At 50.4% G+C, this 108,654-nt stretch overlaps 41 protein-coding genes across 41 annotated transcripts; 20 read left to right on the top strand and 21 right to left on the bottom strand.

Annotated features, from left to right (window-relative positions):
- Positions 1-3,950: 3,950 nt before the first annotated feature.
- Positions 3,951-6,262, top strand: CCOS01_04050 (breast cancer protein; the record flags this gene model as incomplete). Its single annotated transcript, XM_060452233.1, has 2 exons — positions 3,951-5,890; positions 5,953-6,262. 2 exons carry the CDS (start codon positions 3,951-3,953, stop codon positions 6,260-6,262), a joined length of 2,250 nt encoding a protein of 749 aa, XP_060316191.1.
- A 266-nt stretch (positions 6,263-6,528) lies between these two features.
- Positions 6,529-7,837, bottom strand: CCOS01_04049 (sterol desaturase family protein; the record flags this gene model as incomplete). The annotated part of the gene is made up of 2 exons (XM_060452232.1): positions 6,529-7,644; positions 7,811-7,837. The coding sequence occupies 2 exons, from the start codon at positions 7,835-7,837 to the stop codon at positions 6,529-6,531; spliced, it is 1,143 nt and encodes a 380-aa protein (XP_060316190.1).
- Positions 7,838-10,042: 2,205 nt separating this feature from the next.
- Positions 10,043-12,718, bottom strand: CCOS01_04048 (uncharacterized protein; the record flags this gene model as incomplete). The annotated part of the gene is made up of 1 exon (XM_060452231.1): positions 10,043-12,718. One exon carries the CDS (start codon positions 12,716-12,718, stop codon positions 10,043-10,045), a length of 2,676 nt encoding a protein of 891 aa, XP_060316189.1.
- Positions 12,719-12,743: 25 nt separating this feature from the next.
- CCOS01_04047 (uncharacterized protein) lies at positions 12,744-13,572 on the bottom strand (the record flags this gene model as incomplete). The annotated part of the gene is made up of 4 exons (XM_060452230.1): positions 12,744-12,934; positions 13,013-13,087; positions 13,151-13,467; positions 13,568-13,572. 4 exons carry the CDS (start codon positions 13,570-13,572, stop codon positions 12,744-12,746), a joined length of 588 nt encoding a protein of 195 aa, XP_060316188.1.
- Positions 13,573-15,634: 2,062 nt separating this feature from the next.
- CCOS01_04046 (uncharacterized protein) lies at positions 15,635-16,183 on the bottom strand (the record flags this gene model as incomplete). The annotated part of the gene is made up of 2 exons (XM_060452229.1): positions 15,635-15,804; positions 16,120-16,183. The coding sequence occupies 2 exons, from the start codon at positions 16,181-16,183 to the stop codon at positions 15,635-15,637; spliced, it is 234 nt and encodes a 77-aa protein (XP_060316187.1).
- A 2,464-nt stretch (positions 16,184-18,647) lies between these two features.
- Positions 18,648-19,595, bottom strand: CCOS01_04045 (uncharacterized protein; the record flags this gene model as incomplete). The annotated part of the gene is made up of 1 exon (XM_060452228.1): positions 18,648-19,595. The coding sequence occupies one exon, from the start codon at positions 19,593-19,595 to the stop codon at positions 18,648-18,650; it is 948 nt and encodes a 315-aa protein (XP_060316186.1).
- A 3,432-nt stretch (positions 19,596-23,027) lies between these two features.
- Positions 23,028-24,380, bottom strand: CCOS01_04044 (uncharacterized protein; the record flags this gene model as incomplete). The annotated part of the gene is made up of 6 exons (XM_060452227.1): positions 23,028-23,128; positions 23,187-23,364; positions 23,422-23,540; positions 23,593-23,929; positions 23,997-24,218; positions 24,279-24,380. The coding sequence occupies 6 exons, from the start codon at positions 24,378-24,380 to the stop codon at positions 23,028-23,030; spliced, it is 1,059 nt and encodes a 352-aa protein (XP_060316185.1).
- Positions 24,381-25,455: 1,075 nt separating this feature from the next.
- Positions 25,456-26,145, top strand: CCOS01_04043 (signal peptidase I; the record flags this gene model as incomplete). The annotated part of the gene is made up of 4 exons (XM_060452226.1): positions 25,456-25,536; positions 25,587-25,801; positions 25,864-25,916; positions 25,976-26,145. The coding sequence occupies 4 exons, from the start codon at positions 25,456-25,458 to the stop codon at positions 26,143-26,145; spliced, it is 519 nt and encodes a 172-aa protein (XP_060316184.1).
- An 876-nt stretch (positions 26,146-27,021) lies between these two features.
- On the top strand, positions 27,022-27,901 carry CCOS01_04042 (uncharacterized protein; the record flags this gene model as incomplete). The annotated part of the gene is made up of 3 exons (XM_060452225.1): positions 27,022-27,261; positions 27,328-27,572; positions 27,631-27,901. 3 exons carry the CDS (start codon positions 27,022-27,024, stop codon positions 27,899-27,901), a joined length of 756 nt encoding a protein of 251 aa, XP_060316183.1.
- Positions 27,902-28,201: 300 nt separating this feature from the next.
- CCOS01_04041 (uncharacterized protein) lies at positions 28,202-28,821 on the bottom strand (the record flags this gene model as incomplete). The annotated part of the gene is made up of 2 exons (XM_060452224.1): positions 28,202-28,698; positions 28,746-28,821. 2 exons carry the CDS (start codon positions 28,819-28,821, stop codon positions 28,202-28,204), a joined length of 573 nt encoding a protein of 190 aa, XP_060316182.1.
- Positions 28,822-30,327: 1,506 nt separating this feature from the next.
- On the top strand, positions 30,328-32,526 carry CCOS01_04040 (Brf1-like TBP-binding domain-containing protein; the record flags this gene model as incomplete). The annotated part of the gene is made up of 1 exon (XM_060452223.1): positions 30,328-32,526. One exon carries the CDS (start codon positions 30,328-30,330, stop codon positions 32,524-32,526), a length of 2,199 nt encoding a protein of 732 aa, XP_060316181.1.
- A 1,921-nt stretch (positions 32,527-34,447) lies between these two features.
- CCOS01_04039 (uncharacterized protein) lies at positions 34,448-34,864 on the bottom strand (the record flags this gene model as incomplete). Its single annotated transcript, XM_060452222.1, has 2 exons — positions 34,448-34,534; positions 34,565-34,864. 2 exons carry the CDS (start codon positions 34,862-34,864, stop codon positions 34,448-34,450), a joined length of 387 nt encoding a protein of 128 aa, XP_060316180.1.
- A 159-nt stretch (positions 34,865-35,023) lies between these two features.
- Positions 35,024-35,530, top strand: CCOS01_04038 (uncharacterized protein; the record flags this gene model as incomplete). Its single annotated transcript, XM_060452221.1, has 1 exon — positions 35,024-35,530. One exon carries the CDS (start codon positions 35,024-35,026, stop codon positions 35,528-35,530), a length of 507 nt encoding a protein of 168 aa, XP_060316179.1.
- Positions 35,531-36,166: 636 nt separating this feature from the next.
- On the bottom strand, positions 36,167-37,976 carry CCOS01_04037 (uncharacterized protein; the record flags this gene model as incomplete). The annotated part of the gene is made up of 2 exons (XM_060452220.1): positions 36,167-37,122; positions 37,184-37,976. The coding sequence occupies 2 exons, from the start codon at positions 37,974-37,976 to the stop codon at positions 36,167-36,169; spliced, it is 1,749 nt and encodes a 582-aa protein (XP_060316178.1).
- A 3,937-nt stretch (positions 37,977-41,913) lies between these two features.
- On the top strand, positions 41,914-44,464 carry CCOS01_04036 (kinesin motor domain-containing protein; the record flags this gene model as incomplete). The annotated part of the gene is made up of 3 exons (XM_060452219.1): positions 41,914-42,255; positions 42,316-43,413; positions 43,472-44,464. 3 exons carry the CDS (start codon positions 41,914-41,916, stop codon positions 44,462-44,464), a joined length of 2,433 nt encoding a protein of 810 aa, XP_060316177.1.
- A 473-nt stretch (positions 44,465-44,937) lies between these two features.
- CCOS01_04035 (DEAD/DEAH box helicase) lies at positions 44,938-46,932 on the bottom strand (the record flags this gene model as incomplete). The annotated part of the gene is made up of 6 exons (XM_060452218.1): positions 44,938-45,247; positions 45,296-45,375; positions 45,434-46,000; positions 46,062-46,226; positions 46,468-46,611; positions 46,672-46,932. The coding sequence occupies 6 exons, from the start codon at positions 46,930-46,932 to the stop codon at positions 44,938-44,940; spliced, it is 1,527 nt and encodes a 508-aa protein (XP_060316176.1).
- Positions 46,933-47,268: 336 nt separating this feature from the next.
- Positions 47,269-48,643, top strand: CCOS01_04034 (brix domain-containing protein; the record flags this gene model as incomplete). The annotated part of the gene is made up of 2 exons (XM_060452217.1): positions 47,269-47,697; positions 47,747-48,643. The coding sequence occupies 2 exons, from the start codon at positions 47,269-47,271 to the stop codon at positions 48,641-48,643; spliced, it is 1,326 nt and encodes a 441-aa protein (XP_060316175.1).
- Positions 48,644-51,304: 2,661 nt separating this feature from the next.
- Positions 51,305-52,430, top strand: CCOS01_04033 (phytanoyl-CoA dioxygenase; the record flags this gene model as incomplete). The annotated part of the gene is made up of 3 exons (XM_060452216.1): positions 51,305-51,524; positions 51,591-51,966; positions 52,079-52,430. The coding sequence occupies 3 exons, from the start codon at positions 51,305-51,307 to the stop codon at positions 52,428-52,430; spliced, it is 948 nt and encodes a 315-aa protein (XP_060316174.1).
- Positions 52,431-53,269: 839 nt separating this feature from the next.
- On the top strand, positions 53,270-55,384 carry CCOS01_04032 (uncharacterized protein; the record flags this gene model as incomplete). Its single annotated transcript, XM_060452215.1, has 6 exons — positions 53,270-53,318; positions 53,526-53,972; positions 54,061-54,368; positions 54,446-54,579; positions 54,638-55,280; positions 55,337-55,384. 6 exons carry the CDS (start codon positions 53,270-53,272, stop codon positions 55,382-55,384), a joined length of 1,629 nt encoding a protein of 542 aa, XP_060316173.1.
- Positions 55,385-55,998: 614 nt separating this feature from the next.
- On the bottom strand, positions 55,999-56,981 carry CCOS01_04031 (uncharacterized protein; the record flags this gene model as incomplete). The annotated part of the gene is made up of 4 exons (XM_060452214.1): positions 55,999-56,183; positions 56,243-56,541; positions 56,621-56,857; positions 56,920-56,981. The coding sequence occupies 4 exons, from the start codon at positions 56,979-56,981 to the stop codon at positions 55,999-56,001; spliced, it is 783 nt and encodes a 260-aa protein (XP_060316172.1).
- A 679-nt stretch (positions 56,982-57,660) lies between these two features.
- On the top strand, positions 57,661-59,765 carry CCOS01_04030 (primary-amine oxidase; the record flags this gene model as incomplete). The annotated part of the gene is made up of 3 exons (XM_060452213.1): positions 57,661-58,046; positions 58,107-59,539; positions 59,602-59,765. 3 exons carry the CDS (start codon positions 57,661-57,663, stop codon positions 59,763-59,765), a joined length of 1,983 nt encoding a protein of 660 aa, XP_060316171.1.
- A 486-nt stretch (positions 59,766-60,251) lies between these two features.
- CCOS01_04029 (uncharacterized protein) lies at positions 60,252-65,091 on the bottom strand (the record flags this gene model as incomplete). The annotated part of the gene is made up of 7 exons (XM_060452212.1): positions 60,252-60,581; positions 60,657-62,634; positions 63,483-63,870; positions 63,940-64,375; positions 64,434-64,525; positions 64,592-64,645; positions 65,040-65,091. 7 exons carry the CDS (start codon positions 65,089-65,091, stop codon positions 60,252-60,254), a joined length of 3,330 nt encoding a protein of 1,109 aa, XP_060316170.1.
- Positions 65,092-67,724: 2,633 nt separating this feature from the next.
- CCOS01_04028 (alpha-N-arabinofuranosidase A) lies at positions 67,725-70,029 on the top strand (the record flags this gene model as incomplete). The annotated part of the gene is made up of 9 exons (XM_060452211.1): positions 67,725-67,803; positions 67,998-68,150; positions 68,213-68,789; positions 68,857-68,956; positions 69,058-69,183; positions 69,241-69,358; positions 69,452-69,735; positions 69,793-69,925; positions 69,995-70,029. The coding sequence occupies 9 exons, from the start codon at positions 67,725-67,727 to the stop codon at positions 70,027-70,029; spliced, it is 1,605 nt and encodes a 534-aa protein (XP_060316169.1).
- Positions 70,030-70,872: 843 nt separating this feature from the next.
- Positions 70,873-71,245, top strand: CCOS01_04027 (uncharacterized protein; the record flags this gene model as incomplete). The annotated part of the gene is made up of 2 exons (XM_060452210.1): positions 70,873-70,977; positions 71,057-71,245. The coding sequence occupies 2 exons, from the start codon at positions 70,873-70,875 to the stop codon at positions 71,243-71,245; spliced, it is 294 nt and encodes a 97-aa protein (XP_060316168.1).
- A 317-nt stretch (positions 71,246-71,562) lies between these two features.
- Positions 71,563-71,878, top strand: CCOS01_04026 (uncharacterized protein; the record flags this gene model as incomplete). The annotated part of the gene is made up of 2 exons (XM_060452209.1): positions 71,563-71,704; positions 71,766-71,878. 2 exons carry the CDS (start codon positions 71,563-71,565, stop codon positions 71,876-71,878), a joined length of 255 nt encoding a protein of 84 aa, XP_060316167.1.
- A 1,314-nt stretch (positions 71,879-73,192) lies between these two features.
- CCOS01_04025 (epoxide hydrolase) lies at positions 73,193-74,556 on the top strand (the record flags this gene model as incomplete). The annotated part of the gene is made up of 5 exons (XM_060452208.1): positions 73,193-73,380; positions 73,678-73,802; positions 73,864-74,053; positions 74,112-74,397; positions 74,464-74,556. The coding sequence occupies 5 exons, from the start codon at positions 73,193-73,195 to the stop codon at positions 74,554-74,556; spliced, it is 882 nt and encodes a 293-aa protein (XP_060316166.1).
- A 225-nt stretch (positions 74,557-74,781) lies between these two features.
- Positions 74,782-75,552, bottom strand: CCOS01_04024 (low-density lipoprotein receptor YWTD; the record flags this gene model as incomplete). The annotated part of the gene is made up of 1 exon (XM_060452207.1): positions 74,782-75,552. The coding sequence occupies one exon, from the start codon at positions 75,550-75,552 to the stop codon at positions 74,782-74,784; it is 771 nt and encodes a 256-aa protein (XP_060316165.1).
- Positions 75,553-76,748: 1,196 nt separating this feature from the next.
- Positions 76,749-77,438, bottom strand: CCOS01_04023 (3-hydroxyacyl-CoA dehydrogenase; the record flags this gene model as incomplete). The annotated part of the gene is made up of 1 exon (XM_060452206.1): positions 76,749-77,438. One exon carries the CDS (start codon positions 77,436-77,438, stop codon positions 76,749-76,751), a length of 690 nt encoding a protein of 229 aa, XP_060316164.1.
- Positions 77,439-78,893: 1,455 nt separating this feature from the next.
- Positions 78,894-80,135, top strand: CCOS01_04022 (uncharacterized protein; the record flags this gene model as incomplete). The annotated part of the gene is made up of 2 exons (XM_060452205.1): positions 78,894-79,623; positions 79,900-80,135. The coding sequence occupies 2 exons, from the start codon at positions 78,894-78,896 to the stop codon at positions 80,133-80,135; spliced, it is 966 nt and encodes a 321-aa protein (XP_060316163.1).
- Positions 80,136-80,595: 460 nt separating this feature from the next.
- On the bottom strand, positions 80,596-81,524 carry CCOS01_04021 (uncharacterized protein; the record flags this gene model as incomplete). The annotated part of the gene is made up of 3 exons (XM_060452204.1): positions 80,596-80,751; positions 80,985-81,132; positions 81,289-81,524. Coding segments are annotated over 3 exons (540 nt in total), but the record flags the coding sequence as incomplete, so codon positions are not given.
- A 650-nt stretch (positions 81,525-82,174) lies between these two features.
- Positions 82,175-83,794, bottom strand: CCOS01_04020 (uncharacterized protein; the record flags this gene model as incomplete). Its single annotated transcript, XM_060452203.1, has 1 exon — positions 82,175-83,794. The coding sequence occupies one exon, from the start codon at positions 83,792-83,794 to the stop codon at positions 82,175-82,177; it is 1,620 nt and encodes a 539-aa protein (XP_060316161.1).
- A 697-nt stretch (positions 83,795-84,491) lies between these two features.
- On the top strand, positions 84,492-86,571 carry CCOS01_04019 (uncharacterized protein; the record flags this gene model as incomplete). The annotated part of the gene is made up of 7 exons (XM_060452202.1): positions 84,492-84,656; positions 84,716-84,959; positions 85,018-85,107; positions 85,188-85,399; positions 85,467-85,941; positions 86,005-86,246; positions 86,338-86,571. The coding sequence occupies 7 exons, from the start codon at positions 84,492-84,494 to the stop codon at positions 86,569-86,571; spliced, it is 1,662 nt and encodes a 553-aa protein (XP_060316160.1).
- Positions 86,572-87,521: 950 nt separating this feature from the next.
- CCOS01_04018 (uncharacterized protein) lies at positions 87,522-87,978 on the top strand (the record flags this gene model as incomplete). Its single annotated transcript, XM_060452201.1, has 2 exons — positions 87,522-87,878; positions 87,970-87,978. The coding sequence occupies 2 exons, from the start codon at positions 87,522-87,524 to the stop codon at positions 87,976-87,978; spliced, it is 366 nt and encodes a 121-aa protein (XP_060316159.1).
- Positions 87,979-88,439: 461 nt separating this feature from the next.
- Positions 88,440-88,817, bottom strand: CCOS01_04017 (uncharacterized protein; the record flags this gene model as incomplete). Its single annotated transcript, XM_060452200.1, has 1 exon — positions 88,440-88,817. The coding sequence occupies one exon, from the start codon at positions 88,815-88,817 to the stop codon at positions 88,440-88,442; it is 378 nt and encodes a 125-aa protein (XP_060316158.1).
- Positions 88,818-89,041: 224 nt separating this feature from the next.
- CCOS01_04016 (uncharacterized protein) lies at positions 89,042-92,538 on the bottom strand (the record flags this gene model as incomplete). Its single annotated transcript, XM_060452199.1, has 7 exons — positions 89,042-89,086; positions 89,162-89,337; positions 89,408-89,681; positions 89,799-90,286; positions 90,343-90,543; positions 90,605-90,708; positions 92,294-92,538. 7 exons carry the CDS (start codon positions 92,536-92,538, stop codon positions 89,042-89,044), a joined length of 1,533 nt encoding a protein of 510 aa, XP_060316157.1.
- Positions 92,539-94,851: 2,313 nt separating this feature from the next.
- CCOS01_04015 (alpha-ketoglutarate-dependent 2) lies at positions 94,852-96,228 on the bottom strand (the record flags this gene model as incomplete). The annotated part of the gene is made up of 6 exons (XM_060452198.1): positions 94,852-94,990; positions 95,080-95,135; positions 95,204-95,590; positions 95,641-95,719; positions 95,777-95,949; positions 96,007-96,228. The coding sequence occupies 6 exons, from the start codon at positions 96,226-96,228 to the stop codon at positions 94,852-94,854; spliced, it is 1,056 nt and encodes a 351-aa protein (XP_060316156.1).
- A 286-nt stretch (positions 96,229-96,514) lies between these two features.
- On the top strand, positions 96,515-97,059 carry CCOS01_04014 (uncharacterized protein; the record flags this gene model as incomplete). Its single annotated transcript, XM_060452197.1, has 2 exons — positions 96,515-96,942; positions 96,996-97,059. The coding sequence occupies 2 exons, from the start codon at positions 96,515-96,517 to the stop codon at positions 97,057-97,059; spliced, it is 492 nt and encodes a 163-aa protein (XP_060316155.1).
- A 677-nt stretch (positions 97,060-97,736) lies between these two features.
- CCOS01_04013 (dihydrodipicolinate synthetase) lies at positions 97,737-98,981 on the top strand (the record flags this gene model as incomplete). The annotated part of the gene is made up of 5 exons (XM_060452196.1): positions 97,737-97,836; positions 97,893-97,913; positions 98,488-98,572; positions 98,639-98,695; positions 98,774-98,981. The coding sequence occupies 5 exons, from the start codon at positions 97,737-97,739 to the stop codon at positions 98,979-98,981; spliced, it is 471 nt and encodes a 156-aa protein (XP_060316154.1).
- A 692-nt stretch (positions 98,982-99,673) lies between these two features.
- CCOS01_04012 (uncharacterized protein) lies at positions 99,674-101,487 on the bottom strand (the record flags this gene model as incomplete). Its single annotated transcript, XM_060452195.1, has 4 exons — positions 99,674-100,270; positions 100,330-100,598; positions 100,668-100,999; positions 101,087-101,487. 4 exons carry the CDS (start codon positions 101,485-101,487, stop codon positions 99,674-99,676), a joined length of 1,599 nt encoding a protein of 532 aa, XP_060316153.1.
- Positions 101,488-101,771: 284 nt separating this feature from the next.
- CCOS01_04011 (uncharacterized protein) lies at positions 101,772-104,082 on the top strand (the record flags this gene model as incomplete). Its single annotated transcript, XM_060452194.1, has 2 exons — positions 101,772-101,898; positions 101,981-104,082. 2 exons carry the CDS (start codon positions 101,772-101,774, stop codon positions 104,080-104,082), a joined length of 2,229 nt encoding a protein of 742 aa, XP_060316152.1.
- A 2,656-nt stretch (positions 104,083-106,738) lies between these two features.
- Positions 106,739-107,484, bottom strand: CCOS01_04010 (uncharacterized protein; the record flags this gene model as incomplete). Its single annotated transcript, XM_060452193.1, has 2 exons — positions 106,739-107,156; positions 107,213-107,484. 2 exons carry the CDS (start codon positions 107,482-107,484, stop codon positions 106,739-106,741), a joined length of 690 nt encoding a protein of 229 aa, XP_060316151.1.
- Between the last annotated feature and the right edge of the window lie 1,170 nt (positions 107,485-108,654).

Genomic DNA, 108,654 nt, shown 5'->3' with positions numbered 1-108,654 from the left:
GTCGTTTCCAGATTGGCAGTGGTGTTCTGCTTCGGGGTGGAAAGGTACGTACCTAGTCAGCTTGGTGTCTCGGCCGATGGCGGGGTAGCTGCCTCAGAGTCGTGGTGGGGTGAGGTCAGAGGCAGCCAGGCCGGAGCGTTGCAGTGGTAAGGGCGGTTCTTCTTACCTTCCTTACCTTACACTCATTATGAGCCCAGCCCAAGGTAAGGTAGTGACGCAGCGGGGTAAAGACTCACACGGCGCCACTATTCAACTGAGGCATCAGGGAATCGAGATTCATACAGGTACCGGAGACTTGAGAAAAGCAGAGCCTATCCATCAATGGCCAACGATCCTTCATACTCCTGTTCTTCAGCCTGCTTTATGGGCTTACTATTCAAGTGGTTGTCTAATGGGCCAATCTCAGTGATATAGAGACAAAATACTTACTCACTAACAATATTGTGACAAGCAATTGACTTGTGCGAGCAGACAGCACTCTCAGCCATGAGATGCCTCGAGTTCAACCCTTTTTGTGTTCATTCCATTACTGAAATCGATTATATAGTTCATCTTTCATCTCATTGGGGCGTCAAGATCTCGCTTCAAGTGAATTGCAGTTTTTTGAACGTCTAGATTCGGAGTTGCACACATGGACTACTTGCATTAAGATGGAACATCGTAGCGACAATGATACTCTCTGGACTGGTGACCCTTTTATACCACGCTTTATTGTACACGCAAGAGGTCCTTTCCAGCCTCTAATGCAATGGCTTTTCAAACTCTGAGGACCAGCGAAGGTTGTCACTGCAGCAATACCAGAAGCAGACGCTGAGACTGAGTCGGAGCTTGGGCCTTTCCTCTAACACTGGTCAACAAATCCCACTCAGATGGTAAACAAAGACGAAGCGAGGTGTTGGTGTTACCAAGAGTTAATGTAGAAGGCCTGTCGAATTTCTAAAGATCGTTCGCCTTCTCACTATGCCTATACCTCTACTTATGGCTATCACCTTTTCCTCCCACGTTACCTCTTGGCAGCAGCTGCCTGTGTTCCTCATCCATATTGAGGGGACTGAGCACGCGAGCCCACTACTGTGTGGGTCGCGCGGCTTGCTTGCGAGGCACCGACGCGGCCGAGGACCAAGGGACAAAACGAGCCGGGCACGTTATGCATATCCTGAAGGGGGAAATTGCTTACCATCTCAGATCTTTGCATCGGGACGGATGTATGGGGAGTTGAGATGAAGGAAACTTCCGTCAGTCGACGCTCAATGATGCCGTAGATAGAACTTTACTATCTTACAAGTGTCACGGACGTTTTCTATTCATCGTTCTCTCAACTAGGTCATCCGGTTGAGAACACCATTGCCATTCCATCTGTACAAGTAAAGGACATGGCAAACCTTGGGCATGTGACTTTCTGACATGTTTCCCCTATTCTAGTTAACCAGCCATGCTGTGCATGCTGACCAGACGGTCGGAGAAGGACCAAGGAAAATGCCGCCAGCTTCTGCCTGCAATGCAAGATGCAGTAGCGGATGATCTCTTGGCTAGGGTACCTTGGGTCCGCACCTTGGGCGTTGCCCAGGCCCTAGGCTGCTTAGCAATGGCGTCTCCCGGCGTTGATTCGAGTTGAGTCTCGGAGACTTTGAATCATCACTTCCCGCGCGCGAGTGCCAGAGGGATCAGTCCAGACTAGCTCATATGCATCGTCAAGGCTTCCCGGCTGCTTCTCACTGTGCCTATGTCCAGCTTTCACTGACCGGAAAAAAATTATTCACCGTACGACATAGGCAAGTTCATTCTCGTGTGAGGATGCGAAAATTATTCAACAAACAGTATAATGAAAGTGGCTGATGAGGACCGGAGCGGAGGGAGTAAAGGCACGCGCCCCCGATGTAACTCGGGGATTGCTAGCAGCCGAACGACCCGATAACCCCGGGGCCATCACCCACTGACCGCAGTGTTGGATTAGTGACAATCAATGAGCTATCCAACTATCTATCCGTGGATATCTTGGGGCCGATGGATCAAGGACACACCAAAGTGCGAATGCGGATGCGGAAGCGGCAGGCTCAGCCACCACTCAAAGGCACGGAATACGACGCTACTTCTGCACAGGTCGTAACTTTCTTCTTCTGCTCACCCTCTCAAGCGAGTCCAGTCTCTCTTCTGGTTCTCACTAGCGGGTCTTCCCTGGTAAAGTGGCCCTGAAGCTGTGGAGGAAAGCTGTGTGATTCATCACTCAACCCTCTTGTGAAGGAGCCCTACCTATCTCACCAATGGGGGGGGGGGGGGGGTCAGAAGAATTGGCCGCTTTTCCCAGGCCCGATGCTTGAAAGACCGGCCAATTTCTCCGTCCCTGCTTGCTCACCTAGAGCTTTTTCCAAAGAGCTCACCACAACTTCCGTATGGGTACGTTCGTGAATTGGAGCTGCGCCTCTCTTTAAGAGAATAATACTCCGGCCGATGGAGCCGGATCTGCCTACAGCAACGCCTTACAGGTTCTCTCTAGAGTCGTCTCTGTACCCATAGACTCAATGTATACACCAACCAACATACATCTACACAACGCTCACGAGCACCGGCACCATCCTATCCCATCCTATCCAGCAACACCCCCGTCCCAATTCTCGACCGGTGGACTCGCCGGCGCATGAACGAATAACCCTTAGCTCCAGCTCTAGGAACCCATCCGAGCCCATTCTCTCAACCTCCCTCCCCCGTGCCCCGCGCCACCTGGATCAAAGGTACAACTGCTTTAAGGCCCGGTCACCCCTCTCCGACCTCACCTCTTCATGCCCTGGAGCCGCGGATACGTGTATTTGGCAGTTCTTCGTAAATTGTACGGTAACGCGCAACGCTCACCGCATATACTACACCCACTTTGTCAAAGCACCCCTGGCCCATCTCACTCTTGCCTGTCAATGACGGTCGTTGCGAACTCTTGGCCCAACTGACGCCGCTTCTGTATTACTGAAGGTAATGACCTTTGCGTACTGTTCACCGGTTCAGTACGTGCACCCCTGACCTGTTCAACAACTGAGATGCGCTCTCACTCGCCGCTCACCTAAGCCTTTTTCATGCATGTACTCGACCATGCCTTGCCGTGGCTTGGCTTATTTGTTCCCTTTTCTTACCTCATGCTGTTGTTGTTAAGCCAGCCTTTCTAACTTTCTCACCTTATCGTCAGCAGTCACGTCAACGTCGTCACCAGCAAGAGCTCGTCCTCCAGCCTTGCCTTTACCCCATGATACCGAGGACATCCGGACATCTCTTCTGATCCTAAGAGCTCTCGTCTTCCACAAGCAAGAGATCCACCAGCAGCACAAGCTCACCGAGTGACTGAGCACGCGCTCTCGACCGTTTTCGGCTCTCACTTCTCCATCTCAGTTTTTAGCTTCCCACGTCTTTGTCTCCATCTCTATCCTCGCCGAACAGCGCCATTTATCGAGCACCCTTGCGTCCGTTTTTTATTCCCAGCCAGCTCCGGGTTGCCACCAAAAAAAAAAATAGGGACGAAATCGAAGCTTCCACCAGAGAGCTCCAGACTGGTACACTCGCACTCACAAACACCCACAAGCACACAAAACAAAGCCAACTCACTCACTCACTCACACGAGGCGGCCAAACTAGGCAAAAGACGTCATTCCCTTCGCCAATCGGCATTCCAGATTCGGACTCTGTCGACCCGTGTTTGTTTCAGCGCCCAAAGTCCGCCGCTGGGGATCCACGGCCCTTTTTGCCTGCCGCGAGCTTCTCTCACTCTTACTCTCACACTCTGTCAGCGACTCGCCGGAGCACTTCCGGTTTCTAGTCATCCCCGTCGACTTCCCGAGGTCCCGACTCAGTGACAATCCAAGCAGCCCGTCTCGTGAATATTTGTTCTTCTCGTAGTTGGGCCACGTTGCATTCTGCCCGTAGGAAATACATACGCACTCACTCTTGGCCCTTCTCATCACGCTTTCAGTATGAGTAGACTGGGCTCGTGGTTCCGCTCGGCGGGCAAGGTAAGCAGCAATGCAAGCCCGGCCGCGTCGTCAGTCAACCTCTCCTCCAAGGAGCTTTCCGCCAAGGAAATGGCCGATATCGAAGAGGCTATGGTAGCCGCCGCCTTCATCATGAACGACGACATTGACGGCGCCGAGGAACGTCTGCGCAAGGGCGACTCGGCCTTCCACCAGCTGGGCCTGGCCATGACGACGTTCCTCCGCTCCGTGCTTGGGTTCGAAAAGGAGGTCATGAACGAGGCCTCAAAACGGCTGGCCGACACGGAAGCTAAAGCATGGGCGGATTACAAAAAGGCAGAACGGGACGCCACGAGCAGTAGGATCTACGCGCCGGGCACCGAGTTCTTGCTCATCCATGCCGAGTCGCAGCTCATGGCGGCCGTCGTGGCCGTGTTGCACGAGAGTCTGACGGAAGCTCTGAAGGGGTTCTATAAGCTCCGCAAGGCGTTTGTCACCCTTGACAGCATCATGATGCAGGAGGCCAAGGCGCTGGAGAAGGACAAGAACAAGGCTGACCCGCCGCCGCTGCGGCAACGGATGAGCGAGGAGAAGATGCCCGGCAGCTTTGACGACGAGGAGTTTGCCGACCTGGAGCGCAAGTCCGATAGCGACATCGAGTTTGTAGACGCCAGCGAGGTCTCCAAATCGGGAGCGGTCACCCCGGCGGAGAAGAAGGTGAACGGCTCAGCGACGTTGGAGGCACCGGCACAGGACCTGGCCGCGCTCAGTCTTGACTCCGGCACATCAACACCCTCAGGCGATGCCAAGCTTGCCCCCCTCCAGGTATCCTCGCGAATGGCAGACGACTCGGACACCGACTCTGGCGTCTTCTCGAACCCCGTCGACGCATTCATCCACAGCGGTGCAAACATGTGCTTCGGCATGCTGCTCTTCATGCTCAGTATGGTCCCGCCCGCCTTCTCTCGCCTACTGTACGTTGTCGGCTTCCGGGGCGACCGCGAGCGCGGCGTGCGCATGCTCTGGAAGAGCACCCAGTTCGACAACCTAAACGGCGCCGTGTCCGGTCTGATCCTCCTGGGCTACTACAACGGGCTGCTGGGCCAGGCGGACATCACGCCCGCGGAACGGGACTTTGACGCAGACGCCGAGATGGTCGGGTACCCCGCGCAAAAGTGCGAGGCCCTCCTCGCCTTCATGCGGACGCGGTACCCAGACTCCCGCCTCTGGCGCGTGGAGGAAGCCCGCGTCCTGGCGCAGCAGCGCAACCTCGCCGACGCCATCAAACTTCTCACGACAGGCCAGGAGTCCAAGATGCGTCAGGTCACGGCCCTTAACGCCTTTGAGCTCGCTCTGGCGGCCATGTCACATCAGGACTGGGAGCTCATGCAAAAGACGTTCCTCCGCTGCCTCGAGCTCAACGACTGGAGCCACACGCTGTACTACTACATGGCTGGGTGCGCCGAGCTGGAACTGTACCGCGACGCCTTTCACGCCGAGAAGAAGGACGAGGACGAGATGCGCCGCCGCAAGAAGAAGGCCGAGGAGCTGTTCCGCAAGGCGCCGACGACGGCAGGACGGAAGAAGTTTATGGCGCGCCAGCTGCCTTTTGATACCTTCATCACGCGCAAGATTCAAAAGTGGGAGGAGCGCGCAAAGGAGTTTAAGGTCGATCTGGCGGATGCCGTCTGCGTCAGCCCCGCGCAGGAAATGGTCAGCTTGTGGAATGGTACAAAGAGGATGAACGACGAGGAGCTGCATATGTCAATCAAGAGCCTGGGGTGGGAGCGGTGTACTCTGCCGGCCGAGGCCCTGGAGAAGGTCAAGAAGACGCCCGACGAGGCTTCCATCCGGTCGATTTGCCTTGCGGCTATCTACAGGACCCTGGGACGCTTCGAGGACGCGAGGACAATCCTGCAGACGGAAGTACTCAACGCAGACAGGTACGTTGGATGGTCACCTTTGAGAAGGGATACTTGCAAGACTGATACTAACGACATGACAGAGCGGCATTCAAGGGCCCGACAAAGGACGAGTATCCCCTGCCGACAGCCCACTACGAGATGGCCGCCGTGGCCTGGTTCGAGTGCTGCCAACCCGAGAAGCGTCAGGCCGCGGCAGACGAGCCCACAGACGCCGAGGGTCAGGTCAAGGCGGTGGCTGATTACCGCAAGAAGAAGATGAACGAGTGCCAGGAGTGGCTCGACAAGGTCGTCGCGTGGGAGGCGTTTGTGTTTGATGCCAGGTTGGGCATGCGTGTGCAGGCGGCGCTGGAGACGCTCAAGTGGTTCAAGAAGAAGAACAACTGGGCATAGAATGGTGCCAGGCAGCATTTTGATTCACTGGATTTTCTTTACACATATACAGGAGCCGGCCTTTGGGCGCATTGGATCAGGGACCTGGCGAACTGGAACACACGGTTTGGTGTAGACTTCGTCGGTATATATATATATAAGATACTTAGACGTGTTTGGCGATTTGGGGGGGTATCCTCGAAACAGATAAGAAGCAAATGCATTCAACGCACATCAAAGCCATTCAAACTCACAAGAAAAGAAATAAGAAACTAGTAAAATCCTCCTTAGTTACTCTTCTTACCCTTGCGTCCGCGGCCCTTCTTCAACTCCTGGATGCCACCTTGCACGAATCCAACACCATTGTTGGCCGCCCTCTCACTCCGCTCTTTGATTCGGTGCTTCTCTGCCTCGGCTTTCATATCATCAATCACGTCCTGCCCCTCGCTCGTGCCATGAGCCCAGTCCAACACGCCCCAAGCACCAAAGTTTCCGTCCCCTTGCCCCGCATAGTGAATCGCTGTCCGACGCGTGATCCCGCCCATGACGATACCCGGAACGACGCTGTACCCAGACATAGCCATGGTCTCCTCGATGGTACAGAACCCAACGAACAGGAAGTAAGTCAACAGATGGGGACGAAGAACCACGGCCGGTACGAAGATGGGAACGATGCGGTGGAGCAGGAACGGGATCGGGTGGTCGGCGAAGAGCATCAGCGAGAACGGCGGCGCGGCGCGAGCATGGGCGTACGAAGCATGAAGCTTGCCTACACGCGTAGAAGTGAGGCGTCTGCCGCGGGAATGTAAGATGCGCGTGTGGACGTAGTATGTCAGAACCTCGCGCGCGACGATGAGGAAGGCGACGTGCTTCAGGAGCTGGAACGGCAGCGGCAGGGCCGAGGATGCGCGGAAGAGGGGCTCGTGGAAGTAGGATGCGTACGCCAGGCTTGTGGCCCCCTCGAGAGCGGCGGATAGGGCAAGGTTGAAGAGGGCGAGGGCAAGGGTCTTGAGGAGGGTTGGGCCGTGGGTTGGCGGGAGGGCTGCGGCGCCGGCGGTCTTTATTGACTCGGAGAGGGAGGGGAGAAGGGTGTCGAAAAGGAGGAAGGCGAGGGAGGGGATGAGCCAGAGGATGAGGCGGATGGCTACGGCGCCGAGAAGCTGGATCTTGAGGGGACCGTGGGAGAGGATGAGGGTTGTCCAGGTCATGTAGAAGAAGAGGAGGTTGAGAGAGGTCGTCCAGGAGGTTATGGAGGGGGCGAGGAAGTAGGAGACTATAGGGAGGGAGAGTAGGATGTCCATGGCGTTGAGTGTGACGGATGAGGTGAGCTGTTGTTGTGAGATGAGATGAGTTTGGCTGTGGTCGGGTGTAAGTGAAGTGAGAGCCGGGTGAGTGAGTCCGACCTAGGGGAACGAAGCCAACGTCTTTGATAAAGATTTCAGTCTCAAGATTGAGAACAGCGATAGACTCTGTGACTCGGCAAAGAACTCATGGCTCTGGTGATAGAGCTGCGCTGTTGGATGGGAGGGCGCGTCGTAAATAAGCAGCAGCAGCATCATCCAGGCGCACGTTGGCAGCCATGACGTAGCGCCGCATGGGTGTGTCGGTTTTTGCGTCCCACCATGAACTAGCGCCAGAGCTGCATCGAACAGGGTATCTTGAGATGAGTGAGACCTGAGAGTGTTTCTCCGAACGTTGAAACCTAGGTTATCAATCAAACGTCAAGCACACCGTAGAGGAAGGAGGCTGTTTCCCTAAACGTCCATGCCCGGACTGCATTCCGACCTCATCGCGGACTGCTTGACCCCACTTTGCTCCGTCGCACCGGCCCGGAGCTGGTCTTGGAGAATCATGGCCCGAAAGCTTGCTTTAAGACGGTCCGTCTTGATCATACATATCGCAGGGTCGACGTTCTGCCTTCATTTGCTCCTCGACCTGCACAAAACTTACCTTGACTATTCGGCCCACAAATTGGTCAGTGATAGACAATCTTCTAGAGTCCATTAAATTTCAGCTGTAATCGCTCTCTTAGGTCCCGCCCTCTCCAGTATTATCTCCAGTATTAGTCCTCGCTGGTCTGCGGGGGGGGTTTTTTTTTTTGCCCTGGATTTTACGAGGGGGGCTGATAGGAATAGGAAGGACAAGGAGCAAAGAGTTCAAGGCCAGGCCGGCAGAAGGGGGTGTGTTGTCTAAGAGCAAATCTAATTGAGGAAGTGTCCAACACAACTCTAATCAGTCTAGAGCATAGCAGGATGTCATCTCTCCATCATTTTCTTATCCTGATACCTCTAGCCTTGTAAAAGGTGACATCTCTCACTTGAAGTTGGCCAAGTTGATTTCCTCAGGTCGGCCAGCAACGGCACAACACAAACAGAGCAATCAGAGAGTATGAGAACTGGAAATAAAGCTAGGTAGGCAGGCCCAGTGGGTCCTTCCTCAAGCGCAAAAGGGCAAAAAACCCATACAAATACCCCGAAAACCGAACCAAAAAAACAAAAAAGTCCATCGACGAAGACAAGATTCGAACTTGCGCGACCGAAGCCATGTGCTACAAAGCTCTGAAAGTACAGAGTTAATTCGAGGCACACCCATTAACCACTCTGGCACTTCGCCTGATTTGATGACAATTCTGGGTCTGGTTGTGGACTAAGTTGGGCTGGAAGAGGTTCTGTGGATGTGCGGGTGGATATTGGGGCGGGTGGGCTTGCGTGCGCATGTCTTGGATCGAGATCCGCACTGGGACTCAGCCGCAGATAAGATTGACATCAGTCAAGCGGGAAGCGGCATTATGAAATTGTTGTGACTGTTGTGCAACTTACATGGAAGTTGCTATGCTATGAGAGGGTTGTCTTATGTATTTGATTCTCATTACCTTACTTTGTCAACTTCCCGCTCATCTATCTATATACTTCAAATGAAACCTAGACGACTGAAAGGGTAGGGGAGGGACAAGACAAAGGTGGGATATGGTATTCCACGTATATGGCCACAGACTATGTTTTTCACCAAGTTTCCGTCCCTCCTGAAAGATTGACTGCTGTACGCATGTGTCTGAGAGACTTTTTTTTTCATCCCATGCTAGTGGGCCGTAGCAGGTGAGCTATCATCTGAGATGCCTTTACTACATGTTCAATTATGTATGCAGTCATTGTGAGATCCAAAGAAGTAATGACACAGGATGGTTTGTGAGGGTTCTCCAGAGGCAATGAAACCTTGACGACTTCAAGGCAACAAGGTAGTCAGTCTAGCACTCATAAAAGGAAAAGAGCCACAAGAAAGTCGTCAAACATTGCCAAAAGACAGCATTTTCCACAAAGGAGATCGTATTAACACATTACTCGGTGTTTGTCCGCAGCTGCTGTGCGGTAAAACAAGCCGATGCTGTACTACTGCTATATGCTATGGAGCGATGCTCTTCAACAATGGCCGCTTCATTAAATAATCCTGCCGGCCCTGGTGTCTTTTCCCTTACGGCTTCGGAACCCCTTCGAAGCTCGTCCCCAGGACTCCCAATCAACCAACCAGCCCGCCCTAAGCCTGCAGACGCGCTCGACGCCAATGCCACACAAAAAGGTATCCAACCACGCATCGTACATGGGCCGCCTGGAAATAATTACAAAACTCCCCCCTACGTAGGTATTGGATATAAATCAGAGGTGTAGGTCAAATCATCAATGGTTCAAGGTCATTCAAGTGTCCAAGGTAGAAAGAAAGAAAGAAAGAAAGAAAGAAAGAAAGAAAGATATAAGAAAAATGTGACCGTAAAATGGGGGAATCCCTGACCTCAACATCGAGGTCCCCTTACCGCGTACCAGTTCTCCGGCCGCGGTCGTCCTTTTTGGAAGTGGCTCGCAGCCAGTCGTCCCACTCTTTGCTAATCTCCATGAGCACCGCGCCCATGACACCAGCGCTCGCCATCAAGCCGTGGCCTTCGCCTTCGAGAACGCGCACCTCGCAGCGCTTCATCGTCTTGCCAAGCCATTTGACATTATCAACCGGCACACGGGTGTCACGGCTGCCGTGGTGTATAACGACAGGCCGTGTGATATCAACGTACCGGAAACCAATCGTATGCCTGCGTTCCAGGCAGACCAGTAGGTCGACGGCGGGGTTAGCTCCTGTTGTGGCCAGCTCCCAAATGGCGTGCGTCAATCTCGTGTCGTAGATTGTCTGACGTTCTTTATCCATCAACGCATCCGACGCAGCAGCAATGACCTGTGCATCGGCATCGTAGTGCCCTTGCGCTGATGCCGTGCCGGTTGGCCTGATTCTATCCATGGTCTCTGTGGCGGGCAGCGTGGGTCTGCCAGACAGGTCGTCACCCGTGCTGTTGCGATCAAAATTCAAGCCAAGGTTTTCCTTGTCGAGGTGGGGTGTCGTGTCCCGCTTGCTCCCATGCGTCGCCGGGGTGTCCCGGCCAGTGGTCGCGGTGGATTTACGCTTGCTGCGTCTAGGGTTCTTGGGCAGCGAGCTGGTGATGGAGCTACTCGTCGCAGACATGAACGAGCTGTTGGCAGCCTTCAAGAAAGTCGTCGGGAGCGCTCGCAGGATGCGCTGCGAAGTAGGAATCGCGTTGGTTGGTGGTAACGCCTGCGACGTGCCAAAAACGTTCATCTGTGACGGCGGGATCCAGGGCGCGAGCAAATGGATCTTGCCCCGAATGTGTTGGGGCATTCGGAGAGCAGTAGCCAGCGCATAAATGGCGCCGGCAGAGTGGGCGAGAATCGAAAATTTGGTAATCTTCAGCGCCTGACAAATGGCATAAACGTCATCGGGCCAGCTGAGCGGCGTCGCGGTTCCATCGGCGTACGACTCGCTATCGCCCACGCCAGGTCTGTCGGGTGTAATGAGGCGAAGCTTCAGCGTCAACGCGAGCTCGTCGTAAAAGGCCGTGATATATCTCGTCAATCCCATCCCCACACAGCAAAACACAGCCGAGCCATCTGCATCTCCCACCTCGGAGAAGGAAATCACACGCCCGGTCTGCGGGTGTCGGATCTTTTGTGACAGGCGAGGAGAACACAGATACGACTCGACGGCGTCGTCAATCGAGTCTGCACTGCGGGGACGCTCATACCCTGCTGGCATGCTGTTGCGTGGATCGGGCGAGGCTGCCGAGTTGCGTGAGCTCGCCTGCGACTCATCTCCCTTGGGACTCAGCGGCTGAGATAGCCGCTTAAGCCTGGAGCTACTGCGCTTCATCTTAATGGCTTCACCTGCGTCTGGGGCCTCGCGTGTTGATTTGCGCCTACTATTCCGGTCGGCGATCTGCTCATCCCGACGACGACCTTGAGCGACAGCGGGGAACGGTGCACTATCCTCCACGTCCTCTTCTTCAAATAACGGTCTCGTTGATAGAAAGTTCTCGGTATGCCTGGATTCGAAGAATGGGCGGCTGAAAGACCTTCCGGATGCGTCGGCCGATGCTCTAGCGAGGTCGTTTTCGGAAGCGTGGCGAGACAAGTGTTTCCGCCTCGGTGCCTCCCTTGAAGAGGTCTGTTCCTCTCCTTCAAATATTATTTCGTTGGTGCTATTGGCGCTTTCTCTCTTTGATCTAGAGGATCTCGTAGAGGATCTCTTTGCATTCGCTCCCGTCTTGAAGAGAGACGAGTCTCGCGCGGGTATCGTTCTAGGGCTGGTGGTGGTTTCGGGGCCTGGGCTCGCCATTTCGTGGTGTTTGCGGGCGCTTCCACGGGTGGGAGAGTCTGGTGTGTAGGTAGATTCTTCGCTGATGGGCGTCTCGGCTAGGAAGGGATCGGGTCGTAGGGAGGCTCCGGTGAAGCTGCTGGAACTGCGGTCGCCAATACTCGCGCGCTTCTTCTCTTCCTTTTCTCGTAGTCGCTCCTTGGAACTCATGTACATCAATCCCCTGTGACTTCTGCCCTGCTTCTTACCCCAACTGTCAAATGAGCGCTGTCTCTTGAGCTCTGGGGTGGGCGCAGAGCCACGTTCTACAGAAAGATTGCCTATGCTCTGCGCATCATCCCGTGACCCAAGTGAGCCTTTGGAAGAGGGTCTCGAAGAACTTCGCAGGAGGGACTTGAGGCCACCGGATCCGTCGCGGGCGGGTGAGGACTTGGGGGCGGTCAAGGGCGAGAATCCGGAGGGTGGTTTGGCGGTTCGAATAACGGGGGCGGATGCGGCGATCTCGTCGAGTGGCAGGTCTTCTTTCCGGAGTTGTTCGAGGGAGGGCTGGTGAAAGGCGCCGTAGTCGACTCCAAAGCTGCCTTGGCGAGGGGTTGCGGGAACTGATAGGCTCGGGGTGCTGCGCTCAAAGTGTTGATCGGCGGGCTTGGTTATGACGGCAAAGCTGGTGATGAGAGAAGAGATGACCTCGGGAGAGCTGGGAACAGCATCGGCGTGGCGCGACGGAGGAGGTGGTGGAAGAGAGCGGTTCCGCGGTTGAGGTTCAGGGGTTTGAAGATTCCGGTAGCGCTGGGGGATAGGGGGGATTGAGTTTGGATCGTAGTCGTCCATGGCGACGCAGGGAGAAAGAAAGAGGTTACGGGTAGTCGACGGACCACGCCAGACCAAACCAAAGTGCCCGAACCAGACCAGCAGACCACGCGAGCGCAGGACGACACGGAACCGGCCTCAGGATCCAGGAGAGGGCACGGAACAGTTGCTGGACTGACTGCTGCGAAGGGCGGGCGGTCGGGGCGGCGTGCGTGTGGTGGGCAGCAGGTAGAAAGGCTGCAGTGTGCAGTGTGCAGTATGCAGTACCGTTCCAGAAGCAGAGTCGTACAGCAAGAGTACTCTCTCTGTACGTACAAACAACCCAACGGGTGGTGAGATGGGATGAGAAGAGGGTCCGGGTGGCAGCTGCAACTGCGACTGCGACGGTGACTGTGACAGACCCAGCAGGAACAATGGAAACGGTGAACTAGGGCGGCCGCGAGCCCCCCTTACCGTGCGTCGATCGGGATCCGGGCTGCACCACGGCCCACGAGTGTCGGCGGATTGGCGAGGAAAGGGATAGGATCTCACTCTGGGTCGGGTGTAGAGAAAGGCCCGGAAAGGGTCGCGTCTTTTCGCTAGTACTGAACACTGGCGGCGAGAACGAGAACGTGACCAGCAGACGTTGGCGCAGGTACACGGAGTCGGTGAGGTCGACAAGCCTGGCGTGCCTGGCAAGGTATGGTGGTTTGGTACGGCTACGGGACCGCAGACGCACGAGGAAAGGCGCGGGCGACCAACTGCGAGTGGTGGGTAGAGCCAGGGAGACTCTGGAGCGTCCGGTGTCCAGAACCAGCGAGGCCGGCGTCTGTGTTCATGCAGGATGACCAGCAGCGGTAGCGAGGTAGCTGTCAGGTACTGGCGGCGTACTGCATGTAGTGTGAAGGAAAGCAAAGAAGGTATGGATCTGGCGTCTTGGTACGAGTACGTTGATGCGGGCAGCGGTGGCTGCAGCTGCAGACAGGGTGAAGCGGAGCGCGTTCGGGATAGCGTCTCTGGTTTTCTTGCGGATTGTCTCGTCTTGTCTCGATTCTCGCGTTGATCGACCGAGGCGAGGAGATCAAGAGAAGGGGGCCGTGCTCGAAGTTTTCTGGGTTGTCTTCTAATTATGATTGCGGCTTTGCGGCCTTGCCCTCAAAAGTATGGTTATGCCCCTGGAATTGTTAAAATTCACTTTTTGTCCGCCCCTTGCGCTCGATCAGATGAGATTGAGAAGAGAGATGGTGGGTGGGTGTTGTTGGACGTGTGATTGGCAGTGGTGGGTGGGTTGGAATTGGGCGGAATGATTGACACAGTCCGACTCCAGATCGATTAATTGGTTGCTCCGAGTGACGACAATGTATGGTTGACAGGCAAGACTCTTAATTCTGGGCGTTGATCTCTCTGCCCTTGGCTAGATCGGGGATGGAGGAAGGATTTAGTCGATAAGGGGGGGTCAGGCAGAAAAATTGAGAGCAAGCCGAGAGAAAAGGGAAAGGCGATGGAAGCGCGGAAGACGTGGGAAGCCAAAAGTCAGGCTCAGTCAGATTGATCCAGTTGCCCAGCGTCGCATTGACAGGTGAAAGAAAGGAAAGCGGCGGCGGCGGCGGCCCAAAGACAAACCCAAAGGGCGTTCAATCTTGAAAATGCGAGATGTATCCGTAGGTATTCGTATTCCGTAAGGTAGCCCAAGCCAAGGCAGCAAGTCAGAAAGTATGTGTCAATGGGAAAATGACGGACAGTCGGACAAAAGTGTATGACCTGAATTATTGATTGCGCTCCCTCATCTCACCGGAAGGTAATATTGGGTGATCTGTCGAATAAGGTGGTGGTTGTGACTGAACATGGCGCAACGGCCGTATTATTAGCTCCAGAATGGTATTATTGACCCCCAAGCCCCCCCCCCCCCCTTCTGCTAGGGAATGCGTCTCTCTTTTCGCAGTGTGCATTAAATCGTCTTGCGTGGTGCGGCGTCACCACCGGGATGACTGCGCAATGCCGATTGCACATCAGACAAGATAGCAGGGACGCAAGGGCGAATCATGTTCCGCCTGGCATGCTGCGTACGCAGGATGAAAGAGTCGAAGAACGCTGCTACCCAGGGGAATGGTACTGGATAAGACTGGATGAAAACGAGACGAGGGAGGGATGAGTGCCGTATGACGATGGGCGTCCAACTTTGGCTTGCTCCTCGCCTGCACCCACTCTCAACTGCGTATTCGAAGGAACTGACGATGACAAGGGCAACGAGGGTGAGATGGGTAAATTAAATTGGAAGATGAACGGAAGGAAAAGAAGATTCGCTCATCCACAGACCTGTACGAATAAGCCCGCTGCCCAATGCTGAGATGCAGTGGAAGGTGTATCTTGCTGCAGTGGAAGTGCGATGGAAGGCTCCTGCCTGTGTCTGAAGTCGACCCCTCCAGGTGCAAATCTCGGTCCAGGCGCACGGGACCGAAAGAGTGGGGTAAATGACAGGGGCCGCCCGGGGCCAAAATTCGTGAGGAAGGAACGGGGGGTCACCAGTGACGATAGCTTCAGAGTCCCGTCGCAACTGCCCTGCCTTGCGGGATAGGTACGTCGTCCTTCGTCACAATGGAAGGAAGGATTTTCCATAAATTTGATACTTGCCACACTTGTCAGCTTGAAACAGTCCAGTCAACTCAATCCCTCCTTCCTCTGCAAACAAATACCTAAACCAAACCAAGAAAGAGTAACTGCTAAACGGTAAACCACGTGTTATGGGCAAGCCGCAAAAACTCAAAAAAAAGGGTTCAATTTTACCCCTGGCCCAAAGCTCCGGCAATTGACCAATCCCAACTGCAGTCTTTCAGCCCCCGCTTTTCCGGCCCGGTGCGGATACCAACAAGGGCCCTGTCCACTCGGTGGGAACAAGGGACGGGAATTCCATCCGAGGAATTGCAATAACCCGAAGCTCGCAGCGTCCAATTACTCAAGCTAAGAAGACAAAACCAGAACGCAAACAAAAACGAAAGCGGCGGAGGAACGCGGGGTCGGACACACCACGCTGAAATCGCTAACAATAGAGAAACTTTTCTTTCCCGGCAAACGTTCCGGGGTGCTCAGCTCCCGAAAGTCTTGACGGACTTGAGACGAGCTGAGCAAACCTACGCCAAGGACTAGGAGATAAATGGCAAACTTACCCCTCGTGTTTTACCACTGCTGCCAAAGTGGCTCTCTCAGTGGCGAATCCGGTCAATACGCTACTAAAGCTGGATTCGATTAAATGTCGTTGGGTCGAACGAGCGCCGGGGCAACACAGGTCGTTCTCGAAGGGTTCGAAATGGGTAATGAAGAATGAACATTCAGGTAAACTCCAAGTCAAGCCCAACACCACAACATCCAGACGGGCGAAAGCAACTATATATCCCACGCCTCACCGGACCCTGCCGTGCCTACCCAACATGCGAGGGGTTACACACGATCTCCCTCCGAGTCTCGGTTCTGGTGCAGCGCCCGCCCGTCCCTGATTAACCTGTCTCTCATTTAGTCAGTCTGCGTCACATCACACTTTGCTGCACCGATGGCACGCTGGCAAGGCCCCAAAGCCTAACGTAGTCGCCGCCCGAGTCCCGCGGTCTCATTGTGTCGTGCAGATTGACTAGTTTCGCGCCTGACGTCGTTTCCCACCCGCAAATTGTCTCATCGGCCAATGTTTATAGTTTGGAAGGGACTCGGGGACCTAGTGTATGAGAGAAGATTGCGCAAAAGGGAAATCGGGATCTGCAGAGGACGGGCTCCATCTTGCTAATGACTTGAATACTTCCTACAACATCTGTAGTGACATTCTCCCATCTCTACGCGACATCTGCAAACAGACTTGTCTAAAATGTTCCAAAGAAACAGAAACGTGGTAGTCGGAACAGCCTCACTCAAGTGCCGAACTTTGGGGGTTCATATCCATCACACAGGCCACAGACCCGAGTCGGCGCCTCGATAACCAAAAGGCAGGTTACATCTGTACCACAGCTCCCAGGCACCGCCGCGCCAGAGGAGACGAACGTGCAACATCACGCCGGCGACGTCGCACGTTACTCGGGTCGCTTGGGTAGCGAGTGGTACTTACCACCACGAACGAGCGCAGATGTCTGTGCCTCGTGGCGAGACAAAACAACAAAAACAACAACAACAATATTGACACGGCGAAAGAGCTGAGAAACGATCGTAATGTTAAATCAAAAGTGTGCTTACGCGCGAATACTCCTTGATTATGCAGATAGTTGCAGTCGTGTTTTATGTCTCGCCACATTGTCGAATGGGGATCGGCGCTCGTTTGAGGTTCTTGTCTCTCTTGGAAAAGCAAGTAAATGGGCTGATGGCCACTGTATGACTGCTTTTTCTCATGTTGTCTCTGGTCGCCTGACGTTCGTTGAGGCAACTTGAACCTATGATCGAAACTTCTGGAAAGTGTGCGGATCGTCAGAGGAATCATGGCATTAGTGACTGGTCAACTGCAATTTGATAGAAACGCTTGGATCTTATGGGTTACGAGGTGCTTGAAGTTTTAACTGGGTATAGGCTCGTCAGTCACTTTACACGCGGGGGTATATATCAAGAGAGCCAATCGCACAGGGCACATAGTCACTTGGAAACATGCAAACAGTCACATAGATCAAGAGGAACAATTCATGAGGTGGCCGAAATTTCTCATTACCACGCCCTGACGAGGGCTCAAGCCAGGTCCAAGAGAACCAATCCACTAGGGACGATATCCCCAATCCGCCTAGGCTATATCGCAAAAGCAGGAACCAATGCAGAAAACCGCGTGAAAAAACAAGAGTTGCATCCTCCTAAAATTCCCAGAGACAAATGAGATCCGAAAGCATGTGGTGTGTTGAGTCGTTCAGTCTTGACATGCTTTGTTTGCTTGGGAGATTTTCCGTTTTTTTGGTTGTTGTTGAGTTGTTGATTTGGCAAGGCCAGAAGAGAAAGAGCGCAAAAGTCTGCTCCTTGTTGCGCTATTGAGAGATTGTACATGATCTTTTCCTCGGCCTGCCCTGGAGTCGGAGGCGGGCACATCCCGTACGTATCCTCAAGACATCCGTAATCTCAGAAAATGATGGAAAGAAGACAAAAAACACAATCTGTTATGGTAGCTGGCACCAAACTCATGTGCCCCGGTATGTCTAATACCGTAAACGCCCAAAATCCGTTGTTCCCGATGGAGAGATGAGAGTTGTTGTTGGAGTTGCGCCGTCCCCCGTAAATTGTCGTTCCCAAGTAAGCAGAGTAGTTGAAGAGTCGAACAAACTTGGTGCTGGGGTTGGTGTCTTTTTTTTTTGTCGTTGTTTTGTGTTTTTGTGTAAAATCAAAAGGTAACAAGTCTCTTCTCCGTTTCGACTTCCTCCTTTTTTCGCTCTCTGATGAGCCGTTTGAGCCGTTCCCTTACCACCTACGAGTGAACGTGGAGTAGAGTACTAGAGCTCAGAAGGGGGTAGACGCCAGTGATTGGTAAAATGGGGAGAGAGAGAAACCGCCCGGGCCCGGTATATCCTGTATTTGGGGGAATCTTTGTTCCAGAAGATGCGGAAGAGAGAGTTGAAAGCAAGAAGAGCGGGAGGAGTGAATCTCGTTTGCGGGGGGGTATTAGTCCTCCTCGACTCCGGTAATCCACCAGAAAGGTTTATTCGGCCAACCTCGATGAGAAGTGGAGATGGGTTTTCAGAAAGAAAAGACAGCTCCCAAATGGTGAAGTTTCCAATCTGGTGTGGGAGAGAGGGGAGAAAGTGACGTGCCGGCATGAAAAGCAGACCTCCGTGGGATCGCGGTTCTCAGACAACCTCCTATCCTTGTGATGCAAATCCGGAAGGCAAAGGACCAAAATGACAAGAAAAATAACCGTGTTAAACGCCGTGACAGTACCATGATCGCTTTTGTATATGTGTTTTCTGGCTGTGTCTGGTCGAGAGTCAACTCAACCAACAAGACCAAAAAAGTCAACCGAAACCTCTCAGACGGTCTTGGGTGTTCGCGCGTTGCTGTGGTCGATAACGTCGTCGAGGTGGTTGCACATGGCCACGAACAGGTCAAAGAAGAGCTTGCTACCGCCGCGCTCCATCTCGGCTTGCATGGTTCCACTCCTCTTGAATGTCTTGCGACATCTGATGATCAGAGCGAGGTAGTGAGCGCGCAGCCGGGAGTCCGAGTCGGGGGTGTGGGCGTAGGCGTACTGGGCGGAGCGCAGGATGGTGCCGATATCAATACCGGACTGGAGACCCTGCTTGCGCAGAGCCAGGCGCTTGAGCTCCTCGAGCCCGTACCGCTCCGCAGCGCAGTAGATGACGGTGTCGCGGAGGATGTGTTGCCCGCAGCCCGAGACAAAGATTGTTGCCTCACTCGCGGTGGTACCGGTGGTTGTCGATGTGGGAGTGGAGGGAACGGCGGCTGCGCGGCCGCCTCGGGGGGTGTTTTCGGGGTTGGGGGAAGTTTGGGGAGTTCCTCTGACGGCGTCCTCGAGCTCCCAAGAGTTGCGGTGCCTGTTGTGGACGAGGCGGGGGTAGTAGTCACCCTTGTAGAGGTACTCGAGGACGGAGGAGAAGATCTCGGGTTCTTCGTCGGGGAGGGATATTCTCTTGCTCTGCGACTCGAAGAACTGGCCTCGACAGGCGGCCTCGAAGAAGGGCGACTGGAAGAGGACGTCCTCGTGAGCAGCAAACAGTCGACCCTCGCGTCCCACGGTCAAGGTGACGATGGGTGAAGGGGCCACGGACTTGCCCGTCTTGGTCGGCAGCGGCGCGGGGGCGGCTGGTGGGGCCATGGCGGGCTTCTCGTTGACGGACTGCTGCATTTTCGATAGCTTCTGGTGATCCCGGATCGAGCTTGACTTCTTCAGCCTGGACGTCTTGTCGACACGGACGTTGGGGTCTTGCGACCTGAAGGTACGCTTGAACAGCGACATGACGGTTGTGATTTGCTAAGAGAGAGCGGGCGTTGTAGGCCCGAAGAAGTCGTTGTTGTTGCTGATGCTGATGATGTTGCCGATGTTGTTGTTCTGATTAAGGAATGACAACTCGAATGGGGAACGATAGAGTAAAGACTAGGGAAGCTGAGACGATGGAGAGCGCGTTGCCCAGGGACCTTATATGTCTTTGTCTATGGGATGAGAAGACTTGTAGAGAGCGACGAAATGAGCGAATAGAGGAGAAGGAGGAATGACGAAGTTGGAGGGGTGTTCGGATTGGAGGGGGGAGGGGGGGATAGAGCGAGAGAGAGAAGAGAGTGAGAGAAGTGAGGGACGAGTGACACACAAAAAGATTGACTAGGGGTCCGGGGTGAGAGATGCCTCCTATGGAAAGGGAATTCAGTAACGAACGGCCCAAGGAGGTATTCCCAACTTGCAACTTTGCGACCCTTTTTTGGTTGTGGTTGAGGGGGGGGGGGGGGAGGGGGAGAACAAGAGGGAAGAGGGGTGAATTGCGGAGGGGGGGCTTTCATATTTATACCATCACGTTAAGTTGGTGATGTTCTTAGGCTGGATCTTTTCTTTGGCAGGGTATCATTGGCTGGCGTATTCCCAACCGCCGCATTTCTGGGTGGCGGCGGGAGGTGTGTTGCGTAGTGCGAGCCGCGTGTTTGATAGGACGAACACCAAGCACACCCGTCCCTACTGCCAGTTCCAAGTGATCACTGGCAAGTACTCGCAAGCACCATCTCCACGCCAGAAGGTACTTGATGTTCAGCAGGCAGGGTAAACAACTGGCGCGCGTTGCTGACGCTTGGGGGGGAAACCTGGAACTGGTGCAAAGAGCTGAACGGCCATGAACGCTGTTGGGGCACATTGCCAGCTGCGGACCGGGCAGACATGGACAGCCCAGGCAGCATCTCAGCCTAACCACGACCAAAATGGAACGTCGGGGATGTTAGTGACTTCACCCGCGGTACTTGCCAACTGCCAGTCTGCCACTCAGCTTTCACCGTTGCAGACTGTTAGGCTCTCTCTTCTCTGTGCTTCACCAATGGAACAAGGACATGGAAGCAGTGAGTGACTTCAGGATGGCAGCAAGTACCTTACTCGCAAGTTGCAACGGCTCTATGACTGGACGGATACGCAATGGCAGACTGACACGAATGATTATGAGAGAAATACGTATCTTTTCTCAGGGTATCCGCCATGGAACCGCCGCGCCTCCAACCGGGGAGTAGCCGCTAAGGCACCCGACACTTTCCCCTTTGCCTCAAGAGCCAGACCTAAAAGTTAAGTCTAACTACCTATCTGAGGTACCTCATTGTACAGCGTGTCTACGCAAGTGCCAGAAGTACTTTGCAATAACACATACCGGTACTTGTGGAGGCTCCCCTTGGAACAAAACGGTCACCGGCCATCGGCCCTGGGCCCAGACCAGAAACCTCCCCCTCCCCTCCGTGCCTTCTCCGACCCCCCCGAGATTGGGAACGGGCCTCCCGGTGCGTTGGCAGACTGGATCTGGAGTACTTGGGTACTTCTGGGCAGGTATCTTTCTTCACCTCATGTTCTCAATTGGGCATGGCTCAGGTACATCCATCTTGTACCTCTTGTTCCTTCTCCCGAATCCGCCAAGAGACAATCGGAAGGGTCCAAAGTCGGGAATGGCGGCCCAAGAAACCTCATCCCGAGACACCTCACCATCCTCGCATGCGCTGTCGTCAGGACCGCACGTGAGGTCATCGCAACGCGGGGCTCCCTCAGTTGCGCGAGTCCTTGGTGGTTCTTCTCATTTCCCTCTTTCAGACTCGACACCTCAGGATTGTGTTACCTCCTGAACACCTCGGGACATCATCTCAGGAGTCAAACGATACCTGCCCCATGGATCCCTCATGGACACCAGAAGAAGTCGCGAGAAGGCGGTCGACGACCCCTTGGCACCATCATTGGCTCGTTGCCCGGGTCATGAGCACCCATACCCTCATCAAAGTGCCCAACAACCTACCTTACCTAGATTCCGTGATCGATAAGGTATCCGACTGATTCGGCCAAGCTGCCAACTCACTGACGGCTCGACATCTGCCCTTCCGGTTGGTGAGTTCGTCGTCTGGACATGCCGCCCACGGTTGCCATGGTTGCCATCTACTCTGTCCTCGCAGGATCGGGACTGCTAGAGATGCTGCACCCTCTGCACCTCTGCATCTCTCCCCTCATCGCCGCCTCCCCCGGATCGCCCAAGCTTCCGCCCTACCACGCGGGATTGGATAGAGCCTCATGCTCTCTGCAATACTTGGAGACCTGAACTTGCGTGTAGGTGCCTTACCACGCAGTTCCTCCTCCCAGTCCACGGCCTTTCCACGACTGAGAGCTCGCCAGCGTCTACCTTCTCTCCCCAGACTGCTTCACATTGGTCTCAGTAGCGCCGTCGTGAACGCATTCAGACCTCACTGTCTCACTAGCCACAACCTAACTTTATTTCATCCAAACCACTCTGAACCCCATCCAAATCCAAACTCGCTCAAAGCCGCATGAACGACAATTCTCTTCCATAATCAGTCACCTACCTACGGATACCTCAGTCAGTTCTGACTTGCCAGGCCAGTCATGCCGTTGCTTCGGACTCAACTTCTAGAATCCCCCGTTCGGCTCGTCTCGACTCTCAACCCCTCCTCCTCCTTCTCAGCCCAACATCCCAGTATTGGTCTCTTTGGTCCATGGATCGATCCACGAACCCTTGCAACCAAACCCCTCCTCTTGCTCCCCCCTCCCACTTCCTCCTCGGACAAAATCACATCGTCGACTTTGCGTCCCTCTTCGAGATTGGCGTTTGCCGCTAGTCGGGCAGATTCAGGCACAAAATCACCGCCGCCAATCATCAAGAGCCACCACGACCCCGTCCCGCTCGCTTGTCTGCCCCAATCCCTGCTCTCCGCCTGTCTTCATCGTCGGTAAGCCCAGTGACCTGCATCACCGCCTCAACACCGCTCCTTGCCCCCAGCTCCATGATCCATCCATCGCTCTTCCCCTCGCGTCCCGTCCCGTCAACGCCCATGATACCATTACCTGCCAACCTTAGTCGTGGATTCCCCTTCCAAGTTCCCAGCAATCACAATTCATTCGTCAGACAGTGCCTCGGTCCCTGGAGATCTAGGGATTGCGTGTTGGAAGTCATAATGCTCTAGGTTATTTTGGTAATCGTATGTTCACCCTCCCTGGCATCTTGCCCTCCACCGCCTCGAGCGGTGCACTACACCATCCTCGACTCCAGCCCGATGCATGCCTTATCAATCCTACATTCTGAGGCATCCGTCCACTGTACCTATCAACGACGCATGGCCAAGCCCGATGGAACCGGCCACCACCGCCGTGCTCACCGCCCGACGCCTGCCCCGTTCATCTCCGACAAGACCCGTCTAGACCGAAAGTCCCTCAGTGGCCCGCCACCGCGGCAGCGGCGGCAACCCGTCTCGTGTGGGCAGCTCGGGCCATGTTCTCGCGCATACCAACGAGACCGTACATGAATGCGTACACTAGTCGACAAGTCAGTATAATCTTGGTTAAAGTCACCAGGTACCAGAGGGAACCCACTGATGGGAGCAAGGATTACAAATCCAATCGACGATGCCACAACGGCCTCACGGGATCCGACATTCTTCTCGTTCAGCCAGTAAAAGGCATCGGCGCCAGTCTCGACTTTGCCGATGGCTGCCCAACCGAGATAGAGACCCGCGAAGAAGATGACGCCCAAAGTGTGTGCGCCAACGCCCTGCCCGTTTCATTCGTGTCAGTGTATGTTTCTTGCCTCAGGTACAAGGCAACTCACAAAGGGGCGCTTGATGCTGTTGAGCCAGAAGATCTCAATGAGAGAGACGGCTGATGTGATGCCGAAGAGGTTGATGATTACAAAGGCCTTGTACCAGCCCTTTCCGAAAATCTCCGTGACTGAGATTATGGTATTAGACCAAGTCAACATCAACAAGACGTCATGGCTTACAAGGTTCATGTGGCCCATTCTTGTGTGAGTCTTCCAAGCTGGTCCATTCGGATGCAAAAGCGTCTCCAATCATGTCGGCCATGGCGGAGCCTCCGGATGGCTGGGGTTTGGGGGGCTCTCCCGTGTTCTTGTCGTCGTGCTCCAAGGTAACAAACCAGTAGATGACTGTGTTCATGAAGGTAAAAACAGTTGTGATGGTGTAGAACAAGGTGAAGTAGAACTGCTTGCGAAGACTGGCCATGTCGTAAGGCAGTGACAGGGTTCTCAATGCCCAGTACTCCCAGCCAGTACTGGTCTCCTCGATATGTGGATGATAGAGATGAGTGTAGGTCCAGCCCTAGGATTAATGATCGAGGTCAGCAACAAGCCATAACTCAGAATTCCTACGCTGTAGGCTGACATACCAGTACAACCGCATGGTAGGCCAAGAGTAGAGAAAAGGTGACGACGGAGAAGTCAAAGACCACTCGCCAGTCAGAGTAGGCAGACTCTTCTTTTCGCAGCTTGTAGTCAAGAACCGTAGCTCCGACTGCGGTCAGGTAAGCAACGATACCACCTCGAACCCAGCACAAGTGGTTCTGGGAGAAGGACCGCCAGGGTGAATGGCATGCTCTCAGAAACGCAGGCTAAAGAAGATAGGTTAACTGAAGCCGTGAATATGCCTAGCAATCGACAATCGAGCGTACATGGTCTTGAACCTGGCCATAGGATGCCGGCGTGGGCAGGCCATGTCCATCATGGTATTCCGATTGCCCGTGGAGCAAGGGAGTGGTGACGGAGGCGTCCATCGCGTTGGCTTCTAACGGAGGCCAGGCAGGATACTGAAGAGAGGTCGTCGAAGTTTGGAATCTGAGAGAGATGATGCTTTGGGCGCCCTGATAATGTTTAATTTACAGAAGAAGGCTGACGGCTTGTTGGTAAACACCAGGCGAAGAGCTTGAGGAAAAGACTGAGAGAGGGATGTCAGGTCGAGGAGCGGGGGGATGCGATGGGATAACGTAGGACAGAGACATGTGGAATATTTTAGAAGGGAGCTGCTGCCTTCCACCTGTCGGTAAAGCTGCGACTGCCGATGTTGGCTATGACGCCCAAAGAAGGAAGTCATGTCGGACATATGTGCCTGTCTCGTTCATCCACAATGGCGGAAGGAAGTGAGTGATCTGTGAAGCCCCGGTTGAGGTTTAGGAAGGAAGGTAACGGGCAGCGTTGGTTGTCAGTCAGTCAGGAAGACATTGTTCGTGCCACTTGTGGTACATACAAAGCGAGCCATTGATACCAGCGCTGTGACTTGATATTGGGAAACCCACGACGGGTGCTGGTGAGTTCTTATATTTAACTGGACCTGCGAATATCCTAACTCCATCTATGGTGAGTAGGAGCTCATCGTGTTTGACTTGTAGCAAATTCCTGCAAGACGACTGGTATCCAATGCATGTTATGGTGTACATTTAACTCAATTGCTGCTTAAGCTGCAGGAATGCTTTGTATACCATGACTTATGTGGTTCTCCCTACGAAGAAGATGCAGCTTGCAGCTTGGAGATGATAGATGAGGCAGGCTCACTGGACCAGAGAGCTCCAAGCAGAAGGAGAATAAACGGTGGTCTGTGCACCACGCCCGTCAGGTTGAGCCGACCGTTGGTGAGAACCGATAAGATAAGTAGAGTACGTACCTCAGGATCTCCATTGACACGTTCCACGTCTGCAAAAGAGCTGGCCTGTGCTCTTGCTCTTGCTTCCAGCTTCAAGGAAGGTGCGTTGCTGGCCAGAACTCAACTCCAAACTGACCATCACGACCCGAGACCTGCCACCACCGACAACGCTACCAACAACACCGCCCGCACTTATCAGAACCGCCGGAAACATGTTGTCGAGTCTCGGAAACCCGCGCCAGGCAGCGTCGCAACTGCTCAACTTTGCGCTGATCCTCTCGACTGCCTTTATGGTGTGCACATCGGCCTTCCCCAAAGAAGCTCTTGCTAACTCCAGTGGCAGATGTGGAAGGGTCTTTCCGTGATTTCCGATTCCCCCAGTCCGATTGTCGTCGTTCTCAGTGGTTCCATGGAGCCTGCCTTTCAGAGAGGCGATCTCCTTTTCCTTTGGAACCGCAACCTGATCCAGGAAACCGACGTTGGCGAGATCGTTGTCTACGAAGTCAAGGGCAAGAATATTCCCATTGTCCACAGAGTGGTTCGCAGATTCGGCTCTGGGTAAGCTACTCGTACACTCCGTCTCCCATTGCTTTCCTTGCTAACCGAGAGGCTCGTTATAGACCGGAAGCGAAGCTCCTTACCAAGGGCGACAACAACAACTCCGATGACACTGGTTCGTGGCTCCCTCCCTTCGAGTTCTCCGTGACGTGAGTAAAGACTGATCCAAAGCAGAGCTCTATGCCAAGGATCAGGACTACCTTGTGCGCAAGGATATCATCGGCAGCGTCGTCGCATACATCCCCTTCGTCGGCTACGTTACGATCCTCCTTTCAGAATATCCGTGGTTGAAGACGGCAATGCTGGGAATAATGGGCTTGGTAGTGGTGCTGCAGAGAGAGTAGACTCGTCATTATGGCCAGAAAATTGATACTCACATTCGAAACCAGTCAGGAGCCATCGAGCGACAGAATCGCGACAGCCGCTGCAGAGACCAACAAGATTGGAGAAACAGCACATTTGCGGTTTTTTAGGGTAGCCGTGACGGTGATACTTGGATTGATTGATTTCGATGACCGATGGGGCCTCGGTCTCGTACGTGAGATTTGGCGGGGCTTTTGCCAGCCACCGCAGCGCTTCTGTGAACTGAGACAGACATCCTGAGGATTTACCATTGTACAGCTGGCACCCAACGCTGGGGTTTACAGAGATGAGAGAATCATATCGTCAGGTCTCATAGTGGAAAAACCTCCAGCGCAGCAACTACCGAGGTCCAGGCGTTAGACACAATATGTCTCCCATTCCCTCGAGGACCGTTATGCCCTCGATCTCGCAATCGTAGTGCATCTTCAGCTCTCGTGGCACGAACTGGGGTTTCTTTGTGTCTAGGCAGCCAACGGCACAGCTGACAGGGTTCTGCTTAAGGCCCATATGAGCCAAAATTGTGGTCCAATGGCAAGACCCTGATCTCCGCCGCCAACTGGTTCTAGCCAGGGGCGCCGTCCTTTTTGGGACGCGATTGTTACCGCGCCGGTGCCTGTATCATGCACCAAACCGTTAGAAGAGCGGCACAGTCGTGCGATAAAATGAGCCAAAATTCCGGTGCCGAAAATTTGAACCAACGCCTGTGTCTCTTGCTCCTTTTCGGTTCGTGTTGAAAAGCGCCATCGGTTTTGTTGCCGCTCATTTTGCGGTTCGGACTACACCAGAATCGTGTACTCTCGTGTTATAAAGTCGCTGTCGAAGTGTATAAGACGCTCACTGAGCCACTCAAATTCATCATGGCTTCAACGCAGTACGCACCACAGTCGCAGTACGCACCGCCTGATGGCTTCGAAGGCTACGTGCCATACGCGCAACAAGCTCCTCAAGAAATCCCATTCAACGCAAAATGGCACCGAGCAAAGATTGTCATTCGCGGCTTCAATATTGCGTTCAGCGCCATCGTCCTCGGCATCTCGCTCTCTCTCATATTTTACTCATTCTCAAGTTCATTCTATCTTGTATTCAGTGGATTCCCCGTAAGCAGTGTGCTCCTAGAATGACGGTTTAATATCGGGGACATGAGATATCTAACCCGCTTTTAGGCAGCCGCTCTTGTGTGTTGGGAAACCTCTGAACTCATCACCATCTGCGCGAGAGGCGGGAGGCGTGGAATCCACCCCGGTGCTCACGTCGGAATGCACTTGCTCTTCTGGCTCGTCTTCATGGTGGCCACTGGATGGGAGATTGCAAACATCATCCTCCGCGATGGTCCGCGGTCGTGGGTGTTGAGTGGTGGCCAGGTCACCTCTATGCAGGATGCTGTAATGGCGTTCACTGCCCTCTTGTTGTTAGTACTCGATATGAGTGTTTCGAAAAGCCTCGGGATGATCGCTAACACCTCATAGTATCGACAATTTCACCCTCTTCGTCCGCGCCTGTATTGAATGCAAGCAGCGCAATGCTCGCCCTCCTCCCGTTTATATGGTGCCTATCAACGGGCCGCCGCCGATGCAGCCTGCAGGTTCATACCAGCCCTACCCGTACTCGCCGCAGCAATCTTCTTTTCAACCGCAGCATGACAAAGGGCAAATGTCAGGAGCCAATGTTGATACAACTGAGAGGATAGCCGAAACCGGCCCAGACGGGACGTACTACGGTCCCGGAAGCCGAGCTTGATCGAGCACTGTTGGATGAGAGCTGTGGAGGACCTTGGATGCTTGGTATGGAAAACGGATGATACCCGAATATTGCGATCAGGGGCTGAATTCCATCGAGCAATGGAGTACAATGTTCATGACGTTAGACCATGTCATACTAGACTTAATTACATAATCTATAATCACAACTTCGATTGCCTATGACCATTGCATCTTTGAAGATGTGCATTGTACCGTTTTTGAGCACCGATATTGTCATAGATACATTCTTTATATTTATTTTTAGGCTGGGAGGGTATCGAGCTACCCTGTTTGACGCTCACTCAGACCACTGCACGTCAAAGTCCTTGAACTGAACCTCAAGATCGCTCTTGGCATCTTTGGCAGGCCGAGCAACCAAAGCGCCAACGGTCAGATTCCAATCCTTGCCAGTGCAGTCATCGTCTCCAAAAACCCAGCAAATCTCACGCAGCGGCACCTTGGTGCCGTCCTGCTTCACGTAGTACACCCAGAAGCTCGGGCCCATGAAGTCGCGCTCCTGCTCGATGAGCACAGTGATGCTCTTGGTGTCCTCAAAGGCGGCGAGAGGGGTAATGCTCCAGTCGGCCCAGCGGTCGCAGGCAACGGTGCTGAGCTGTGGCGTGCCTTGGTAGTACTCCAGGCCGGTCTTGATCCATCTCTTCTCGCGGCCAGAGTTAGAGTCAAAGGTGACGATGAGGCCTGCCTGGTCGTACTGTTCGGTCCAGTCTGCGGTGAATGTAATTTTGGCAGACTTGAATTGGCTTAGGGGCTTGGCCGGAACCGTTTTTGTGGGAGCTAGGTTTGTTAACTTGCGGCATATGTTAGGAGTGAGTCTAAGTTACCATCGTAGACGTTGTGAGCAGGCGGCTTCTTCCATACGTCTGTGTTGGGGGCAGCGGAAAGGGTAAATGAAGACATGATTGACTAGATTAAGGTATCTTGATTGTGTTGTACTCGCCAAGAATAAAGAGAGTATATGTGTAGAAATTGCGTGGATATACTGAAGTTGAGAAAATGAGGCAGAGAATAGTGATGGGTGCTTGGAGGTTTAAATAGGCTTGAGCGAGAATGGTACTACGGCTCGTTCTGCACCGGACACTTCAATGCAGATGGTGTGAGAGTTACCAAGTAAGCTACCTACTTGGTGACTTCCCGCACTTGCCCCGCAGTAAGCAACACGAAGTATTCATACTTGTAGGATGTTTGCCGATCTAAGGTGTCATGCAGGGTCTCTTCACCTTGTGTCGTTGTGACGGTGCAATGGGCCGATAAGCCGCCCATACCGAAACCGATTTCTCAGTACTTAAAGCGCAATTGGGTTTCCGGGCTTTTCATAAGGGCCAGTAACACGAAGAATCATGGTTAGGAGTAGTTTGTAGCGCTATAAACCTGAAAGGAGAAGCTCCGTGAATCTTCATTCCCGCTTAGGATGCTTATGGATCCAAAGAGGCCTCATGATCAGGACAAGTGTCGATAGAATGTTCGCTTGAACCTACATGTCACTGATCAAGTTGCCCCGCGATTCCCTCAGCACGCGGGGCAAAGCAGAAGTGACTCGGCCCGCAGGTGGAAGAGCTTAAGGGATTGGCTGGCGCCGGTTACCAGCGGAGTCTCCGCCGATAGGCATTGTATCTGTATCTGCTGAGAATACTGCCTGATTTGGAAGCAGTTCCCGCAAGGTAAATTCAACTGATCGAGTTCTTCAAGTTGATGACAGGCATTGTTCAGTTAGGAGGACAGAGAATCTCAACAGCCACATCAGTGAGGCTATATTGATGTGATGTTGCTGGAAGTATCTCCAGTGCGTCGTTGGAATATTTTAGTTGTGCAGACAGACGCAGATTCGAACCAGCAGCTCTGGAACAAACACGAAAAAGTGGATATTCCCTTTTATGGAAAGTAACGGAGATTGACTCAGCAAATGCCTACATCCCACCACTGACTGCGCACCGGCCTTCCATCTCACAAACGTGCACCTTCCCCCGCTCGACCATCTCGTCGCCAACCCCACAAAATTTCCCATTCTTCACCTCATTCCGCCGACCACCAGTATCCCTCTGCAGACACCTCTGCAGACAAGCCATAGCAGACTCCATCTTCAATTCACTTACACTCTATTCGCCCATTGTATTACTCCTGCCCACATCACCAAACGCGTCGACAAACCTCGCACCAAGCCACGCCTGCGCACGCCATTGCTTTTATCCACGTCGTCTGAGGTGTGAAGGCGAAGCAGACTGGCAACCTCTGTAGCCTAGTGCTGGAGGAAAGGGGATGTTCACGAGGCCATTCGCAGCTTCGTAATCCGCATCTTCCAAACGCCCATGCTGCAAACAACTCTTCCTTTCTCGACAAAATTCTCCTAGGCCTCCCGAACCCCCCGCGAGTCGCCTCCGCCTTCGCAAGGTGCCCCTCGTCGAAACAATGTCTTCCTTCCTAACGCCCACCAAAAAGTCCCAAAAGCCGGCTGCTAAGTCGAAGCCTTTCCAACCACCGAACCGCATTCGAGCCATTCGCGAGCAAGCCGAACGCCAGCAAGCTAGCGCCGCCGCAGCCGCAGCCAACGCTGCTGCTCAGGCACAACAGAATCGAGCAAGACCCCCTACTGTCGCCATCTCGAACCGCCCACAATGTCCGAACAAGGCCTGTGTCAAGCCCAATGTCGTCGATGGCATCTGTCAAACCTGCGGTCGTGTCGCCGATGACAGCAACATCGTTGCCGAAGTTCAGTTTGGCGAGACCTCTTCCGGTGCTGCCATGGTACAGGGAAGCTATATCGCCGCCGACCAAGCTGGCGTGAGGAGCATGGGCCCAGCCTTTCGCCGTGTTGGTGGTTCCGACGACAGAGAGAAGACCATCCGCGAGGCTCGCGCTCTGATGCAGGGTTATGCTCAGCGCCTCAATCTCAGCGATAACACTGTCAACACCGCTGTGCAGTGTTTCAAGCTTGCCTCCCAGTCAGGTTTCACACAGGGTCGAAAGATCATCACCGTCGCAGCTGTCTGCCTCTACGCTGCATGCAGAATGGAAAGGCCGTGTCGCGTTATGCTCATCGATATTGGCGACATTATCCAGGTCAACGTGTTTGTATTAGGAAGAACCTTCAAAGCCTTGACCAAGACTCTTTGCCTCTTCCCAAGCGGAGAGTCTCCGGTCTTCCCGGAAGACATCATCTACCGATTCGCCTCCAAGCTCGAATTCAAGCATATGACCAATCGCGTCGCCGAGGACGCTGTCCGCCTTGTCCGTCGCATGAAGCAAGATTGGATCGTCATGGGCCGTCGTCCATCCGGTATCTGTGGAGCGTGTCTTCTGATGGCTGCTCGAATGCACAACTTCCGGCGAACCGTTCGGGAAGTTGTATATATTGTCAAAGTCACGAACCACACCATCCAGGAACGTCTCGAGGAGTTCAATGTGACAGAGACCAGTAAAATGACGGTGGAAGACTTCTTGTCTCAAGATTTCGGCTCTAGCTCTCATGACCCCCCGTCTTTCTACCGGAACACCGAGGCTTGGCAAGCGCAGCAGGCAGAGCTTGGCAAGAAGCGGAAGCGAACTATCTCAGACGACGGTGATAACAACAGGACGACACCTGCGCCCTCTCTGCCACCGCCTGATTTGTCTGCAGCGCCGACTATTGAGTATCGTCGAGATAAGGACGGCTACATTATCCCCCCTCTCCCGTCCAAAATTGCCGTCAACGAGCCGGCTTTAAGGGATGCTAACAGCACCCAACATCTTGAGGGCCTGGCTCAAGAATTCGGCGACGCGGAGAAGGAAAATGAAGAGTCATCACAGACGGATGCTGGCAGTGAAAAGACGCGGCAACCGAAGCCGTCGTTGCCAATCAACGAAGAGTGGGAGGAAGATGAGGCAGAGATGGAAGATCAGATCTCGGAAATTATGAATGATCCCGAGACCTACGAGCACGCAAAAGCTTTCAGCAACGCCGAGCAGCGAGCTCGCATCCACTCGATCTGGGCCCTCCAGCAGCAACCAGACAAGTCTGTCTCAATGGCGCCCGAGGTTGGCGAAGACGAGTTCGCCGATGATCCTGAAGTTGCAAACTGCATGTTGACTCCTGATGAGATCAAGATCAAGGAGCTTCTGTGGGTCAATGAAAACAAAGACTGGCTGCGCGCATCGCAGGAGCGTCTGTTCCGCAAGAAGCTGGAGGAGAAGAAGCCTAAGAAGGATCGCAAGCGGAAGAAGCGCCCTCGTATTGGCGAAGGCCAGACGACACCTGCCAGCACACCAGGCGAGGCTGCTGTGAATGTCATGAAGGAGCGTGGTTTCTCGAAGCGCATCAACTACGAGGCTATCCGACAGATGTTCGACGTCGCTGGTCAAGGTGACCCGGGCTCCCGGCCTGAGAGTGAAGCTGCGAGCCGTCCTACGAGCAAGGCGCCTAGTGTTGTGGACGACCACTACGACGAAGAAGAAGAAGAAATCGAGCCCATTGATGGCGACGGGGGCCATGAGCACCAAGACGACGAGTACGGTGGTGGGGATGACTACGATGACATGGGCGACGAATCCCACATGTACGATGAGGACGATCAGGGGATGGGTGAAGACGATGACGACGACGACTTTGGTCTCAATGACGACGATGAGTGAGCATACTCAGTCGCGCAATGTCTTGTCTTTTAGGAATTGGGCCAATCGTGGAGGATGGCTTGCTTGTAGTTGATACCCCATGAGCTTCGAATATGTCGAGGCCCCGGCTGCGCTGCCCACACACATGATTGCGCGTCTTATGGATAGAGCATCCTAGACCAGAACAGCAATTTGCATAGACTTTTTGGCAGGACCTGTCGACTCAACTGGCGTGTTTGTGATATTTACTGCCCCCAGCATCTTCACCATCAGCTCCGATGGTTTGAAAGCTACCCCGCTTCCCCACTTGCGACCGAGCATCCCTTTGGACGATCCCTGACATCCATAGTGTTGTGAAATCACAAAAGCTACCATGTCAACGAGTCACAAGATTGGAAATTGCGGACACACCCAGCTTCCTTCACCTGCCTTTCCGGCTGTCATTGAATTCCGGCATGTCCAAGACACCGGGCCGTCCGCGACCCACCCTGCTCCGGCCGGACGGACATTGAAACAGCCTTCAAGCACCCGCAGCCATCGCCCCTCAAGCCTTCTTCACTGTGACTTCGAACTTACACCGCTCAGATACCAGAGGCTATCGCTACAGCATCAAGGGCTTCTAGCTCTCGCATCGCCGACGGAGAAGCCAGAAATGCCCTTCCTTCGCGAGTGCAAGGCTTCTTACTCAGTCAGTCGACTCCGGCTTTCATCGGAAAACAAAGGATACGGCCGGGTGGCGCAATGGCAGCGCGTTGCTTTCCGGTGGCAAAGGTTCTGGGTTCGAGTCCCAGCTCGGTCGAGTCGATTTTTGATCCCCTTGGGAATCGTCCGTATCCTTTTGATAGACAATGGTAATTAATTTGAATGAAGTTTAGAGGGTCAGGGTGGCTAGATCTGCTTTGTTTTGACTGTCAATTAGTGGGTCTGTGGTATGCATTGCAATAGTTTCCCAATTGCAGCTGCTTACACACATCCTGATTCAATTGGTCTTGCAGAAGATGGAGAACTGTGCGGTAATTAGGCGTACAGGATCTTGGAATATGGCTTTGGTCTCTGCGTCTTCCTTGGGAGGGGTCACATAGAATTGATTTCATTGCTATCTGGTGTCTTTCTTGTCACTTACCATCAATCTATTGGGGCATGTGTTGACGGTAGGTATCTCGGACCATTCTGATCAAGTGTGACTGACAACTCAATGACGCAACCTGCTCTCTCATTCCCACAATTGCCAGACTCTCTAGAATTAGACTTGACATTGTCACTTCTTTGTCACTTCAACTGAGCTCATTCCTTGTGATCTCTTCTGCCTGGCTGTGCGTTGAGTAACAGCTGAGGTATGAAAATACCAGACGTTCAAGGGCGAATTTGGCATCACTTGAAGGACTGTTTGGGTTGAAGTATGCTCACAGATGAATATAACTGTACAGTAGACGAAGACCCCCAAGTTTACGAGATTGCGGAAAGACCGGAGTTGGAAAGACGAAATGGAGCTGGTCAAGTAACTGGTAATTTATCTCAATCGATGTTGTCTTTAGACTTTGCCAATTGGTGTGACAAAGTCCTCAAAGTGTATGAATGTAGACTGCCGCCCTCAGCCACCCGAATCTCAACTGCCCTTCACATATTTCGTCAGAACAGAAGGAAATGACAAACCTGCCATCGCATCCTCCAATGTCAACCGCCTCATTAGACGAAGTAAAAGCTCGGAGGAACCATTGGCTCAGGTCCAAAAAGGCTAAATACCCGCCAAGTCGCACCAACCATGATGTCCGGCCGCCCTCACAGTCAGCCAGCCGCCCCGAGTCGCGAAAAAAAAGGCCAATGCCGGAGCCGGACTGTGTTTACGCCGTCCAATGGCGGGCGTTTGCGCACCTCCTCTCGTGTCGGGCAAGTCACATCGGCAGGCACCTTGCAAGGCTTGCATGAGGGGAAAGAGGGCAGATCAGCGGGGGTGTTCAGGGGGGAGGAAGGGCGGAATCTGGGGTAAGATCCCTGCGCTCCTCGGCTTGGAGGTGTCGTGAACTGCTGGCTGAGCATGTGTTCGTGATGGGGACGACACGGGTAGGTGTTTGTTCTGGGGGGGAGCTGAGGCACGTTGGGTAGATGAGCACATGGGGTTCTCGGCCGAGGGGGCATGTGAAGCTTTCTGGCTTCCAGGATTGTGACGGCACGATCCTACGTCGCCTAATTCTTGATGTGGTAATTGAGTGTCCTTGACCGATGGTGTTTGCGGGGGAATATTACCTTGATGGAAGGTCGCTAGATGTTGAATAGGTGTGATAGGCGGAGGAACATGAGCCAACATGCAAGCTAAAATGTAGTTAATGTGATGAGAACAACGATGATGTTCTGGAATCATACGAGCAATGAGTATAAAGAGCTGGTGGAGGTCGCGATATTCAGAATGGTGTCTCGGTCAATCAGCAGTCTTAGATCCAGATTCAGATCCATACTTTTCTCAATACTCAAGCAAAGCTCTCGGCTGTGTTAGTCCACAGAGACCTCGACCACAGACAACATGCTTCTCAAGTTCTCCCTCCTCGGCCTCTTCGCCACCTCAGTCCTCGCCGACGGCGCCGCTATCGTGGCCGCTATGGATGAGATCGCGGCCCAGAACACGGAGCTGGGCGACACCGTGTCGTCCTGGGATGGCGGCCTCTTTGGCACGCTCCCCATCATCATCGACTCCACCAAGCTCCTCATCAAGATCAACGAGGCCACCAAGGTCGCCGAAGACTCGGAGCCGCTCAGCGCCCTCGAGGCCATCGGGGTGGCGCAGGCGACGCAGAAGCTGTCGAGCGGCGTGCAGACCACGCTCACCGCCGTCGTTGACGCGAAGCCCAAGTTTGACAAGCTCCTGCTGAGCCCGGTCATTCTGCTCAACCTCAAGTCGGAGCAGAGCGCGACGGACAAGTTCAGCGCGGCTGTCATTGAGAAGGTCCCCGAGGCGTTGCAGGCCTTCGCTAAGACGCTGATTGAGCCGATTGATACGGCGTTCAACAATGCCATTGACGCTTACAGCTGAGTCAATGCATCGAACGGCTGGAATGCTTATGAGCGAGGGGATTGGAAGAGTTATTTATAATGAGGAACGACTGCTGTGAGGTTGGGGCGGGCTTGAGAAGACGGGATGATGAATTTCTTCTTGTACATACTTGATGTCTTTCGACATATCTTCATGCAGAGCAAACGCAAATCTAGAGTCTTATCTCACCCATCGTTACGGCTCCCAAGCGCGGACCAATGTATCGTCACAGGATTGAATAGGTAATGCAAGACAGACACACAGTAACGGCACAAGGTAGGATATCATGATTTTCATTGATACGAAACTAGGAAACAGGTTGCCGCTGCAGACCGTGAGAGGGAGACTCTTTTCACCAACAATAATTGGTCGGTTGTATGGGGCTGACTTTGTTCGCTCTTCAGACACTTGCTTTCAAGGTCTATAACTTTTGCGCTTTTGTCTACCGTCATTCCCGTCGATTCGACGGGGAGTGTAAGAATGTGTAACATAAGGAAACAAGAAGGGCACCGATAGCCAATGTGTATGAGGCCAGGGATGGCAGGTGCCTATTACTTGAGGACACCTTGCCACGCCATCCTCAACCGTTTTTTGTCGCATTAAACATGCAGGATAAGTCAAACGCTACGGCATCGGCTAGATGTGTAGCAAGTTGACATCCGAGATGCTGCGATGGCGCTTGTGGCCCATGGGCATCTCACTGGATGCCTTGCGTTTTTGTGACATGGACTCTAGAGGACTGCGCGCTGCGTCACGCATCTGCTTCTTGGATCGTCGAAGGGGCGTCAAGGGAACGGCTGCAGTTTCGAAGCGATCTGACTTGAGACCACGCAGGGCAGTGTAGTTGTATGGACTGCTTAGGGCGAGGGAGTCTTGCGTGGCCTTGTCGCTCAGAATGAGACGTTGGTTGATCTGGTCGCGACGGAATGCTCCCACGTTGGTGGCGTTGATGTGGGAGTGGAGGTCAACATCGCTGGAAGCGGTGCGTGGTCGAGCAGGGGTAGAGTTCAGGGGATCGGCGTCCCACTGGTTGCCCTCGTCTTCATCCGCAGAGGACCGGCCCTCATCGAACTCGATGAAGTCGCTGATGTTTAGAGACTTTTCAACCTCGTCATCCTCCTCCTCATCGAATCCAACATCCGAGCTCTCATCGGCAGTATTGGGTTCGGACTGGAAGGGGAAAAAGGCCTCGGTAGGTCCCATGGCCTGAGTGTTGAGGTAGTCACCAAAGGTATTGGATGAGAACATTGCACTCATCATAATCTGTGCAGAACTGCTCATCATGGGAGAGGGTTGGTTCTCATCAATGGGGGCCAGAAATTGGAAGTTGAACTGTTCGGGGGACAGATCAAGCTGACGGCGACGATGGGGAGTGAAGATCATCATCTTTCGTGAGATGGGGTTCACAACAGCAATGGGCTTCCGCTCAGAGTTGTCGAGGTTGAAGCGGCCGACACGCGGCTGTCCACGATGGCCCTTGACCGGATGATCCGTGTCAGAATCATCCCACTGATCCGCGGAGGGTTCGGGACGCTTAATCTTGCGGCGGACAACTGGCTCCGGCTCATCTTCTTCAGTGGTATCACCATCAGCTAGTTGGGCGAATTAGCAATCACACATTCTCATGATTCTTGTCACAAAGAGCAAACTCACTCTCGTAGCCGTCTAGCTCTTGGGTTTCCTCAAGCGCTGCGACCGGAGTGGGCATCTCAGAGAGTTCGCCGGTGGTCATGGGAGTAGCAATTGGCGTATCATCATCGCCGAGTTCCTGAACGACAGCCTCAATATCCGAGTCTGCGTCAGGGGCGTACCCATAGGCTCCATGATAATCGCCATGGTAGTCCCAGAATGAATTTGAGTTTTCAGACTCGTCGTTTTCATCATCCTTTTCAATCTCGCGACGGAAGGCCGGATCGAGAGAGCTCTGATCGACAAAGATGTCGGGGAAGAAATCGGCATGATCATCTTCCGTATCGGTGGAGTCGGAATCACTCGAGGGAACATCAAAGCGCACGTGGCGCTCCGCAGGACGGTGGTGGTGATCAGAAGCAGCACTTTCGTCAACCTCTGACATGATGCCATCCCAACTGGCGGCATCCTCGATATCTGCTGCGCCATCGTCTTCGTCTTCTTGCTCCTGCTCCTCCTCTTCGTCTTCTTCTTCGTCGTCATCATCATCATCGTCATCATCCTCTTCTTCTTGGACGATGGGCGGCCGGGGAGGAATCGGGATGCTGGGGGTAGGTAGCACCTCGTGGAGAATATGTTCCTCCTCGGCCGCGTCGACATCTTCCTCGTCATCGTCAGAAGAATCACTAATATCTTCGACAGCAGAATATCCTCCTTCGTCAGACAGGTCGAAGGACGACGAAGAGGTAATAGAGTCGCGACGCTTGGCGGCTTTCCTCGAGGCCGAAGAAGCCTTGTTGCGAACGTTGCGTGACATGGTTGGTGGTGGTTAGGCAGGGGTTGAAACCCAATATGGTAGTATTCGGAGGGGTGGGAGTTTGTCTGGATAACCGGCGCTAATCAATGCCGTGCGAATGCCCAACAATGTGTATAGTTGTGTATTGTATGTAATTTGCTCTCTTGGTGAGCCTTGTTTGTAGGTAGGTCTAGGGCGACTGAATTATCGTGTCTTGGGTCGGATAGAGGGAGGGGTCGTGGTAGTCGGATTAGGTGGAGGTGAAGATATTTTCTTCAAGCGAATAGGCTTCTCGTAGCCCGGTGAATAGTGGGCTTGTTGATCGATTCTAGTGAAAAGCGATGCAGACTTCCGTCAATGGGCCAGAGACGTCCTCTCAATGAGGGCTCTGGACAGTGAAAGCCTGTTTGAACTTCGTCGGGAAACAGAATGGATTGAATGTCTCGATGGGCTGCTGGACTGCAGAGGTGCCTGCGCAGGGGCACCTCCGCAGTGGGCGTTTACAGCTCAGCGAAAGCGGCGGACATGATTCTCGACGAAGTTTGTGTTTGTTTCTAGATCCTTTTCAAGGTTGTAGGGCGACTTCGTTGTCTCGTGGGGTTAAATTGGTTTTGATGGTTGAGATGGAAGAGAGGAAAAAAAGAGGGAAGAGGATGAGAGGCACCGGGATTCCGAAAATAATATGGCTCCCCCAGTCGCCCCGTCCTTGGGTGTGGAGCACCCAATCGAACTTTTTTTTTTTTTTTGGTGGGCTGCTACGCTGTAGGTACGTAGTGTGGGATACGTACCTACTGGCTGTTGCCGTTTGTTGCCCAAACTTTTTCCTCCGTGCCTCCTTCTCCATATTGAAAGTCTCCCGTTTTGGTGGGGTCTTAAGGTGTGGGAATCTGCGGCCCTGCGTGCCTGCCCACTGCTGCCATTGCCTGGTACTCTGGTTCGCTGAGAGTGGGTAGCGAGACGGCGCTATCCCTCATCCGGCGCGCCGTCACCGCCTTTTCGCGGTCTGCTCTCCCCCCCGGTGCTCCTACAATTGCCCTGCAGGCGCTGAGAATCCGCTGGAGATACGGCGTCATTTAGTGGATAAAGTCAGTAAAATGTGGAGGAAAGGACCCTGTGTGGAAAGGTTAGCAACTGCAAGTCAACCGCGCCCCTCTTCGCCTCGAACCTGGTAGGTGCCTTTCACAGGCGGCAGCACGCACAGCACAGCACGCAACCGTGGCAGCAACGTCGACCTCATTAAACCATTTCTGCCCCTCCCTCGACCTGTGTCACCTCACTGTCCCGTCTACCTATTCCAAGCTCTTCTTCCAGGCACACACTCCGTAATGGATTTTGACCCCTCCATCTGTCGTCACCCGTCAGGCTGGTCCAGATCGAGGGGGAGGGGGGACAAGCTGATCCTTCCTCCATTGTGGCAGATTCAATATCTAATCCTTCCCTCATGACCCGCCGAACACCTCTTGGGCGTACACACTGCCGTGACTGCGTAGGCTCTTCTCAGTATCGAGAGTTGTTTGTCGTAGTCTTGCTGATCCAAATGGTTGACCATAGCGGAATAGGGAGGTGGTCACCATCCATCGTACACCGCAACGCAGCGTTGACGCTTCATCCATGAACAGCGGCAAATCCAGGTGCCAACTGGGAGCAACCCATAGGCTACTACTCGAAGATGGGGAGAGGCGCAGCTGTGGCCTCAAGATTGTGCATTGCGGTCTCCACAGGGTCAAGCTCCTGACTCCTGAGTTCTGCCTCTTGAGCCTTGACAGGCACCAAGCAAATTCCTCTCACGTAACCCCACTCACTACTCCATAGTGTAGGTACAGTGGGGTGTCAAAGGTTCGTGTGCAGCGCACAGTATCCCGCAAAAGTACTACTTTTTAACAGCGAATAAAAAATTAAATATAATAGGAAAAAGAAATTTAAAATTACTATATAACTGATTAGCTATTATATTAGTATATACCTAAGTTGCACTATGTTTTTCTTGATTACTAAAGCGTTAAATAAATTTTTTTAAAAATAGGTTTAAAGAGATTTTTATTATAGTGGATTATAGGGCCTTTTGAGTGCGAATAGCACTGTACTTCTTAGTAAATTCTATTTTATTTTATATTCTACTTTTATATTATAGTATAAAGTACCAATATAACGTATTTTAAAATATATAAAAATAGTTTTATATACTTTATATACTAAAGTATTTTATTAAAATTTTAAATTGTATTATTTATACCTAAGTTAGAAAGATATTTATAGTAATAAAGAGACGTAGTTAGTGGGCTATAGGTGACGCACTGGGAGGGTGTACACGAACTTTTGACACCCTACTGTACTGGCCATATCTGTACTTTGCAGTTTCCCATCACCCAATGCATCTGTATCCGTACAAAGTATCCGTATTAGCTCGGGATATGGCCCACCGCTTGCCTGCACAGGCATCTGTCTTCCAACATGCGTATTAGGTAGGCGGTCTCCTGATTCGCCTCGGCTTGCAAGGTCGTCTGTTCGAGGGGCATCACCGAGGGGCAGTCGAGGGGCCAACTCATCAGTCTACGTCTCAAGACCAACAGCCACTTGAGCACACCGTAACTTCAGTCATCCAAAAGAGTCATTGGACATCAGTTGCTCTGTTTGAGAATTGTTGAGTCACCTGTTGACTCCTTCCTATCTGTGGGAAGCGTAGGTACGCCATACTCTCTGATACATATCTTGCAAGGACCTTACAGTGGAAGACTCAAAGTCAAGAGTCCTTTTCAGATACGTAGCTTTCGGAGGGGTCATCCAGATTCAGGTTTGGTAAGCAGCAGATTGGGAATAACCCGTAGGAAAAAAGGGTAGGTATTCGAGCTCCGGCCTAGGCGGGCTCAAGGCTCCTCGGAGGTTCGGTGCTGCCCGTAGTGTATTCGTAAATTTTTTTCAACTTAATCCAACCACAATCCACCCAAAGGGCCCAGTGCTTCATGTTCAAATTTTCCAACCAGTCATGCGGGAGGAATTGGGATCAGCCTTGGACGGCACTGGTCCGCGTTGTCTGACTTTCTTGTCGTCCATGACTCACTGACAGGAAATGAGGGGTTGACGAGCCGGATGATGCCTGTGCATCCCTCAAGTATTTGACCTACGAGCCTGAGTAAAACTTTGATCGAGGGGCTATTAAGAACGCAGAGCTCTGTATAAGGAATAGAGAGCTGCCATAGCGGGCATAGGTAGCTCTTCTCATGCCTACAACAACTGCAGTGAGAGACTTGGTCTATGTTTTCCGCCTAGGCTTGACCAGTCAATCTACCTAATGATCGCCCCTGTGGTGACTACACACTTTAATGGTCTGACTCAAAGCCAATGACCGAGGGATAGGTAATGCTGCCACATTCATGAACAAAGCCACACAATTGTCTGACAAGTCGGGCCGTATGTACTTAGTGCAGTACCGCTGTTGAGTCTTGACAACGGATAGTTTCCAGAAAGGGCGCCTCGCCATAATTACCGACTAAGCCAAGTGAGCAAAAGGAGACGTGAAGTTGGACTGGACCTGTGAATTCCCAGCTCGAGGTCCTCCCACCATCGGTCGGACCCGGCGCCTACATGCAGTACGTACCTGTAGCCGGGCCCCACTGGGGACTTTGTCTCAGCGGGGAGCACCGTGCAAAAAAAAAGTTGGTGGGGGTGAGATCAGATTTCTGCCAGGGGGCCAGGGACATCAACGTGCACGTCCCTATTCTCACGGCTTATCTAATCGGGCGACTCGACCTCGCTTATCTTATCTCGTTGCCCGGTCATCGCAGTAAACAAGGATTGTGTCTCTTTGTCCCATCGGCATCATTCGCGACCCAGACGACCCAGCTTTAGATATTCAACCTCGACGAAGAGCATCAATCACACGACAATCGCGTGTCCCCGAGCAGAGACATCGCCAATCTACTCAATCCACGCCGGAGGAACTTTAACAACAGAGCGAAAGATGGATTCCGTATTACCGCAGAAGTCGTCGGCAAACCTCTTCCAGGTATATCTGCGCTTGAGACCGCCCCCGGCTGGCGCAGCTTCGTCCGACAGATTCGTCGATGTCGAAGAGTCCCACGAGGGCTCGCATCCAACCCATATTACACTGAACCCTCCCAACGACCGCAAGCGATCGACAGAAAAGTTTGCCTTCACCAGAGTCTTCGAAGAAGAGGCCTCTCAGCTCGATGTCTTCCACTGCACAGGAGTCGCCTCACTTGTTGAGGGTGTCCTGGCTCCTCATGGTGGACATGGTACCGATGCTCTGATCGCCACTCTGGGCGTCACTGGATCAGGAAAGGTAGTCTCGAGCTGTATTCGGTAACCCATCTTGGCTAACTCGTGCTAATAAATTGTATAGTCGCACACTATTCTTGGCTCACGCTCAACACGAGGCATGACACAACTTGCGCTCGACGTCGTCTTCAGATCAATTGGCTCCAACATGTACGACTCGCCGACTTTGGAGAGCTCTCTCCAGTCCTCAGATGCCTCGGATGCCACCATTATATCCGCACCGTGTTTCCTCGAGACCGTCTTCGCAGACTTTGGCTCATCCCGCGGGGGAGGTTCAAGGGCGGGAACACCGATGCTTGTAGGACCCCCTGTTCATTTCGTCGAATTTCCCTTTCAGCCTTTCGCACACAACGAGAGGCAAAAGCGATTCCAGCAGCCAGTCGAGTTGACAGGCGTGCGTCTTGTGCCGCCGACACCAGACCATCCAAGGGGCAAGCCTCGCGATCGCTTTTCCACGCCAGTGCGGGAAGATTTCAAGATTCATGAAGACGTCGCTGAAAAGCACTTCATGGCTGTGACTACAGCATCCAAAGTAAAGAACACAGCTAAACAACTAGTGAAGGGTGAACACGGTCCTCCTCCAACCCCTCGACGCGCCCTGCAGCGACCCTCAGCTCTTCCCTCAGCTCCTGACATTAGCTCCGTCAACGTGTCTTCGGACCCCGATTCAGACTATGCCGTTGTTTTGTCCATGTACGAGGTCTATAATGACAAAATTTACGATCTTCTAACCCCGCCCATCAAATCTAACGCTACGAAAGAGTACCGGCGTCGGCCTCTACTCTTCAAATCAACCGAGCAGTCTTCCGATAGGAAGGTTGTGGCTGGACTGAAGAAGATTGCGTGTACGACCATGAGGGAAGCTATCATGGTATTGGAGGCAGGTTTACATGAGCGTCAGGTTGCTGGAACTGGCAGCAATAGTGTCTCCTCACGCAGCCACGGGTTCTTCTGTGTTGAGGTGAAGAAAAGATCTAGAGCAGGGCGCTACCGATCTTGGACCGGCAATACTCTGACTATTGTTGACTTGGCTGGCTCCGAGCGTGCCCGAGATGCCAAGACGCAAGGTGCAACTCTCGCCGAAGCCGGCAAGATCAACGAGAGTCTGATGTATCTCGGTCAGTGTCTCCAGGCACAAAGCGGTATGGGCAACAGCAGCAAGGTACGTCAAGTCGGATGGAGACCATCAACCAGGACAAATCTAACGTGAAACAACATAGCCTACTGTCATGCCATTCCGGCAATGCAAGATGACTGAGCTTCTATTCTCAAACTCCTTCTCGGCGTCGTCTTCATCATCTGCGGGTGTTGTGCCTCGTCGGAATGCCCAGCGAGGCATTATGATCGTCACTGCCGATGCACACGGCGACGCGAATGCGACCTCGCAGATTCTCAGATATAGCGCCCTCGCTAGGGAAGTAACGATTCCTCGGATTCCCAGCATTACATCGACTATTCTGGCCGATACACCCTCATCAGCGCACCCGCCGTCAGGAATGAGATCCCCTGATTTGCCTCCACAGCGCCGAGGATACTTTGGCCATGGATCGTCTGGCCATCGCAACTTCTCTCCAAATTCAGATAACGGAGACAGAGTGCTCATGGAGCATGCGGCGCTGGAAATTGCTCGTATGCAGGAAGAGATAACCAACCTTCACGTCGAGCTAGACAACGAACGCGAGATGAGAGTTACCGCTGAAGCACATCTGCTCAGTATGGAAGACAGACTGCTGGAGCTAGAGCAGACAGTACGCGAGGATTGCATGGCTGAGTTTGACGCTCGCTTCGAGTTAGAGCTGGCCCGCTGGAAAGCAACTCTTGCTGCAGAGCAAGAGAAGGGCGAGGAGCACTGGGATCGTAAGATGGAGCTTTTCGAAAAGGGGCTTGGCCTAACAATCGACGACGAGGCCGGCGAGGACAAAGAGAATTTACTCGTCGAGGACCTTGAAGACGAGAACGAAAGACTTCGACGCGAGAACGAGATCTTGAAGCGGGAGCTCGCGCAAAGAAGCCCGAGCAAGCGGAAGCCGCTCCAAGAACGCGAAGACTTTGGTGTCCGCAAAGGCGGCGCCACTGGTGTGAGCAACCTCGGTCGCAAGATGGAGCAACTACGCGTTAGCAACGAAAGTACTGGTGGAAGCTCGGGGAGTCCCAAGAAGATGCGGAAGCTCGCGACGAAGCGATGGGAGACGGTCGCCGACGATGAATTCTGATTGAATGCTTTGTACCAATTCTCTGGGGAGTTGTCTGCGCTGGAGGTCGCGCTTGTTTCTCGGCATATACCCATGTTGGACCTTTCTTTCGTTTTCTGTGGGGATTGGCGTTGTTTTCAGGACAGGAGTTTGATGTTGCAATGAGTCTGAAGGATAGACGACTGTTTTACTACATTACTTAATTCACTTGTTCTCAAAAGTACTGGTCAGCCGTTCTCTTCAACTCCGCCTGCCGCAGCTAGCAGAGACAACATGACGTGAAATCCTGATAACAGGAATTCACGTTCAAATCACTTTCAATCCGCCTCCACCTCAACGGCATGCTTGACCTGAATAAAAACGGAAGGCATCTGCAACCCTCTGCCAACCCAAGCTTTGTTCAATCTTCAACAGTGATGAAAGCTGTCTCACGATCTCAGACACACTAGAAACACCGGAAACTCCCCCGGGGAAAAAAGATAGGTATCAAATTATTAGCCCTCCTCAGCGTCCATGTCGTCGTGACGCCTCTTGTTGCCCTTGCCTTTCTTCCCACCCTTGAGAGTTGAGCCCTTCTTGCCTTGGTTCTCCATCAGATTCTTCATCTCCATTCTGGCGTGTCTTTGTGCCTCCTCAACGCGACTCTGGAAGACCATGACCTCGTCCTTTTGCGTGGGGTACTCGGTCAGCTTCTTGCCGAGGGCGGCCTCGATTCGCAGGTAGATTTCGAGGTCGTATTGTGTGACTAGACTGATGGCAATGCCTGACTTTCCGGCACGAGCGGTACGGCCGATTCGATGAATCCTGATGTGGTTAGCTACGGTAAACTGTTTGCTTGCGGGTACGACATACATGGTCTTGCTGTCCTGCGGCAAGTCGTGATTTATGACAACGTCGACGAGCGGAATATCGAGACCTCTGGCAGCGACATCCTGGTACTAATTAGCTTCGCCAAAGAGAGAGATAGCGCGGTATATGTCATAGACTCACGGTGGCGACCAGAATCTGGCGAGTTCCTTCACGGAACCTGGAAAGCGCACCAAGACGCGCAGTCTGGTTGAGCTGTCCATGCAGAGGGATGGCGGAGAATCCTAACGCACGCAGCAGGATCGACAACCGTTGCACCTCCGCAACAGTGCGGGCGAAGATGATGATGCGCTTGCCGGCGAACTCGTTACCAAGATAAATCAGGTAGGTATCCTTTTGCGTATGAGGAACAAAGCAGTAGTGCTGGATCAACCCCTTGACCGTCTGGTATTTGTTGGAGCTGATGCTGACGCGGACTGGGTCTCTCAAACTGGCCCGGGACAGACTCTCGATCTTTGTGCTCATCGTAGCGGAGAAGAGGAAAGTTCGGCGTTCGCGGGGGAGAAACTTGAGGAGAGAGGTGATGGCTGGGCCGAAATCCATGTCAAGCAGTCTATCGGCTTCGTCCATCACCAAGTACTTCAGCGAGCGCAAGGAGAAACCCTTAGTCTTCTCGAGGTGATCAACTAGACGTCCGGGTGTAGCGACAAGAATATGGGGGCGCTTGCCGAGAGCAATAGCCTGAGAGACCTGTTGTCCGAGCTGTTAGCATTCTCTGCGGCGGGGAGATCTATGAGGGGGTTGACTCAACGAAGTCGAGACCGCCGACAATTACGGCGCATCGCAAGTTGATCAGGCTACCAAGTGCCTCGAACTGTGCACCAATCTGTGCCGCCAACTCTCTTGTGGGCGCGAGAACAAGTCCAAAGAACGGTTGAGGTTTCTCCAAGAGTGCTTGAATAACGGGGAGTGCGAACTGTGAATGGTAGTTAGCGGCCGCATTGGGTAGACTTGTAGTCCGTACAGTCGTGACGGGTAGAGGAAAACGGCAGTGGATCTGTGAAAGTCGATGACGATTGGGTTTTCACATTACAATCGCACAAGAGTCTTGGACACTTGAACAAGCCTACATGTTCGTCTCGACCCTATCTGGCTTTCATGGTACGGTTCCGAGGTGGGCTGAAGGTGTGTATGGAAGGAAGAAAGGGTCTACTGACAGCCGCCGTTTTTCCTGAACCTGTCTCGGCCAGACCAATGATATCGCGATTCGCAAGGGCGTGAGGGATTGACTGAGCCTGAATAGGTGTGGGCTTCTTGTATCCGAGAGATTCGCATGCTTCGCATAGGGACTCGACGACACCCTGGAACATTGACATTAGAGACCATCACGGGCCAAAGGAGGGGTCTTGGTTGCAATTTACCAGCTCCTTGAAGCTCTTGGTCACTTCCTCGGTGGCATCGGCAGTAACGTCAGCATTGATCTCGACATCGGAATCGGCATCGGCTGCGATATTGTCTTCGGAATCAGATTCGGCTTCAGATTCGGTTGGTGGGGATGGAGAAGCTTCCGCCTCGACTTTGCGAGACACTTTGGAAGACGAGCCCGTCTGCGCCACCTTTTGTCGCTTGGAGGAAGGCATCTTCGCCTTCGATGTCGCCTTTTTTGTCGTCGAGGAAGGCATCTTTGTCGTCAACAGCTCGCTGTGCGGTGTGGCGCAAAGAGGAAAGCGATTGTCGAAGGCTTCGGTGCAAAAAGTTTAGCAGTTGGCGCGACCTGATGACATCCCACGCTCTGGGAAAGTTTTTAGTGGAGACCTGAGTGTTATCAGCACGTGAAGGCTGTTTTTTTGGTTCTTATCGACCGGGCCCCGCCAAAAAATTTCCTGCAGACAACCAAAGCACCCAGGTCCGCCCCAGGCCCAGTTGCTTTTCGAATTGCGGATTTTGGATCCTCGACAACTCATCGACGTCAAGGTTTTCTTACCCCAAGCCAATTACCACCCCGAACCCATCAAAAGATGGCGCGCAAGAGAGTCAAGAAGAGGACGCATCTCGGTGCCAGCAATCCTGTCACCGCCGGCGAGAACAATGGCGCAAAGGATCCCAAGAGCATGGTCATCCGCATCGGCGCGGGTGAGGTTGGCTCCAGCGTGAGCCAACTTGCTGCCGATTTCCGAAAGGTCATGGAGCCGGGGACTGCCAGTCGAATGAAGGAGAGAAGAGCAAACCGATTGAAGGACTACGTTGTCATGACCGGCCCCCTCGGCGTCACCCACCTGATGCTCTTTTCGCGATCAGAGAGCGGCAATACCAACTTGCGCGTGGCACTCACACCTCGAGGCCCTACACTGAACTTCCGAGTCGAGAAATACTCTCTGTGCAAGGATGTACAGAAGTCCCAGAGACGCCCCAAGGGCAGCGGAAAAGAGCAGATTGCTCCGCCATTGGTACGACATCAATTGCCCTATTTGCTCGAATTTTGCTAAACCATCCCAGCTCGTCATGAACAACTTCCATACCCCCGACGCCGACGCAACATCCAAGGTGCCCAAACATCTCGAGTCCTTGGTGACCTCTGTCTGGTCCAGTGTATTCCCTCCGCTGAACCCGAACGTGACGCCCCTGAGCAAGATTAAGCGCACGTTACTGCTTAACCGCGAAAAGGACCCCGAGAACGAGGGATCTTTTATTATCAACATGCGGCACTACGCCATTACCACACGGTCAACAGGAATCTCAAGGCCACTCCGAAGGCTCGAAAAGGCAGAGAAGCTGTTGGCTTCAAAGACAAACGGAAAGGGGGGTGTGCCGAATCTTGGAAAGCTGGAAGATATCGCCGACTTTCTTCAGGGTGGAGAGAACGGGGACGGATATCTCACCGATGCAACCAGCGGAAGCGAGCTCGACAGTGATGCCGAAGTCGAGGTCAAGGAACAGAAGGCTCAGAAGATAAGGAAGAGCGCTGCCCCGGTCGACGACGATGTGGCCGATGAGGATGATGCTGTTGAAAAGCGTGCGGTCAAGCTCGTCGAGTTAGGTCCTCGTATGCGCCTGCGTCTGACCAAGGTTGAGGAAGGCTTGTGCTCTGGAAAGGTTATGTGGCACGAGTATGTCCACAAGTCCAAGGAGGAGGTAAAGGAGTTGGAGAAGCGCTGGGAGCAGAGACAGAAGGAGAAGGAGGCCAGGCGGAAACAACAAAAGGAGAACGTCGAAAAGAAGCGGAAAGCCAATGCCGGCAAGGGCAAGGAGGCTGATGACAGTGACGTGGACATGGACTATGACGACGAATTTGACAGCGAGGGTCTGGCTGGGGATGCCGAATACCAGATCAATGAGGCCATGGAAGATACGGGCGAATGGGAGGACGAGGAAGACGAGATCACCAAAGGCTGAAAACTGGGATGTGTGTGGTCTCTTGGCCCCTATTGAATAATACCCAAAATGGACAATTCTGATCACTTGTTAAAGCATATCAGCCAATCCTATTGACATTAAAACAGCTATTCTGTCACACTTCCCTTGCCCGAGATGAAGCAGGTTAAAGAGCCGTTGGACCTTCGAAGACGGTTGAAATTATGGCATCCGCCACCTCGAATGTGAAGGCCAGCCCGATTCCCGCCCTGCCACATATTGGACGCAAGAGCAATATCCTCGTCTCGGAACGGCCGCGCTGCCCCTCCGTCAACGCAGGCCGGTTGCGGCGCAGAAAAGTCCGTCGTGAGGTATTATCCCAGCCAGACTGTAAGAGTCATACGTGACATTGACGCTACTCAACAATAAGCCAAAACATTCTCATTACTAGCGACAGAGGTACTATCATCAAGTATTTTTGACACTCTGCAGCGTGCCAGCCGAGTTGAGGATCTTGACCATATCCCAGTCATTGATGGGCCCTTGGAAGTTCTTTTGTTTCAAAGAACCGCGACGGGAGCACAATACTCAAAAGCCAAGACTCGGGTATAGTTCATGGACCCAGCTTTTCTGGCAACGCTGTTGGCATGCAGATAGGGGCCCTCAGAACGACCCTCCACAGGACAGAAAACATGTTGCAAACGAAATCGGACCGGCTCAGGTTCAGATAGCGAGGAAAAAAGTGATCTGCCCCGGCTCTGAAACAGAAGGAACCCCTGTGGCATCACATACGTTGATACTCAGGAACAAAACTGCTGAGGTCATAACATTGAGATGGGACGCAGACTGAAGAAAGTCAACTTCGGCCCAAGATGCACCAGTAGAGGGCCAGAGGCTTCTACAAACCTAATTTACAAGTTACAAGCAGAATGTATGCGATGAGGATCAGGGTGATATGTTTAGTCCCAGTCCTGACATAGCGTCTGCTAGCATCTAACCAGCTTCGTCGGGCTCACATGCATAGAAAGACCAGAGAACAACGGACGTGGCGATTCGCCAAGCCAGAGTCGGCATCCATCCAAACTGAAATTCCGTGAATCATCTCATATAAGCCAATGGCAGGTGCCGTAATGTAGTAAAAATGATATTGATCACTGCTTGACTGTTACCGTAAGATCAATTATTAGTCCAAAGTATTATAAACTGAGGTGCACTGGAAGCATGGAATATTGTAGTCAACTTGCAAGAAAAACTGAAGCAATTTCACCTAGACCAAGGGTAGTGATAAAGTGAGTCACGAAAGCAGCCAAGAGGCCGAAGAAGCAAGGTTACGGCTCTCAGTAAATCGGATTTTATTGGAAGTTATCTGGTAATTCCATCCGTGATATTCGACACTGTACAAGGCATCCAGTCCATGAGTTGGTGATGGAGAACCATAGGCCTAGAGCTGACACCTAGGTAGCTGAACTAGCGCCGCATGGCTACGGTACTGCTATTGCCCTCGAGATGGCATCGTCTAGATCGACCGGGCCGCCGACTGTACCGTCAGAGATGCTATCTTGGTCATGTGATCTAGAGGGAAGGAGGGTAGGGTTTGTATCTGCTGCTGGTTTATTCAGGTCTTTCCCTGAACTGACAGATGTTACGCGATTAGAAACAGCTATCTCGCCATTGTTCACGAGTTGTAAGATTCTAAATGGTTCTCTCTCATGGTTCCTCATAGAATTAGCTGTAGAGGATATCAGGAGGATTTGGTACGACACGTTGCCTTTGCTTGCTGGTCAGGTGCTTGCGAGCCTCTTTTCAGTTTTTATACTTCATATGAGATCTATTATATAACACCTTCATTGGGGTTGCAATGGACTAAAGAAATTCCGCCAATCTTGGCTCAGCTGCATGCCTTATCTGGGTTACAATGATAAACCACGATGTCGCTGAGGCGGTACAGTATCGAGGGAACGGGCCGGGAGAACGGGCTCGCGTATTTTTAGGCAACCGATCGCCCAACACTTTCGTCTAGCCCCCGTGTCGAGGCCCATCTCCAGATCCTTAGTATCCAAACAGTGTCTGATAGCTTAATGAAGCTTGCACATACTGCAACAATGCACCAGGCGCCCTATCTGTGGATTTGATCGTTCTGAACCGGCTGGTAGACATGATTGATCTATGCCACTTTGGGTTCTTGTCGTCACGTGAAAATCAGACTCACCACCTTGACTCAGTCTCGATGACAATAGATGCAGATTGAAAGTTGATGTTTCTGTGTTTCTCTACTTCATCGAACCATGCGGAGCTAGACCGGAGTTGTTAGCTGCATATTGCATGGTTCAAAACGCAAAGCGCATGCTCATGGCTGGTCTTGTTGACCCCACCCACCCATCTCGCATGAGTGTGTTCTTATTCCTTTTTAGGAAGTATCTTCAACCTCCCTCAATGAGAGGATAAACTTCGGCAGCCAGCTTAACACTACTATGCGGAGTGGCAAGCATAGCCCTGTTACAACTTGCGACTATGGATACTATCCCCCATCATGCTCAAGCTACGTTACGGAGTAGTTACATGAGCTCTTGTACACTAAAACCTCGTGGTTTATAAACCATTTTGTCTTTGCAAAGTTCCCATAGCCCTGGGCACCCGACGACTAAGCTCGGTACATTGTTTGTTCTCGACATACCTATTGTTTTCGGACATTCAAATCGAATCATGTCTTCATCCACAGTGTCGGACATGAGGGCTAGATATGGTCCTGAGGTCCAGAAGGTCTCCGCCGACACACCATTGGACGACATCATCTACCTCCTCAAGCGTGACGGGGGCGTCTTCGTTAGAGATCTGGTCCCTGTCGCTGATGTCGACAAAGCTCACGAAGAATGCCGCGAACGCCTAGAAAATGATGTGGAATGGAATGGCTCCTTCTTTCCAAGTAAATATTCATAGTGTCTACGTCAAGACGGACTGATGTATTTGTGCTGACACACGATCGTCACAGAGGAGACTCAGCGGGCACCAGCCTTGTTGGCTCTCAGCCCTACGTATGCCAAAACACAAGTCATGAACCCAGTCTACCAAAAGGTGTGCGAGCACTTCTTGACCACCCGAAGTTGGTTCTGGTGGGGAAACGAGAAGAAGGAATCTGTATCAAAGCCATATGTTCACTCCTGTACTGCTATGAGCATTGGGCCCGGGGGCAAAGCTCAGCCCTTGCACCGAGACGACTACATCAGCCACAACTATCATCAAGAGGTGAGTGAGTGGGATGATGAGCGAGACAAGGGCAGGGAAACAGCTGTTGGGCTCTTCGTGGCTGGCTGTAAAGTCACCAAAGAGAACGGTGGAACGCAATTCATTCCCCGGAGCCATTTGTGGTAAGTAATCATGTCCCTTATCCAGGCGCTAGGGCGCTGATAGTCGACGCATTCTCGATCAAACTGGCCTCCGACCGAGGAAGAAAGATGAACTGATGCCATGATCTTGAAGGGGCACTGATAGACACATGCCTCCTCGAGTAGAGGAGTGCATTTACGCCGAGATGGAGAAAGGCGATGCCTTCATCATGCTGGCATCCGCGTACCATGCCGGAGGCCACAACACAACGAAGAATGAGAGACGACTGATGTTTGCCACATTCTCTATTCGAGGTTATCTTCGACAGGAGGAGAATCAATTCTTGTCTGTGCCCCAAGATATTGCAAAAAAGTTGGATCAACCTATCCAGGAGTTTATGGGATATTCAATGAGCGATCCGGCCTGTGGGTACGTTGATCAGATGGATCCAATCTTTGTGCTCCGTCCCGAGTTGAAGGGCGACGGGCGTCCATCCGACTTTTGATGAACAACTAAATCGCAGTCACTTGAGATTGGAAGCCTTGCTTCAGCTTCTCAGCTTGGGACTGTCGAGAATAGCCCTTTGCTGCTTCGGGAAGTGCCTTGCTTTAGATAGATAGCTTGAGATTATGATTCATCGGTTATCAAAAGCCTGAATGATTTTCAAGGGAACAGTCAAAATTACACCGATGCCAAACCTTACGTATGAAAGCACTAGACTTCGATCATTTTGCATTCTAGTCCATTGGAATCTTTTATGAAATGACTTGAAAGCTATTTCCTAAAAGGTGTCGGCCATAAGCATCATTCTTAACGCCTCACTGGCAACGGTCATCACGGTAAGTCCATGTAATTCGGGATCATATGGAGTGGCAAAGCTTGGAGCGAGTCTTCCCAACGTTACCCGAAACCAAAAGTAAATGAGAGGAAGCTAGTGATGACCATTGTTCGACCGACCTTGTAATGCTTCACATCATGTGAGTGCTAGCATGAGGCGCCAGACCGGAGACAACACGTTGTCTTAAGGGTGACTGTCCCCGGCGCGGAATTCAGATTCCTTTGTCATGACTCCACTACCACCTTAGCGGATGCTGCTTACCTGCAGGCTGCACACCTGCACTACCTACGTACCGCTCCTCTCTATGGCAAGGTAGGTTTACGGCTGTACGGAATACATGGATTGCCCAAGCGTCCAATCCTGAACAACCAACATGAACCCAACACCGGGCGAGACTCTCTGTTCCGCCGGCCTTTCTTCCACTTGCTCCCAACATTTGGTCGGATAGTTGCGTACAAATTTGGTGATCATACCTCACCACAAGGTCTACGAGATTCGGATGCGAAATGCGTGCCAACATCGCAATGGCCAGGGGCTCGAAAGCCGTCAGAAAAGGTCAGCTCGGTTCTCCCCTCTCTTGCTCTGAATCTTGTACCGAAAACTGCACTAAAGGGCACTCAGTCCCTGCCCGGGTCTTGTTGAGCCAGATTGGGAACAAGTTTCAGCAGCGAGACATTCTGTCGCTCATGATTTCCGAGCGTGCGATTTACTACCCGATTATGCTTCAGCTCCCGCTCAGATTTCGTCGCTGACCATCAACAGATCCAGCATGCGGAACCTGTAGAAAGAAGTGCCGCAAGTGTGACCGCGCGCGCCCTGTCTGCAATCGATGCAAGTCAAAGGGCTTACACTGTGAGGGCTACCCTCCTCGATTCCAATTCTGTGAATCATTACAGACGCACAGTTTGATGACCGCTGGCGATGAGCGGGACCCAGAAGCGGAGCAAGAGCGCGTTCAGCCTGATGTCCTACCCACCAACGAGCTTACTCCGGCCCAAAACCTGAGCTCACCAACATCGACTCCAAGTTCACTTTCTTCAGATCACCCAAGCCAAAGCCGCCGCCGCCTCCTCCAGACTTTGTCACAAGGTGCTTCTCCAGCCTCGCCCCAAGATCGATCTCTTGGCGCACCGTCACCGGCGACAATCACCGGGCACCCTGTCGACGATCTACTGCTCACGAGTAACAGCCAGAAATTGCTTGTTTACTGTAAGTTGCTCCTTGACCGCCCGGAACCTTCCATATTCCATTTTCTCTCAGCCAGTGTGACATCATTGTTTCTGACAACTGTTTGTAGTCGACAGAGAGCTGAGCCATCATCTAACAATTGTCGTTGAAGGCGTGGACAACCCGTTCCGCGTACATGTCCTCCCACTGGCCTACAATCACACAGGTGTTCTCCATGCAGTCCTGGGACTTACCGCGTGCCATCTGCACCTATCACCATCAGGTGCTAATCAGGTTGACATGGCCACTGCCTTACAACACCGTGTTGCTGCATTGAACGGTCTAAGCTCCCTTTTAATCAAGGAAGAAATCTACGGACTTACAGAAGCTGAAGAAGAGGCTGCACTAGCAATAATATTCCTTTTGGTACTTCATGATGTAAGCTCCAAGACCCATTTCAAGTTTCTCCGCAGCGCGAGTCTCGTTGGCTAAGCAATCACATGCATGATATCTAGATATGCGAGCTGGGAATATCTGCCCATGCTGTTCATTTGAATGGCGTGTCATTCCTCTGTGGAAGAATTGCATCTCCTTTAGGAAGGGCAGAGCGGTCTGCAGCAACCATCTTCTTTTTGTCTGCTTTATCATGGCAAGTATAGTACTCGTCTCCGATCTCGAAACTTTCTAATGACAAACATGTTGATCAGGTTGGATGTCTTAAGAGGATTCAGTGGTGCTGAGAAGCTCACCTACTCCGAGAATGTCCGGAAATGTGTTGCAAACATTACTACTCCACACGCAGCCCTGCACACTTTGGTTGGTTGTCCCGCAGTCATGTTCCTCAGAATCGGGGACGTAATAGCAGCAGCCAAGCAGAATATGCAGGGATTGTTATCTACCGTCGACTTTCAGACCAGATTAGATGAGGCAGAAAGCTTTCTTCGCGACCTCGATCTCGACATGATCGAATATCCCACACCACATCCGGAGTGGAGACAGCTCGCGGAGGCCTTTAGACATGCTAGTCTGCTGAGAATCTTACGATGGCCTGATACGTTTGTAATTCCCTGCGAAGACCCTAGGATCAGGCCATCGGTATCAGCAATCCTGGATTGCTGTGCAAACGTTTCAATGGACTCGCCATTCTTCAAGCGGCTGTTGTTCCCTCTATTTCTGGCGGCAACCGAGACATCTGAAAGACACCAGATACACTACGCCAGTCTTTGTATCGAAAATATTCGACGCTCCACGGGGTTTCAACATGCAGCCATGATGGAAGTCCTTGAAGGGGTTTGGGAGGAAAGAAGACTAAAAACCCGGGGCTGGACGAATGTTCCCTGGATGGAATTTGTGAGTAAAGACCAGAATTGTCCCTTGGTCCAACATCTATACTCATTCGAATGCAGACCTGCTCTGAGAGTATGCAGCAGCAACACGCTTACCTTTTCTTTTGACTAAGTATACAGAGGTGTGCCAACATGACTCTTCAACTCTCAATATTACAAACAGGACCGCCGGAAAATGCGATGAAGAAAAGATTCCCTAGCCACCGAACGGCAGTTTCAAAAGTTCACCCTGGAAACGTGTCTCAAAGAATGACATTGTTAATGGAGATGCCTGAGTCCCGGCACCTTGAAGCTTACCCATGATATGTCATGGGAACCTTGATACAACTTGTTCAAACAGCTTAGCGCGGGATTCGGAAGGAATTTGCAAATGAGCCATACTACAACCATGTGACTACATCTGGGCAACAACCGCCAAGGGTGATAGTGAGCAGATACCAAAGAGAGGCTTTATATGGAAGGAAGCGTCATTTGATCGTTGTAATCCAGCCCTCTCAACTGTGAGAGTTATAATACCCACTCAGACATGGTTTGGCATGGGCCAGATTGAAGCGACGCAGGGGCTGGACTGAGTTACAGGCACATCAGTGTGTCTGGAAAGGCCAAGCCACGATTCAGTAGTTGGCATGATGCGTTGTTTAGTATCGGACTTCTTTCAAAATTGCAATGCTATACAACTCATCGTTGATCGGCGCATCTGATGTTAACGGCGTACTTCTCGTCTAGTTATACAAACCCCCATTTGCACAGAGGACTGATCCAGTAGTCCACCGAGCGTCACTGCTGCAAAGGAATGCCACGAGAGGTGCGACATCATCCACTTCTCCGATTCTCGCTGCAGCCGGTGTAGACTCGATCAACGGCTCCATGTCTTTTCTAAACTGGTCATCGCTTTCGTTCCACTGATCTACGTCGCAGGACATGTCAGTCTTGCTGCTAGTGGCGTCTTGGATGTGAGATGCCTACCAGTAGCCACCGGGCCAGGATTGACGCAATTGACAGTAATGCCATGCTCTTGCCCAAGTTCTTTGGCCCACACACGCGCAAGTGCCTCGTTGGCCGCTTTTGTGGCAGCATATACGGTTTGTCCAGCGACCCCAAGGCGAGCCGCTGCGGAAGAAACAAAAACTATTCGACCGCCTCGAGCAATGTGCGGCACGACAGCTTTGGTCAGAAAAATTGGTCCCTTCACATTGGTGTCGAAATGAGTGAGATACAAGTCTTCGGTGACTTCGTCGAGGTTTGCGTCGACACCCAAAGCCGCGCTGAGAAGTAGAGCAAATTATCAGAGCCACACACATAATGGACAAAACCAAGCCATAGAAATCGAGAGCGGAAACTGACTTATGAACCAAAATTTCGATTTTGCCAGTTCCACTAAACTTCAGCGTAGCGTCAACGAGTCTGGAGATCTCAGATAATTTCCCGACATCTGCCTGGATCGCAATGGCATTCGACCCGTGTTGTTGGATGTCCTTGACGATGTCTTCGGCTCGCTGGCGACTGCTGTCTGTCACGAAGTTGGCGACAACATTGGCTCCTCGCCTCCCAAGTTGTTTTGCAATCGCGGCGCCAATTCCACTGTGAAATCAAAAATATTAGCGGGAGTCTAAAAAGACCGACAAAGGCGGCCGATTCCTCACCGTGAAGCGCCGGTGACAATCGCTGTCTTACCGGTAAGATCGACACCTCTGAAGTCAGACATGGTAGGATGAAGTTGTTGAAGCTGTCATGAATTGGCATTTGGATACAAGGCTTCTGAACATATCTAGCGAAGCAAAGTTCGGGAGCATACGACATATATCTCTCCCAAAGATCTGGTATTGTTAGATCACTCGCGGTTGCCGCAAGATGTAAGATCGGTAATAGTGGCCATATTGGGCTACCCCGCGTTGCGCTGATTCCTTCGCAGTGCTGACGTGGGGTCCATTATGAAGAGGCCGGCTGGATGTCTTTCCTGTTCAAGCCAGGAGATACGCTTGGTTTGCTAGCTGATGAGCGTGTTCAGCTGCCATTGTCCCAAAACAAAAGAGTCTGAGAATGCACTTATTTCTGTTTGCTAATTAAAATGGGATTGTTCTCACCCCGCGTGAAGACAACAAGTTGCCCCTCTTTCCGTTTTGGGGAGTGGTGGGTCGCTGCTGGGAGAATGTCCCTTTTGGGAAACATGTAAGTCCGCAACACGAATCGAACGACTTTGGGTAGTCAATTATCTTTCGTAATGAATACAAGTTCAAAGCAGTGTATCAAGGGAGTAAAAATTGTAAGTGTTCGTATGAGAACATGTAGTATTTTAAACTGGTGCTGCCAATCGAACGCAACCGCATCTTGACCCTCAAGCACTGCACTTCCTGGCCTGTAATCAGGCTTATTAACTTGTCACCATGGCTAAGCACCCCCTTGACCCCCTTTCGATCAACGAAGTGCGTCAAGCGTCCCGCGCCCTGTTCAAAGGACTGAGCCTGCAGGAAGATGAGATCAGGTTCAAAGTAATCGATCTCGCCGAGCCTTCGAAAGATGAGACCTTGGTTCACCTCCTGGAACGTGGCCCTATGCCCGATCGTAGGGCTAGGATCTACTATCAACGGAAGCAAAGGGAGTTTATGAGCAGAGCAATCATCAACATAACCCGCGGAACTCTCGAGAAGACTGACGACCTTCCTGATGCCCAGGGACCAGTGGACTGGGTTGAATACGACCTCATTACCACAGCTTGCAATGCCCATCCAGATGTCGTGGCTGAGGTTGCTAAGCTGAGACTCCCCGAAGGGTGAAGCTCTAATTCCCTTGATTTTGATATGCCAGAGTTAGTTAACATGATATGATATAGAGCACGAGTTCTCAATGACCCTTGGGCTTACGGAACTGACGATGTCGAGGAGAGACGCCGTCTCTTCCAATGCTACATGTATCTTGCCCTCGATGACGACGATGAGGCCAACCACTACTCAATCCCCCTCCCTCTTGCACCTATCTTCGATGCTCAGACTCTTGAGCTGGTTGAATTGCAAAAGCTTCCTTTGGGGATCGATGACGAAATTGACGATGAAACACAACCCTGGGTACCTGTCAAGCCAGTTGAGTACAGCGCAAACATTCTCGGACCCGATGCTTTTAGAAAGGACCTAAAACCACTACAAGTCGCCCAACCAGAAGGGCCTTCATTCGACATCGAAAATCGTAAGGTATCATGGCAGAGATGGCAATTTCAACTGGGATGGTCTCTACGTGAAGGTTCAGTTCTGCACGACGTACGTTACGAAGGCCGGCCTCTATTTTACCGGGTATCGATGAGCGAGATGACGGTACCTTACGGCGATCCTCGAACACCTTACCACCGGAAGCAAGCGTTCGACCTCGGCGACTCCGGCTTCGGTCTCACTTCCAATAGCTTGTCTCTTGGCTGTGACTGTTTAGGCCACATTGCCTACTTTGATGGCGTTCGTGTTTCAGCAACAGGAGAACCTGTTGTTATGCCGAACGTTGTCTGCATGCACGAGATCGATGATGGAATTGGCTGGAAACACACGAACTTTCGCAACATGAAATCTTCCACAGTCCGAGACCGGAAGCTCGTTGTCCAGTGCACTTCCACTGTAGCCAATTACGAATACATTTTGGCGTATGCCCTGGATCAAGCCGCGAATATTCACATCGAGGTGCGAGCAACTGGCATTGTCTCCACTATGCCAATCCGCCCCGAACTCAAGTCGTCGCCTTGGGGAACTGTTGTGGCACCCGGAGTCTTGGCCGTTAACCATCAACATCTTTTTTGTGTCCGAATAGATCCGATCCTTGATGGGGCAAGAAAGAACACAATTGTATACGAGGACTGTATTCCTGTACGAGACGATCCGGAGCTCGACCCCTACGGATGTGCGTTCCGACTTAATACCACACCTATTGTTTCACCAGGTGGTTACGATCTCGATTTAACAAAAGCTCGCACGTACAAAATTGTCAATCCGGCTCGCAGGCATGAGGTATCGGGAAAGATGGCTGGGTACAAGCTTCATGCTTCGCCTAGCCAGATGCTGATGATGGGGCCCGAGACTTTCAATCATCGACGTGGAGTCTTTGCGTCCAAGCCAATTTGGGTTACTCGGTACCGCGATGACGAACTTTGGGCTGCTGGAGAGTTTACGAATCAAAGCCGAGAGGATACTGGCCTTGTAGAGTATGCTGCACGAGCGGACAATGTTGAGGCTGAAGATGTCGTTCTGTGGCACTCGTTTGGTCTGACACACGTCACACGCCCCGAAGGTACGAGGTGATTCTTCCTGTGTTTCTGATGAAGAAGATACTTACCGTGTTTGGAGTCTTAGACTTCCCTGTTATGCCCGCGGAAAAGTTGTCATGTGCCTTGAAGCCAACGAGTTTCTTCGACCTCAACCCCTCCAACGACGTTCCGAGATCCAACCAACGTGACAACCAATCGACGCTCCATGACCAGATTTCGGCTGCTCCTGGATGCCATAAAAACCCATAGAAACCACGTCTATAAAGTGTTAATGGGGGCCAAGTGATTCTATAAAGAGTGGGATGTAGATACTCGTAAAGGACCATTTACGTAGCTGTCTATCTTTACTAGTCATGCCATCTTCAATTATCTGGGACGCCCCTCATGTGAATAATGCCAGGGTACATGATGGTTGGAAAATGAAGTATCGACCGAATCAATTGAATATGTTGCAAATTACTGCTCGATGACACCGCCATTGCTGCAAATTTACCTTGTCCAGTTCACTTTGTCCCAACCCAATCTGGCATTACTACATGCACTGATCAGCAGTCTATCGAAAGAGCATCCCATCACATGCTTGACACCATGCTCGCAGATAAGATAACTCTTAATGGCAGGGCACAAGCATGGGTGAATACTTCAAAATGACGCTGATCAATACATTGGATATAACAGCCTGACGCCTACGGTTCGTTCTCTAGAGTATGTATGGGCAACATAAGATAAGGTCGACTAATCTTCCAAGGTAGGCTTGCTCTTGAAAGCTTCAGCTGCCTCTCGGAGAGGCGCCTTCTGGTCTGGAGAAAGAACGGGTACGTGGCCAACAACCGCAGCGAAAACGATACCTACAGTATCTCCTGGGTTGTCTGCTTGAAGCGAACGGAGCTGATTGGACTCGATCGAGCCGCCATTCTTAACATCTACGTTTTCTCGCACGCGTTTCAAAACAGCCTTGCAAAGGTGGTCGGTGTGAAAGTAGTCGAGAGTGAGCTCGGGAACCTCGTCATGAACTGCGAGGGCGACTTGACGAACTAGCTCAGACAGGAGGAGGGCACGGTGCTTCTGTTGGAGATTGTCAGATATATGGACTATAAAGAACACTTGGTGGCAATGGTAGAGAGCTTCATAGCATCTTACCTTGGGCTTTTCGGGGTCGGAGGGGGTGCCGTCGTTGCTTGCTTTGCTAAGCCAGCCACTTCGCTCAAGGATTTGATCAATGACGTCCGCGTTAAGGCCTCTGGGATCCGAGTTGTCCAAGACCCTAGGGGCAAACAAACAAGAACAGACTCCCTTGAACTTCATGATCCGAATGCCAGCTTTTGATGTCATAACGCGATTGTTGTTGGGTTTGTTGCGCTTCGAGATCCATTGCGCAGCCGAAACTCTTTTTGAGAGCCCGAAGTTCTTGAAATACGCTTCTGGGTTCACTGGGGGATCGCCGACGAAGAAGGCGGTCCGGCCCTGTTGCTCCATCATTGAATCCAGAGCGTCCCATTTGTCCCCGTCTTGCAACAAGCCTTCCTGTTGGAGAGCCTGATAGAGCTGGATGCCGTGCATCACGTTACCGGGCTTCGCAGCATACTCGGCCCCCACGCGGTGAAAGAGAGTTCGGACGTAATGCAAGAAGAGACCGCAGTACATCGGGTGATGTTCTAGGAAGTTTGAAGTCCTTGTCTGAAGCCTCGATGCAATGCGAATGGCGTTGAATGGGTCTTTTCCGGGCCCCCATAAGATTGCCAGCTTGTGAAGATCCTGCATGTTCTCCCTGACCGCACCCTCTCGATTGCTACGAATACGCAGAGCCTCTTCGACACTGTCTGCGATTGGCTTCAGGGACCGCTGGAAATCTCTCTCTCCGTTTCGAACTGAGGGTCCGAGGGACTTGAGAATATCGAGGTACACTTGGGCGGAGAAGCATAGCCATACTTCCAATTTACCCGTGTCCATCACGTATTTCAATCCTTTGGTGAACTCATCCTGAACTGGGGATCCCCGAAACAGCTGAAAGAGCATGGTTTGATCCGCGAAGACTTCAAGGAGTGCTGCCTTATCCTCTGCCCATCGCTCGCGAGCGGTGGTTCCTCTTTTCTTGTCATTGTACCAACCAAACTTCCCGTTGTAATTCGGAATGTTTGAGGACGATTCGCTGCTGCTGAAGGCGTGAAGAAGACTGAGAGTAGTGAAGTATAGGTCGGAGGCGTCCTGGTAGCAGTTGAAGTTCAAATCATCACCCCACTGCTTATCAAGAGGGTCCTGGCCTTGAGCTGCGCAAGCAGCCTCATAGAACATTTGGATGGCTTCCATAGCACCTCCAAGCTTCTCCATCGACGTCGCAATTTCTTGCTCCATATTGCGCGCAAGCTGCAGAGCGGTATTGGTGGCAATTGAAACGGCGGCGAGGTCTCTATCTCCTGATTTATACTCGGCCCAGAGCTGGAGAACCTCTTCGCGGAGTTGGCCGAGATCCTTGAGGTACGCAGTGTAAATGAACAGGGCTGCAGTATCGGAGTCGTCTTCCTCAGCTATGAAGACTTCAGGAACCTTAGCCTGACGCTCGATATTTGGGGCAGCTAGGAAGTCCTCAGATGGCTCGTACACGTCTAGGATGGCGAACATATTTTTGGGTCCGTCAACATGCTTGGAACCATTCTTGAGAGCCTTTTCAATGCCGCGGGTCGCGTCTTGTAGAGCAGATACGTCGAAGGCGCCCACCTGGGATTTGAAGGCATCGCGAACGCGCTCAAGAACGGTGACAAAGAAAGCATGTTTATTGTCCCCACGGTAGTCTTTGAATCGTCGAATACCTCCCAGCATGGAAGAAAACCGCTTGCGAGTTTCAATGACACGATTGAGGGATGATATGAACGATTCCGGGACCTTCAAGGAGTCGGACAGCTTTCCCGTGACGAATTGGGCCAGTGGCAGGAAGTCCTTTATAGCGATGATGTGTTTCGGCATCGTGTCCTCAGGCGCTTCCTCCTCAGGCGCCTGCAATGGGTTGATGATAGCCTGTTTCTTAGCCTTCTTCCGCGCCTTGCCCTTCAACCTCTCAGACGTGGGCACTGAAGATGTAGCCTTGGCGGGTGGCTCACTCAGGGGCTTGGAGTAGCCGGAGCTTATCGCGGTGGCAGCTAGCCACGAGGCAACGGCATTAGTATCGCGCTTGTATTGCTTATAGGTTGAAAGTAAGCCTGAAGAAAGTATTATGGCGTATGTGCCGATGGAGATGAGCAAGAGATACCGAGAGGGGTATTAGAGTAGTACCGCAATTTTGGAGCAGGGGTAGAGAGAGAGATTATTAGAGTGAAATCTTAATGATTAACTCGAATACTTGGTAAAAGCGTGTAATCGATTAGTGGTGAGATAGACTGGATCTTCCGAAGTTTAGAGGCTCTGGACGGGTATTGAAGCTTTCACTACCTGCTAGCGAGAGAGTAGGGCCGGCTGAGGAGTAGTTACGTGGCCATAGCCAGTGGGTCGTTATAAAAGGTAGGTAATCTAGTATATTTAATATCCCTGATCCTGTTGGGTGTGGAGAGTATTACACAGGTCTTGTACATTGTTTCAATCTGCTAAGAGGAATCGAAGTCGAGGATGAACCGTAGGTAATATATGCCGTACTATCGCTGAGTTAGAACATAATAAGGCAGGCAATGGATGAACGTGCCTAACACGTAGACACTTAGCCCTTGCGTATTTCTCCCAGCACTATCGTCGCCGTCTCGGCGACTGGCGCAAGGACAGCCCTGCTGGTATACCACCGGCGCTTTGACACTGTCGTGGACGCTTAACAACGTGTGAGAAGTAGCTACTCTAGGCATTTGCTTAATTATGTAATTATAGCAAGCGAACATGGTCGTCTGGGGTAACATAAGTATATTATAGTAGCATCTCCGCTACTTCAGAGACTTCTAGATATATTGCAAATTAAGCGAAAAGCATGGGAAAACGGCCAATCCTCACTGGTTGAGATACTTCTTAAACTTGCTGCCATAGCGCTGTCCCGCGATAGGCAAGCTCTTAATTAGCGCCCAAATCTCTTCCAAATCGTCGTCGCTTAGCTCCACGTCTACGTAGTTCTGCACCACTCGCTCCGCTTTTGTCGACCCGGGAATCGGGATGGCTCCCTGCCGCCGTACCCAAGTGATGGCCACCTGCGCGACCGTCGTACCCTTGCGCTCGGCAATCTTCTCGACCGCCTCGACAAGTTTGAAGTTCTGGATGAAGGCGTCCGACTTGAAGCGCGGTAACATGCGGCGCATGTCGTTGGCGGGGAGATCTTTAGGCTTGCGAAACTCGCTGGTGAGGAGGCCGCGGCTAACGGGGCTGTAGGCGACGAGAGCGATGCCGACTATAGTTATTCTTCGAGTTAGTTATTGCTATATTATGAGGATGCGGCCTGGTATGGCAAGAGACTTACGCTCGTGGCATGCCTCGGCGATACCGTTGGTTACGGCATCGGGCGTGAAAATGCTTAGCTCGATCTCGACTGCCGCGACGGGGTGCACGGCGTGCGCGCGGCGTATGGTCTCGGCGCTGACCTCGCTAAGGCCGATGCCCCCGATCTTGCCTTCCTTAATGAGTTCTGCGAGAGCCTGGACGGAGGTTTCGATGGGGACATTGGGGTCGACTCGAGCGCACTCGAAGATGTCAATCTTTTTGCAGCTACCAAGGACTCGAACGGCCTCTTCGACGGAGGCCCGGATGCCCTCCGGACTGTAGTCCGGGATGTGGGTCTTGCCATCGTAGGCGCCCTTGATGCTGAGGACGACCTTGTCCGCATCCTGCGGGTTTTGCTCGAAGTAGTGTTTGAGTAGGTGTAAGGAATTTCTGTTAGGAGTTCCGTAGTGGATTCCCTGCTTCTGTGTTAGTATATTATATATTAAAGATGGCTTTTGTTGATGGTACCCATACCCCGTTCCAAACGTTGGCACCCTGTTCGAGCGCAGTCTTTATCAGTTTGGTTGAAGCAGAGAACTCAATCTGGTCCCAAGGACGGGTTAATCCTGTGAATCATTGTCAGCAAAAGAATACAGTCTTGTGATGCCTGTTTTTGAGTTTAGCGAACTCACCTATCAGTCCGTAGCCGGTTGGCCCAATGGACTTTCCGATAATGGTCTTGGCGGCTGTAATGGACCTTATATTGGCGATGATCAAGATTGAGGTACTAAGCTTCGACAGGGTATGGTGCTTAAGGTGTAGTGTATAAAGCAGGTATCTCGTAAAAAATGCTGGATTGATAATGTTCCAAGTTCAAAATCATTGGAAGGTATTTTAACTGCGTATATATATACTTTATTTCGATCCAAGCCGTCGTGGCCATCGCCAGTCATTGTAGGTATGCCTACACCATAGGTAGTGCTTAGGTAGTGTACAGTGTCCCCAAAAAATTAAATCCGGCTAATTATCTCCAGGCGCATGAGCCGGGGTCGGCCGCCGCCTCAGCCACATTTGTCGGTCTCTGGTGGGCCTTGGCAGGGTTTACGGAGCTTATGATAAGATCCGGTCCGTCTTACTCACAGGCTGCTGCTGGCGGCGCAGGGAAACCTCGCCCCTTATTGGGCGGTTCCATCGGATTTAGCTCGACATGCCCTGAGTGACGACGCAGCATTCCTAACCGTTTACCAAAGGTCTAATTCGGTGGGCGCGGTCTACTAAAGGCCTAAACGTGAGTGGATGCGTTTCCACTGTTAACTTGGCTGCCTGAACTAAGAAACATGTAGATCCTTTGGGTCTTGAGGAAGGAATAGGCAGACAGACTTTATGATACTTCATCGAGATAATCTCTGAGGTACTTGTTGAAGATAGTATCTGATGCTTAGATATTAGTATGCAAAACGATCTTTAAACTATGGCATGCTTTCGTACCTAGCCTTTGCTATCATCTCTCTAGTTTCGAGACTCGTTACGACGATATGGAATCACCTATCCTGCCGTAGCTGATATCCTACTCTCGCTGTAAATAGAGCCCGGATGACGACTGGCTTTTAGATACTAGCGGCTGAGCTTGCTATGTTACCCCATTCGTTCTATGTCGACCCTATTCTGATTCGAGTCATCTCACTAATAAAGTCGGCATTGGTCCTTATACGATGAATCAGTAGTTGGGCCGCAGCCGTAAAGATCGCGATTTTCTAGCTGGGTGCCGCGCATCTTACGTCTTTTAAGACAATGCCAGACTACTTAATAATGTCTAACCTCTCTTGGAGGTCCTATGCCCCGTCTAATCCGTTTGCCTTTATCAACGTACTCATAGTCTCTTCTTTCTCCCCGTTTAATATGGCGGCTGGGAAATTGATCGCCCGGTCATTATTAGCATACTGTGTGACGATTCCGCGTTCTAGCGTACAAGGAGGTGTAAATAAATCACTACTTCTAGGTGGATAGTTACTATATGTAAAGACTTAACCCCGTGCAGTTGTTAATAAAAAGCTAGAGCAGATGGAAAGAAAGATATTGGGCTTTAGCCTGAGCTTATACGAATAAGCCATTAAAATAATTTAAGAGGAGAATCAAGTTACGATATATAGGTGTTGCGGCCTAGAGCAAATAATAGGTATCAAGCGATAAAAGATTGAAAGTACGGTTAGCTACCGTAGCTTTCCGAATTTAGGCGGACCTATCCGCGATAATCGTTATGGTCTTCTTTTTATAGCTCGCTAAGATGAAATTGCTAGGAGTATAAGCTATAGCTCTGATTAATTGAGAAGTTTATAATGCTGTCCTAGTGATACTTAACGTTTTTAGCCGTGCCTTTAGATGTTTATGTCGATTGACTCTGGACTTGCTAGGTTTCTGCGTGACTGGTTTAAATTAGGCCAATTTTACGATCAGAGTTTGATTAGTTCAGAAGGCCCTTTCCCTGGTATAATATTGCGCGCGATGAGCGGGTCTACGCCGCTCTTACACTTACTATCGAGAGTGAGAGCGTATTGAGCGGATTAAGGCAGGTGTTGTTACTGATTGAGTAGATATGGACGTAAGTCTCGGTTAAAATTACAAAGAGGATACTGGTAAGGAGAGACTTAACATCTTTTATTTAGGAAGAAAGTCAATTCTAGTATCTAATTAGCTTGGTAATCTACTGGAAGAGGCTAGACTCTACTTTAGAGGAATGCTACTTCCTGGTAGTGTAAATACTAATATCTACCTGTGACTCGGTCTCCGCACACTCTCTGCTTCTAATAAACTTGCTGGGCTCTCTAATTTAATGTCTAAATATGTAATTATAATGGCCTTTTGTTCTAATAGCTCCTCTCTGTACGAGCGGTCAGCTACATTGCTCTAACGTCCGCGCAACCAATGCCTTTGTGACTACGAAGAGATATCCTCGGAGACTACAAACGCTTAATACCTACTTAGCGATAAATCTCGAGTTTTCTTTTGAAGGAGGCTGATGTCGGAGAAAGTACCTTTTATAAGGCCGTCATTAGAATAGGCCGGGATGGAAATCATTGACAATAATGGCTTCGATTTTGTCACTACTCTGGGCCATTAATCCAAGAGCAACTGCTAGGATCCGCATGGCTTCCAGCAACCTTGACACATTCATAGTAGTCATTGCTCATTCAGGGCACCGAAGATTTCTCCGCAGAAAGTTAACGATTATTGTTTACCCGGGAGTATTTATATTGCGAAAGTCAAACGCAAGGTTATTATTGGAGCGGCTCTGTCGGCTCCCACGGGACTAGGCCCCCAGCCAAGTCAGGAGACACGCGGGCCCAAGGAACAAGACGCGGAGAAATGAAGATCGTGAACAGTTCTACACTTCTACGAAACCTGATTCTACACATGTGAGTATTAAAGTAAACTTTTGTTTTCGGCTGTGTTGTAACTTCTCTATATTTGCTGCCGAACACCCTTTATGCGTCCATCCAAAGGAAGGATATCTCCACATGCCACTTAAGGGATGCTCGTGATTGCTCCACAATTTGCCGTTAAAGCTACCCGCAATCTTCGGAGAGGAGCGTATATCAGCGCTTGCGGCTAGAAGCGAGCACGACTTTCCGCTAACTTTACACGTCCTCACAATGCCTCCTTGGCATTATGGCCACCTGGGTAGTCGCTTGTCATATGCGGAATGAGCTCTTCGGTCTTGGCAGTCCCACTAATTCGTCTTGCATCCAGACTTCCGCGACTTTTCTAGGAACATAGATTCATCTACGGAAAGATCTCGAGGCGAAGTATTCTATTTCGCCACCAATCATGATGGCGATGAGTAACAATGATGCCTCTCATTTCTCTTTCAACCCTGTTGCCTTCTTCTTCCTAGTAACTGGAACTCGTAAGTTGTCAGTTGCCAGATTATGTAGCAGTCGACTAAGCGCCATTGGAGCGTATCCAATAGGTACATGTAAGTATTTCGAGTCATGGTTGGCAATATTGATCGGTGATATATAGTGAGAATGCTAGCTGCTTTATGATTGAGTTGAGCCCGGTAACAACCTTCATCTCTCAAGTTTTTGACTTCAAGCCAAGCCATGCACTGTTCTCAATTCTTTAGCCTCGTAGCTACAGCTACTGTGGCAGGGGCACTCCTGCTTCAGGTTGATACCGGAAGTCCTGGCCATGAGTTAAGCCCTTTGCTCCACGGTCTTATGTTTGAGGACATCAGCAACAGCGGCGACGGAGGTACAGTTGAACCCTGGCCCATCAAAGATAACAATTGGCTGAAACATGAAATACGGTGATAGGCCTCTATTCACAGCAACTAAGAAATAACGCATTTCAAGGCGGTGTGACTACCATCGACCCCTGGACGGTTCATTATGGCGCGGCGGAAATTTCCCATGATACCCAAACACCACTGACCGACGCCATCACTTCATCCCTCAAAATTACAATCCCCATCGGCGCTGATGGATTTACTGGCGTTGCGAACCCTGGCTACAGAGGCATCATCGTGAACGGGGGGTACTACAATACCACTTTCTGGCTTCGTGGTGAATTTCAGGGCGATGTCAAGATCCGCCTTCTAAGCAATGAGACTGATGTCGAACATGGCTGGGCTATCATTCCCGTCGACTCCAAGGCCGATTCATGGACGCGATATGAAGCCGGATTCTGGACGACAGCCGCCGCCGATGGGAACAATCTCTGGGTTTTCGAGATCTTGGCCGAGACTCTGACTAGTGGAAGTATCAATCTTGGTTACCCGACTTTGTTTCCTCCTACTTTCAAAGGTAGAGAAAACGGCTTGACAGTCGATCTGTCCGAAGCCCTCGTAAATCTCAAACCCCAGTTTCTGAGATTTCCTGGGGGTAATAACCTGTGAGTTGCCTTGGTATCCTTATCAACTGCAAGTCCAGAATCCAATCACTGACTACTTACTATGTAGTGAGGGAGGCGGCCCGCATGACCGCTGGAAATGGAATGAAACAATAGGTTCTCTTGAATCTCGACCAGGACGTTGGGGTAGGGCCTCGTTGCACCTTGATGTTACTGCGATGTGAGGCAATCGACTGATGTTTTTGACACTTATATAGGGACTTGGGGATATGTCAACACTGACGGCCTTGGCCTCATGGAATACTTCTAGTGGTGTGAGGATATGTCCTTGGAGCCTATCCTGGACGTATGGGCTGGTCTCGGACTTGCGGGACTCCCACCATTAGTAGGAGATGAGCTTGAGCCGTATGTTGAGGACGCAATCCGTGAGATTGAGGTATGTTGTCTACCTATATTACTACGCATCAGGTAGTCGTGCTGAACAGCGTCTTAGTTCGTCATTGGTGACATCGACACGTCTGGCGGGGCACTTCGCGCGTCTCTCGGATACCCAGAGCCGTACCAGCTCAACTTTGTCGAGGTTGGGAATGAAGATAACCTCGCCGGCGGCTGTGAGTCTTATAAGCAGCGCTTTGTGTAATTTTTCGATGCCATTAAAGAAGCATATCCGTAGATAACTGTCCTTACCTCCACGTCTGACCGAGCCTGTCTGCCGGACCCAATTCCCGAAGGCGCATGGCTTGACTTCCACGACTACAATGTGCCGGAGAATTACATTAACGCATATGAGTTTTATGACGACTGGGATCGCGCTTATCCTGTGTTTATTGGTGAATATGCCAGGTGGGGCGTCAAATGGTCCGATATGCGAGGTGCCTGCTCCGAAGCAGTCTATATGATGGGTTGGGAGCGTAACGCAGATGTGATTAAACTAGCTGCCTACGCACCTACACTACAGAATTACGACCCTGTCAACGGCCAATGGACGGTAAGATACCGATTCTCTCACAGTATATATATGTTATGCTGACTTGTCTCGGGTTAGCCTAACCTTATTCCCTTTACTAACAAACCCGATGGCATCGTTTATACTCCATCTTATTACGTTAAAAGGATGTTTGCTAATAATCATGGCGATGTTGTTGTCCCCGTTACAGCTGATGTAGAGCTCAACCCTGGTGAGTTCAGTTCGCTCACTACTCTCAAGGCTTTGATAGGAACTGACTGCGAAATTCTTGTTTCACTAGTCTGGTGGGCAGTAAGTATGAAAGGAGAGGGCTAAGTAATCGTAAAACTTGCCAACTATGCTTCCAACTCGACTGAGATTCGTATACAAATTACTGGAAAGGTAGACGTTAAAGGATCATTTACCTCAATCACTGCCAGCCCTGATAATGCTAACTCAGTTGAAAACCCTACGCTCGTTTCCGCGCCCGCTGTGCTGGAAGTTTCTGTAGACCCTTACGGTGTTTTTACCATCGAACTAGGGCAGTTCGGCGTTGGTGTACTCGCAGCCTGAGGTAGATTTACGTCAACGTAAACCACTTAAGAAGGATCATTGCGGTGATCTTGATGTAACAAGCGCGACCGTTGGTGATTAAGCTCATAGCGTCGATTGAGCTACTATACGATGGTCTGAACTTCGATTCATTCTAAGATAGTTGCGGATATGGTTAGATATTGTCTATAGACTGTCTTGGCCTATTTTTTCATACAACAGCCCTTGCAAAATCTTTCCCAGGAGGTGTTGCGTTGTGAAAGTGGCTAGTTAGTTAGAACGATTACAAGGGTAGCTGATTTCAATCTTACCGACGGTTTAATTATTAATCCGTCCTGCAACGCCTAGTTCTGCTACCTGCTTTGTTAATCGTTATGCGGCTGAGGTGTGCGGGCGGGGGATGTTAAGTTTTAGCTCCATTTATACTCTTGTGGGGGAATCATACGGACGAAGTTCGACCGAAGACTATACCTATTAAATTGAATTTTAAGCGTCCTAAAAATACTGGGTCAGAAGTCTAGCCCGATGGCAAACCAACCTGCTAAATTTAAGTTTTCTTTTGGGCTTCTACTACTGGACTTTTATTCTTTCTCTATATTACGTGTTATCTGACACGACGAATCTTAGATGGTGAACATCGCTATTGCTGGAGGAACTGGCGGCGTTGGGCGTAGCATTGTGGATGCACTTAAAAATGATCCGAGACACTCCACTATTATCCTCTCTCGTACGGTACGCCATGATCGTGCTTCTAAGAAGGCTTTTCCCTTTTATAAATTCGTTTGTGCTTACAATAGTTAATCGTAAACAGGGAGCGGCAGAAGATAAAGCTAGAGTCCCTGTTGTGGTAGTTGATTACGACGACAGAACGTCCCTGCAGACGACCTTGGAAACCCACGAGATCCACACCGTGATATTAGCTCTAGCCCTCCACATCATTGGGGTTGGCCAGGCACAAATCAACCTCATTCAAGCAGCCGACAAGAGCAATTGGACGTAGCGTTTCATTAGTAGTAGCTGGGTAGTTAGACCGTCGAGTCAGTGAGTGAATTCTAGTCGCTGTGTGCTTGTTTGAAAAGTATGAACCTACTGAGCCAGAGTCTTTGTAGGTATTTGAGTCTTTTGCTACACGGGTTCCAGCACATTGCTTCTTACAGCGAGCTGGAGAACTTACGACTTGAATGGACAGCATTTAATTGCGGGTGGTTCCTTGACTATTACGCAATGCCCTATGTCGAGATATATATTCCGTAAATAACCTTTGTTGTTGACATGGCCAACAGGTAAGCATCTATACCTGGAGATGGAAAATAAAAAATGACATTCACCTATACCAAAGACGTTGCCAAATTCGTCGTGGAAGCTCTCGACCTAGCTACATGGGAGCACGATACATATCTCATTGGCGACGAAATGACCTGGGAAGAATTCATTGTAATTGCCGAAGAGGCTCGTGGAGGTAAAATCTAGTTCCCTAAAGTACATGCTGATCGACTTACTAAGACTTTTATTGTTGATAGGGAAGAAGTTCTATGTCACATACGATAGCGTTCAGAAGCTCCAATCTGGCGAGATCACGGAGCTGCTAGGCCAGGTTGCTGCATACTCGTACTTCCCGAAACAGTGGGCTTAACAGCTATTCTCCACCTTTGGTTTCTGGGTCACTGAAGGTCTCTTCGATTTCCTAAAGGATAGGGCCCTGAATTAGGTATTCCTATACCTAAAGGTTACTGGAGTGAAGGAAATGCTTCAGAACTCATGGGAAGGTCGGTAGTGTTTTGGAAATGGCGTCGCAATGTTATTAAAGCCGCATCTTTAACTGTCTTTTCCCTTAACGTAGCTCAAAATTTATCAGTGCTTCACACTTATTACTAAGAATGGCCCAATCTCAAATGGAGTTCTAAGGATCGACGCACGTACCTCCCTGAATGAAGTGAACGTTTCATCGAGATATAGTAGATACCTGAATCGAGTATGAGCTGTTGGTTCATTGGAACCGTGTGACTAGCTAAAAGGCTCGTCTACTTGATCAATTCATCTCAAGTACATGTAATTATAAAGGTAGCTAGGTAGGGTGCCGGAGACATTGTCGCAGGTCGCCATCGCAGAACCCATATTTTCAGACAAGGACATGTTGCTCATGTGTGGTTCTTCATCTTTGTTTGCTCTCGTATCGCGAGGGGGCTGGGACCATTTGCATTACCGTAGTAATCAGTGACTTAATAAGTCCGGGACTAAATCTGGTCAGGTTGATATTGTATGGCTGATGTAATGGGAATCTGGTATTCTAGGAAACGCCATTGACAATGGGGAGCATAGGCAAATCGTTTTAGTTGGCACAATCCCATAGGTCGCATCATAGCTTCCTAATTTGAATTTCATTTGCGGGAGCGTAAAGTCAGAGCTGAATGGCTTGAATTTCCCTCTGGATAAGATACGCACACGACTAATATATTTCTTTTATCTTGACAGTCCTCCGCCTCGGGCCCCGCGTCCAACGGTCGAATGTAACCAGGCGTGATTAATGATCATACCCACGCTCGCCTTCGCCAAAGTCTTCCAGTATAAGGATTCTTTTTCCCATACCATAGCGCCTGAGTCGAACACGGCATTAAAATTGCTCCGAGCCTAATTGCTATGGGCCTGAGTGGGGGTCCTTAGTATCAAGGTCGTCTTTCCTCGGTGGCCAAGTTGTTGTTGTTCGCCATTCGGTAATAGTTTTCGAAAGATCAGCATGGATTGTGATTAGTTCCGACTGTATGATTTTACTACCGATAGAAGGTTGTGCGTTGAACGGATGAATGAATTTTGATTTTCTTTCCCTGTACTCGTAGTCTTTTTGTTAACTTAATATTAAAAACAACCGTAGAACATGTGGCCACTACTGCCCACTTTCTTGACTTTTTTTCAGTATACCGTGGCCCTCGAGACGATACCGAGAGTCACAATGGCTCTCTTAGAGGAGTTCAATCTTTACATTCCTGACTCTAGGATCGAAGATTTCGCATCGCTCCTCTCTGTTTCAAAGATCGGTTCCGAAACCTGGTGCAACAAACACAACAATAAGGACTTTGGCACTACTAGAAACTGGCTCGCTGAAGCAAAAGACGCGTGGCTTGAGCTTGATTGGCGAAAGTAAGAAGACCGCATTAATAGCTTCCCTAACTTCAACGTCACTATTAATGACGTCGATGCTGGACTGACAAACATCCATTTCGTTGGCCTCTACTCTAAGAGAAGCGATGCCTTACCGCTACTCTTTCTGCACGGGTGGCCCGGATCTTTTCTCGAGTTTCTTCCGTTGCTCGAGATTTTGAAAAGCAAATATACTCTAGAAACTCTTCCTTACTATGTTATTATCCCCTCTTTGCCTAACTATGGACTTTCCGGTGGGCTAATCGATATTGAACTTACGCTTGAAACAGCGGCGAGGCTGATGAATGAGCTTATGATTACTCTTGGCTTTGACTCAGGCTATGTTGCCCAGGGCGGCGACATCGGTAGCTTCCTCGCTAGAATTCTGTTAGCGAATCACCCACAGTGCAAAGCCTTCTATAGTAAGTAAGATTGGCTCTATACGTTCAGTGGGTGTTCAGATTTGTACTAATGCTGAGGTAGTTAATATGCTTGCTCTATTATCCCAAAACGAGCTTCTTACGACGGTCAACATCACCGAAGATGAGGCACAGCACGTACAGCGAATGCTGAACTTCAGCGCTACCGGGTCGTCGTATCTTCTGGAACATGGTCTAAGACCCTCGACGATCGGCCTCGTCCTATCATCAAGCCCACTTGCCATGTTGGCCTGGTAAGCTCCATATCACGGCTTGACTTGCAAGATACTGTCGTTGCCTAACATTATCTAGGATTGGCGAGAAGTTCCTCGAGTGGCCTGATTCCCGTTATCCACTTTCTGTTGACACAATTCTCACTATGGTAAGCTTTTACTGGTACACAGACACTTTCCCAAGAAGCATGTATCCCTATCGTGCTCTCGCGAGCGCAGCAGCAGCGAATGTCCTCTTTTCTGTTGCAACGTCTAAAGAAAAGCCATTTGGCTATTCGGTTTTTCCAGCAGAGAATATTCTCTTGCCGAAAGCGTGGGCTGAGAAGGCCTATCCAAATCTTGTGTTTTACAAGCGCAATGACAAGGTATGCCCGATTCCATCAATAACTTTTGTGTTCATGTTGTACATCTAACGTTTGAACTTACACAAGGGGGGACATTTTGCGGCATTAGAGCAGCCCAGAATCTTCCTGCAGAATATTGAACAGTTTCTAGCGGTTGCTCGACCACTGATTGGGCTTTGATGGTTTGGCGTCCAGGCGTGTGAGGTCGTCCACTTCTGGTCGTCCTTGAAGGATTGAACTACGAATTATCTGGTGTTAGTCATACTCTTCATCACAGTGGCACAGATAATTCTGGGTCACCAGTGCCTTCCGAAAGTCGTAATATTGATGGAATTTGAACCTATGCTAGATTATCTGTCCTTGTTGTTCCAGTTTGCTTTCTTCAAATTCGCTATCCTGGCGGGACTACACAACTGCGATCCCCGTAATGTCACCCAACTCGGAAAATAATACAGTCTTCTTGTAAGTTTTCGTATCAACAGAGTAGACGCCGCCGGCAAGGTCTGTCACGTAGGCTAGCCCCTCCCGCTGGTCCAACGATAGACCAATGGTTTCGTGTAATCGTATTGCCAGAGTTTCCTGTTTTTCGCCATCAGGCATCATGGCTCGGTTAAGTGAATTTCCAGCAGGAGGATCTCCTCGATCTGTCCAATATAGCGTGCCACTTTCCTCGTCGATGTCGAGATCAATTGGCTCGGGAAGCTCGCCGATCACCATCTCGATTTGATGGAGTCGGTCTTCGAAAGAGGCATGTATAGGTGCGCGGAAAATCCGCCCTTGATTGCCCTTGGATGGTCCTTTCTGTGTCCAATAGAAGACGTTTTGCTGTTCATCTACAGCAATGCCAACGCACCACCTTCTTTGATCCACCCTCTCTTCATCGGTGTTGCCGGTTGAGACGAGGACCTCGACATCAGACCCATCGAAATTGGACCGCATGACCTTCATACCCTCCCGGTCGCACCAGTACAGCTTCATACTCTGCTTGGCGATAGTGATTTGCTTCGGCGTGAAGACGCCAACGGTACCTGCTGACACAATGATTCGTTGGTTTGAACCATCCAAGTTGGCACGCTCGATTGAGCCGTCGTTGGACTTCAAGCTAGATCCCATGTTGGTCCAGTACATATGACCTTTGGCATGATCAATCACAATACCGTCGGGTAGAGTTGCCATGTTGTTGACTACTGTTTGAAGGTCGCTTCCGTCTGTTAGACATGATAAGATGCGCCCACGGCGACTTTGGGGAGGGTGGGATAGGTCGGTGTCGAGGATGTACAGGCGTTGTTGGATTTGAGAGCCCATGTCGCCTGCCTAACGAGGGTTATAATTAAGGTGTGGGATGGTAATGTGCTAAGTTAAGATAGTCAGTTGATCGAGAAACTTGGGTCGATCGTCTTTTCAGAATCAGATATATGACCAAGAACTTGTTTTATGACTTGGCACTTCCTGAGTGGGGGCGTATTTGTTTGCATGAAAGCCTTCGAATTATTAGATGAAGTGAAAAAGTTTGCGTTTTCGTTGTATCGTCATTGCCCTGCTTTGCGCGTCGATTCGCTCCCGACCACTCCTGGATTCCCGATAAAGTCGGTATTCGCACTTCGGTCTTCGTGACACGCGCATAGCGTTATTGTGTCCACACTGTTGTCATGTAACACGGACCCGACCTCTTCTGAATGGGATTGATTCCGCACTGATCAGGGAGCCTCCCCTTCCGCTAATCTAGTACCCACCCCTTGTTCCGCGCACATGGTACCCCGGTAGAGAGGCCATTTACGTCTGGTAGAATCGGCAGATCACTGCTACTAACGAAGAATAGATCGTCGAGCAAAGAACGTGGCATACCAAATACTCGGGTTCTATTGCGGCTGGAAAATTGCGCGAGTAGCCTGGGCTTTTGGCACTCGGTAACTGTACTATTGTTCATTCACCTATTTAGGCATCTACTTAAGCTGCATGCTCTGGCTTAGTAGAGCCGAGATGACGGATCATTTGTACTATTAAGTCTATGCTGAGGATATCTAAGGATAAGGTTTGGATGGAAAGTTATGAAAAGCTCGTATGTAGTGATTCAACCCTCTATACTACTCTGCGACCGGGTTCTTGCTTGTTTCTGTATAGCTATCCCACTCTTTTCTTACGTTTAGAAGTCGTACTAACTCCTTATCTCGCTGCTTCGCGAGCTGTCTGTAAGCCCTGTCATCCACGGCCTGCCTCGTTCCTGAGACCCATTTCTGCCTCAATTCTTCCGTGATTTGAGGATCTTTAGGTGCGTACTAGGACATCAGGGGACCTAGCAAATGATCCGCCATATACTCGATTCTGCCTTCACCGCCTCCCAAGTGTATTAACATGTTCGGACCTATGACGCCCTATCGAAGACCGGGGCTATAACTCATTGCTTTGTTAATGGCCTCGACTCTAGCAACGTCCTCCTGCAGTAGGTACATGACCTCTCTTATCAAGGCTGCCTGGAGACGGTTGGCGACATGACTGATAACTTCCTTTTTAATGTGCACTGCCCTTTTCCCTATCTTTTCGTAAAACTCCATGGTGGTGCTGATAGTTTCAGATGATGTCTGCCCACCGGCGACTACCTCCACAAGGGGGATGAGGTGCGGAGGGTTGAAAGGATGACCAACGACGCATCGTTCAGGCCGGCTTGGTTTATCTATTCCAAGCTGTATGCTTGAATAAGTTAGACCACTGCTGCTTGTAGTAATGATTGTGGTTGGCCGAACAATGTTCGCCATGTCGTTGAACAATGTCCGCTTGAAATCCAGTTTCTCCGGTCCGTTTTCTTGCACAAAATCGGCGTCTACGAGAGCCTTAGTCATGTTCGTCGTGAAGAAAATGTCTTCTACTTTCGCTGTGGCATTCTTGACGAGGCCCAGCGTCGAAAGAATAGGCAGGGCGTCAGTGACAAGGGATCGAAGGAACGTTTCGGCAGCAGGGTTGATATCGAAAGCTGATACTTGGAGGCCCTGTGCTAGAAAAAGAGCAGCCCAAGAGGCTCCAATAGAGCCACAACTAACAATGGCGACCTTTTGAATATGTGACATGTTTAAAAATAAGATGAAAATGCGGATAGGGGAGTTCTTTTGGAAAATTTAGAACGGCGTGGGTTTTGAAGAGGCTGCTATGTTGTAGTATCTTGGTTCAATGACGGTTGGGTGTTACAGTTGATTAAGATTGCTAGATTGAGAGAAGTAGGATGGAGCAACGTAGTCGCCGGGGGAAAAGGTGAAGTCTTATATTTATGGTAACAGATAGCATAGTAAGCATCTATAGATTACCTGCAGTGGCTGATCTTGGAAACGAAGCCAGTATTATGAAATGTAGAGATCGGGTTATCGTGGGTACATGTAACAAAGACCTGCTTGCCGGCGCCTCCGAGAGGGAGAAGAAGATTACCGGGCCGATGTTGGGGCTTAAAGTCTCGAACTCCGAAGAATTGAAATGTGGAGAGCCCACAATGCTGACGAGTGGATACCGATGAAGATACCGTTTCACGGGGGAACGGGCATAATTCCGCGCGCGGAATCAGAGTAGCGGGTCCTCAACTCACGCGACAGCTCCGGATCGCCAGAGCTTGGCTCTCCCGGCCCCCACGTTACTGCCGCTAAATATTCTAGAAAACTTCTACTCTGTTGAAATGGATTCCCACGAGTTGGACCATGACTCTGTTCCAAGAGAAACCAGGTGAGCATTACACCGACACGGAATACGGAGTGGCTAGTGCTGATCTCTTTGCAGACTTAACGTCATTTTCGCTACGTAAGTAAGTGCTAGCTATTCTAATAATCCTGGCTTTTGCTTGAGACCTCGGCCTCGAACTCCGGCTTTCGCGTTGATATTGCACCCGGTATGTGGACCCTATGCCCGTAGCATTCGGCTTACACTGGGCATCGATATGAGTCCGAGTAACGTCATTTTTCTCTGTCCTCTTCCCCACAACCTCGGCCTCGTGCTGCATATTCCCGCAATGCTCTACGGGACTAAATTTTTGATAGCGGTCACACCGCGTTACTTTGCGGTCCTTCCGAAACCCCTGGTGTCACCTTCCGCTCTATATCCGCGAGGTTCGTCCTTGGTAACCGCATATCCCTTGAGGCGAAGGCTGTTGAAGAATACTATATTTATATCTACTACCCTCTTAGCTAATCGACCTTTTCTCTGCATTAGCATATTTACATACCACACTCGAAAGGCTCCATCCCGAACTAACACAACTCCATACACCCTGTTTAGACTCATATACTCCATAATTATTAAATTTGCCCGTTACTATGGCATTAGAAAGGATTCCCGATGTTTACGGTCCGGGCACCTTTATAGACAAGACCTTTACCCCCGTACCCGAAGATACCGAGCGGATCTTTCGTCTCATAGCAAGCTAAACTCCGGGCTTTACTCAAGATGAGCGTCTACTTTCCAGAGTCACGTTTACCGGAGAGGCGTATCCCGTTATCCCCGGCCCCATCAAGGCGGTTTCTGTCGCTGCCGCCCTTCACGCCATGACCGGCGTGCTTGCAGATGAAATTCTAGCCATCCGCGGCGTCAATAAGGAGGACAGACAAATATCTGTTAACACTACACATGCAGCTGTCTGGTTTGGCTGTATAGCTACTGTATTCCTCGATGGTGTCGATGTTGTTAGCATGGTCAAGCAGGGCCAGCTCAAGAGCCTTCTGCCTGATTGGGAACGGGGTTGGACCGACACTCCCCTTAAATACCGTGCGACTGGCCTCTACCTAACCAGCGATCCTGAAGTATGGTATTCTCTTTATGGTAGCATGAACGCTGATCTAGTCCTGCGATCTATCGGCGTCGACCCATTAGCACCAATCAGTTCCAACGACGAGGCAGCCGTGCACATTGCTGAGAGCACCTCAAAGCTTAGCCCAGAGAAAATGGAGGTTACAAATCTGTTAAATGGATTTTGCGGCAGTATCTGCTTCACTCCTAAGCAGTGGCGCGAGTCTGAGATGGGACGGTCCCTTTCTAGGCACCCTCTAGTCAATGTAAAGAAGCAGGAGCAGACGATGCCTACACCGCCGATCGCGTTTCCGCCTCTCAGCTCCAACGACAAACGACCCTTGGCAGGGGTTAAAGTTGTGGAAATGACCCGGGTTATCGCTGGACCAGAGATAGGGACCATTCTTGCTTCATACGGCGCAGATGTAATTCGCGTTAACCCTCCACACCTTCCGGACATTAACATCATGCAGCTATCATTGAACGCTGGTAAGCGCACGATCGCCATCGATCTGCGAAAAGAAGAGGATGCTTTAATTCTCAAATCGCTCGTTTCCGACTGCGATGTGTTCATCTAGGGGTTCCGCATTAACAAGATGCCCAAGTTTGGCCTTGGGCTGAACGATCTCTTGAAAATGGCTGGTGATCGTGGCCGAGGAATCGTGTATGTCACCGAAAACTGCTATGGACCGGACGGATATTATGCCGAGCGACCCGGCTGGTAACAAATTGCCGATGCTGCGGCTGGCTCTGCCTATGTTATAGGAAGATCTTTGGGACTTCCGAATAACGAGGCCGTTCTTCTTAGCTTGCCCATTTCCGACATGTCCACCGGTGTCTTGGGCGCGGTTGGCGCAATGCTAGGACTGAAGCGGCGCGCGACTGAGGGGGGAAGCTACTACTCATACGCCAGTCTCGTGGGCGTTAATGCCTATGCCCTTACCGAAGAGGTCGGTCTCTACCCTGAAAGCACTGTGGTAGAATGCAAGCAGCGCTTCTAATGGGGTGAAATGAGAGGTGCTTATCATGTTCTGGATCTTCTAGTGACTGTCTGGAATGGATGGACAAAAGTTCTTGGTGACTTCTTTAACCCTGAAGGCGAATGGTTCTAAAGCTTTGATTTAAGTGCCTTCGATAGGAAGCGCTTGAGTATTTTGAGACCGGTGGTCAAGTTTGAGGGGGAAAAGGAAATATCCTCCGAATGGAAAACTCCAAGCGTTCCGTACGCCTTCGAGAAGGCCGAATACGTTAGGTTCCGTTGAACAAATGTTTGTAATAATCGTATCTTAAAATACTAGTAGATCTATACTACATATACGCAAGGTCCTTGATAAAGAAACGTGACATAGCTGATATAGCTGCTGTCTGAATGTCTTCGTATAGGTAGCGTAAGACTCTTCGAGAATTAAGAAGATATCGTCACATCTAAAGTTTCGAAAGTAAGGTTCTTAATGGGCTAGCTTATAGTTCACTTTCTCCTAAACGAAGAAGATCGTGATTTTTAAGTGTGTCCTTCTTAAAGCTAGATAAGGACTGCTTTAGCATGGCAGCCGAGATTTCGCTAACCCTAATACTTGGTAGTGACACAGTCCACCATAATGCACACGCAATAGCCATTTTTAAGAAGTCGTTAGGTGCTGTTATTAGTCCAGGCTTAATAATACAGGCATCGAGTTGTGATTCAAGTTCTTTAGCGAGAGCCAGGACCGCAGTTTCAGTTCTTCCCTGTTATATAAAGGCGTTAGAGATGAAGTAGAATGAATAAAGTGGTATATGTGTCTGAATGTTATAAGTCGAAGCTAGTGTTGGAGTCTCACTGAAAATGGGGAGGGCGGGAATAGTTGATAGACCCGCAAAAGTGAGTACTCAGGCTTGAAACTCGGAGTTTTGGACTGGTCTCTCTCTGTTTTGGTACTACTTATGTATATGAAACGGAACGGTGTAAGGTTTTTAGTCTTAGCCGTTAAAGAGCTACGGGCTTCTAGCATTGCTCGCAAACCGGCGAGAGGTGATTCGTAGCAAACTCGACAAATCTCATTCTAGTTATATAATGTCGATTTTGAGGGTGTGATAGCTACGGTCCTATTGCCCCACGGATGATCACTTTTAGTATAAACTCCAATTTCAAGTTTAGAGCATATAGAATAAGCGTACTAGATATATGTATTAGCAGTGGCGAACTCTGCTTTAGTTTCGACAGAGTACTGGTCGTAACCTTCAACAACGATATTTCTCAGCTTTGAGTGATCGGCATCGGAACGAGATTCTGCTTGTATGACCAGCGGTTTTCGAGTAAGAGCAATGACTGTCTTTATTGTAGGGATACGAAGACTCTGTTTAAGCAACTCCGTTCCTACGAAGCCGCTTGCACCAGTAATGATAAGCTTTATATCGATCTAAGTGCTGGAGTATGAAGCAAAAGCCGGTCCGTAAAGACGAATCGGCCCAAGGGGAGCTATCGGTGGCTTGTGACGGCTACAAGTTGTTATTCACAAAAGACCATTATTAAGACTTAGGACCCGACACAGAGGCGCAAGTTTACTTATATAGGTACTCGATGATCTCACTCGTTATGCCCGATCCTTTGCATGCCATCCTACACGCCCTTTAACGAATGACGTTTGCAGGTTCACAGTGGATTCGAGTAAGTACTAAGATGAAATACGCTGTGGCGCAGTTCAGAAGGGAAACGAAGTAGATTAGTGGTTCCCGATACAGTCACAGGAAGAACTTTTGTACTTAGCTCTGTCCCGGGGCTCGCTCCTCAAAAGGTGAATGTATCTTGCAACTTGAAGCAGGTACCAGATGATGGTGGTGATGGTGGGGTGCTTTTGCATGTAGGCATGCCTGAACTGGGTATTTTACACATCAAATCGGTTGGTGGGGTTCTTGGTTTCCTTGCAAAGCCTTAGGCCCAACTGAATATATAGGAAGCGAATATGGAAATATTGAGACTTGGTCCTATATCGTGATTCATCAACCTTCTACCAGGTTGCTAACTAAAGTAAGAGATAGGTGGCCACTCAAAGCCTTGACTGAACTAGCAGAAGTTGAATCCCAGCAAATCGTTCGAGTGACAATTATTAAGGGCATTCTGATACTCCGGGATTCCACCCATGAAACTCAAAGCTTCACGCTGTTTTCCAGGAATGTTGCCCCCCATGTACCAGGTCGTCTTGTTGTGTGATAAAAGCGTTGCGTTACAGAAGTCGGCCGTCAAACGTCCCCATGTCTGCTCGGCTGCGGGCTGAGGATCAATTCTTGATAGCCCCCTATCTCGTAGACGAACTAGTGTCTCAATGATCCAATCACTTTGTATCTCCGAGATGACTGGCCCGATAGCAGTTGCGGTCGGACTCTGTGGCCCGTACAGGAAGAACAGGTTCGGGAAACCTGAAGTCGTCATACCCAGGTATGTGCGAGTTCCAGTTTTCCACATTTCGTTCAGTGACCTGCCTTTCAGACCACGGAAGTTGACTCTGCTGAAGCTTCCGGTGATGGCGTCAAACCCCGTTGCGAGGATCAAAGCGTCAAGCTCATGGATAATGCCATCCTCCATCCTCACTCCATTTGGTAGAATCCGGTCTATGGGATTTTTCTTTAAGGCGACAAGGCTGACGTTATCTCGGTTGAAAATCTCGTAGTAGTTTTGTTCAAGGGATGGCCGTTTCGTGCTAAATGGGTAGGGCGGGTTCCTTGGAGCGAGGTTCTCGATCAATTCAGGGTCGTCCACGTGTATTCTCTGTCGAACTTTGTCTCGCCAAAAGTTGTAGAACAGGTGGTTCGCTTCCAGATTTGTCATAAAGTCTGAGTAATTGCCATGAGTAGGCGCAAATCCGCCCTCCTCCCAGAGACTTTCAAAGAGGAGTTGCTGCTGCTCGGGTGTGTCATCCATGGCCTTCCTGGTGACCACTGGGTATGTAAAGCCGGCCCTAGACTTCTTCATTTGGGAAAAAAGGTCTTCATAGCCACTCTTATCTGGCTTTCCATCCACCGAAAACCTCTGTCTCATCGGCATGGTACAGTTTGGTGATCGCTGGAAAACAACGAGCTTCTCGGCGATTGGACCTATCTCCTGAACCAGTTGAACGCCAGTGGCCCCTGTCCCAATGATGCCGACGCGTTTGCCGGAAAGATCCAATGGTTCGTGAGGCCAATGAGCGGTATGAAACAATGATCCATCGAAGCTGTCAAGATCATTTAGATCGGGAATGTATGTCTTGGCGGCAAACCCCATCGCGGGTAGCAGGAAGCGAGCTGACATAAGTTGGCCATGGTCGGTGATAATATTCCAACGGTTGGTGTGTGCATCGAATGTTGCATCAGTAACCCTCGCGCCGAAAGTGATGTCCCTACTAAGATCCCACTTACGGTCAACGAATTCGAAATATCGGAGAAGCTCAGGCTGACTGGGGTATTTCTCTGTCCAAGCCCATTCTCTCCAGAGCTCAGGATCAGAAAACTCATAGAAAGGCGTGGCAGTGTCGACACGGGCGCCGGGGTAGCGATTATGCCACCAAACGCCTCCCAATCCGTGGCCTTCTTCAATGACCTGGACTTGGAATCCCTGTTTGCGTAGGTTGCGAAGAAGGTAACATCCGGCAAACCCTGCACCAATGACGATAACGTCCGAATGCAGTTCTTTGGTGTGTGACGGCATTATCAAATCGAAGCTTCCTGTTCCTCAAGGTATAGAAACGTGATGGTTATGATATTGTCTGAGGGTGTACCGAGGAATCAACATCATTATAAGAGTCTTATTTATATTGATGTTGCCTGTTTTACCACAATCGCATCGATGAATACATTTGTTGTTGTGCTGCGTCCTACACATCAACCCCAGTGTCTCCGATGGTAGATACACTCGATCACAACTCCCTGCACCTGCATTATCAGCCAGTGTTTCACGGCTTTGCCATCCGATAGTTAAGGCACAAAGTGTTAGTGGCATGCTAAGTAATCAAGAGGTAGATGACAAACCTTCCTGGGAGCGTTCTCCCTTCCCCGACTATCATCGGATGCGTTTCCCGTAGCGGCACTCAGGTTGTGGAGGGAATGTCCATCAATCCTTCAACAGAAGCATGCGTCGTAAACGGGCAAAGGGCAGGAGTATCTTTCATATTGACTTGGCGCATGCCGCCGGCGGGATAACATGCCACTTTCTAATTGCCGATGATAACGACCAGCAGGACAGGTTTTGCTATCTACCTTAAAGCAGGCAATAACGTGATGTGGATTTCGCGGATTGCCGCAACACATAAGACGGGTCCCCGATTTCCCGCCTTCCGACTGACCATGATTTACCATCCGCTTTCCAATCGTCCCCCACAGATTGAGTCTTTCTGACCGGCTATACGATGTCGCATCTCACACCACCTTTTCCCACCAGCAAAGATGACAAGTCGGGGGATGAAAAGACTGGCGTAGAAGACCTGCAACCCACACGTAGTATTGTTGTGGGTCAGGTCGAAGATGATCGAAACGGCGAGTTTCACAGGTCCATTTCTCCGCGTCAAATTCATGTCAGTCTTTACTACACGCGAGGAGCCGTTGTCGAATGTTCTACTCACTATGACAATAGATTATATCTCTTGGCTCCAACATTGGAAGCGGCGTCTTTATCGCAACTGGCAAGGCTTTAGCTACTGGAGGCCCCGGCAATATGGTTGTTGCATATTTTTTGGTCTGCAGTTGTGTTTGGGCTGTCCTTCAATCACTTTCCGAAATGACAATTGCTTTTCCGGTATCCGGTAACTATATAGACTACGCTGACCGCTGGGTCGATCCAGCATTGGCGTTTGGTGCTGGGTTCGCTGAATGGCTTGGTGAGTGAGGCAAAAGGCGATACTGATTGAAACCTTGCTGTCACTAACTTTCGAATAGGATGGGCTGCGATAGTAGCAGCTGAAGCGGGATTCTTCCACGTTCTCCTTCGCTTCTGGGCTCCAGAATCGTTTCCACAAGCGGCAACTAGTAAGTCTCGCGCGTATAAGTTTGATCTGAATGCCACCTACTCTACTTGGCGTCGAATTGAAGCTGATCTTCCGCAATAGTTTCTTTGTTCTTATTCGCGTGCTTCGTCATCTTCCTTCTTCCCAACAAAGCCTTCGCCTGGTTTGAATATGTCACGTCCATAATTAAAATCTTTCTCTTCCTGATCATTATCATACTCTCACTTGCGTTGGTACTTGGAGCCGGGCCAAACGGTTATCTGCACCGAGGAGAAACCTGGACAAGCCTCCCGCCATTCCTCAACGGATTTACTGTAGGCACTGATATCAATTCTTGGCAATGAAATTGGATACAGCTAATATCTAAGTACGTGTGTACAGGGATTCGCGAATTGTGCCCTATTAGCAACATGGGCCGTTGGCGACCAAGTTTTCGTCGGCATCATGGGCGGCGAGGCCGATAGTCCTCGCTTCTCAATGGCCCATGCAACAAAGCTCGTCCCTTTCCGAGTCAACTTCATTTACATGCTTAGTGTCATATTCATCACAATTTTGGTACCCTCGGATGATGAAAGGCTGCTTGGTGGCAGTAGCGTTTCTGCATCTCCCTTTGTTATCGCTGTAGAGAGCTCTGGAATTCGTGGCATATCCTCGCTCCTGAATGCTGGGATGATGTGTGGAGTTCTAGCAATCGCCGCCGAATCAGTATACTTGTCTTCTAGAGTCCTGCGCTCTATGTCACATCAGAAACTCATCTCAGGTCGCCTGGCCAGAGTAGACGACAAGGGTCGACCGAGGCTGGCGCTGCTCGTGACGTGCATCGTTGCCGCTGTGCTGTCGTACATACAGCTGTCGGGTAAGTGTCATGAGACTGAAAGCAGAGTGTTTTGATTGCATATGCCGGCTAACAAATTTATAGGGGATGGTATCAAGGTCTTGAACTGGTTGGTTTCGATCACTAGTGCATCTTTCTTCACCAATTGGATCATCATTTCCTTCACCAATTGGCGATTCAGATGTGCCATCAAGGCACAAGGGGACCTTCTATTCTCCCAGACATATGCGTGGGAATCATCTGCATGGCCTTTGGCTCCTGCCTGGTTAATGATCGTTTCATTGATTCTACTGGCTTCGTGTCTAGCCTGCGGCATCAACCCTATCGTAAGTGATTTCGTATTCCGATGCACGATATCGTTGATTTCTTATCTCTTCTCACTTCTGTTCCGCGAAGAGGCTGACCAGTCTATCTTAGGGTGGCGGGGGGTTCACGGCGGAGAACTTTTTCCAATACACCATCGGACTCATTCTCATCCTCGGTGCAACGCTTGGATATAAGATCATTTACAGAACACCCTGGCGTGATCCGAATACAGCAGACTGCATCACTGGTCGGCGAGAGCTATCGACTGAGGAGATAAAGCAACTGGACGAATATTACAAGCAGCCGAAGATCAGAAGATTCTTCAGCTACGTACAGTTGTGGTAAGCCCATGGGCTAAAAAAAGCTGGCGATTGATAGCAGAGGAGCATCTATGCTAGATTGATCTAGGGGGTGGCGAAACAACCACCTTATTTTGAAGGTCAATCGTTTTGTGTATAAGGTCCCTTAGCCTCCGAACATAGCTAAACGAACTTGGTCATCTATATAGTTTACCCAAGTCAATAACTTATACGTGTGTTTTGACTATGATGCAACCAGTCATGTTGGAGCCACCTAGATAGCCAAAGTTGGGCGACTGAATGTACTCATTTGCTTAGTATACTTCATGCAGTAACAGAACCGAGATTCTACTTGCCGGCTTGATGTAAAGTCAGGCATGCCCGGCAAGCCGTCCGGTAAGTTTGCGTGGCACAGCGAAACTCAAAACAACCACAGTATCGCAAAGCTCTCTTTATTTCATTGTTTACGGCTTCGGGTTCGGGCACATGGTCACACAGTTGGGGGTTGAAGATGCCGCAGTACCAGATACTCGATATTGGTCGGCTTGGGTGCCAAAACCGCCAAGGTATCGTTGATTGGCGCCCAGCAATTGATGAGAAAATCGTGGAGACCTCCAGGTTGTTGGGTGTGGTAGGACTGCCGGTTTTCGGAAAGACTTACCACTCTCGTCGTGGGGGGTGTTGAAGTGGGTGGTGATTCTCGGGAAACGCATCCGATTTCCCATTGCAAGACTGTGGCGTCACTGCTTTGGTCTACGGACCCAGTTCCCGGTGGCTGTTTTGCCGACTCCTCCCCCGCACATTGCATCTGTTGCACGGTCGAGGCACGAAGCTTTCGTAATCGTGATAACATGCTATCATTGTCGATCGCGCTAGAGCTCAGTCAAAGCAAGGTACAAATATCATGATGGTCACAAACTTATCGAGCTGACTGACCCATTGATCACCCTATCGCCAACAACGTCTCCCTCACCAAGACAGTTCCTGTTCCTTACAATGGCATCATCTCCAATCTCCCCAGAGACATTTAAGGTTCCACCCACCCCTCATTCCCCAAATTCCAAATTCCCTGTCATTGTGTATAGAAACGCGCTGGAGAACAAAACAGTTGAAGGCGCTTTAGAGGCGATCAACACCTCGGAGTGGGTCAAAGGGGGTCACTGGAAGATCGCCAACGAAACACTCGCAGCTACCCCCCACTATCATTTGACGACACACGAGGCGTACACTGTCTTACATGGCAGCGGCACATATGTTCTTGGAAAATCTCCTTTGGACGCAGACACCGATGAGTTCGGCAACCCTGTGGGTGTCGAGTTTGTTGCTCGTGCTGGGGACGTCTTTGCATGGCCAGTAAGTTACTAAAAACCGGCAGAACCCGATCAGGGGCTGAGCTACTTATGCCAACTTCTTCAATCTAGGCAGGAGTGACACACTTTGTTAGGGAATCTGAGGATGACTATGAGATAATTGGGTTTTATGCTTTGGTAAGGTCTACTTAAACATCGCTTCATTCATACGTTATGTGCATAAGTCAGGAGCTGACAAGGTTTTGAGACGGGGTTCAACTCAAGGGAAGAACCTTATGATATGGAGTATGCATTGGATTCGGTTCAGGAAACAGACGAGAAACGGGGAAGGTGCGAGAAGGTCCCTGGTCCGATTAAGGATCCGTTATACGGAGAAGGAGGGCCGATGCCATCTCTGTGGAAGATGAATGATGCTTGATCTTTGCAAACGTATGTTGTGCGCAAGCAAGACACCCTAGGCAGAAAACGGTTCCAGGGAGTCTGAACAGTCATACTTTCAATTGAACAAACTGCACACCATTCCCGACTCATGGTAACTTTGTGTTGTGTTTCTGCTAAGCAATATTGAGATGTCACTTAGGTCTGATTGACTCGCGGCTGTCCACTAGCCTTCAGCTACGGGGAAATCCCAGCTCAAGCTCTCAGGATCCAGCGAGTTAGCGATATCGATCAGAAGGTCTGTGCTAAGCTCGGCCTCCATCGCCAGGCTTTGCTCAAACTCCAAACCTAGGGCCTGGTCTGTTGGGTATGATCCAACATCATTGGTAGAGGCAGTACGCTGTGTCCCATGAACTTGGCTTGGGACTTCTTCGTCTGCACTGAGATGGTGAAGATAATTATCAAGCTGCCTCAGTTCAGATAAGATCATTCCTGCGATCTTACTACCGTGAGAGCTCATTTCTTCGAGGATGAGGAACACCCGTTGAGACCACGCTGCTTTGTCGGGAAACAGAGTCGGCTCAATAGCTGCAGCCATAGACATGGCGACTGCAGCTGTTGATGTAGCATCCAGATCAAACGTTAGGAAGCTTTCTGTGATCCGTCGAATGAGCTACCACTCCTTGCAAAGAATAATTGAGCGACTTACCCAGTAAACCATGACTCAATAATCTCAATAAAATTTTGATTATCTGTCGCGAAGAATCCGTGCAAACCTGTAGTAAGCTTCTGATGCTATCGGAATGCAACCACTGCATCAGCACTGATTCAGATTGCCCGAGTTTGGACTGTAGGAATATGAATAATAGCGGCCTAGTGGTTAGAACGATGCACTTCGTACACGTTAAGTTAGCATTTCCTCTATACCGAAGTTTGATGTCTCCATACTTGGTGGTACTGGAGATGCAAATGTGCCGAGACACGGGAGACTCCTGATGTGTTCTCACTGGAGTCGATGTCAAACAAACCATGGAGGTCGGTAGCGAGGCCTGCTATACTTTGGAGAACAGCCTTTGTGGCACCCAAGTAGCGACTGTCGAGCTGTCCTTCAATGCCATAAACAGCTAGTGCAACTTGTTAGCCACCAGAGCGATGGTAGTAAGCTCAAGATGAGTACATGACTCTTCGCCTTACTCTGATGGATCTGCCCCAGTACCTGCGCCAACTTGATCTGTATGTGCAAAGCGCTGGTTCTTTGTGCTTGCTCGTAAAATATGGGGAACGGTGTGCAGACGCATTCATCCGAGATGAACATAGGCACTCCCATGAGTGCTGACATTTGACGCTCCAAGACATATATTGTCCACCATACTAGCCTGCACCTCTGAACATACGTCTCGTCTAGGTGGTGACTCTGCATCTCGGTATGTAGGCCATGTTCGAACGCTGTGCTAAGCGCCTGTCCAACCTGGAAGAGGTTTATCAGAAGCTGAGGCCAGAGAGAGAGGCATGGCTCACCAACATATCGATAAGCAGCGGGCCGACAACTTATGCAGTGAAGATACAGCGAGGTACAGCAAAGTACCTGCATCCTTTCTATGTAGTCACACTCGAAGAAGGTGAAGTCCGGCATAAGCTTCATAGCTTGCACAAACAGGTCTGCTCCAGGAGGTTGGTGTGACTTTGATGTCTGTACGATAAACGCCTTGCCGAATGCTAAGATAATGAGGTAGTGAACGAACCACAGCCGGGGGACTTTTGACTGATCCGCGGCACTTGCATGGAATGTGGCAAAGTGCTCCATGAAACTGTCCTCTTCAAACAGATAGAACAACCGGCAGCAGTGAAATTTGACGGAATTAATCAGATAGATTGCAAAATCCTGAGTCGGCAAACTGGCAAGGCTGAAATCGTCCCCTGAAGATGAGATTCGGCCTCCATCCCACCTCAAGTCGTAAACCTTTCCGTCAAAGAATAGGTTCTCTGGGGATAAAGCAGTGCCGGTGATTGCTTCATGGGTCATAGATAAGACCCGTCGGTTGAAAGCCCAATTGGAAGACGTTCCCATAAATACTGATTAGGCAAGCATCAACGTACTGCGCTGGAGGAAACTGGCGCCTCAGACGTACCGGGAGTACCACTAGGACCCGGAACCCAGTCAATTGTATGGAAAGCTAGTGGATTTGTGAGCGGTGCCTCGTTTGTGGGCACATGGACGCCAAGAGATGAAGCGAGTACAGTCGAAGATGAGGGCGTAATGGGGAAAATGTTTCCCACTGTGCGGTCCTGTGTTGAAAGATAACTCTCAGTGGCATCACCAGGGATTTCTACTATAGTATCTGTTAGTATCTGATCTTGAGCGTAGATATTGAATGAACAGCCTGCTCTGACGCGTTTTGTTGTTTGCTTGTTGATCCAATGGCGGGTCTTGTGAGACCATCAAAGATGCTCGCCGCTCGGATGCGGCCAGCTTTTCTTGCAAGTCGCTGATATACCTAGAGCCATTTCGTGAGTGAACCGAGTAGTTTGATATCAGAAGTAAGTCGACCAGACTGAAGTTTTACCTCCTGGTGACCACGACCTTTTGCGACTCGTCAGGAAAGACGCATTCCTGCTCTCTCTTGCTGCATTGTTGACAGGGGTCTGAGCCCGAGCATTTAATCTTTTGATCGCGGCATCTTGTGCAGCTTCGCAGCCGAAAAATCGTCAATAAATATGACCGGTCAAGTCCTGTTGACAGGAGCAGCCATGGTGACTTACGCTTTCGATGTGCGCCTTTTCGATGCACGGTTTTTCCCAACACCGCTCCTTGCTGACATTGCCACGCTCGATTTGTTTTGGCTTTGGCAGCCGTATGAACAACACTGCGTAGGAGAGCTACTTGAAGTTTGTGCAAGAACAATACGAAGACGATGATATGATGACTCGAAGATGATAGATGCGATAAATGGACGGCTTTGTGGGTGGGGTTTCTTTATCTCGGAGGATAACGTCCCCACTTGACATGTATCCGACTATGCGTCCCCACAGCATCCCCCCGGCAGGATGCGAACCCCGCCCTCGGGACTGAGCCCGGCGTTGAGCGATGTGCGGAAAGTATCCCCGGGTCCGTGCTAAATCTCAACTAAGAACGATAGCACGAAGATACATCACAGGTAGCATGAGGTAGGCGCCGCGATAGGAGATTTGGTCGAGTGTGATGTGGAGACCTTCTCGGTGATATCGCCCGCTTGCGAGTCTCGTACCCCGGGCCACTACTAGAAGCGCCAGATTATTCGACTTTTCCCGTGCCGTAGGCATAGCTTGTTGATCACTAGAATCTCAACCAGAACTACGTGGACAACTCAACATGTGCGATTTGGACTACGACTGTCTTTATGAAGCCTCACAAAACTATTGGCGGGTTTCCGTTGACCTGATGCAAGCTTTTAGCAATCAGGTCCATGCAGATCCGATGTAATCTGAGCCAGATCAGTTGTCTTGCAGGTATCTTTCCGATCGAGTCGTTGCTCTAGTCATGATTCATCAAACCTCAGTTGTTAAATTTCACGGCCTTATCATTATGTAGCGATGGAAAAAAATGAACATGAGCCAAATTGATTTAAACTGCTATTTTGAAAACCGGCCTTCAGGTATGATTGTAATGTCAATTGATACAGGTCACTTCCCAGAACAGACTCAACTTATACGGGCTAGCCTCATTGTATTCAAAGTGAACGATGAAAAGCAGAGATATCAACCGGTTACTGTTCTAAGGCCCAAGCCTCAATAAGCAATCCCTACGTTAAGTCTGATTCAAAGTCTGGTTCAAGTCCTACTTCGAGTCTGCGTTACCACTTGGGTTTCCCAAATCAACCCATAGCCGGCATGATGGTGTCGAAAGTATACCAAGGTAGGAACGACATGAATACCAAGGTCAAAAAGACGAAAGAGGTTTGCCGTGAAGGTCTTTGTGTTTGGAGCTCGTGGACTTGAAAGTGGCGGCCTAATAATTAATGTTAGATTACCTTGAATACAACCAGAATCTGAACCGAAGCTTACTATCAAGTTGCATCGTAGCAGGTACGGACAAATGCCTACTTGGGGCAACCGATACCCAGACCAGTATCAAAGGTGCAGCAGTCCGCGCCACAGGTATTCGAGTGGGATTCAGGGCAGATTGTGCCTTGCGGGAAGTTAATATAACCGCCTTGCCTGACTCTTGCGTCGTTATCGCGATAACAGCAGTTCTCGACAGTCTTCTTATTCCAGTTGCAGTACGCTGAAGCTTCGCCAAAGAAGCCAAAAGCAGCAATGGCGACCGTGAAAATGGTTGAGGAATGCATAGTAAGGTTAACGGAATTGGAATTATGCCGTTGAGAAGAGAGAAGTAAAAGAAAGACTTTTGTAAAAGTGAGAACGAAAGTGAAGACAGAAGTGATGATTGTCAATGAAGGTTGTGGCGATGATGGAGATGATTATCTATGGGTAGTTGTGTGTTCTTATATTTGTTATAATCATGACTCTGGGAGAGACGCAAGTGGGTGCTTCACAGGAATTCAGTCGGGCAAATTTAGCAATAATCTGCCCTAGGTGGAATGGGAAGGGTAAACTTTGTTATTTCGGGAAAGTTTGACATGTATCATCGAAGTTTATGGTCCACAAAGTTCTAGGCTCAATGAAGGAGTATAGACAACATGCGAGCTGTGTTGAGCAGAGCCCTTTCGCTACATCCTACCTTCAGTTCTCCATACTGACGCCAAGGTTTCATGTCCCACGATATTTATAGTATGTATTTCCAGACCACTGGGCTAAAGTTGAGGCCTCGAGTCAGGTCCCTATTTTCTTCATAGCCCTACTTTGTCATCCCTCTTCCCCTCCAACCTCCTCCTCCTGACCAAACTTCAACTCTTCACAGCTGTAAAGGGCCCGCACAACTTGACTCCAGCTGACTCAAGGTATTGCTTTCTGTTGTTGCGAAGGACGTTCAGAATTTCTGGTTCATCGCATTGGTGCTTGAATCGGTGTCTGTTGGAAGCTCGAAAGTAAGCTATCCCACCGGGTATACAATTTCTACCCTGCTAAGGTGCCGGCCCGGTGAATTACATGGGTCAACTAGGGTGTAGGCGTGTTAGGGACGTGCCATGGGCATGGGTAGAGCACATGCTTTTTCTCCCGGGCATTTAGCCTCTAACATTGCCAAGATCATTTCGTCGTACGGAGCATCCGTAGGCCAGATGACCTGCGGCCTTTTTTTCACCGGAAGAGAAGGCAAGCAGCACTATAGAGGAATCGGGGCACGAAAGGTATTGCTCAGAGTCTCAATGAAAAAATGATAAACTGCTAGTAGGTGGTTAAGTTTAACGGGGACCGGAGAAAGTGTTGCTTTGAGCCTTGACAGCAGGTATTGCTAATGCTTCTTGGTCCGAAGACTCATTTTTATAACCTCGAGCATTCTATTGTGGTTAGTTGTTTGACCGCCTCTCGTGGTTACTACATGAAGTGGTCATTTTCTGAGAAGGGCAGGGAGGTTTGTCTCGGGTTCTGCTGTCTAATTCATGGACATGAGCTTGTGATCTCGCTCCTCAGGGCTCATTTGATGTGAGAGATGAGTTTAAATAGTATTGTCGTTACATGTGACCTCACAAGGCAGAGCTTGGCTCTAATCGTAGAGCTAGCGAATGATTGATACCCTGTGTCTGATTCCTGCTCCCTGTACCCCCTTTTTCTTTAAGTCTCCAAATACGGTGGCCGAGTTCGGGCTGCTTCTAACCTTCCATATGCCCACTATAATCGAAGGATTTGGTGTCGTATAGGCGGGTGTGCGGATGTTAGCAGGAGGTGTGGTGGGAGTTATATCTTCCTAGGCAGAAAAAACTTGAACAGGGCAACGCCAAGGTCCATCTACAGATTGACAGGAACATCTAGAGATAGCTGCCGGATTGGTACCTGCTATAATACCAGAGCAAAATATATCGCAATTAAATAAGATACTAAAGATTTGGCTTGGGTTAGAACACATTACAAACAGCTGTGCTAGTGTAGGGCCTGATTACCCACGCCTCCCGTTTGCGACATATGGAGATTGGTCGCAGCACTAGAAAGCATGGCAAACGTCTATGGGATGCCTGATAACGAGGTCCCATCGATGATGTGACTGCTATCCGCTGTGCATAGCCATACCGGCGCCTTCAAGCCTAAGTAACTCATGTAGCATGATATGAGTGACACGCCCGTATCTTATTTCAGAAGTGCGGTGGTGCAGAAGCACCAGTCAGCCCGCATTGCCCCTCGGAGCCACCGAGACTGGGCACGGGATTTTGCCCGTGCTTTCAAGTGGACCACTAATGGCCAGAGCCAGAAGGTTCGTCTTCAGTATGTGTCGACGGGGTTCGCCGTTGCTTGGACGCTGTACCGCTAGTCCATCAGGCTGACTCTCGGGTCGCACCAAGGATCTGGCGTCAGGATAGACGTGAATCGCTGGCGTACTAGTCGCGGTGCGTAGGGGCTTCGGACCCGGCACGTCGCACGATCGCTAGAGACGCATGTTGGCTAGCTTCAATTGTGATTTTGGACGGCCTACTAATCGTATGATCCGAGAAGACACGATGCGCTGCACTTATTCAATATTCAACATTCTCAATGCTTGCCAAACTACCTTAATCTACGCATTCATGAACCATTAGCTCCTCCTCGCTTACACCAAATGCTAGAGGCCCGTCATCGATTACGGTGGCTCGACGCACATCACGCGCAGTCATCTCGGCGTTGTAGGGGTTCGCGCGATGCATGGATTTTCTGTTAATTGTTCAGTGTAAGCATACTGTGCCATCTCGGTTGTTCTAGGAATGAAACAATAGTACAGGGCAGAGGGACAACACACTCACCGATTATCCCACCACACCATATCACCACCTTCCAACCACTCCATACTGAAAACATACTAGTAGGGGTCAGCATTTTCGATCCATTGAGGCTAATTTAAGCTTCATCGGTGTCCTTCAGGATTACCTTGGACTGTGTGCAGTGATTGATGAGCTCCCAAATCAACTTCTGACTCTCTTCAAAGCCGCGCCCTACGACGAGCTTGGCGTGCGCGGCCAGATACAGCGTCTTTCTCCCATCCGGGCCAACCTGAACGAGTCGGTGATACGCCGACTTTTCAGCGGCCCGCTCATTTTCTAGGGGCTGTGCAAAGGCCTGTGGAGAGGCAAGACGGCGTGAGTGCCACAAATCATGCTCAATGATCAGATCCTCCAACTCGTCTTTCTTGGATTCTGGGAGATCTGCATATGCTCGCGCCATGTCGGCAAAATGCGTCCACGAGCCGCCTCTGGCTGGGCTGCCGTGGGATAAAAGCAGCGAGTACTTCGAGCGGTGCTGGTGAAATGAAGAGTCCTGTTTTTGTGAGTTGTGTGACGAGGCCATGTGACAATGTCTGGACTGACTGTATGCCACAAAGCATTGCCTAAGCTATGATCCCAACGTCTCTGATTAGGCTGTACAATGGTTCCATCGAGATTGATACTGCACAATAGTCAGCCATCTGTTTATAGAACATTGTCTAGTCTAGCTTCATCATACTTGCTGACGTCCCACAATAGCGGATCACCTATGCGGTCGTTCTCAATGCCGTAGAAGAAGGGGTTGATCTCAAGCTCCTGGCCCAATCTCTTAGCAAAGTCTATGTGTCCTTTGTTGTCCAATCCAGTCTTGCGGAAGATCAGGACGCCGTAATTATCTATAACCCTTTTGAGCTGTTCAGAATATCAAAAGGTCAGCAAAGCCCGGTTGTTTCAATTAGAAGCGCTCACCTTTTCGATGTCATCGGCAGGAAGTGGACGGGACCAATCGATTCCATCAATGTTTGCACCAAATGATGATTTCCCATCATGTAATACGGGAGTGATGAGAATGTGCCCGTCCTGAATCGGCTGGTGGTTGCCACCGCGGCTCTCGGCACTTGGTTGTTTGGAAGGTGGGAACGTGTTCGGATACGTCCGCGGGAGGCTCTGGATCATCTTAATGGCCGACATGATGGCGCTAGGGTAGCTCACTGCGTATCTCTAGACATAAAGTTATCAGATGCAGTGAGCTTCATCGCTAGAACTCTGGTGATTATATCTCACACACGAGTCTCCACTTAGCCGGCGGCTCGGTTGCCGACCAGACCGATGATGCAGAGGCCGACCGAACCGATAGGGCCTAAGCCTGCATCGAACAGACACACAAAGTCCGCGTACTGCTTGAACCTTTGAGTACTGCTTCATTACAATTCTGTCAGTGAACTTTGAGCCACGCTACTCAAACTACCGTCGCAACATGACATCTCAGGACAAAATTCTTATTACAGCTGGACCGTACCAGTTCCTGGCCGCCTTTGAGCCGGCGGCTCCTAAGACGGTATCGGTGTTTCGAAAACTACTACCGTACCGGCAACAAGTCATTCACGTCCGTTGGAGCGGCGAAGCGGTTTGGGTGCCGCTAGGGGATCAGGATCTTGGCCTGACGTTTGAGAACCACACGAGCCACCCCAGTGCCGGCCAGATTCTTTTCTACCCCGGAGGCTATTCTGAGACGGAGCTTCTCTTCTGCTACGGCGGTGTATCGTTCGCGAGCAAGATGGGTGCCTTATCTGCAAATCACTTCTTGACAATTACCGAAGGTGGTGAGAATCTTAGACCGTTGGGCCAGCTAGTCCTTTGGCAAGGCGCACAAGACGTTCTTTTCGAGCTAGCAGACGAGGAAAGGTTCGTTATCCTTGAAGTTAACCGATAGCGTTGAACTGACATATTCTACCCAGAATTGCCACATTCAGGAGGGAACGACTGAACGGCCAGAAAAATTCAAAAACCTCCAAGTTGTAGAGATTGAGGATTCACGTATAGTGGATGTCATTCGGGATTGTGCATATTAGATTTCTACATTACGCGAAAAGATGGCCGAGATTCTATAGGGTGCTGAATTAGACATATAGTCCGGTTCCTTGTTCTATCAAGAAGGCACCTTGCAGAGTCTTTTGGACAGATAAAATTTATCACGAATACAGTTGAAGTGTGCCTAGCCATTCATGTTCACAAGGTTTTTTACCCCTGTTTCAACGGTAGCAGACTAACGACAAGTTGCTACGTCGACTATTACCGGCGTTATGGACGCGATCCATTGGGTGCAGCCTGAGAGCATTATTCACCCGAGTCAGGGTGAAGTCCCAAGACTAGATGTGTACCTTGTCCTGTCAAACAGTCGTACTGGCTATATTCGAAATGGAGCTTCTAAATTCCAAATGACGGAAGGGAATCTAACTTGATAAGCACTGCCGGTTGATAAGGCCTATCGGCCCCGTCGGCCCCGTCGGCAAGCGGGCCGATTGATTAGATACCGAGCCCCACCCTTCACGCAAAGAGTGCCTAACCTCATTATCTATGTATGATGGCCCAGCTTGACTCGGCCCAACGTCAAAGGTCTATTAATTATTGCCAAAACGTATTGTTCGATAAACAACACCATTAGAACTACGTCCTTGTTCTACACCCAGACGATCACAATGGGCCTGATACTGAATCCTGGGGCTTATGGACCCTTACCGACCTTCTTCAATGAAAAGCAAGAAATCGACTACGAATCGTATGAGAAGCATCTACTCAGTTAGCCATCATGACCACCCCGAGTACAAGTTCTGACTAACCCGCAACTACGCAAGATCTTGCTAGAAGAGGAATCAGTAGGTTATCAATAACACCCTGTCAATCCACTAGATAAAGTACCCAACATTGACTCATCTAGATCCTGTGTGCGCGGGGTCGCTTGGCGAAGCAGTACATTTGGTATGCATAGAGACTCTCGATGATACTTCATCCCAGGGTACAATTCTCTAATCATCAAGATGCATAGTCTCCAGAGGAAAGAGTGGATCTCATCAAATTCATACGACGCACACTCGACGATGCTGGCTTGACGGACATGCCCATTGTGGCAGGTGTGGGCGGTTCAAGTACCAGAGAGACAGTTAAACTCGCACATGCGGCTGGCAATGCCGGGGCGTATGTACTGCGCATCGATTGCTTATTTCCCCCGTATTTCTCTGCTAAGATGTGCACCCGACAGAGATGCAGGTCTAGTCATCCTTCCTGCTTATTACGCTGCCAGCTTGAGCACCGACCAGGACCAGATCATTCAATATTACGTCGATATCTGCAAGCAATCGCCTGTGGGTGCCTCTGAACCTGAATGATTCAAATCCTTGGGTAAGATTCCCTGACACTGCCAGATTCCACTCTTTCTGTACAACTTCCCAGCGAATGCGGGAGGATTGGATATGTCATCGGCTGTAATCGAGGCTGTGATACGCCAGGCACCTAACTTGTGCGGCGTCAAACTCACGTACGTGATAATGTGGTACCCATGTTTTCTTGTGGCCTCTAACATACTTATTATCGTCTCGGGTAGCTGTGGCGGTAGTGTTTCGAAGCTGGTCCGCCTCTCATCCTTTATCACTAACGAGCCGTCGGTCAATACATGCCGGCCATATCCATTCCTTCTCTTGGATGGGCTGATCTCTGATCTGACACCGTGGATGAAAAGTGGCGGCCATGGCACCGTCAGCGGCATACCCAACTTTGCCCCGGCTGCTTCTATGCGGCTGTGGTCACTCCTAAGCAAGCCCAATCCGACAGAAGATGAAAGACAAGAAGCAGATAGGATTCAATCCATTCTGTCTAATGCTGATGTGGCAGCTGTGCCTGCAGGTGTAAGGGGAATGAGTAAGTTGTCACTTTTGAGTTCAAAGTGAAGATGAATTGTGTTACTCTTGCTGACACTAGCCTGTGAAGAATATGTTTTACACAAGTTACATGGGTATGGGATAGACCCCAGACGGCCCTTGTTGAGACTGGGAGAACGTGAAGGAGAAATGTTGATGTCAGAATTTGAAGAAATGATCCAATTAGAGGCAGAGTACTCCAAGACAGCATAGCCTATAGATTTAGAGATTGATGGCATGGCAAAAAAGCTTTGTGAACCAATACTACACCATGTTCCTTAGTTTCTTCAATCTAAGCTGAGGCCACTGACAGATGCTTGAATCTCCATAGTGCGTGTGGGTAGTTTTCACTGATAAAACAATGTGAATATGAATTTTCTGACTTGCTCAAAACCTCAAGTGTTGTCACATCACTGCTTGGATCAGTCATGTTATTGAGCATTGTTATTAAGCTTGACATTACCAACAAGACATCATGAAACTAGTGCTGATGTGGGACACCATCATCACGAGCTGAAAGGTGTATGGTGACATGAGTTGAAAAGATTAACATTGGATTTGATTAATTTGCTATTTGAACAATATATCAGTGCTCAACTAATCGCTGCGACCCGAAAACAGAAATTCTCCAAGTGGGTGGCATCTTCTATCATGCCCGTCTACTACATCCAGACTTCCCACACTACGCGTGTTATCCCAGTCCACTAATACCAGATTCCGATTTACAAAACGTATCTAAAGTACGGCGAGTATTCACCCATCTCGGCTAGTTGTTTCTCGGTGTACTTTCCTTCTATTTCTGCAAGGGGTATACGATCCTTTCGAAGGTTGGCGCGGCGGAGTAAATACCAGTTTGTGATACAGGCGCCATAGCCACCTACAGCAACGAGAACGATGATGGTGATAAAGCCGGAGCGATAGGTAGGGGCTTCGTTGCCAACAAAGATATTTACGCCGATGCAGCCCCCAGCTAGCTGGCCCCAAGTCGACATCCAACCCATTGCGGCGGCTCGCTTGGCCGGGTTACGCACGTTGGTGCCCAGCCACGAGCCAACGGCAGGGCCTTGCATGTTATAGCCAGCGATAACGAGGAAGAGAGCAAAGTAACTGAGCCCTGAGAGGTTGGGGTAGTAGAGGGAAGGCCACAGAATGATAATACCGATGGTGCCAACCGTGTAGCTGATGATCAAAGACCGCGCCCGGCACTGGTACCGATCAGAGTAGAATGCAATGGCGATAACGCAGAAGAATGCAAAAACATATGGCGGAGACGTTAATGCCTGGGCTTGAACGGAGGAGTAGCCCAAACTCTTTACCATCTGTTACAGTAGAATGTTAGCAGCGGGCCTTTGCCAATACCACTCCCTGGAAAATTTACCGTTGCTAAGGTGTAGTTGACCGAGTATGTGGGTACAGAGCCACCAAATGCGAGAAGTGAAGCAACAAGGTAGGTTTTCCAGTCCTTGACGGCCTCGAAGAAGACACTCCAACGGAATGTCATGTCGGGAGGCACAGGACCATCACGGTACTTGACGCGAAGTTTGAGATACTTCATCTCATCCTCGCTGAACCATCTGGAGCTCCATTTCTCGGGAAAGTCTACGCATAGCAGAAGACCGAGGCAACCAACCACGATGGTGATACACCCTGGACGAAGGATTGGTCAATATCAATAACACGGATGATGGAAGGCGGAGCAGGAGAGATGATGCATACCCTCGATGATGAACAACCACTGCCACTGCCTCAGGCCATGATGGTCCTGGAGGGGGCCAACAGCGTATGCAAGCAGGCCACCAAAGGCACCGGACAGCAGAGTCGCCGAGTACCACCATGCACAACGTGATTGCAGCTCGTTGGGTAGGTACCAGCAACTGATTGTGTAAAAGCAGCCTTGATACATACCCGCCTCGAACAATCCGAGCAATACGCGGCAGACAACAAAATCGTGGTAACTCTTGACCCAGGCACCGCCAAGAGTCACACAACCCCAGCAGATGACGAGTGACGATAGCCAGAAACGGGGACCAACACGACGCAGCATCATGCTGTTATTTGTTATGAAGGTCAGCAATGCCGAAGAGAGGATATAGAGGTAAGTGGTCCTTAGTATGACCTGATGGAAAGTGACTCACTTGGATGGTGCTTCGAACATGGCGTACATGATGATAAACCACGTCAGGGCTAGGTTGAACTGCGTGTTGGTCATGTTCGTGTCTTTCATGAAGGTGTAGATCTTCACGTTGCCAGCATTGGTTCGATCAATCGAGTTCAATAGGTAGTACATGAACAAGAAAGGCAGGATCCGGGCATCGAGGCGCATGATCATGCTCCGGTGTGCCTTGGGGTTGGCTGTGAAGTGATCCTTCAGGCGGAGGTATTCGACATATTCGGCGGCGTGGACGGCATCTACTACACCGGGGGCCGGAACCTCGATGGTGGTGCCCACCTGCATCTCAAAGTTCTTGCTGTCGTCCATTGGGCTCTTAGATGCGGCCTTGGGCGTCTCGGCGGACGAGATCGACGTTGAGGGCATGTTGCAAGGGAGCTGGACACTGTTCCTTGGTGAACCCTTTGAATAATCACCAGAAATCTGCATCATCATCCGTACCAGCCCCGTGGTTCAAGTACTTCGGGCTTCCGCACGACCTCGGGAACATTGAGGTGTCACTATCGCTGTTATCAGTGTCGGCTTTGTCGGCACGGGCCCGATGCCGGCGATAAGAACCTCAAGTCTATTAGCGCCGTTGCCGGCTTTCTCTTTGAGTAATAAGAGCACCCGACAACGGAATTGTGGGTGAGGGACATCGTCAGGAAATCATGGATCACGGTCGGTTGCTTGCCGACTTCGACGACGACGAGGTCCCGCCGGAAGAGGCGATCGAGACCGATGCCGACAGGAGCGCTGGGGGACCACGCCCGGCAAAGATTCATCGGGCTTCCAAAGGTATCGTAACCATCTCCCCCAGTGCCATCTCCTGCTACTGTCCTGGTGCTGCATGGCGCGCTGACCAGCTTATCTCGCGTAGCTTGTATCCAATGTCGCGGTCGTAAACAGAAGTGCTCGGGACCTGGCGGTGGCAGCAGCGCCGGCCTCTCGGCATCGGCACCGGAAGACCAAGCTCGACGACCCTGTCGGCGATGCGCACAGTCGGCCGTTCAGTGCTCTTTCACCACCGCCACCAATGATCAGGGATTCGATGATGCAGATGCTGCCAGCCGAAACGCCCGCAAGCTTGATCGGATGCAGAAGCAGATTAATGAGCAGAACGATCGTATCAACCAACTGGAGACCACCGTGCGCAATCTCAGTACTGCCACAACTATCGTCGCACAGGGGGGCAAATCACCAGGTTCGTGCAAAAGTGGGACAGATGTCACGAACCCTCATCTGCCGCAAACGATGGTCGGCACTCGTAGATCGTATGACGAGGTCAACGAATTAGCAGCATCTCCAATTGCAAAGCGGACAAAGATTCGCAAGGATGGAGTCCTTGCCAGCGGGCCCGCGATGTTCCAGGAGGCTGGTCTGGGTCGCCGAATCGATGCTCAGGGTGTTGTTGACTTTGGAACACCTATGTCGATGCTCCGTCACTTGCGCCAAGATATTAGTGATATGAGCATGGAGAATGAGGCACTGGATCCGATAATGTGTGGAGTTATGACAATGGCGCAGGCCCAAGAAAGCTTCAACACTTTCTTTGAACAATGCCACAGATGGGCTCCGGTACTCTGCCCACAAACCCAGACCTCGGCCGCCGGCATTCGGCGAGCCTGCCCGACGCTGTTTATATCCGTATGCTGTATAGGATATCGCTTCGCCAGCGCGTCTACTCCCGAGGCTCACCGTCGATACATGGCTCTCGTCTCGCTTCTTGACCACTCTCTGAGCCGTCTCCTCCTGAGGCCGAATTTGGCCGACGTCAATCTGGACCATATCCGCGCAATACTTTTGTACATACAGTGGATGCCCATTGACAACATTAGCAGCTCAACGCGGTCAACCAGGTATAATGCCATCTCGGCATGGAGCATGCTGGGCCTGGCTATCCGCTATGCCCTTTTTCTAGGGCTTCATCAGAATGCTGTACTCCCTTTCAACTCAAATGATGGCGCAACGCCAACACTGGAGGATGTTGGTCGATTGCGTGTCTGGATCAATTTGCTCACCTGCGATGCCGCCTTGACACTTTCAAGCGGCCTCCCGGCGACACTAAACCCAGATCCAGTGGTGGCCGTTGCTGACCGATTCAGGTCACACCGCAGTGCAAGTCATCCTGACGACACGAGGAGTTCGGCGACATGCGAACTTGTCTCCATTCTCAAACGAGCCGTACGGCGCAGTGGAAGCCCCAATGCGCGCTCCTTAGATGCCGCCTGTTTGCAACAGGTGAATCTGGAACTTGATACATGGGAGGCAGGCTGGAACTCTGTCATTGGCGATCAGATACATCACTACCAAATGCCTTTCACAACTTTGCGGTCCTATCGTCTTTCTATCAACAGCGCCTGTCTCTCGCCGCTGTTGCGGGCGTCAGCAGGCCCTGGTCGCATATCCATCTACGTGCTCCAGGCTCTGGAAGTTAGTTTACACACGGCCGCCCTTACCATTTTCGCTCTGTCTGAGCAATCTACGCACCAGACGTGGGGGAGCTACAAGACGATCGAAGCACTGCCCGAGGGTAGCTACACACCCGACTTGGAAGCCATCAACCGCATTAAATATTCAGTGGATTCGACATGGATCTCGTACAGCTTTGCGACCATGTTTCTTGTCTTGTGTTACAAAAACGGCATTGTCGACGAAGACTTGAGAATTTTGGCCCTTTGCTACAACAATGCTGAAATGGTTACATTTCCCCAGCGCCAGACAACTTCCTCCCTCCTCTTCCGGTTGATCTCTTTGGCGGTGCAGATATTTGATCTCGCAAGCGCAGATCTGCTGGCTCATCTCGCATTGGATCAAAAGTCTCTCTTGTCTGGTGTATTTGCTGTTGTTCTCGGCGACTTGACCGCGGAAAACGAGATCCATTCTGAGACACCAGCACCAGCTCCTTATTCCGATCGAGAGGTGGAAGCGCTCTTTGATTCAATGGTGAATGGTATGGACTTGGGTTGGTGTGTCGATTAAAGGTCATGTGGGGGCTCGTGTGCTAGCCATTCATTCGGTGCTTCCACACGGCTTCTGGATAACACAGGAATCATAGAAACCGGTTGGTTGCAGCACGCGCTGGGTACTTTTGTGTTTCTGCTCGCGTCATATCATTGATCACAAGGAATGGATTGATTATTTGTAGCCATATAGCAAAGGAAAAAGATCTGTTGGAGATGTATGTGCAGGATATTGCGTGTCGAATCTCACACGTCAAGCCTCATGTAAACCGCGAATATTGCGCCCCAATCGCTGAATATGCCTAGATCAGGCCAGCGAAACAGGTGAATTTATATCACAAACTGACTTTCCTAGTGACGAGAGATTGCCTTGTGACAAGTTCTGCAAAACTTTAGAGACTTCACGGCAAGAGTCAACTATCAACCCATTCAGCTTTCCGTCGTTCATCTGTGCCTCAATGACCTTCTAAAAGATAGGAACTTCTTTCCCCCTCCGGATAATTACTTCGAGATCTGGTCTTTAGTTTGTTTTATAAGACCTCCCTAATCTTGAATAAGGCCTTTGCCACTCAGGTAGCCAGGGGTGCAGCTAGGAATCGATGCAAACTCACGAGCCTAGCTCTCGACCACTGCCGACCAGTAATTCTTAGCCTTCTTTTCGACCTCAATATTGATGCTTTTCACATCTCCAACTCGTTCAAAGACCGCTTTTGATATATGCGCAACTAAGCTGGTCAAAAGACTTTGGAAGCTGTTGGCAATCCGTCCCACCAAGCCGCCGCTTCCTGACGCGAGGAAGGGGTTGGGAAAGTTGCTTGACGTGGCACTTTAAAGGTTGCCATATTATGAACTATCTCATATATCTCTCATCAATTGACCGCCAGGATCGTCTAGTGAAGAAAAGCCGATAAAGTACAGGAGTCAACGAGCCCAACCATGTAGCCCTTGGTGAGTATAATAACATCAAGCTCGCAATCTTCGCCGTCGGCCATTACGCCACGAAGAATATACGCTTCAACTCTACTACCATTGCTTAACGAAAAGAGATATCTCTAGTCTACTTGTTTATCATTTCATTCTATGCACTACGTGCGTAAAAAGGCTCACCCTGTATAAGTGTACCTCTATATGTGATTTCCCTTTAATAGTGTATACTAGCATATACATACCTCGATAAGTCGAAAGTGTATTAGGACCCTGTAATACACGTAGAGCTTCCGCTGTGAAAGGCATCCCTATGGGCTACACGTCCAGCCGCACCACCAGCCACCTGTCAGTTGTGTGGCGCAACACCTGGGCGGAATCTCTACTTAGTCTATTAAACAAATAGGATGAGGTGTTGGAATCTGGAATTGTTATTCATCATTTCCAATATAAGGGCAAAGAAGGCCTGCTTAATATATAATATGCGATAACATCGTTAAAATGACGCTCTTTAATTGCGAGCAGGAATCAACGCCATGTGTACCCTACAATAGATTATGTTGTCATGTTCACCGTCCTCAATGACCTATCCTCTACTAGAGATCCATTGTACCAGAAAAATGGGTCTATAACTAGTGCCTCCAAACTTTGACATCAGACTTGTATTGGAAGATTTTAGCTGGTCTGTAATTCGCGACCCAGCAATGATCTGCTGCTTGCCAGATGTTGAGTCGTTGATCGGGATCCTCGCAGAGAAGCGCCTTAAGAAACTTGACAACGTTTCTATTCACTCCAAGCCGCCAGGACCCAATTGCATGGAGCCTATCAAGTTTTGATCTAAGATCAACCTGAGTTTCAGCAAGCGAGGTAACGAGCGGCTTCCCTGTAAGCATTCTGTGAAGAACACAGCCAAGAGACCAGATGTCTGCTTTTGTTGAGATAGCCAGCTCAGATGAGTAGGCTTCGTTCGCTATCTCGGGTGCCGTGTAACCCCAGGTTTCTATCGCTATACTCCCGGGGTCGTGCCCACCGACGGAACGCTTTGAAATTCCGAAGTCGCCAATTTTAATATCTCCCAGTTCATTCAAGAATATATTCTGTGTCAGACAACTTTGATTAACTTAGGGTGCTCATAGATACATCGATGTGCATTGTTTTAGTGGAAGTCTTGCCTTAGGTCTTAGATCCCGATGAACAATTCCTATGTTATGTAGGGCCTCTAGGCCGGTGATTATTTGCTTTATCGGCTCTTGAATAGGCGTTGAGGGTCGTCTGTCTTTCCATGAGGCTGTCTTCAAATTATCTCCATGGAGGTAGGTCTCGAGATCGGATGCCATGAGCTCCATTGTTAGAAAGAAGTGCCCATCCCAAAAAGTCCAACCGTAGAAAGCTACAAGATGATCCTGAATACGGTGAGCTCAGTTGACTTAGGTACGTGCTTGTGCGGTCAATGCATCTATGCCTTTAGCCTAACTTCCGTAATGTTGATAGCAACGTGATTTCGTTGAGAGTCTCGAGGTAACGGACGCTCGAATTCATTCCCGACACAAGTTTAACGGCAACTGCAATTTTCCGCGCGTTCTTTTGCAGTTTGCCTTGAAGGACTACTTCACAACCCCCTCCGTGGCCCAGTAAGCTTCGTCTGTCTAATGACAGGCAGCCGTCCTGTAATCGCTCGGCTACACGAAGTCAGCACTGAGCCTTCGACCATTCATGTCTTCTAACTGCGCCTGTCTAGTCTAGTAATTACCTCACCAACCTTGCATATACTTCGATGAAATAGCGACAAAGGCCACCTTATCGACCTCGGCAGTCGTCACCTGACCACCATCGTTGCAAAGTCGATTCATTGTCTCCCTGAGTCTGTCGCAAAGCTCCAAATACACGTCCTTCGTTTGATCTTCAGCTTCGGGATAGAACCACTCGAAGAGCTCATGGGAGAAGAATGGTACTTCAGCAGGGAAGGCCGACGCGAGCATCAGCGTCGCCATCTTGATTCCGACTCCCACCATCGACTCAAGGTAGGCAATGGCGTGTAGGATGTCCTTGTATGTAGAATATTCTCTAAAAGCTTCCATAGTTGCCTCGAAGACATCGTTCTCCTGATTTGAGTTGACAAGTTCAAGATTACGCCTTTGCTGCACCTTCGACCGTCTCGAATCACGCTTACTGTAACCGAGAATAATTGAGTCCCGTTTCGAGTGTTCAAGAGGGATAAAACTTACTACATCCATTCCGCAAGTTCGACCACCTCACCTTTCTTAAGGAACTGATTCCTTCTAGATTTGCAGACCGCCGGTATGGTCTCAAAACGAGCCAAATCCAGCTCCTTGACCCAGGCGCCTACATGTTGGGGATAAAGTTCAAGCAGGTCGCGGAAATGATTGAGAGTAATGTTCTCTGGTGTTGCAACATCACTTAACACACTTAGGCAGTGCCTTAATCTGTCCGTCGGCCAAACGTAGGAAGTGTCTGGTCTCAAATTGATGAGTCCCATCGAAAAGCCATTCCTTCGAGTCTCAGTAAGATAATACAATGCGTCCGTAATAATTCGTTTCTCAAGTCTTCAAACTGTCTTTTGGGGTTAGGCCAGGCACTGAGTCCCGGCTTCAAAGGCCTGACGTACGGAAGCATTACACTGCAGCGAAACTCTCGGAAATAAGAAGAGGAAAACATGCAGCTACATATAAACGAGCAACTAGTCTTATGCGCAGTTATAAGATGATATTGCTAGCGGGTTGCAACCTAAGCTATCACCTGAGGCTGTGACCTCCCCTGAGCATGAAATGCCTGCATATAATCAGAGTGCATGAGACATGCATTTTACATCGCATTATTTTCGGTGAGTCCTAGTCCATATATTGGCGGCAAATCATGGAGGTACTTGGAGTACCTAGATGAAGTCAATTCTTGGCAGAATGACAAGAAGCATTGGATGATGGGTTCCTTCAATCATAAGCCTAGCACAACCTCCTAAGTGCCGCTAAGCAGTTCAGTAAAATTGATTAAAGTATGAGCGCATTCGAGGATAGTATTAATCCCGCGGCAGTACTTTCTGCCATGTTGGCTTTTAGTTCCTCATTTTTAAAGTAGGATATTAGTCCAGAGCTTCCTAACTAATTTCATACGGTGTTGAATAGTGATCCTGTATACGCGGACCTATTTACCCTCTTACTTACTAACGCTTAATAACCTATACTATAAGACCTTCTCGTTATCTAATCTTCCCTTTTTTCTTATTTATTACTAATTTATAGCTTTATATAATATAGTTCTTATTTAACCTTAGCTTATACCCTCGTCGCCGCCTTCTTTTCTTTAATAAACTAGTTTCTATAATAATAAATCTCGTATTTAAGGACCCCTATATACTCTATTATTTTATACTTAGCTCTAAAGCTCTATATAGCTACGCTATACCTATTTTATTCTAAAAACATTTTTTTTTAAACTCCGTTATATAGATTTATTACTATTTATTTTTTATACGCTATACGAGCTCTTTTTTTAATATTATAAAGCTTTATAAAATTAACTTTATTATCAATTAAGTACCGAAGGGTTAGGCTTAAAAGGAAATTTTAGAATTTATAAATCTCAAATGCCTACTGCCTCAGCCAGCTTTTTACTCACTATTAGCGAGTCAAAGAACAATTTGAGATTTACA

Source organism: Colletotrichum costaricense, assembly GCF_030867565.1.
Source record: "Colletotrichum costaricense strain IMI 309622 chromosome Unknown Scaffold_4.1, whole genome shotgun sequence".
NCBI lineage: Eukaryota > Fungi > Ascomycota > Sordariomycetes > Glomerellales > Glomerellaceae > Colletotrichum > Colletotrichum costaricense.
This window is presented reverse-complemented; position numbering and strand designations above follow the sequence as displayed.